At 33.4% G+C, this 129,075-nt stretch overlaps 4 protein-coding genes across 7 annotated transcripts; 2 read left to right on the top strand and 2 right to left on the bottom strand.

Moving 5' to 3' along the window:
- Positions 1-12,301: 12,301 nt before the first annotated feature.
- LOC126773586 (gustatory receptor for sugar taste 64e-like) lies at positions 12,302-17,511 on the top strand. Its single transcript, XM_050494557.1, has 10 exons — positions 12,302-12,414; positions 13,097-13,221; positions 14,028-14,207; positions 14,629-14,774; positions 15,147-15,269; positions 15,639-15,793; positions 16,039-16,083; positions 16,485-16,647; positions 17,130-17,219; positions 17,402-17,511. Exons 1-10 carry the CDS (start codon positions 12,332-12,334, stop codon positions 17,501-17,503), a joined length of 1,212 nt encoding a protein of 403 aa, XP_050350514.1. The 5' UTR covers positions 12,302-12,331; the 3' UTR covers positions 17,504-17,511.
- Positions 17,512-20,319: 2,808 nt separating this feature from the next.
- On the bottom strand, positions 20,320-26,742 carry LOC126775006 (gustatory receptor for sugar taste 64a-like). Its single transcript, XM_050496720.1, has 9 exons — positions 26,674-26,742; positions 26,194-26,380; positions 25,440-25,652; positions 25,073-25,177; positions 24,033-24,226; positions 23,566-23,729; positions 22,811-22,979; positions 21,158-21,247; positions 20,320-20,412 (listed from the first exon to the last, which is right to left on the bottom strand). The coding sequence occupies exons 1-9, from the start codon at positions 26,740-26,742 to the stop codon at positions 20,320-20,322; spliced, it is 1,284 nt and encodes a 427-aa protein (XP_050352677.1).
- Positions 26,743-43,785: 17,043 nt separating this feature from the next.
- On the top strand, positions 43,786-51,865 carry LOC126773366 (gustatory receptor for sugar taste 64a-like). 4 transcript variants are annotated; one of them, XM_050494307.1, is made up of 10 exons: positions 43,786-43,830; positions 46,190-46,260; positions 46,593-46,779; positions 47,257-47,460; positions 48,116-48,220; positions 48,306-48,490; positions 49,699-49,868; positions 50,776-50,941; positions 51,482-51,571; positions 51,776-51,865. In XM_050494307.1, exons 2-10 carry the CDS (start codon positions 46,195-46,197, stop codon positions 51,827-51,829), a joined length of 1,227 nt encoding a protein of 408 aa, XP_050350264.1. In that variant the 5' UTR covers positions 43,786-43,830; positions 46,190-46,194; the 3' UTR covers positions 51,830-51,865. The 4 variants fall into 4 exon arrangements, with proteins under 4 accessions (XP_050350264.1, XP_050350257.1, XP_050350273.1 ...); XM_050494300.1 differs by lacking the exon at positions 43,786-43,830 and adding an exon at positions 45,094-45,116; XM_050494316.1 differs by lacking the exon at positions 43,786-43,830 and adding an exon at positions 45,298-45,472 and having other exon boundaries at positions 46,593-46,659.
- Positions 51,866-58,093: 6,228 nt separating this feature from the next.
- On the bottom strand, positions 58,094-123,155 carry LOC126773304 (5-hydroxytryptamine receptor 2C). Its single transcript, XM_050494137.1, has 9 exons — positions 122,471-123,155; positions 120,056-120,158; positions 108,208-108,329; positions 95,036-95,234; positions 79,512-79,640; positions 76,436-76,642; positions 72,129-72,298; positions 69,191-69,317; positions 58,094-58,283 (listed from the first exon to the last, which is right to left on the bottom strand). Exons 1-9 carry the CDS (start codon positions 123,153-123,155, stop codon positions 58,094-58,096), a joined length of 1,932 nt encoding a protein of 643 aa, XP_050350094.1.
- Between the last annotated feature and the right edge of the window lie 5,920 nt (positions 123,156-129,075).

Raw genomic sequence — 129,075 nt, 5'->3', positions numbered from 1 at the left:
TCCACTCTAGGACTCGTCTGCTCCAACGGCCATCGGTCCTACGACATACGTGACCAGCCCACTGCCACTTCAGCCTGCTAATTTTGCAAGCTATGTCGGTGACTCCGGTTCTTTTCCGGATAATCTCATTTCTGATCTTATCCTTCAAAGATACTCCGAGCATAGCTCGCTCCATAGCACGCTGAGCGACTTTGAATTTGTGGACTAGTCCCGCAGTTAGTGTCCACGTTTCGGCACCGTATGTCATGGCAGGTAAGACGCATTGGTTGAAGACTTTCGTCTTCAAACATTGCGGTATAGACGACTTGAGGACTTGACGAAGGTTGCCAAATGCTGCCCATCCCAAGCGAATTTTTCGATCGGCTTCCTTCTCGAAGTTGTTCCTACCGACTTTTATTATCTGTCCTAGGTAGGTATATTCACTAACAACTTCGAGAGGTTTCCCCTCGACGTATATCGGTCCCGGCACGACATGCCTATTGAACATGACCTTGGTCTTGTCCAAGTTCATACCGAGACCGACACACCGGGAAGACTCGCCTAGGCTACGCAGCATTTCGGTGAGTTGTTCCAGCGACTCTGCTATGATGACGATATCGTCGGCAAATCGAAGGTGTGAGATGTACTCGCCGTTTACATTGACTCCATACCTAGTCCAATCCAGCGTTTTGAAAACGTCTTCCAACGCGTTGGTGAACAGTTTCGGGGATATTACATCCCCCTGTCTCACCCCTCTGCGCAGTTGGATCGCCTTCGTCTTACAGTCCTGGATGTGGACAGTCATTGTAGCGGCGTTGTACAGACATCTCAGTACCTCGATATATCTCCAATCGATATGACATCTCTGCAATGAGTCGAGCACTGCCCAGGTTTCGATGGAGTCGAAGGCTTTCTCGTAGTCCACAAATGCCATACACAGCGGCTGATTGTACTCTTCGGTCTTCTGCACAATCTGCCGAACAGTATGGATGTGGTCCACGGTGCTGTAGCCTGATCGAAAGCCGGCTTGCTCTGGGGGCTGGAACTCGTCAAGTCGTCTGGCGAGACGGTTCGTGACGACTCTTGAGAACAGCTTATACACGTGACTCAGGAGGGAGATTGGTCTGTAGTTTTTCAAGAGGGTTTTATCACCTTTCTTGAAAAACAGTACCACCTCACTCCCGCTCCACGTTTCCGGGGTCTTGCCATGTTGGATGACGGAATTAAAGAGGCTTGCTAGCTCTTTCAGGACCGGAGTCCCGCCTGCCTTAAGCAACTCTGTTGTGATTCCGTTATCTCCCGGAGATTTGTTGTTTTTAAGCTGTTCTAGAGCCGCCCTAATCTCTCCTTGGTCAACGACCGGGAGCTCCTCGGAGTAATGGCGCATAAGAGGGGCGCGCTGGTCATCAATACTGATTCCCATGGGTTTATCCGATCTTGAAGAGAACAACTGCCCATAAAACCTCTCTACTTCTCCGATAATCTCAGGCCTAGAGGTAACGACCCCACCATTTTCAGTTTTAAGTTTTGTCAGACGCGGCCTCCCAAACTTGCGAGCGAACACTTTCGATCCCCGATTTTGCTCAATCGCAGCCTTGATGGCACGGGTATTGGAGCGTCGGAGATCGCGTCGCGTCAGCGTTTTTATTGTTCGGTTTAAGGCCTTATCTGACAAAAACGATGGTAGTTCTCGTCGTTTTCTCATGAGCTCGAGTGTCTCAGCAGAGAGTTTTGGTGCGTTGTCTCTTCTCTGTGGCGGAAAACACTTGCGGGATGTGTTTTGCAGTATTTTGACCAGCGTGTCGGTTCTCTCATCAATGCTGCTTATGGTTTCCAACGCGGTGAATTGATTTTGAAGTTCCATTTGGAACTTTTCGGAGCCTTGAGCAGCTTGGAGCATGGTAGGTCGGAGAGTAGACCTCATCATTCTCGATCTTTCGGCTTTTAAGTTGATATTTAGAGTGCCTCGAACCAAGCGGTGATCACTTCCGGTATTAAACCTGTTGACCACTGAAACATCTCTAAATATGTGCCTTTTATTCGAAATGATAAAGTCTATCTCGTTCCTTGTCACGTTATCGGGGCTTCGCCAGGTTCACCTCCTCTGAGGCTTCTTTTGAAAGAAAGAATTCATCAAAAAAAGCCCCTGCGCTTCGAGAAAGTTTACCAGCATTTGCCCCCTGTGATTTCTGCAGCCCAAGCCGTAAGGTCCGACTTTCGATTCACCGCTATCTTGTACTCCCACTTTAGCATTAAAGTCTCCCATAACAACATTGTAGTGGGCCCTCGAGGTGTCGTTGAGGGCCTTTGCGATGTCCTCGTACATCGCTTCGACCACATCATCAGAGTATGTCGAAGTTGGCGCATATACCTGTACAACCTTCAGGGAGTACCTGTCGGAAAGTTTTAGGACAAGGTACGCTACCCGGTTCGACACACTACTGATTTCCACAATGCTGCTAATGAGATCCTTTTTGACTAGAAAACCGACACCACCCTGGGAGAGGTTATCACCTTCGCGGAAGTAGAGTAAGTTACCGGACTCTAGAGTTATCGTGTCCTCCCCCTGTCTTCGGACTTCAGATAACCCCAGTATATGCCAGTTTATATGACTTAACTCTACTTCTAATTCGGCGAGGTGATGGTCCAGCCTCATCGAGCGTCCATTATACGTTGCCATTTTCAGTCGTTTTATACGGTAGCCTGCCGTGAACCGGTGATTCTTAGCACCCCCTGCCCTGCCGATACCGCGACCGCTACCTTGGTCGGGCCTAGCGGGCTTGCCGGTAACTGGGGGCCTTTTTTTGGGCGCATCTGCCATTTAGGGAGGGGTTTGCCCATACTCGCCGCGCTGGGCAGGCGTGTTGGACGCTGCTGCCCATCCCCCCTTTTCCCCGTCCCTCAGTCGCCTCTTACGACACCCACGGGATGAGATTGGGGGAGTACTATTCTAAGCCGGTACTCCACGGCGAAAAAAAAGAAAAAAAAACACGGCGGACGGTCTTGCCTATATTACTAATATAAATATTATTAAATTGGTAATTCTTATATAATAGACCGGGAGAAGGTGACACAAAATTTCAGGTCAATAATACAAGATTTTTTGACAAATCGTTCGACACTCATATCTTATCCGATACGTTCGATTAACGCCCACACGATTGAGCCACCACTACCAGAGCTATGTCCATTATTTTCCATCTCGTCATTACGTTATTAGACCCCTGAAGAGTCGCCATACTGATACAAATGACCTGGAATTTTGTGTCACCATCTCCAGGCCTATAAGTAATTGAAGCGTTTAAAGACATGAGTTACTTTAACAAGAATGCCAAAATTTAGAAAATAAATTCTTGGAAAATATAACGCAAAATTAATGATAACAACTGTATTTTGAAATCACCAATATTTTTTTTATATTTGTGTCATAAATTACATTATAATTGTACTTACGTAGTTATCGACGCTTTGGTAACTAACACAAGTGCTTACAACCATTTCCCAACGTGAAAAGAAATGTAATGCAAGTAATTTATACGATTAAAACAATTATGATATTCATTTGATACTTTAGTCCGAAGAAATAGAACTTATTTTCCAATGAACGAATTTTTTACATACACCATTTTTTATTCATAGGCATGTCATTTGATTTCGTGAAAAAATATTTATCAAGACAATCGGTAAACACTTTCAATATACTCGATTTCATAAATCACGGCCGACTTGATTTATGAAGTGTTTCGATTTTTATTATTTACGTTAGAATAAATAGAATGAAGATATGAAAAATTCAAAAAAATTTTTTTTATGTCGGTGAACCAATATTTATCTTCGTTATATTAACTTGGTATCTTTCAGGGTTTATATATTGGTTTAATCCAGTTCTGACACCTTATTATTTTATTTCATTAACCATACACCCAACTTTTACCAACAAGTAATACGTGATGAACATCGAAATATTGCAAATATGCCTCTGCGCCAAGTATTGGCTGGTAGTTAGCCAATCTACAAAATATGTAGCAAGTTATATAAAGTAAACCCTTTGTTTATTTTATTCATTACTTAAAAAAAAGAAATGAAGTATTTTTTATTTGGCGGCAAAATCTAATATTTGGTGGTGTTATATCCCAGATTAAAGGTCGAGTTAGCCAGCGTAGCTAATTGACGTTACACGACTATTTAATTCCTGTTTACTGGACCCATATTTATCTAAATTTCGTTATGAAATTGACACAATGGGTTCAAAAAGATTCAAATTTGATTATAGCATATTAAATATAACAACCCGCATTGGAGCAGCGTGGTGGAATAAGCTCCAAACCTTCTCCTCAAAAAGAGGAGAGGAGGCCTTTAGCCCAGCAGTGGGACATTCACAGACTGTTGCGGTATATCAAATATAACAAACACACACGTATGAATGGCGTCTTAAATATTTTATGAAAATACAACACCATCGGTGCAGTTAAGCAATAACGTCGAATTGATTGCACGGAACCTTCTCCTCAAAAAGGGATAGGAGGCCTTAGTCCAGCAGTGGGACATTCACAGGCTGTTTCTGATTGCATGGGCGCGCTCCACACCAAAAGTAACAGTTGATCACTGTCAAAAGTTTTTTTTTCGTATCCGTTTTGTAATTACGCGTCTATTGTTATTTTGGAAATATTCTAATATAACATAGCTTACAATCTTAGGTTTATATAACTTACATATATAATCATTGAATACACAATAAACACAGATTATAAAACGCAGAGATATTTATAAAATATTTAACAGTTAAAAGTACAACAAATAACCAAATTATTATCTCATAAAAGACGCGTGCATGGACAACCTTGTGGTTTTATTATAATCATACCAATAAATCGTATTATCAAAATATTTATCAATCAATTTCGTGAAAACATCAAACATTAAATTAGATGAAAACCCTTAGTCATAGCAGTGACTGTCGCAAAACTGACAACAATAAATACGGCCTCAATTATTGTTAGCGTTACTTTGCAGTACTATAATTAAACACTGATCTCTCTCCTCTTTCTGACATCAAGGATTTGATATTCGAAAGATAAAGGCACAGCATTGTTTTGATTACTCCCTGAACAAAAGTTATATGTACATAAAGCTTATTTTGATTTCAAATTTTATGATTACTTATCGTTATTAAGAAAACGTTAATTATTTAAATGTAAGGGGGCGACAAATATTTTGATTAATATCAAAATGGACAAAACATTTCGTTTTTGAAAGCAATTATAATACCAACTTTGATTAATCGTAGTAGACGACAAGTTGAATAGATTTTTGATGAGTGATAAAATGTTAATATTTTTCATTTATTAACCTACCATAGAAATTTATTTATACGATGATTCATACAGTTTTCCATATTAGCTGACGTTAAGGGATAATGATCATATATTATAAGGTCAGGTTTATTGACTGCCTCGTTGGTCTAGTGGCTAGATATAAGGCCGCAGACCCTGACCGGCTCCTGACGTCTGCACTACACTGAGGAAATTCTCAGTAGCAGCCCGTAGTCTGGAAGTTGGAAGTATGTACACTCCCGTGCCTCGGAAAGCACGTAAAGCCGTTGGTCATGCGACTGAAAAAGCGGTCAGGAGGACATTATTATAAGGTTATAGCCCCCGATTTATACCGAGTGATAACAAATATTGGGTATTCTGGTTACATACATAGATTAACGGATAAGAGTTATCCTCCCTTAAAGATCAAATTTCCACCAGCTTACATTATAAGATAAACCTATATTCTAAATTTAAGCTTTCATACTCAGTAGTCATGACTGTGCGTTGATAGTCAGAAAATACTGTATTATTACATACATCTTTATTATCCGTAGACCAATTCGGTAAGAACAAACTTGAAACTCGCTCCGGAATAAGATAGTAAAATAACAGAATTTGGATATTGACTATAGTAATTAAACGTTTAAAATCAAATAACGTGTGACAGTATTACTGGTGGCAGGGCTTTGTGCAAGCTCGTCTGTATAGGTACCACCCACTCATCAGATATTCTACCGCAAAACAACATTACTTGGTATTGTTGTGTTCCGGTTTGAAGAGTGTATGAGCCAGTGTAATTACAGGCACAAGGGACATAACATCTTCGTTTCCGAGGCTGATGGTGCATTGGCGATGTAAGCGATGGTTAACATTTCTTAAAAAATCGGTTTTTAAAATTTCACGAATGAGATGAGTCCTTACAGAATACCACTGACTCCGAAAACCACTCTATACTTGGTATGTTCAATAAATAAATTCTTTAAGTCCATCGAGTTGCCCTATATGAATAGTCCTTATCTTAACGGCGAGACCATGAATGCTTTGCCATTAGCGCTGTTTTCTCAGTTACCGTTTTGGATAAGCGCCGAAATTTAAAAAAAAACACACTCGACAGTTTGCTGATTCTTTTCAAATCTTGGTATTTTCTTTTTTTTAATTTTTTGTTTACTTTGACTATAAATAAGTTATGATAATGATTCTTTTTAAGATTTTTTTTAATTACAAAATTATTTGTCAATGAATGATGAATAATAAATATTTACTTATGTATAACCATTTATATGTAAAATATGTCACTAAAAACCTTAATTTGTACCGTAGCGGAGACAGAAATCGACTTAGTTATAGTATAAATGAAAGTATTTTTGACAATCTTTACATAAAATAACCATATTTAGTAAAGAATGATCAATCAGTTTTATTTCTACTATCAAATTAAACTTTAAACCTATACAACAAAATTTCGCAACGACCTAATTGCATATGTTCTAAAACTTGCAACTCATTCGAAATGTGTCTGACTTGCCAAAACAACTTTAATGAAAACATGTCACGATGATTTCACTAGTCTACCCTCATTTTAAATAAGTGCAACTGCTATTATAGTTCAAGCAAAACTGATCGGTTTTAATATACCATCAAGTTTGAGTTAATGGCGAAATTTACGTGTCAAAATGTGGCGTTTAAATCGTTTTTAAAGTGGAGTATCACTAAACTACGATGTAAAAAGTTGGTAGTTCCTTTCCTCAGAATAATAAATTATTTAGAATTGTAAAAAAATATATAAAAGTTAAAATAAATATTATTCTAAGCTCAATGAAATAGTGTTTTCAATGTTGCGTCTATTTGTTTGCTCATCAAACAGTTGCGGAGTGAATTTCGGATGCTTGCAGCCGTGTTGTGGTTTTTGGTCTGCTAGTTTGCCTGAATAATGTACTTTTCCCTATGTATTTAGTACTTTTTTCAGAATTAGCAGTATCGTACTGTTTTCCAAAAACAATATATCCAAATAGACAAATTGTTTACGAATGTTAGAAATAATTTTATTACTATAATTAGCCATAATTAGATCGATTCATAAAAAGCGCGTGGAATGTGGCTGAATCTGTTGGAATTACTAAATTAATATGTACCATCCATTCATCAGGTATTCATTATAGAAAATACATAACATCTTGGTTCTAAAAATTGGTAACACATTGGCATTGTTTACTGGTGTTAGGGTTCTGGGTAGGTACCACCAACTCATCAGATATTCTACCGTAAAATATCAGTACTTAGTATTATTGTGTTCTGGTTTGAAGGGCAAGTAAGCCAGTGTAATTACAGGCACAAGGGACATAACATCTTTGTGCCCAAGGTTGGTGGCGATGTAAGCGATGGTTAACATTTCTTACAATGCCAATGTCTTTGGGCGTTGATGACCACTTACCATCAGGTGGCCCATATGCTCGTCCGCCTACCTACTAATACGCCTACATACTATAAAAAAATTGTACGAAATGGTAAATATTTCTTACATCGCCAATGGCTATGAGCGGTAGTTACTACTTGTTTTAGAAGACATATTATGCCTGCTACCAACAAAATCATACAAGATTAGAATCCAATTAGCATTCGTATGTATCAGTACATAGTTATCACTAATTCTACAATTAGCCAGGCGAGCCGGTTGACGTGGTTGGTAGATACTTGCCTTTTCACGCCGAAGGTTGTGGGTTCGATTCCCACTCAAGACAGACATTTGTGTGCATAAACATGTCTGTTTGTCCTGAGTCTGGGTGTAATTATCTATATAAGTATTTATTTACATAATAAAAGTAGTATATGTAGTATATCAGTTGTCTGGTTTCCATAGCACAAGCTTTGTACAAGCTTAATTTGGGATCAGATGGCCGTGTGTGAAAAATGTCCCAGGATATTATTATTATTTAAAACATAGTTTTCGAACTTAAAGAAAACATTCACATGCCATTTCCAAGGTGATATTTTCAAACCACCTTACTACCCTTAGTAATACTCAGGTGTTGGATTTTAATTTAATTGTGCGAGAAGATAAATGGGTTTGTCTCGACAAGACGTAAATGGTAAGGTCTGAGAATATTATTCACCGCGTTTAAACGTGACGTCTAAATAAAGCAGGTAAAAATATGTATTTGATATAATATTTATTAGATATTTTTAACGTGGTTTTGTACGGGATGTTATTTGTTTTATTGTACTTTAAAAACACTTTTGATAGTCGTTTGATATTTCATTGAATGTAAATCCTGTACCGATTCGGAATGCACATTATTAAAAACTAAAACCATCTAGAGCGTGTCCAGCCAAGTTTAAGCTAACAGAACAGCAGCACCGTGTGTAATATTACATGATCCATTTGGAACCACTTTTGACCCCATCATAACTCAAAAACTATTTCACATAAACATGTCAAATTTGGCTCATATATTAAGACGTTTCATTGAAATTCTGCCACATGTGTATTCTACCAACTCGCACTGGAGCAGCGTGGTGGAATAAGCTCCAAACCTTCTCCTCAAAAAAGAGAGGAGGCCTTAGCCCAGCAGTGGGATTTTAACAGGCTGTTACTGTTACTGTACTGTTACAAAAAATAAATAAGAAATGAGAGCAAATATTAAAGCGGGTTAGCGGAGGCACTCTCCTCACGCTCCGGCTCCGCGGCCTACTTCTGCGACATGACATTTTCAACCATCACGCTCGGCAGCGAAAAGTCTTCGCCGATTAAAAACGCCAGGGAAAGGTGCCGAGGCCCCCAAGCGACACACTCTATAAGAGTGTGGCATGAGGGCACCGTACAGAGCCATGGACCGCACGACACCAGTGTATAATAGCCGGCATGGCGCTTCCGGCCCTCCTACATTTGGTAGAAGCCGGCTGGTATGTAACCCATGGCTGATAGCTTATGAAACGTTAATCGCACCTATAATTTTGGAAATCTCGAGATGAGTCAGTTAGTCAGTGGTATTGGTCTTATAAATATATATACATATATTATATTATTCATGCATTCGTTCATTGCTTACAAAAAACATTTTCATGACAATTTTCGTGTTTCGTAAAAAATGTGAAACCCACACGAGTTCATTTAAAGAGTTCATTTAAAAACAAAAGTAATCATATCTGTCGAACATTTAAAAACCATTAGCGCTCATAATAAAAGAACCCTTAGTAGCAGTTCTGAAAAAATTATACTATGTGTAGTAAAAACATCATTTATCAACGAAATTTAAAAATATATATTTCTTTCAATTTAATTGAGGTTTAACCCGGGCAAGCACCACTGAATTTTCATGTGCTTAATTTGTAATTATAATTCATCTCGTGCTTTACGGTGAAGGAAAACATCGTGACGAAACCTGCATGAGTCTAATTTCACTGAAATTCTACCACGTGTGTATTCCACCAACCCGCACTGGAGCAGCGTGGTGGAATAAGCTCCAAAACCTTCTCCTCAAAAAGGGAGAGGGGGCCTTAGCCCAACAGTGGGACATTCACAGGCTGTTACGATAATTAAATAAAATTAATACCTTAAGACCTCTTTGCGTATGACTCATCTTACATCGTTGTGTTCAAGAATATCTTATTTAATACGTAATATAAGAGTGACACTTATTTTTCTTTCATACAAGACTACTGGCTGCTTTTAGTTGATAGGACAACTGATTATATAAGTATAGGTAGGCTATATTTAAATATCATGGCATTATTCGATGAATCATTATCTTTTTATCAATGATTCATCGAGTAATACGTAACATAGTTTTTTTTAATGTACTGATGGAAAATAGTCAATTCCCGCCCAAGGACACCTGCAACACCAGATTGCTTGCAGATACGTTGCCTTTAAGGAATGAATAGGCTCTTTTCTTAATGGTTTCTATGTCAAGTCAGGAAGTGCTTTAAAATCGCGCTATTGTGAATTAAACTTATCTTTCAAATTCAACTTTGTTTCGTAAGCATTATCATTCAATTGATTTTCTAATCCATACTCATTCATCACCTTGAAAGCTAATTACCATAAAATCCTTTATTAGTCAATACAAATGTATTACAAGGAACATAGATTACAGGGCTTAACGTACTAAAGATGTAACGAGTAAATGATTTGCCAGAATTTCCAATAATGTTAATGACTAAATTCGAAATTTGGAATTGATGTTAATAAAATAAACCTACAAACACGAATTTGTAAGAAACCTATTTTAATTCAATAAATACTTATGTAGACGAGAACAAAAATTATATTTTTAACCCCCAAAAGAAAAAACAAAGAGATACAAATGGCCTACTCATTTGCCATGACCAACCCAGCTGGGTTATATAAGATTCTTACCAACTAAAACCCCTGCAATGTCAGTCGTCGACCACATACGCATCCAGTGATATGTCCCGTTCGCAACCCGTTGAAGCTCTATTCAGGTCATACGAAATCATTCACCTTTATTTGGCAGCCTATTTATAAATACATTTTTTCAGCTAATTGTTTGAATGAAACTAGATTTAACTGTTGACTGGTGGTAGGGCTTTGAGCAAGCTCGCCTGAGTAGGTACCACCCACTCATCAGATATTCTACCGCAAAACAGCAATACTTGATATTGTTGTGTTCCGGTTTGAAGAGTGAGTGAGCCAGTGTAATTACAGGCACAAGGGACATAAAATCTTAGTTCCCGAGGTTGGTGGCGCCTTGGCTATGTAAGCGATGGTTGACATTTCTTACAATGCCAATGTCTAAGGGCGTTTGGTGACCACATACCATCAGGCGGCCCATATGCTCGTCCGCCTTCCGATTCTATAAAAAAAAAATCAGTTGTAAGATTTGACACATAAACTAACACATAACGTCAAAAGCTTATAAAATAACATCTCAAATAAATACCTCTTAATTTTCATATTAGCTATGATAGAAATGTTTTGCATCTTTACTTTAAATTGAAAAGAAAAATAGTAGGTATTACAATTGATTACATAATTCCTTTATAATTAACTGCTTAAGATAATGTGGTATTCGAAATATATAATAAAGATATCATATCACTTGTCCCTGTAATTACTTAATGTAACACTAAATATTGCTCTTTACAAAATATGCGATAAGTGGGTGGTACTTTCCCAGAGCACAAAACCCTACCACTAAGTATGAATTCAATTCAATTCAAATTAAAAAGTAAATTGTTATAGAAACATTATAAATATGTGGAGCTCCATATTTTTTAAAAAGAAATTAATGTTCTTAAAAGCTAGACGCTGCTGATTCTACGTCAGACATTAATAATTCATCGTAAATAAATTTCAAACATTGCTCGATTTCGTTCAAGGTTGATAAGTCAGTAGCGTGGCTACAGAACTTAATTTATAGTTTAATACTAACGACTAAGCTGTTAAATTTTAAATTGATCTATTATTTTTTAGTGTCAACATCATAATTGCTTTAATACTTAGAAACACAAACAACGTTCAATAACAGCATTTTACTAACACAATACGAAAATAATAAACATGAAAATATGGTGTTCATATTGAGAAGTTTCTCCGAATACCTTGAAATGTCGTCATAAATTTTGATACAAAATGCATTTCCCAAATATTCACAAATCTGGGAAAAACAAACAAATCTCTTGTAAGTAATAGTTTCTTTAATTAAATAATTCCTAACGCTTGCAAATTCATCTCTAAGATAAGAACCTAATATATTCATTGTTTTATTCAAAAATGAGTTATTTTCGCTGTAGTAATATAGACATGTAATGAGAACGAATATGATATGCTTACTTTTGTCGGTACTTGTAACTGTTTAACCATATCTTTTTACTGAATTTTTTAGTTTATTTCGATTTTTGTTAAGACTCTAGTGTTCTACAGTTTTCCATCACCTGTTTATACGTAATAGTAATTATATTTTTAAATAAATTTCAATCTGAAAATTATATGGTTACCAGTTACCGTAAAAACACCAGCGAATACATTCCCATCAGAAGGACAATATAAAGAACAACGAGCAACTTTCCAAAGGGCTATGCGGCTGACCCTCATCATTGGACAATGCTTTGGCCTTAATCCAGTACTCGGAATTTGTGATATTGATAGTTCAAAATTAAGGTCAGTTGAATTTAAAATATTTAATAATATTTGAACTTTGCACAAAGACAGTTAAAAAACTTGCAAGTATTATTTGCGATGCGATTTATATGGATATATCTTTGGCACATTTTTATTCAACACATGCAGGTTTCCTCACGATATTTTCATTAGCCGCAGATGAAATAAGCATCGTAGAGGGTTAAAAAAATTCAGTAGCTTTATAATTCATCATTAAAATTCAGTAGGTCTTCCCCGGATTTGAACCCGTAATCTTCAGTCAATACGTGAAGTGTTATAGTCTCTGGACCATCTCAGCTTGGAATCCCGAGATCTTGATTATTATCATAATAATCATTATAAAGGTGATACATCTTAAAAACCCTTTATGAAAGAATAATTAACTGTACATTTAAATAGCTACATTTTGCTCATTAAAGTTGATTTTCTTTTCTTCAAAGCGTTATCTCCGCATAATATAAGTATCGTCTTATTTACTTAACCTAGATTTCACCGGCAAGTCCTTAGGAAGTATCTGACCTTAAGGGAGCTTAAAACCCAGTAAGTGAGGTCAGATTTACTATATAAGTGATCTTATCTATATTTAACTAGTTAAATCGTTATGAACATGATTTTGGAATCAAAACAAGAGGCGTATTACATGATTTGAAATTAATATTCATTTTGTATATTTTAATTTCAGGTTTACATACTGTTCCGGGCGCTGTGTTTACACCTTAATAGCAATCGCTGGACAGACGATTTTCTTGGAATGTTTTTTTTTAATCAAATATTTTAACGAGACTGGAACTTCAGTGACATCAAATTGTAAGCAAATAATAGTTAGATAAATTGATAGATAAAAACATTATTTGCACACACATCACATTATATACAGAAAAAAATAAATATCGAAAACACCTTACACTTATTATTGGGTTTTGTTAGTAAGTATTGTTCGTTACATGATACGAATCTCCGTAAAACTTTCTGGGAGAAGTAAACGCCTTTAGACGTCATAACAATTACTAAGCAATAGATTATTCGCACAGCTAAGGAATTACCATTTACCGCATTTCATTGTCTTGGTTATTTCAAACAACAGCCACAAAAGTAGTCCACTGCTGAACATAGGCCTCTCCAAAAGTGCGCCAATGCTCCCGGTCCTCCGCCTTCCGCATCCCGTCGGTACCCGCCATCTTCTTAAGGTTATCGGTCCACCTGGCTTTCTCATCAATACTGCTCACGGTTTCCAACGCGGGTGTTTAATTTAATATAATTTCTCAGATTATTTCTTAAAAATTAGCACACTAAGAAACTTAGAAACACTTTATTGTATTTGAATTTTTTCATGATTTATTCATAACTGAACTATCTTAACTCAATAGTAGATCTTTCACTCGACATATAATATACCGCCTAATAGCAATATTTAGTATCGTTGACTTCTGAACGGATATAACATCTTAGATCCCAAAGTTGATGGCGCATTTGTGATTTCAGGAATGGGTAATATTTCTTTCAGTGCCAATGCCTATAGATATTGGTGACCACTTAACATTATTTACCGTCGCAATTAAAATTTCTAATAGAATTGTTTAAATATGTTTTGTGTCAAAAACTTTTTTTTTCAGCTACTCTGGTTTTTTATACTTCCAATACGATTATGACAGTTCTATTCTTACGCGTAGCGAAAAAGTGGCCTAAACTATGCCAGTACATATCGAGAATCGAAGCAGCGAACCCTGTCAGTGATTCAACGCTTGTGAAGAAATGCAATGTGTCATGTATCGTGATTCTCATCATGTCTGCTTGTGAGTTTTTTTTAATGCGTAATATATTTCTGATTCAATTTTTTTTACAAAAACAATATAAAATTGACTCAAAGACATATTATTTAAGCTATATAACATGGCAAGAATTGGACTAGATGACTAATTAAGGAGTTACAGTAGAGCTGTTCTGTAGGACAATTGACAAATTCAAAATTCATCGTAGAGCACGATCGTGAGATATAAGAGAGTGATTTGCGATATACGTATTAAAATAGCACATCACCTGAGACTAAAAGCCTAAACTTTGGAACATAGGTTTATTTTATAAATTGGGCATCCATTATGGGAGGGTTTTGGAAATTTCAAATTGAAGGGGGTAAATGAGTAACTTTGTATAAATTTTACACATACTAAGTAGGGACGGGCAGGCTATTGTAATAATAATAAATATTCATTTTAGTTGAACATGGACTAGCAGAATTCGCTGGTTTCGTTATGGCCACAGACTGTCAACCCGGTAAAGTCTACGAGTCATTTATCGAACATAGTTTTCCTTGGATAAATCTACACGTGGAATATACTTTTTTACTAGGCTTCATAACACAGGTCAATTTTTATATATTAAATATATTATTTTTAATATATTAAATATTACTATTTCAAAGATCAAAAAATATGTTTATTACGAATGCTGTCATCGTTAGCGTGCTTTACTGGTGGTAGAGCTTTGTGCAAGCTCGTCTGGGTAGGTACCACCCACTCATCAGATATTCTACCGCAAAACAGCAGTACTTGGTATAGTTGTGTTCCGGTTTGAAGGGTGAGTGAGCCAGTGTAATTACAGGCACAGTGGGGTAACAAACAGACAGACAGGGTCACATGTGTCCATATTAGAATGGATAGTTACTTGTTCTTCCGCATTTTCATGGATGTATTCAACAGGCGCCAATTTTTAATTTATTTATTTTTATATTATAGATTCTAAACATTCTATGTACCTTGAATTGGAATTTTGGGGATATTTTCATTATAACTATCAGTTTTTATTTGACGTCAAGGCTGGAGCAAGTTAATAAAAAAATTGCCGCCGTCAGAGGAAAGGTACGTAGGAGAAAATTTTTGTTTAAGACAAAGTTATGAAAACAATTACATTTAAATTATAAAACTTTTTTTTTAATATAGAATAGGAAGGCGGACGAGCATATGGACCACCTGATGGTAAGTGGTCACCAAACGCCCTTAGACATTGGCATTGTAAGAAATGTTAACCATCGCTTACATCACCAATGCGCCACCAACCTTGGGAACTAAGATGTTATGTCCCTTGTGCCTGTAATTAACTAAAGAGCTGCAATTATCTAGTGGACGCCCACTTGAAATGCCTGAATCTTAGTTTTGTTTTTTTAATTGTGGTAAAATCGTGAGGGAACTGGCATGTGAACTTCAGTGTAGAAAATACTTCAATTTCAGTATGTCCCGACGACTTTCTGGCGAAGCGTCCGTGAGGATTACAACAGGGCAACGGATCTCGTAAGACGTGTTGACGAGGTTATAGGAAGCATCATATTTATAGCGTTCGCGAATAACCTCGTATTCATCTGTATGCAACTGTTGCATACGTTTGCGTAAGTATACAAAAATTTAATCACTATTTTATGCGGTTAGCCTACAAAAACCGTTGAAATATTTTTTTAAATTATTTATATACCGCCAATCATTATCATGGTCATTAATCAATAAAATGTTTTTTTTACGCGCTACTGAATAGCGAGACTAATTTTGTACTGAGGCTAGTTGCAATAATGTATAAAAAAATATTTCAAATTAGTAATCTTAATACTATCACGCTAATATAATATCTTTTCTTCAGGAACGGCATAAAAGCTGTCCCCAGTTGTCACAATCCAGATAAAAGGTAACGTATTTTTTTTAAATAATGAATAAAGTAATTAATCAGAACTGAAATATATTTCATACCGAAATGATAATTGTTTTGAAAAATAAAAAATAAAATGGTTAATCATACTTATTCATTAAACATTGTAACGAATCTATTTATTATAAAATGTATAAATATATATAAGGATATTTTAATATAATAATCATGCTCCTTCACCTAATTTTAAAGTATTTTTTATTAGTGTTGCATAAAGCTTACTTGCACAATTAAAAGTAAAATGCCAATAAAACGTAAACAATTGAATATTTCGCTTAAATTCCATGCAATGCTACTGCCATTATTATTAAGCTGCACAGCAAGTTAAGATGTGAGTCAAAAAAAAGCAATATACATTTCTGTTTTGATGACATTTTTAGACCGTTACAAGGTTACGAGCAAACATTGTACTTCACGTATTCCTTCGTTTTTCTCGTCATGAGGTCAATGGCCGTTTCTCTCGTAGCGGCTCAAGTCCACACAGCCAGTCGCCAGCCAGCATATGCTCTGTATGAAGTGCCGTCTGCAGTTTATTGTGTTGAGGTAACCCACGTAATATAAATATTTACAACACAAGTACAAGTAATATGAATATTTAGAATAGTATTATTTAATTATCATAATTTTTTTTTAAGTTTAAAACGAAACTCAAATGCTTCGAAACGATTATTAAATAAAAATCATTATATGATTATTTATATTGATAGAATATATTTAAACGTCGAACTTGATTACATGCTTAACTATCCTATGCAAGATATCTAACGACTATTTCTATTCATTAGGTGTTCGTTATACCGTAGTACTACAAATTACGATGTTAAATGTTCAAATAATTTTATTTTAAAATACATACAAACTACATAACAATACATAAACTAAGGTGAGATGATAAAGTGGATGAAAGTTTGTATGAAAATCCTTGATTATTGGAGAAAGACCTAAGGAATTTCCTTATTTTATAGCTTCTAAGCCGCGTGTAAAGGTCATTAAGTAAGTCGAAGCATATATTTACTTTATTTCAGGTGCAAAGATTTATTGAGCAGGTCCATGGTGATACAGTCGCTCTGACTGGTCTACAATTCTTCAAAGTTAAACGTGGAATAGTTTTAGCTGTAAGAAATCGCAATTTATAGAATAGTTTTTTTTTAATATTTTTAAAAATTACACTCGTGATTAATCAGATCTGTCAATTAAAGTGTTTTATTGAATTTTCTTTTTCAAATACAAAGAAATGTTCTGAAATAAGTGAACATGGAAAATGGTTTTATCATAAAACGTATTTTTCTGTTCTCAGATAGCCGGAACCATTGTCACTTACGAACTTGTCCTGCTTCAGTTTACTGGAATCACACCAACTGTCGCGCCACTGCAAGATGACCTTGCCTATAAAAATTAAAATTAAAAGATAAAGTCAAAGCTTTGTACAGCAGTAAAAACTTTTTGCATCAGGATCGTTTCACTCAAACATTACGTACATTGCACCCTTTTTTTTATTATCGCTGGAAAAATGCGTTACGCGTTTCCCCCACGGGAACAATGGGGGGTATATGGGGTTCGCCGTTGTCCAAGGCGCCGAGTGCGCCCCAAACTTCGGAATACCCACTAAAAAACCAGAGGTACCCTTTCCGCCTTAACGTGGAGCGCCACGGGATCGCTTTCGCATACTACCGTGACAACGTAAATTGCACCCTAAGTCGGCCTTTAATGTATTTATTTATTTAGGTTACTATTGTATCTTAAAAATATCTAAGTATTCTTCTTATTAAATGGCTAATAATCGAAAAATATTTAATGACGACTTCAGCGTTTGATAAAATATAGAAAGAAAAAAAAAAGCGATGTTGCGCTGTATGCGCTGTTTTTTTCTTATACTTTTATTATATATAAATATATTTAATATTATATTCGAAGTCGATAAAAAATAAAATTATGTTTTACTGTATGAATAATGTATCTGTATTAAGAGCTCAATATATAATTAAAATTTAATTATTATTTCATTTTCTTTAATTCTTATAACTAGGTAGGTACCATCCACTCATCATATATTCTACCGCCAAGCAGCAATGCTTACTGTAGGGGTAGAAGGGACATAGCATCTTAGTTCCCAGTTGGTTGGTATTATTTCTTACAATGCCAATACAACACAAATACAATGCGATGCCATTGGGTAGTAATGACAACACACTATCAAGTGAAAATTGACAGTTTGTCTACCTACCACAACTTAAAAAAAAAGTTTCTTCAGAAAGTTTACCAAATTAGGCACTCGTACATATCAATTAAAATGTAATTAAGTTGTACTTGTATTTTATTTAAAATTCGAAGGCTTATTAATTACAGTAATAATATAGCATAATAATTTTAAAAAAAATGCATATACATCTGTTTAATAATTTAAAATCAAAATATGACCTTTTTATGTGGAAAGGTAAGCCTATAGTGTACTTTCCTATTATTATATTTTATCCTTACAAAAAGTAAGGATTAATTAAATAATGGCGTTTGGCCATTTTTTTCAAGTTTTTAATTCGAAAACAAAATGAACACGAAAATATAAAAGATGTTATCGCTAGTCTTGAGAACTTAAATTTAAATTGCTTTTACTCCGTAATATTTTCATAGCGAACATGTTCTCGAGAAGTTCGCACAAAGTTCCGCTTGAAACTACAACTAGACTGAAAATTTAAAGAAAACCTTAGAGAGTCGTCTGTCTGTTTGTTATTACTTTCACGGGATAGCCATGATTAAGCTGATTTTGATGAAATTTGGTATGTAGCAAAGAAAGATCATAGGCTACTTTTTTAACACAACACCTGAAAAAATTCAATATCTATGGGTGATGTTGACTTACGATAAGGTATATATTTACTTCCTAGCGCGCTTTCCGATATGATATGGACGCGAGGATCTATCAACAGACCCGCATCCTCCGCCAAAAAAGGGAAAGCGCGCCCTCTTCGAGTGCGCTCGAGGCGTTGAAGCGGTAGGAATACCGGAGGGCTCTTGCGACGTAGCGCGACCGTATCTGTGAAGAACGGTACGCGCGCAAACGCGTCGTCGGAGTAATCTTGCCAGCCTTCGAAGCCTAGATGAGGCGAATGCGACGAGTCACCTTCCGACTGGTTATGATCGGTCACGGTTGTTTGGAGAATACGGTGCGAATCGACGGCGATGTGTCACCACTGTGTCGGACCGGGATACCGCTCAGCATACGTTGGAGGCGTGCCCCGCGTGGAGTACGGAGAGGGAGATCCTGGTCCGTGAAGTCGGACTAGAACTGTAACTGCGAGCAATCGTGTCAGCGATGCTTCGCAGGGAATCGGCGTGGAGGGCCGTATTCTCCTGCTGTGAAACCGTCATGATCCAGAAGGAGACGGTGGAGTAGGAACGAGGAAGGGCCGATCCTGCTCAGCGGAGACGACGACGGCGTCGTTTCATCCCTTCCACAGCTCAGACGCCCGGAGCTTAAAAGATAGGGCGTAACCCTGGGGTAGTGGATTCGTGAGGTGGGGGCCTCATGTGTCCTATTTCAGACGGCCCTGAGGAGGACGGCAGCCGGTATAGCTTCGCGCTACCGTACGCACGAGCGAGGAGCGCGGGGGGGGTGAGATTAGCTTCGCCCCGTGAGGAGAGCTCCACCGAGTCACGAGCGGAGCAAAGCACGAGAGAGGCAGCGGATGCGTTATATCAACACGATCCCGCAGCTCCGACCCGTGCTGAGGACGGCCATCGCAGTTGTTTTAGTGGGTAAGAATCCCACATAGCCCGGTTTCACTCCCATGGGACCTAGGTACCTTTATGAAGGTTACCACTTTATGAAGGAAAAAAGGTGGTCTATTTACTAGTCTGCCTATCTACATTAAATAAAAAAGAGAAGCTTGTCGAATCAAACTTTTGAATAACGTTTATACATATATATAAACAATTCTAATTAAAAAAAATATTTCTTGAATATACCATACTAACACGATATAACTATAATAAAATAATGATACTATAATCTACGGTTTAATCAATTAAAAATCAACAAATCCAATTAAAATTATAATTTCATTTTCTTTAATTCATATAATCCACTCATCATATATTCTACCGCCAAGCAGCAATGCTCACTGTTATGGTACCTACAAGGGACACAGCATCCAATTAAAAGTAATAATTTTGTTTATTCGTGTATTTTTTTATAAATTCAATTTTTACGTTCATATTTCATCCGATCAGCGTTGAATTTGTTGGAGTAACAGTTTCCGAGTCGTCGTATTGAATTAACACCAATACAAAGGTCACCACTGCACCCGCCATCTGAAAATGGTTCAATACACATTCGCCTGTATATGAATTAAAAAAAGTTCGCGAGCTATCAGAATGAGATAAAACTTTGTCAAAGTCAATTGACAGTACTTGAGTGAAGGAGCGTCAGCAAAGAAATTCTGAATACTAAATATTTGACTCTGGCAAAGACAAAATGGTAATTATGGTTTTACCACATCATGTCTATTATATGTATGTTTGGGATTGTATGTATGCTTAAGTGGCAGAATTATTTCGGGTGATTGTCTTTTAAAAATGCTACCTCTTACCACTCATTATTCATCTGATCACTGAAATAATCGTACAATCAAAAATATGTTAAGCAATACAATACATAGTAACAAATCCCGAACAAAAATCTACACAAATAAACATGTAACGTCTCGCGAGCATTGACGTGACTTTGTCAACGCTATCACTACCGGATGGACTGCGCGTGTATCAGCCCCAAAAGGTCGCAACAAGGATGTAAACAGCATAAAAGTGAGATTGTGATGCAGCTCGTAAATCCAACCATGCGCTTCAAAAACTACTTAAATCTAAACTATAGAAAATATATACCAAAGGCAGGGACACAACGTCCGTGGAGGTTTGATTGCTTGAAAGAAAAAAAACTGCAAATAGATGCTGCAAACTCGTGCTGTAATTAATCTTTAGATGAATGTTTTTATATTTATCCTTACTTCATGTTTTCTTAACCAAGGATATTATTAAAACTATTCCGTTTTGATATTACCTGCAGTACAAAAGTTCTATTTAAATAGAAAAATCCCATCCCAGTTAACGCGACGTAATCCTTGCTTAGCTGTTTCTGTAGCCTTTCTATCTGAAATAATTACATTTTATTTTTAAAATGATTTCTTATTTAAATTTAAAGGTATTTGCTTGTGTATGTATTGGAGGAGGTTTGAGTTATGGAGTAACTGACAAAACGTACTAATCCAAGGTCACATTGTTTTCGGTTGTTAGCGAAAATCAATGAATTAATGTTTGAGGAAGGAGGGTGTGAAACTATTTGTTAGCGCGTAGTTATAGAGTTATTTATATAAAGAATCTATCCATTTACCGAAGTACAATCGACACTAGCTGACGTAAGTTTTGTTTAATAACCTTTGATATAAAAGTCCATTAACTTCATATTGCTCAAAAGCCACATTACGGACGTACAAAGTCTAATTCGTCTAAACTACTCCACTGTGGTCGGTATATTTTAATTTGGCGAACTTAACTGTAAACACATGTTCCATATAGCACAAGAATAACTTAAAGTTGAAAATCATTTTAGGTAAATGCACTGTACTGTACACGTGAGATAAAGGCGTCTTGAACGTTGAGTTATTAAAAATGACTTTTTATTTAATAGTGTTTACAAAAATTATTATTTTCGTATTTAAACGATAATTAAAGTTGAAAAGTTAATTTTTTAACAATTCAATTACGATATCTAAAATATATTTAAATATTTTGACGAGCCGTTTGGCGTGGTTTGTGGAAGTTTGCCTTTCACGCCGAAGGTTGTGGGTTCGATTCCCACCCAGGACAAATATTTGTGTGCATGAACATGTCTGTTTGGCCTGAGTCTGGGTGTAATTATCTATGTAAGTATGTATTTACAAAACAAAAATAGTATATGTAGCATATCAGTTATCTGGTTTCCATAGCACAAGTTCTGTACAAGCTTAATTTGGGATCAGATGGCCGTGTGTGAAAAATGTCCCAGGATATTATTATTATTATTATGCGCTTAAATTTTAATGTAACAGAAATACCTATAAATCAAGAAATCTTTAATAAAACGGCTACATTACATTCACTCACCAACATATGACTGACGCACAGTACGACATTGAGCGATCGGTTTCGAAGCTTAACAAAACTTTTAGAAACGTTAGGTTTATTTTGTAGTCACGTTGTTGTTCATATTTCATTTCTAGTTAGTGATGTATTGTTTCACAATCAAATGATTTTTCTTATTTGACAGTTGATTCGCAAACTCCCGTATTTATTTTTAATTTAAAGTAGGCAGCCTAAAAATGGCCCGTGGACATTTGGCATTGTTAGAAATATTAATTAATCATTCTTTTCATTGCCGTGGGGAATCAAAATTGAGACAAGATGTTATGTTCCTTGTGACGTAGTTACACTGACACTTGCCATTCATACCGTAACATAACAATAATAAGTTCTGCTGTTTGGGGTAGAATACGTGATGTGTGGGTGGTGGTGATAGTAGAGGTGCCAATAGAGAATGGCTTGCACAAAGCCATTCTCTATTGGCACCTCTACTACCACCTAGGTAAGGTACTATCTCGGAGTAATGTACATTTACCTTCCCATCCAGTAAGATTTTTTTACACAGTATAGAAAAATCGCTTAAAGCAATAACTACCTCTACGTTATAATACTGAGCAGAACATTCATACAAATATGGTAAAGCCAGTGTTGAACATTTATTTACTTCAGCCGCAGCCAGCACCGTGTAACCAGTTCGAATACAGACCCAAGATAAAGACACGGTATGATATATTTGATTCACCGATACAGCTGAACTACTGGGCCTAAAAGGAAAAGAATTTGACAATGTACAGTTATCATCGACTGCCTCGTTGGATTAGTGGCGAAATTGATCAAGAGAACATTAATCAAAATTTCTTACAGTTGTTGGACAATACCTGGACTTTTGTGTCTCGTTCAAATGATAATATAGTATTATCACGACTTGATTCTCAATTTATCAGAACTTAATATATGTTAATATTTTTTGAGTAGTTGAAGCAACATAATATGTAGTGTTAAAGAACGCAATATTACGGTAGACAGTAGTTTAGAGTTGATGAATCAAATTGGTATAATATCATTTTTATTTAATAAATACTAATCTAAATTCTACTGTGTAAAATCTTATCCTCAAAAATTAATCATATTAACTGATTTTTTTTAAAAAAAATGCTGCTACATTGTCGATAGAAGTCCTATGAACCCATTAAATCAATTTTTTGTGATTTTTACATCTTAGACTTTGAATGAACGCGAAACAATAATCATTTACTGTGCATAAACCAAGTGAAATCATCTTTTTATAATTGTTAAAATATTATCTGAAACAAATGGATCGATTTACAAGCACACAAAATCAATACTCACGTGATCCTCAAAAACAATTGCAAGCAAATAAAATAAAAATTGAAAAACGCTGACAACAGAATTAATGTTCCCAATGAGTTGTCAACTTTTCTAACCAACATCGACTGTTTCGCATATGCTTCTCGAATTTTCCTCCACATATACACCTTTAAGTATTCTCCATCCTGAAATTTAACCAATTATATGTACTACTATTTGTATAGCACTGTTACTAGGGTAAGAGAATCGCCTCTTTAATTTCACATGCTTAATTTGAGTCTATAATTCATCACGTGCTCAGTGGTGAAGAATAACTCTACTTGTTGAATGAAATTCTGTACCATGTCTATCCATCAACTGAGAGGAGAGGAGGCTTTTGTCCAGAAGAGGTATATAAACAGCCTGTTATTTTATAATTTTTTGTATATGACATTTCATTTCATTTTCATAACTTAAAATCAAAATTGATTTGCAATATTTCCACTTACATTGTTTACTTTATTCCATATTTCTACTTTATTGTTTTTACTCGTAACTACTTTAACGCCTTCATTTAGTCTTTTATATCTTGCTGATAAGCCCATGCTAGTTAGAATGATTATTAAGTCACGTAGGTTCCACAGAACTGTTGCTATTATACTCGTGATAAAGACGAAAACTGCAATCCAGTCGGAGTATTCGTCTGTGGATTTTTTTTATATAGTATAGGCAGGCGGACGAGCATCTGGGCCACCTGATGGTAAGTGGTCATCAATGTCCATAGACATTGACATTGTAAGAAATGTTAACCATCGCTTACATCAACAATGCGCCACCAACCTTGGGAACTAAAATGTTATGTCCCTTATGGCTGTGATTACACTGGCTCACTCACCCTTCAAACCGGAACACAACCAATACCAAGTATTGCTGTTTTGCTTACCAACGGTAAATATGACTTTATATGTCAATATTAAAAAAAACTATAACGTACAATGCTTATATGGATTTAAATATGTAGAATCTATATTAAAAAAAAAAAAAAAAAACAGAATAATAAATTGTTCGGGCTATTTGAAATACAACAAATATAATAAGCTTAAAAACAAATTATACTTCATTGCTTGCTTGCTCAACAACGATAGTGAGCATTTACATACCCTTGCAAGGGCATATTATATTGTTGTTTATTACATCATACGAGTGATGACCTAAAACAACCACTTATAGTTTATTTTTAAAATAAAAATGTTAAGCAACTCATGACACACATTGTAATGTCAGCGATGAAGAAAATTATCGTTTGGAGAACCAGCGTGTCTCGTTTGAAATTCTGCTACACGTGTCTTCTTGCTCACATTGGAGCAGCGTGGCGGAATGATATCCAAATCTTTCCACCAAGAGGGGCTGGTGTACTTTGTTTAGCAGTGGAACAATTTCATTTGTATTACTTTAGCTGTAAAGGATAATCTTAATCCTTAAAACTCTCAAACTTCTAAATAAATTGGGTAACGACTTTAAAAAAATATATTATAAAAGTAACACTCACGTTCTAAAATTAAAAATCCATGCGATTTTAATATAAACGTTCGAAAACACAGCGAAAGCTGACAATTAAAATCAAAGGACGATATAATGTCGAGAAGATGTTCAACTAAAAACAAAAAGCAATTCCTTTAAATAGTATGTCATTACACTGTTTCATCAAAAAATTAATAACTTTGGTATAATCAATTTGTACAGAAGATGATCAGCCTGACTGAAATTCGCAATGGCGGTCATTTTCAATAGAGACTAGACAACTACACACAAGATTATTTATCTCACAAGCGTGAAACAGAAGGTCAATCTCATATAGTGTATCAATTTTATATAAAGCAAGTAGTTTGCTAAGAAATGTGATTTTAAAGACCTACCCGAAGAAAGTGCAGCAACAAAGATAACAGTTTTATACATTCTGGTCCGTATATACTTATCCCTCGGTACATACTGTATGCTTAATGTCCATTCTATTGACGCCCAGTATTTTGAAATATCTTTCCAAGAACAGGATAACCTCCAGCATTGTATCAAACATAATAATGATGCGGAATAAAACATCGTTCCTGCTAATCTTGCGGTAACACTTCCTGTAATTATTTAATTGTAGAATAAAAAACTTGAGGTAGATCCTCCGGGTATAAATTCATTTTTTATGCCAATAAATTTTGGGTACACCTATATTAAAGTAATTACTACAATATATTTAGACTTTTTGGAAATTAAAGGATGATCTTGAAATTGTTTAAAGGAAAGTAGTAATAAAAGCAATATTTTAAGACTTCTTCCTAGCACAATGTAATAAACATATTTTTCATGGCTTTGGTCAGAGTTTTCCTCATCTGTTGAGGAGATTTTTTCGCTTATTCAAAAATTAGCGCACATACTGACGGATATATACGAGCAAGAATAATTAATGGCACACTTGTATCGTCATGAAAGCTTTCGTCACCGAGCATGCTATCCTTATCCTTATTAATACTATAAATGCGAAAGTGATTTTGTTTGTTTTCCTGACTATTCAACCGCACATTACCACCACCAATTTATCTAAGTTGGATATTACCTTCTACTAATTCTTTTAATTTTGTATAAAATATCAATGTGAAAGGAATAATGTTATATACATACTATGTCCACGCATATCGATGGCCCACCCAGCAAGTGCCTTCACGACCTTCCAGATAGCCTCTCCTTCTACGGCTAGGAGAAGACATAATAACACAAATCCCCATAATTTCCAAAGAATTCCTTCTGATCCAGCTACTCCAACCCATCGCAACCAATGAATCATATTTGTCATTGTTTGCAGGAACTCCTGTAAATGTATACCATAATACGAAATATATAATATTATTATATTAATTTAATATGAAATTATATAACTATAAGTATATTTGAACTTCAGAGTGAAAGATCAATATTTATGACAATGTCAATTTATATGAGCAGTCTTGACCATTTACGATTAGGTAAATAACCCTCAAACCAACCAGTCTTTCTATATTATTATTTATATATTTCTGAATATAAATTTTTCCAAAAATTCAACTTGCTACAACGTTTTCCAAATTTTAATTAATAAATATAATATATTAATTAAGACCTTACATCATAATACGGATGTTGTAGAAGTGTACGATCATTATGATTTATATTTATCTTTTTATCTTTAGACATTTTGAAAATCCAGTAGGCACTTGATTTACCAAACTAGCGAACGAATAAATCACAAATACCATAGATGGTTTAAGGACAAGTAGATGATGAAGACTCAAATTATTAAAGGAAATGTAACAAAATATGTTTTGAACAAATTATAACGAAATGTCCAATGCATTCTGCTTGTAATGTTTGCTTGAAACGTATTATTATAGAGTTGAACCATTGACTGTTGCTTATTACATCACGCTAAGTTTAAATTAACCTCTACTTCCTAAAGAGGAAATACAAAACTTTTAATCCGACTTTACTTTTGCAAGGTATTAGGAATCTAGGTCTGTTGCTTTTATTCGTTACATCTGACTTTACAATTAGAACAAGCTAACAAAGCTTTCTCTTTGCGATGTATAAAGTAATAGATGGAAAAGCAAGTATATCAGTCTTATTTATTTATTAAGAGAGATAATAAATATCATGGCCCAAAAATAGTATAACATTTAAAACGTTTTGCAAAATTCAAACAACATATTGAACTCGTTTTAATGAGTTGCAAGTCATTGAAGTGATATTAGTTGAAAGTTACCACGCGACATATCGTTTAAAAATTCAATCGTAAATGAAAACAATCAATAAACAAATAATTATCTATTGAAGCGATTAGTTGATATTATCTTTTCGTTTCTAGAAATTTGTTATTGTATTGAAATATTTAATTTCAATACAATAACAAATTTAAAACACAAACAGTTTTATTTAGGTACAATTTATTTACAAATAGTATAGGTGACTTATATATGCCTGGAATGAAATAAAATTAGTTTTATATTATATGGAAACAGTTATAATTACAGTACGTGGCTGTAGTAGTAATTCTGGTGGTAGGATGTTAAACATCCGCCTGGCTTGTTACCACCGTACTCATGGTGAAAAACTCGTGAAGTGGCTTGCAGCCGCGTTTCGAGGTCAGCCAGCGTACAGTCAGTGCCCGAGCGAGTATTGCCGCGATGGCTGCCCCACCAGGCCACCAGGCCATAATCTCGGGGTGGACCGTCGTGCCGGTTGGTGACCGGAAGGTGGGGTTCCGGCGGCCACTTCCGGGGGGGTTCGGGGGCCCTTCCGTCCGGCGGGTCAGTGTATTTTACCTTTTGGCAACCACTTGGGGAAACACGCCTCCACACTTTGCCCATCCCTATCGTGCCAATACCTCGCTCGTTTCACGTCTCTTTTCCATTTTTTTTTCCCAAATGATAGCGCAACATAACAGAAATAACGGTCGTACAGCGGTGCACACCCCCACCATACCCTCGCTGTTTGAGGTCGAGTTCTCTAACATCCGTGGACTCCACGCTAACCTCAACGCTGTCCACCACCAACTCGAGACAGCACGGCCAGCAATGTTGTTTCTCACGGAGACACAAATACTCCGTCCTGCCGATACCAGCTACCTTAATTATCCCGGCTACACGCTTGAAGAATCCTTCAAAGCGAAAGCCGGAGTATGCTTGTTCGTCAGGACGGATGTTTGCTGTCACCGACTGCGCTGCTTGGAGGACCCCTCCTTCTCCATGTTGGTGGTACGTAAGGACCTGGTTCATCAGAGTCGAGTCTACGTGTCCCTCTACAGATCCCACAATGGTGACTTGGAGACAAGCCGATTATTTGACCATCTTAGTCGGGTGGCAGATGCTGCGCAAGAGCAATTTCCTAACGCGGAATTGGTGTTTTTGGGGGATTTTAATGCTCACCACGTATCATGGTTGAAATCCCTCAAAACTGACCATGCTGGAAGGACTGCTCATGCTTTTGCTCTCACACATGACTTGACCCAACTGGTTGATCAGCCCACCAGGATCCCAGACATTGATGGGCAAGCACCTTCTCTACTGGACCTTCTGCTGACTTCTCACCCGGTGGAATATCAGGTTGTGGTTCAGGCTCCTCTTGGCTCTTCGGATCACGGCCTTATATCTACCAGAGTGCCACAGGCCAAGCTGCCGCCACTAGCCGTATGCAAACGTCGCGTTTGGCACTATAAGTCGGCAGATTGGGACGGTATGTGCGATTACTATGCGTCAGTCCCTTGGAAAGAATGTTGCTTCAGTGGGAATGACCCAACAGCTAGTGCCGCTGCTGTTGCTGATGAGATCATGTTAGGAATGGAATACTACATTCGTAGCTCAGATCTCATCAATAGGGGTACGCGTAACCGTTGGTTCACTCGTGAATGTGCCGACGCTGTATCATCTAAGCAGGCGGCATATCGCGCGTGGATCAACGGCTGCATTAGCGGGGCATTTAACATTGACTCACTGAAAGCAAACTACAATAACAATTCCAAGTCCTGTAGGAAGGCATACACGAGAGCGGATGCACAGCGCATTGTACAGATTGGTCATGACCTTATTTCGCATCCTAGGGGCTCCCGTAGCTTCTGGCGTCTGACCAAGTCTGTGCAAAACAATTTCTGCCAACCTTCGCTGCCACCGCTCAGATATCCGGATGGATCGCTAGCTCACAGTCCGCAGGAGAAAGCCGACCTCCTGGCTAAACTCTTTGCCGACAACTCTGTGATCGATGATTGTAGTGCGCAGCCACCAACAATACCTTCATGTGGCCACACGATGCCTGACATCAAAATCAGGCAACGTGATGTGCGTGCGGAGCTGCAATCACTTGATGTACGGAAAGCTAGCGGTTCCGATGGAATACCAGCCATAGTGCTGAAGAAGTGCGCAGCGGAGCTGTCTCCTGTATAACGCGCCTGTTCTAACTTTCTATCTCTTCGGGATGTGTGTCGGAGGCTTGGAGAAGAGCTAATGTGCAAGCGGTTCCCAAAAAAGGGGATCGGTCTGACCCGGTAAATTATCGGCCAATAGCTATCACCTCAATACTTTGTAAGGTGATGGAACGGATTTTAAACAACCAACTGATCCATTACCTACAAGATAACTGTCTCATTAATGATCGTCAGTACGGGTTTCGACCAAAACCGTCCACAGGTGATCTTCTAGCGTACGTAACACACCTCTGGGGTGAAGCTATCGACAAACATGGAGAATCGTTGGCTGTCAGCCTCGATATCTCCAAGGCTTTCGACAGGGTCTGGCACAGAAGTCTTCCCTCCAAGCTTCCTACACAAGCGTAGCCTTCGTGTTTTAGTTGATGGTTGCGCTTCACAATTCTATGTAGTGAATGCTGGGGTACCCCAGGGATCTGTGCTATCTCCCACGCTCTTTCTTTTGCATATCAATGATATGCTCTCTCTTGGGAACATACATTGCTATGCAGACGATAGTACAGTGCATGGTAGATACCACGGACGCGCAGTGGCTGGGCGAGCGGAAATTGAGGAGAGGCGGAAGGATCTTGTCATTGAACTCGATAGGACATTAGAGCTCTTCCCTAAATGGGGTTCTGATAATCTTGTTGAGTTTAATGCCAAAAAAACACAGGTATGCGTCTCACAGCGAAAAAGTCAGCATTTTCCCCTCTTCCCTCCCTCTGTGATACTCCGCTGGTGATACAAAGCAAAATTGCCATGCTGGGGATTGACGTTCGCTGCGACCTTAGTCCAAGGGATTACATCGAGGCTGTTATAAAAACAGCTTCGGAAAGAATCAGAACATAATCGGAGTTCTGAACAAGGTGCGGCGTTTTTTCACGCCACAACAACTGTGCCTGCTGTACAAAACACAGGTGCGGTCTTGCGTGGAATATTGGTCGCACCTTTGGGATGGCTCCGCTAAGTACCTACTGGAGGCCTTAGACCGGTTGCAGCGACGTGCCGTACGCATTATTGGCGACGTAAAGGTCACAAACACCCTCGAACCTTTACAATTTCGTCGTGAGATAGCAGCACTGAGCGCTTTCTATCGACTGTATCACGGCGAGTGCTCTGAGGAATTATTCTCTCTAATTCCTGCTTCCCCCTTCCTTCTTAAGTCCACGCGAGCTGGTTCTCGATGTCACCGCCTAACTGTGACATCTATTCCATCGCAAACAAAGAAATTTGGCAACTCCTTTCTTTGTCGCACTTCCAAAAAATGGAATTCCTTACCAGCTCACGTGTTCCCCTCCTCTTACAACCTGGGTTCCTTCAAACGAGGCGTGAAGATGCATCTTGCGGGCCGGCAAGGCGAAGGCGGCTAGTGCAGAACGTTTTTTGAACATATTATACAATAAAAAAAATACATAATACAATTCACTATGCTGGATATTGTAACGCCACAAAACATTCCAAGCCATGCCAAGCCAAGCCAAAGTCAATTGGATATAACGTACTATTATTATTATTTTTACTCATATCGAATAGGTAGGCGGACGAGCATTTGGGCCACCTGATGGTAAGATAAGAAATGTTAACCATCGCTTCAACATCGCCAATGCACCACCAACCTCGGGAACTAAGATGTTATGTCTCTTGTGCCTGTAGTTACAATGGCTCACTCACCCTTCAAACAACAATAACAAGTACTGCTGTTTTATTGAACTGAACAGTTTTCATCGACCCGAAAAATGATTCGATTCGCGATCGAGTTGAGGAATCAGAGATATAAAATAGCAAATTTAAAAAGAAAGTATACTACATTGAGTTTATTTGACGAGCCGGTTGGCATGGATGGTAGATACTTTTCACGCCGAATGTTGTGGGTTCGATTTCCACCCAGGACAGACATTTGTGTGCATGAACATGTCTGTTTGTCCTGAGTGTGGGTGTAATTTTCTATATAATTATGTATTTACAAAAGAAAAGTAGTATATGTAGTATATCAGTTGTCTGGTTCCCATAGCACAAGCTTTGTACAAGCTTAATTTGGGATCAGATGGCCGTGTGTGAAAAATGTCCCAGGATATTATTATTATAGTTTATCAATCAAGAATTATAATACTTAATCGCACAACGCTAATGTAAGCAAAACATTTTTTTGTATAGAAAGAATGATAGATTGAAGGGTTTGAATGATTGACACGTATAATTACTATTCCCGACACTCTCGGATCCAAATATTTTTAATTTTATCTTTGAATAGTTCACTCAGGTCTTACTTATAAAAAATCAACGGTATAGATATCTTAAATGAATTCTCAATTTATTTTTAATATATTTTTTATGACACTTCGTAATAATGATCGATGTAATGTATATGTAAGTGGGCGTTGTTTTTTTATTATTATTTATTTAATTAGAACTAAACATAATTATATTTTTATACATTAAACACGCAGTCACAGTTCTTAGCAAAATTGCAAGCCAAATGACTTATTATTTTGTCCTATTCATCTACAAATATGTCACAGTCCCTTTCAATAGCTTTTTTAATTCAAGTCATGTGCAAACCTTAGGACACCGAACGCGAAATAGTCCGACATAATGGGAAGGAAAACAAATTGTGTGACCTTGACGACGTTAGTTATTAGACATAAATATGAAGCACAGCTTGTCGTGAAGCTTAGGATGGTCTACCCGTTAACATTACGTAAATGGCGTTGAATGCAACCGTTTTTGCAGTGTCATTGTTTTTTATTAATTTGTGTAAAGATATGAACGTTTTTTGAATAAATAGTGATACCACCAAGCAATGATGTAGAAATTTATTTAGTTAGAAAATAGACAAAATCAAATTGAAAACGGCGCAGGTATGAAAGTTTGTCAAGACGCAAAATGATGTAAAGCACAATTAAGAAAAAAAAATCGTAAACAATGTACAAGTGAAACCATAATATTTCTCATTAATATTTTAGAGCATTCTTTGGAACGGAAAAAAGGTTGTACCTAGTGGCTATCACTAAAAAAGATAATCCGTATGAAAAAACTTATTATTACTAAGATCTTTTCTTAAAACATTAAACATAAAATTTCATATTATTATTTAACAATCATTCGGTTTTTATTTAAAAACATGTTAAGCATCATCCTTAAGACAAAAAGGGAGTAAGAGCAATTGTTTGCTTAATACTATTATCCTTTATCACGTTGGCATTCTGTAAATTGAAGGGAAAATACGCGAATTCGATTCAGTATATTTAAATAAAAATCTGAATCATGTCACGTCTGGCCTACTTACGTAATATATTGCTTAAGTTCAGGAAAAATACATACTGTGTTATACAATTGTGAAGTGTGAATTACGATGGCAATCTAAACCTGGATTTAATTGGAATATTATTTAAACTATAAGATAATCAGTTTTAAAATATAATGTTGAGAGTTATACGTCTTGACTTTATGTAGAACATTATATTTTCTATTATAAAAAGGAATACAAAATGTGTCTTTGATAAATATCTAATATATTAACGAAGAAAATTTTATGTATCGAATATTTGAAATGTAAATAAGTAAGAAATGTGTTCGTGTTTACGACATTGTTGATTTGATACCGCTAGAGTATTTTTTTAAAAAATAATTATTTAGTCCTTTTATGTTATAATAGACATAAACCAACAAACATAAAATATTAAAAAATAATTGCAACCATTGCGATCTCGGATCTTAACCAATATTGTTCAAGTTCATGTCCAGAGTAAGAAGTACTGAGTTTTAATATGCTCAATTTGTTTTGAAAATTCGATTCGTGCTCAGCGGTGATGGACAGTAAACCTGCATGTAGTGGATGAAATTATGAATTAGTATGAGATTCAACCATTTGTGTATCCCGCACTCGACAGCGTGGTGAAATAAGCACCAAATCTTTCAAGTGAGAAGCAGACCATCGCCTAGCAAGGGATATTTACTGAATGATACTTTACAACCACATAGATGTGTATTACATGCCTTTGGTGTATCTTATATTTTAATTTATTTTATTGTTATTTTAATGCACCATGTTGTTTTTTTTATTATTATCAGACGGCATCACAAGCTACGTTTTAGGATTAAAAATTTAATAACGATATGGTATTTATTTGCAGTATAAATATTGGCTTGAGATCTCAATGTTTTCATAATACGGTCTACGTTTATAACAAAGTATAAGTTTTCATTATAAAATAATTTTAGTAGTAATAGTAGGTACCTTTTGTTCATTTGGCTTGATGCGTTCACCTGGAAGAAGTCATCTCACTTGTATTATAATGTGTCTATAGGGCTATTCTGTAAAAACAAACTCGAAATTCGCCGCAGAAATCAATCGTGAAATATCAGAAAATGATATGCGACATTGACCATAACAATTATAGCATTTCAAGTATACCCGCTTCAAAATAGTATATCACTATAAGTCGGTTATCAACATTTCACGGCTGGCTTATAAAGTTTTTTTTTTTATAGAATAGGAAGGTGGATGAGCATATGGGCCACCTGATGGTAAGTGGTCACCAAATGCCCTTAGACATTGGCATTGTAAGAAATGTCAACCATCGCTTATAGCCAATGCGCCACCAACCTTGGGAACTAAGATTTTATGTCCCTTGTGCCTGTAATTACACTGGCTCACTCACCCTTCAAACCGGAACACAACAATATCAAGTATTGCTGTTTTGCGGTAGAATATCTGATGAGTGGGTGGTACCTACCCAGACGAGCTTGCACAAAGCCCTACCACCAGTGAATGTGAATGCTTACAGAAAGCACTGCCGCAGTGACTCTTGATTGCGTTACACGGCGAGCTGAGTTTTAATTAGGTTCACATACGAAATACGCCTGATTGATTAATTTACATTTTGGTTAACAATAAGCCAATTTAAAAATGTGTGTTTTTATAATTATCATCGTTATATAATGATGGATATTTATTATGATATTTATATATTAAAATTAGTTGAAACTCTCAACTCGAAATATAACAATATTCAAGTAGATTGTATTGTTGAATCGTCTGCTACAGGTATTAAATGTATCTAGGTAGATACTAGGTACGGTTAATACAATCAGTAGCAGCCCCCACTTTTACTTTCACCCTTTTCCCACCCATTGCTGTTGAAAAGGATCTATTCTCCTCGCTCCAATGCTAAGATTTTCAATTACGTTTAACAATTAGTATGAAATTAATTATAAACACCAATTTCATATAAAATAAACTCAATATTGGTAAATATTGTGACCGCGTAATTTTTGTTTATTGTGTTCTTCACTCTACTTCAACTCCACCTCGGTTTCAAATCAACCATAATAATATCCACCTGATTGGTCTATAACACTATCTAAAGGTATCCTAATCAATCAGAAATGATTGCGCGCTAAGTGACACGTTAATAGGTAAGCACCGTCAGCCTTTGTAAATGTTGGTTTTTCGGACATATATTAACTACTTTGACGTGTAGCCGACACCAACCACGAACATCGTCATTGCTGAACATAAATATAATGCCATAGTGGATCATTTCTACTTGCCTAAATCATCCCAAGTGATCGTAACATGTCAGTGTTCTTGTTTTTTCATTCTTGAAAATCTTATTAAATTAATTCATAAAATTTTATCAATAATTCTTGAAGAAACTCATTTTCAAAAATAAGTCAGTCAAAGATGATGGTTTTCAGAGTATTTTCGTGGTAGAAAAGCAAATGATTTTGCACCAAAATTAAATGAAAGAAACATTTAAATTTAATAGTTCTTGATACTTGTGTATGAATATTTATTTAAATATAACTTCACAAAATAGGAAAAAACATAGGGAGAAAAATATCGTAAAAAGTATTGTTTATAAATTCCGGATTGTAAATACTCGTCGTTTTTTTGTATAATGCAAGTAATGTAACAGTTACCTTAATAAAGTTAATAAATCGATTTTAGGGTTATGTAATAAATTATTAAGGTCATTTATAATATTCTTTCTTTCATGTAATATATAATATACGATATCTAAATCATTATATTAGGTAAACGATCAAAACAGAAATGATGAAATCAACAGGCGACCCTACGTAATCGAAATAACGCGACAAATCGCTGAATTGAAATGGAAGTGAACGGGGCACATCGCTCGTAGAACTGACGGATGCTGGAGCAGAAAGGTTTTCAAATGACGATCACTAGCGGGAAGACACAATGTGGTCAGGCCCCTACAAGTTGGACCGATGTCTTTTAAGGCCGCTAGATCAGGTAGCGCATGATCAGCCATCGTAGACATCGTTGTGGATGGCCTTTGTACAACAGAATTCAACAGTCTTCAGCTGAAATGATAATAATAATATCCTGGTATATTTACACACGGCCATCTGATCTCAAATTAAACGGAGCTCGTACTATGGAAACCAGACAACTGATGTACTACATATACTACTTTTCTTTTGTAAATACATACTTATATTACACATTTACAATTACACCCAGACTCAGGACAAACAAATATGTTCATGCACACTGTCTGTCCTGGGTGGGAAGTAAACCCACAACCTTCGGCGTGAAAGGCAAGTATCTACCAACTACGCCAACCGGCTCGAAAACGATAATGATGATGAAAAGTTACATTGGTCTTGTTACAGATTATTTTATTGTGACTCGTTACAAAATACAAGTACATGACAGTTGTAAAACTAACGACTCAAATCGTGACTCATTTCCTACAAATGTAATTTATTTGGGACAACTTTGTTACATTACGTACAAATGAAACTTTGTTAACGTGTCTGTATACTCGCATATGTTAACACATACACTATTGAAACTTAAGCCTTATTCGTTAACAGGAACTGTTGTTTTTAATGTTTCACTACAAACGTAGTTACTAAGTGGTATATTACAAGCAAAGTTTGTACGCCATTACGTTAAGCACGTACGGAAGTAGTAGTTGCTATTATAATCAAACCTGCGTCGATCACGTTGCTACTCGGTCGTATTATTTTCTTTTTATTTATTTTATAGAACAGGTAGGTGGACGACCATATGGACCACCTGATAGTACGTGGTCATTGGCATTGTAAGCAATGTTAACCATCCCTTCCATCGCTAGTGCCTGTAATTAGACAGGCTCACTCACCATTCAAACCGGAACACAACAATACCAGTACTGTTATTTTGCGGGAGAATATCTGATTATCTGATAAAAGTGGGTGGTACTTACGCAGATGGGCTTGCACAAAATTCTACCACCAGTAAATCTACTGAACTATTGGGCTTTCTTTTACTTTTCAATTATATGATTCATTCATCTCAATAAAATGCGCTACACATACTGAACCTATTATATACTTCCCGGGTTGTTTTTTGTAGACGTCGCACGCTTAAAAACAAAATACGATTTCAAAATAGACGTTCGACCTTTTTTTTAAAAAAAAAGGATTTTTCTTCTATTCTCATTAATTTGTTTTTTAAATTTTGCTGAGCAATAATAGATTAATAAGTTAACAAATGACGATGCATAATAAAATTTTAGTTTAAAAAATTGTAGTCAATTGAAATAAATCAACACAAAGTGCAATGACCTTATTTAAGATGTGGCTTACATTTTGCTTCATATACTTTATACGTACGTAAAATTTTACGTGCATCTACATTTTAAGTTTTATGATAGTTTGAATATTCAAATTAAAGGACTGTAGGACGATTGTTCAAAAAAATAGTTACCAATTTAAAAATAATACAAAAAGAAACTTAGTAGTTACCCGTTTTCGCTAATTTACATAGGTGTGTTATTAAAATATAATTAAATTTATTTATGTCGCTGTATAACATTTTTCTTAATATATGTTATTGGCCGAAGGAAAAAGTTACCTTTGAAATATCTAAGAATCCCCCATTTAGGAAGTCATTACATCAACCACACAAAATGACCCTCTTACTAACTCCAAGGTAGGTCAAACTATGTGTTCCGAGGATTGGAAAAAGTTAGAAAACAAGCTTGCCTTGAATTCCATTCGAATTTCATCGAAAAACTTCGAAGGAAATTAATGAAATTATGGCGTACACTACAAATCGGATTGAAGAAAATTTGAAAGACTTTTTGTGTTACCTTATAAAATCTAATAAATAAATAAGTTAAGGAATAATTTTCAATCGAAAAACAAAATCAATATTTAGTGTTTTTTTTTTATGAAATAATTTTGTATTTAATTGTTATGAACGTCATTAAAAGCTGTTACATACAACAAAAAAAAATAAGAAAATTTTCTTATTCAATAAAAGCTTACTTACTTATTGATAATCAAATGAAAAACTACCTCCGGTTCGAAAAACCGAATGAGAAAAACCTGAGATTAGCCGGCAAAAGAAACTCAGTGGTTTAACTGGCTGAAGCTCTTTGTTTGTGGAAATAAAAAAAGTAAAGTAAGGTTGTGAATGTCATTCTTATCACTTTATTAATCTTATGTCCTTTACCAAAAGGTTGTCTGGAAGAGGTCGCTCTCTTAACGATAAGCCCTGTACATTTTTTTTTTATATTTATATTTGTATGTTACGGAAACTTTTTTTGGCGTAAAACAAAGCTTATTTCATTCCATAGCTGGGCTAAAGTCTATTCTATTTTTTAAATGAATTTGGTAAGGAGTAAGATGATTTTTGAAGCCTATTTTAACACGCTGCTCCAATACTAGTTGCACTTGCGGCAAAATTTACTAGGATTATTTTAAAAATCTTCTATTTATTTATTTTTATTTCTTATGGGCTTGACCGCTTTATAACGATAAGTATAGCTTGTGTGTACTTGGGACCAGCATAAGTTTCTATTATTAATATTTGTCTTAGAATCAAATCGATAGTTCTCAGAAATTACCTACTTTACCATATAATATTAATGCTCGGTAAATAACAATAACAGTTTTTATATTTATGAAATCAATCGAGTTTTAATGCAAACATTGCAAATTTAGAAAGTACGAGAGAAATTACAAGATATATTTTTGATCACCGAAGTGACACAAGTTTTTACGTTTTATTTTATGTCTCTGATATTTTTGTAACATTTTGATATAAAAACTGAATGAAACTTTTTCTGAAACCAATCAATGGAAGAAGAGACACACGCTACACTTAAAAACCTTTCATGATTCCAAAAACCATTCCAAAAGTTCATAAGAGACCATATTAATTCCTTTACCCGAAAGCACATTATCAGCGCAAGGATACAAAAAAAATCCAAATCTGATGCGGTCTAAATGTACGAGCTTAATGAAACTAAATGTGAGAAATCGCAGTAAAACCTTATTGAGATACCTTCTTACTACGTTGTTTTTAATTAGGACTTTAATATCATTTTTTATACCTTGGAAAGATTTGCGTGACAAATGTTTTACTTTTGAGTATTTAAGCGCAGAAAAAGTACAAGTAAAAATAAAGAGCATTTAAGAAAAAACAGTGAATGATGACATGAAGATGAAATATTAGGACAGTCCGGTGCCATACACTTTGTTGAGTATGACTTGTATCAAAGTTAATTTATTATAAATGCAAAATTGCCCATTATACTAGATTATGTCAGAAATAACAATAATATTTACTTTTTAAAGAGACACAAAGGTATATAAATTACCTTATCCTGTTAAAATATTTGACAAGTACAGCTCATAGAAAGTCAAGCTATGCAATATTTATGTAAGATATTTAGGAGATTCATTATCAAAATATATTTATTACATCGCCCTAATTCTCCCTCTCTCATACTGTGTATGAGATAAATTCAAAAGTATTTCGTGTCATACCATAGTCTGATTAAAGCTGATAGTGATAAAACTGTCTCACTGCTAGGCTAAGGCTGCTTTAGTTTTTGAGGAGAAGGTTTTGGAACTACCTTCACGCTACTCCAATGGTGTTGTGGAGTTGGTAGATTTTCATTAGCTACGTGCAGGCTTATTCACGATGTTTTCTTTCACCGCCAAACATGAGATATAAGCACAAATTAAGCACATGAAAATTATGTGTAAGATTATATTATAGCAAGAAAGTAAACATAAATTCTATAAGCATAGCTTGGGTAATTAAAAATTTAAAATAATAAAAAAAAATGTCGTAACTCTTCCACTATATTTATTAAAAGAATCTTGTTCAGAAATATTCGAAAAACGGCCATTTCGGTTTCAAAAACCGCCGAAGAGGAATTGCTTATTATACAAATACATCATTTTTTCCGTTGAGCATTTATTACGCTTCGATTTCGTTGATTTATGTTTTCAAAGGTATTTTTTATCTCTCAGCTTTCAACACGCACAGCTGACAACATCAATCATAAACAAAAGAATTTCTTTGGTCTTTCAGTCAAGCATTCTCTAGTTATCACAAAAAAATATGTAAATTTTTGTACTAGTATGCCATTGGCTCTATCGTATATTAGTGTAATTATTAAAATCATTTTATTTGTTTATGCGAGAACAGTGCTCAGAAGGAAAGTTGTTTCTTAGTTAAGTTTTATCTGTGTTTAATATCCCCTAAATATACACCAATATGGTCAGCCGGAAAAATAAACGGCGAGTTAATGTTTGTCTTTTTAAAGTGCAAATAAAAAAGTAAACAAAATGTTCGCAAAGTTTCAAAACAAAGGTGTTAAAACAATTTTTATTAAATTTTTAAGGTTATAAAAATGTCAAACAAAGTGTGACAAATTTCACGAAGACGCTACCTGCGTTATACATTCGGTCAAACTTCTGAGAACTTGGCTCGTTAAATAAATTTATAGCTATTTAAAATTACAGTTCAACGAGACGATGCCGGTATAATGGAGTGGCAACCTTTTTAAACTCTTCTCGTTTCATAGCGATATTTATAAGAGAAATAAAATATATATATATATTCAACCTCAACCTCTTTACTAAGTATAATTTTAAAGATGGAAGCAGTAAAAATGTATAATATGAACGAAGTTTTCGTATCATCTCTGGAATAAATGTTAAGAAGACAAATATATTATAAAGAAATGAGTTTTGTTTGTTCGTATTATGCGGATTTATATAATAATTCAATTGATAGGCAACTACATACATACATTTTATTTTGCCTAGCAGTTTAAGAGTGTATACATGGTTTATAATTTTTGTAAGTAGCACATTTTTTATTTCTTTTGTCTTCAGTCATTTATCTGTATAGAGGTTATATCAATATTTAGTCTGCGCAAAAGTTAGCTGCTTTAAACAACAACAAATCTCCAAAACGTCTACAGAAAAAACGAAACACCTCTTGCATCTAAACTAAATTTGAAATATATCAAAAAACTAAATTAAATTTAATAAAAAGAGACAGTTGAATAAAGATATATTTTAAATCAATTTATTTGTCATATAGAATTAATCCTTAACAAAATAAACATATCTTTGTTAAAATTTCTTTAACACAAGGATGTTTGAATTTGTACAACAAACCAAAAGGACGTAGATCGAAAGGTAGGACTTAATAAAACAGTACAGGCGAATCGCTTGATTCGATATTTATTGTATTACAAATAATATGTACATATAATCATGATCATTACATAGGATTTGATTTAAATTTACATTATTAATTTTTATTATTTTAGTCAAATTAAAAAATAAATAAATAAAACACTACCTCCCGATTCCCACCCGACGCAAAGCTGCCCATAATGCAGGCCGCATTTCCGCGCTGTATGGCTATGGACAACCTTTGTGCCAAGTGGGACCCGGAGCGACTGTCAAATCCCCTCTCTCTAAGGCGACAGCCAATTTCCCTTATTAAATTTATTGTATTATATATTATATATGTTGATATTTTTAATTTATATAATAAAAATATAATGTGGTTGAACATTGCACTCCCGTGAGAAGTGAGAAAAAATTAGAACTCTTTTAACGATTTCTTTCCCGCCAACGCATTTCTCACAGCACCATAGTCTTTACGCGGTGGTGACAACATACCATCAGGTGGACCACTTTTCAGACGGCTTACTTGATACAATAAAATAATACAAATACTACAAACAAAAAGATGGTCTGGATACATTTGCTAACCAAATAGAAATTTGATTGATTTTAAGCTAATTATAAGGGATGCATGACGTAAACATATATAATAAAAATCGCAGTATAATACATAATGTGGGTTAATTTTACTACGAAACATAAAAGTAAAGTAGTAATTCATGGGAACACATTTTAGGGTTTATTTTTTTTAAATGTGTGTTTTCATTGTCACTCAGACGTTATCCACATGACAATAACGACAGTGTCTGATTGGTCTTTTTAAAATTCTTTATTCGATGTTCAATGTTCGAAAATTCGACATGATTATTTTAATATGTATGTGTGCTTTAAGTTAAGAAGCCGAGATGGCCCATTGGTAAAAAATTTCATGTGCTTAATTTGTGATTATAATTCATCTCGTGCTATACGGTGAAGGCAAACATCGTGAGAAAACCTGCATGTGTCTAATTTCACTGAAATTCTGCCACATGTGTATTCCACCAATTCGCAATGGAGCAGCGTGGTGGAATAAGCTCCATACCTTCTCTCCTCAAAAAGGGAGAGGAGGCCTTAGTCCAGCAGTGGGACATTCACAGGCTGTTACTGTACTGTACTTACTGTTTTAAGTAAATTTGCTTATAACTAGTTTTCGCCCGCGGCTTTTCTCGCGTGTTCGATAGGCGTTGGGTAAAAATGACTATGTTCAATCTTGCAATGCTTCATACTTACTTATTTTATCAAAACCGGTTCAATGGTTTAGCCATGAAAACGTTACAGAGATGCAGACATACATATATATATAGAGTTACGTTTATATTTATAATATTCGTATAGATTTTAAGAACAATATTATTTTTAAATCTTCTTTATAGTACTTCGTGATTGTAATATTCCTTATTTTGTAACGAAAATCCTTCAAGATCTGCTATTTTAACGTACATAAAACCTGTTCGAATAAACATAATATATTAAATTATTATGTAGCAGCGAGAGTTTAAAATGAAAAAAGTTTTGGTGACTCGCAAGTAGCCATATTAACTTAAGAAGAGGCATTTCTTTAAATAACCGTCACTTCAATTTTATTTATTTGTAACTATATATATATATATATATATATAGTTTACACTAATAAAAATAATAGACTTTGTAACACGTACTGAAATACATATCAATTTTTTTTTATAGTATAGGATAGGACAAGCATATGAGCTGATGGTCACCAATGCCCGTAGATATTGGCATTGTAAGAAATGTTGACCATCGCTTACATCACCAATGCGCCACCAACCTTGAAAACTAAGATATTATGTCCCTTGTGCCTGTAAATTAAGTTTACTTTATTTCGTCTGGGTAGACGGGCTTACACAAAGCCCTACCACCAAAAATAGTTAATAATATAGGAAAAACAAAACTAATTACAAGAAATATATTTATTAAGAAAATACCTTCATCAGTTAAAACACTACTAATATTAATGTAGTACGCTTGAAGCTTTTTACCTTACCGTCTTAAATGCAAGTATAAAATTTATTGGCGGTAAGGTTTAGTGCACGCTCGGGTGCGGTAATTACCATAAGGTACCACACACCTACCACGGAACAACGATACTTTGTATCTTAATGCAGTTTGCATAAATAAACCCGTAACTTGTAAAATATATCGTGGATTTGTATTTTACATTCTATAAGCGAATATTGAATTCTGTAAGATAAGACTATAATTTGTCTTACATTTTTCATTATAATATAGGTAGGTGGATGGTCAGATGGGCGACCTGATAACAACTGGTCATCACCGCCTCTTGACATTGGCACCGAAGGAAATATTAACCATTCCTTACATTACCAATGCGCCACTAACCTTGGGAACTAAAATGTGCCTCTAGTTACACTGACTCACTCACCCTTTCAACGGGAACACAACAATACTATGGTTTACTGTTTGGCGGTTGAATTTGTGATGAAAAAACCTACCAAGACGGGCTTGCATAAAGCCCTACCACCAAGTTAAAGACATTATAAGTAAAGTAGCAGCTACTAAATATCAATTTTACGAGGCTTTTACTATCGAACGGCCAAGCAAACGCGACCAAAGCGCCACAGTAAAAATTCCCCGCCTACGTAAGAACCGCTTTGAACCTGCATTCATCATTCGCATTGCGAAACTGTGGAATGCATTGTCTGAGTCTGTATTTCCTGAACGGTACAACGCTGGTGTCTTCAAATCCAGAGTGAACAGGTTTTTTCTAGGCAAGCGTGCTACATCCTAGACCGTGTCGATGCTTAACATCAGGCAAAACAACGATCAACGCTGGCCTATTAAAGGTAAAAAAAATGCTGCAATGTATAAATGAAATAATTTCATCTAACACAATGTTTTATTTACCGTCAAGCATAAAATGAACTATAAGCTTATTAAGCATATAAAAATTGTGTGTGCCTGGATGTGAACCGACTACCCTCAGTTAAAATCTACGTATTCTAACAACTGGGCCATCTTGGTTCACTAAGATATAGTCTATGTGGAGGTTTCGTGACAAAATCAGATAAAAAAAAACGAACACCGAACATGGTTTGACACGAAGTCACGTGCTGACTGATGATAGATGAAAACCTAACAAGGCTCCTCGCATAAAAGCTACTTTAAAAAAAAACTTCGGTTTCATAAAATACAATGAACATTTCAACACGTGATTTATATTTTACAAAGAAATTACATTTTAAGTCATCAATTATTTTGTGAGTAATGCTATCAAAGATTTATCAATTTGACTAGAATTCACAATCGACTTCACTCGTGTAAAATTTTTAATATTCCATTATAAAATAACTATAAAATAAAAAATAAAAATGGATTGTATTTACTCATACACTACAAATGGATATAATAAAAATATGCACTATAAAGTAAATATAATATGTCGAATCACGACTCTATATATCAATATAGATCAGGATTGTGGGATCAATTTAAATAATAAAAAAAAAACAAAGTAACAACAAGTAAATCTTATTACTGCGTAAAAGACCTTTTCTACCAAATTAGGCCCATGAAAGTACAAAAGTGATTGACCGGATTTAAGCAAACAATTTTCGCTTAAGATTCAACAGCTATTTCGACTCCTATGATCATCATCATCAATACAACATCAAAGAATTATTTTTTAAATAAATTAACCATTATGCTTCTATTGTAGCTAAACATATATCACATTTTATCAAAATTGATTCAGTGTAACTGAAAGTACGATAGACAGACAAAATTATGTATTTATTATTCTAGACGAGGCTAAAACGCGATAGAATTCAAAGAATAAAACTAACGTTTAGTAAATTACAAGTATTTCAAAGTACTATTTCAAAATATTTATTAATATTTAATAAAAAACAACAAAACTTTCATGTGTATAATTAATTAAATTATAACAGAGTAATGGAAACAAGAAATGCTAGTAAATAACAGAGTTAGTCTATAATTTTCATAGTAAAAGCGATCATTAATTTACAACATTAAAGCCATAAAATATTTATCGATCTTATATTCATTTTAATGAAACATTGTTGTGTTTAATCATAGCTAATATTTTATATGCATTTGTTCTCTTATCATGGTGAGTATGAATTATTGCATATTATTTAAATAAGAAACGTCATTCGGAATTGAGTTTCAAATATCATTGGTACCTAAATTTAGTTTTATTTAGAGAATTGATCTCTCATTTTTTTATCCATAGTTTTATTTATGGCACAGATTAATTCGATGATTATGTCAGGAAGAAGTTTTTAGTTGTTGACATTTCGATATATGATATAATAATAGTGATTTGAATGATTTTGGGTTTGAAGGTCTTTTAACCTTAGCAGCAATTGTCATTGTTTTACCATAATGAGTGATAGTTTACCGGTTTCATAATTATGCTGTACTTTGTCACGGGTGCTAAAGGAACGAGTCAACTTACTATTGCAGGTTGTATGCGTTATCAAGTTACCGTATACCGTAACCGTAACAGCCTGTGAATGTCTCACTGCTGGAGAAGGTTTGGAGCTTATTCCACCACGCTGCTCCAATGCGAGTTAGTGGAATACACATGTGGCAGAATTTCAGTGAAATTAGACATATGCAGGTTTCCTCGCGATGTTTAACTTCACCGTAAAGCACGAGATGAATTATAATCACAAATTAAGCACATGAAAATTCAGTGGTGCTTGCCCGGGCTTGAACCCACGATCATCAGTTAAGATTCACGCGTTCTTTTCACTGGGCCATATCAAGTAATGGATTTTATTATTAAGTGCTTAATATGATTTAAACGCATCATTTATTTTTGCCGCTTAAATATTTTCTAGGCATTGAGGATGCTTTAATTTTGAGAGTGCACTTTTGTTTTCGTACATAACCGTGCAATAGAATATATCATGTGCCGTTGGCTAGTCTCACTTCACGATTGTAACTACTATGGGTGTCATCGGAGAAAAAGTCATCATAATCTTTATTAAGCTCACGTCATACTTATATAAGCTTATTTTTATGTGCAAATATAGTACCGAGGAATAAAAAATTAAAATATTCAGAATATGTTGCTTTTAGTAGCTTTATTGCTTCTGAATAAAATACATAAATGATTTGTTTAAGTAGTAAAATAAATATGAACAGATTTTTTAAATTGTGCTTAATTTTTTTTAGATACAATGAAAGCTCGAGTCATTTATAATGGACAAGGAAAACATTTTAAAAGTGCGAAGCTTGAACGTGATGTAAGAATTAATGTTTGTATTTTTCTTAGAAAATTTTCCCTTCATTAAAAATGTAAAAAGATATTTATGATAATAATCGGAAAATATTTTTATATAAATACTTAACGAATAATTACGAAGGGCCATGATGAAAAGTTAATTTTCAAATCAATATTTATTCGAAGACAACTAGGAGACGTATATAATTATTAATCGAAATCAAATCTATTAATGATGTACTGGATAAAATGGAAATTATAATTACAGATTTTAATTTATTAATAAAACAATTATGTCAGTTAGTCATATGCTCTATAAATCGTAAAGGTAAAACCAAATTTATACCATTCTAGAAATTTCTACCAACCATGACTACAATTTTCATGATGACTCGTTGGTTTGGAATTCCGACGTATGGAGGTAGCATTTTCCTGTACTGGACTCTGATCACCTTGACCATGCTGACTGCTATAGAAGCTGCAGCTATTTGGAAACTAGTCCGCTTGCTCACTGGAACAGCGCCAAACAACTCAAGTGGACGTTAGTTGGACTCCAGATTACTTTAGGTTACACTTATAAAAATATGCGTGCGTGTGTATGTTGTCCTTATAATATTATCGTATCTATATAAAAAATCATTCACCTTACTGGTAGCAGAGCTTTGTACAAGCCCGTCTGGGTAGGTACCACCCACTCATCAGATATTCTAACGCAAAACAGCAGTACTTGATATTGTTGTGTTCCGGTTTAAAAGGTGAGTGAGCCAGTGTAATTACAGGCACCAGGGACATAAAATCTTATTTCCCAGGGTTGGTGGCGCATTGGCTATGTAAGCGATGGTTGACATTTCTTACAATGCCAATGTCTAAGGGCGTTGGTGACCACTTACTATCAGGTGGCCCATATGCTCGTCCACCTTCCTATTCTATAAAAAAACACCTTATACATCTTACTTATCTTATATATATTTTTTCATTTTGTTGTGTATTACTAACCGAGTTATAAATATTTTTTTAGAAGTAATGGCGCGACTTTCTGGTTTAATATTTTATGGAAATGCATTATTATCTTTAATACTATCATGGAGATTTGTTAAAAAATGGAAAATTCTTTCTATTGATTGGCTCAGATCAGAGACGGGTGAAATTAATTTCCCTCCTGACACTACTATAAGAAAACGGGTTATGATTGTTATAACGTTTGTGGCGTTATTTGCTATCGGTAAGTTTTTTACAAGAATACAAACAATGATTTTTCACTAAGAATTATTGTCGTTTCCTCTTATTAGAAGTAAAATGAAATTGATATCTAAAAAAAAGCTTTCTTTAATGTGTACTTTAACTGAGTGATAGATATTAATCGATTTCAAACACTCAAGTTTTACAAATGAATTAATCATTAGAATATAACCTAGAAATAATATAAAAAAAAACGTTATAATAACTAAGACTTTAATTAATTTTGTACTGCAAATTTCATTATTAGTTAGTCACCAAAAAGGAACAAATGATTTTGCCATTATAACGGTGGTGTTAAAAAATAGTATGTACTATTTTTGTAATTTTTAAATATAATTCATTGAATGCGTTATATACTTGCGCTAGTTTTGCACATAAAGTTCTGCCAAATATTTCCACTTTGTACTGGGCTATCTTACCTGTCTGCAATATTTTACATGTAATAGAATATGTATATTTTCTATTATTATATTAAGCGCCTACAAAATATAAATTTGTTTTTTAATTTATTTTAAAGCAAAAATATTTTTTAAAGATAATACGACATCTAAAACAAAAAAAAAAAAATTCTAAAATTGTTTGTCTATGCCGGAAGTTAGTAAAGTACTATAAATTGTTAAATCTTTAAATTATTTTAGCGGAACATACTTTCAGTATAATCTCAGCTACGGGCTTAGATTGTCCTGCAGATGAATTCTTCGAACGTTACATTTTATCTTCTCACGGATTTTTATTGAAAACATGTAAGTTGTAATGTATTATTTTACATTTTATCAATATTAAAATAAAATTAAATATTACCTTAAAACATAATAACACAATTTTCAGATGAATATACATTGTGGCTGGCAATACCAATATTTATTATGAGCAAATCAGCAACTATCCTTTGGAATTTTCAAGATTTGATTATCATTCTGATAAGCATGGGATTAACGTCACGGTACTACAGAATGAATTCCTTCGTGAAATACGTCATTAGATACGAGAAACGTGCCGGGAAAGGAAAAAAGGTACAGCTGAAGCTTATATCCAATAGACATTATAAGATTTATGTAAGTTGTAGTAATTTGCACCAATGGGATAGCCTATGCTATATCAGTATTGACGCAAAGTCGAACCATCTTATGATATATCTATAATATTCACCAGCTTTAATGTGATTCGCTGCTTCGAGCTCAATTAAAGTGACAGGTGTCAGATAGCAATACCTCCCAATTTTGGCATGAGCAGTATGCATGACAATCGAGATTAATTCTATGATGGTGCACTAAATATGTATAAGCTGGAGATAGATAATGTATGACGGTGTATAGACGGTATATATTAACGATGATAAATCAAAAATACTAAAGAGCTATTTTGTAAGGACAAATTCAAACTTACCACATAACAGGATCGTGAAAAGTCAGAAATTGATATTCGACATTTACTTTATTAATTATAATTAACGTCTGTGTTAATTGATTAAACGATAGACATATAAATTGTAATTAGACAAGTAAATGTCGACATTAAAAAACCTCGAATTTCAACATTTCACTAGTGAGAAGCTGAGCTCTTAGAATCGCATTGATGGTCCAAATTTATAAGTCAAAAGAGCAGTTTCTATTATTGCAGTATTATTTTGTGTATCCAGCAAAACTTTATTTTGAGTACTAAGACTTATTACACAAAGATTGATTAACAATAGCTTTATTCTGTAATTGTATTTGAAACGTACGATCTTTCTTTCCTTCTACTTTATATTATCTACTATATAATCTGTTCATTTTTAATATCATGGGACAGTATTCACACACGGTCATCTGATCCCAAACTAAGAAGAGCTTGTACTATGGAACCAGACAACTGATATACTACATATACTACTTTTCTTTTGTAAATACAAACTTGTATAGATAATTATATCCAAACTCAGGACAAACAGACATATGCATGCACACAAATGTCTGTTCTGGGTGGGAATCGAACCCACAACCTTCGGCGTGAAAGGCAAGTATCTACCAACCACGCCAAAATTATTAAAATTATAACCTTATTTTATATAAAATATTTTAGAGAAACTTAAATCGCATGGTTATAACAAGTATGAATTATGTTATTATGCATATACACTACCTTCCTTTCAAGAAAACTCGAAATAACTGGCAAATATGACTTAATTGTTTGAACCTCGATGATTATATTAAATAACTCACATAATTATGTTTTGTTATAGTTTGGAAATGATTATTGTTTCCAAGCAAATACCTGGTGCAGGATCAGACAAGCATACGTACAACAGGCAGCGTTAGTTCGAAAGATTGACGAAGACCTGGGACCTCTGGTGTTTCTCTCCAACCTTAACAACTTGTATTTCATCTGTTTGCAGCTGTTTTTGGGCATCAGGTATGTCTCCAAAGTGTAGTCTATCCGAAATATCATTATAAAATGTACTCAATGATTCTATAACAAATAAAGTTACAACCATATAAGAGTAACAGCCTGTTAATATCCCACTGCTGGGCTAAGGCCTCCTCTCCCTTTTGAGGAGAAGGTTTGGAGCTTATTCCACCACGCTGCTCCAATGCGGGTTGGTAGAATACACATGTGGCAGAATTTCAATGAAATTAGACACATGCAGGTTTCCTCACGATGTTTTCCTTCACCGTTAAGCACGAGATGAATTATAAACAGAAATTAAGCACATGAAAATTCAGTGGTGCTTGCCCGGGTTTGAACCCACGATCATCGGTTAAGATTCACGCGTTCTTACCACTAGGCCATCTCGGCTTTACTATATAAATTTTAGTACTATATAAATTTTTACAATATAAATTTTTTACTTTACCATATAAATTTTAGTATAATGCTTAAAGCCACGAGAATTGACGGACATGTTCTCTTAAAAATTCAAAATAACATAATAATAATAATATATTGGGATATTATTCACACACGGCACGGCACCCCAAACTAAGCAGAGCTTGTACTATGGAAACCAGACAACTGATATACTACATATACTATTTTTCTTTTTTTGTAAATAAATACTTATATAGACTGTTTGTCCTGAGTATGGGTGTAATTACACCCAGACTCAGGACAAACAGACATGTTCATGCACACAAATGGGTGGGAATCGAACCCACAACCTTTAGCATGAAAGGAAAGTATCTACCAACCACGCCAACCGGCCCATCCCGTCGTAACACTACAAATAAAAACAAAAAAAAGTCTATATGCGTGGAACTTCACTACCGCTGTTCTTTTTCAATTGAAACACTTATTAATCATTTAATTTCTATTCTTACAGACGTATAGACGGAACATTGATCAACAAAGTATACTACTTCTTCTCCTTGGGTTGGCTTATCTTACGTGCGTCCAGTGTTGTGCTCTCCGCTGCAGATATTAGTTTGCATTCGAAGCGGGCCTTGCCCTATTTGCATTCTTGTCCCAGTTCCGCCTATAATATAGAGGTAGAAAACTGCTTACAATACAAAACATCAACAGCTAGAATTGAAGAACAGAATCGAAGATTGTGTTTTCAAACCCAGTCAAGTATTGAGTTTCATGTGCATTATTTGTATCTTTATATCATATAGTACCTGACGGTGAAACGTTGTTAAACCTGAATGCACACGTTCAAGTTTAACAACGTGCACATATTCAGGTTTATGTAATGGTAATGAACAGCGTTGTGGAATAAGTTACAGACCTTTTTCTCAAGAGGAAACTGCTAGGTGGCAGGGCTTTGTGCCAGCAAGTCTTGGTACCACCCACTCATCGCATATTCTACCGCCAAATAGCAATACTTATTATTGTTGTGTTACGGCTTGAATGATGAGTAAGCCAGTGTAACTACAGGCACAAGATACATAACATCATATTTCCTAAGTTAATTCTCATACATATATACATATATTTAAATTTAATCTCTAACAAATTCCCCTTGGCTGCCCCTTTATCAAATGTAAATACATATCTCTATGATTGATCATCGCTACAATACATTTCAGATCAAACGGCTGAAAGATCAATTGAATCATGACGTTATAGTCTTAAGCGGAATGGGATATTTCTATTTGGATCGACAAAAACTTTTACAGGTAATATTTATTTGTATATTTGCTCTCGATTATTAAATGCAATCATACTTGTCTATAATAATGTTTTACATTACAAACGAAACATAGAAACACTATTATTGCTTTTTGAAAATTCTTTCCTTGTTTGTTTTATTGCGATTATTTTGCTATTGTATTTAAGTGTGCAAAACTAAAAAATGTCATTATGTGTCTTTTTGTTTCCAGGTCGCAGCTGTCATAGTAAAATATGAATTAATTTTACTACAATATGATAATTAAAATATATGTGATAACTGAAATGGTCTCTCTCTATATCTAATGGCCTTCTAATCGATTTAGGCTAAGGTCAGTACTTAAAAGACTAGCCAACTGCGTGGTATACATTTTACATTGTATAAGTATGTGCGCAAACACAGGCACACCCTCTATTTCCTTCCTCTTATAATCCGATGGGACGGCAATACGACCTTCCTCTGAAAATTTCTATACAGAAAAAACCCAATAACTCTTTAATGGTCCACCCGGGGTTTGACCCCAAGACCTCTGGATCTGCTTTCTTATACCTTAGGTCACTAGAAAAACGAGGCAGTCTATATATATCTTCTGTCTCCATACATTTTTTTGGGAAATATGTTGGGAAATAACTTTCGTCTTATGTGTCCCACTATACCCGAATGACGTATCAGAATGTGATAAAATGGAGGGGTAAACTTGTTAACGATTGGAGGTAAAAGTAATGTTGAAAATCAGCGAATATAAAAAACAATTCTTATTATAGAATATTTGATGGATTATTTTATTTATTTTTTAAATATAAGCTCCTTAAAAATAAAATTCATCAAATTAGCTGTTATATCTATGTTATTTGATTTATGCAATTATTTGATTTGTTGAAGGTGAAGTTATTGTTATATGTTAGCGTAATTATTATTTTATAAATTGATAAACAATAGTTGATATATATATATTTAAATATCAATTAAGGTCTGTTAGGTTCATTTGGATAAAGATTTTTTATAATCTAATACTACAAGAACAATTTCAAACTTCACTTCATATTTCACTTCCAAAATTTGCTTGATGCTGGAGTAAATGGAGCCGAGATGGCCCAGTGGTAAGAACATGTGAATCTTAACCAATGATCGTGGGTTCAAACCCGGGCAAGCACCACTGAATTTTCATGTGCTTAATTTGTGATTATAATTCATCTCGTGCTTTACGGTGAAGGAAAACATCGTGAGGAAACCTGCATGTGTCTAATTTCACTGAAACTCTGCCACATGTGTATTCCACCAACCCGCATTGGAGCAGCGTGGTGGAATAAGCTCCAAACCTTCTCCTCAAAAAGAGGAGAGGAGGCCTTTAGCCCAGCAGTGGGACATTCACAGGCTGTTACGGTTACGGCTGGAGTAAAAATCATCGTAAAAGGCCTATGTATATATTTTTTTTAATTGTATTGATTCTTTATTCATATATTATCCAAATGGCGATTATTTATATATTATCCAAGAGGCGGAGAACCGGGAGCTTTGGTATACCTAGTGAGTTACTTATGCTCAGCAGTGGATTGCGATACTGATAAGGATCATTATTATTCATCGGGTGGAAAGTGGATACTGTCGAAATTGAAAGGTTACTCAAACTTATCTTCAAAAAATAACGCTACGGGAAAAATTTAAGTTTTTTTTGTAAGATAACCTGTCCATAAAATTTTAAATCCGTTACAGATTGTTATAAAGATTTTAAAAAGTAAGAAAAAGTTAAGCAAGGCGAATCTATAGATAGATATTAACACCGACACTAAAAATAATTATTGTAAAAAAATTTGTATTATTTTAAAGTTTCTGAACTTACATGCAGACGAATATTTCAAGTCGATATAATTGTTTAATCTAAATATAATTCGAAATAACATAATCGTTTAAAATATTCATAAAATTCATGATTATTTTATGGTTTAGTCATATTAGGTTTATGATACGAGAGCTGATTGATGTTCTTGTTTTTTCCTGAAAGGAAATTTCTTCGGTGTATATTATTAGTTATTATTGTTAAATTATGAGATTAGAAAAGACCGGTGTTCCTTTCCAATAAACTTGCTTCAAGCAGAGATAAATTCGACCCTCGCAATATAGGCAGTCGATTATGGATAAGACAAATTGAATAATTCTCCTGTGAGTTACGAAGGTCAAGGCTTATATTGAGAAGTTTTCACACCGTATAACTCAATACCAGGCTATTTGATTTTATCTTTATTTTACGACGATGATTTGGTTTTTGATTTAAAATAATCTTACTACTTTTTTAATAGCTTTGAATGATATTCTTTATTCAAATGAATAATATTGTTCTTCTATTTATAAAAAGTTTGTAAATTCGTTTGTTGCTGTAGCTTATAGGTCCCAATGCACACATTATATATAATGGTATAAACAGATTATAAAGTTTTAATGAGTGAAATAACAGGCTTAAAATTTGCCCAGAAAGTGGAAGAGGGAAGGTAAGCACTAGGGAAGGGTTTTTCATAAAATCAACTTATGGATTTCTTTAAGTAAAATTAATTCATCTTGAAATAACAGTGAAGAAATTACTCTGTAAATTTTCATTGGATAAATTAAATGAAAAAGCTGTGTGAAATATAAACATTGCCCTTTCATTATATTTCTTAATAGAAGTCATAAAAGTTTCATGTGTCTAGAATCTGCCATATTGATTCCACAGATATGTAATTGGCAAAATCTATGATTGAAATTTTTCAGAAAACCACTAAATAACTCCAAAACGAATTCACAGCACAAACGAAGTTTTTTTTTTTGTTGATGTAATGGATTTTTAATCTTTGAACTTCGATTAGACTATCGTTATAAGACTCCTGGTTGATGAATACGGAAGATTTTCCACTATCATATCGTTTAAGGATTTATAAAATAATCTAAAATGAAACAAGATTTTTTCGAAAATAACTTTTATTCTACATTCATTAGAATATACTAAAAATATCATAGTGTTAATTGCACATCTTCTTGGAGATTTCTATTTGATAAAATATTTATTTATTTACATAAATGTTTTACTACGATATTAATAAACTACTTACTCTAAATACAACACATTATTACTTATATAATATTCAATTTAATTCATTAAAAATATTCATTTATATTAATATTTGTGCGATTAATATACAGAGACAAAAATATGACACTTAGATTAAAATATATTCACATTATATTTGACTGTGTTATCCAAAACTCAAATCAACGCCAATAAGAATTTATGAAACAAAAGAAACTATTTCAATTTTAACGACTGTTTGTGATAGAGTATTTTTGACTATAAGTATAACATTTTATCATCAAGCACATATGCAAATGGAGAATATTATATATACATGTGGTTAATTGTAACTTAATTGTAATCATTTGTTATATAGGCATAGCCTTGTGCCTTGTTTTGTGTATGAGTAGCAATACAAACTATTTTTGAATCAAATAACGGATGAGTAAGTATGTACTTAATACGGCAAATTACATGAAGAAGTCACTGGTCACCTTTCTAATATTTTTGTATATACATTTACAATGAATATTAAAAAAAACAAACTTTAGGAAAGTTTAAGATAGATAATGATGTTAAAATTTATATATTCATTATGATGGCTATTTATAATATTACGTACTTAAAAAAATTTGTATCAAAAGTCAATTTAAGCCAATCAATAGTAAATGGTACTGTTTAATATTTATATACTTATGTTATACAACTTGCAAACCCGCGGTGAAGCCAACATGTAATCCAGTTTATGACGAAAATCCTTCAAATTCTGCGATTTTCGTACGTAACTTCTACTTTCATTATATATATTGGGTAGCAGCGGTTTTCTAAAATAATAAAGTTGGTTGTATTGGTTTTGGTAACTCGCAAATAGTCATATTAACTTAAATGAGGTAGTTTTTGCACTGTCCTTATTATCAATATTTTTGAATACTAAATTACAGACAGATGAAAATTTACAAAGAAAATATAAGGAAATATTTGAAACAGACAAAACAATTTCAAGATTTGTTATAATGTTCCAACAATAAATAAAACTTAAACGAAAATTTAAAACAACAGCGACATTGGCACGTAACATTTGGCAACATATATTATTCAACATTGTGATTTATGGCAGAAATAAAATATAGTTTTTAACTTTTAACGACAAAGTTATTTTGTTATTTCCTTCTAACATATAGCTATATACTTAAATAGATTTTAAATGTTGATAATCTGAGACCAAAGTCTAGCAATGTGTTATTAGTTCTTACTAATAAATTTAACCAATGTGTTATCTTATAACACATTGGTTAAATTTCATGTGCTTAATTTGTCAATACGAATAATTCACCTAGTGATAGTCGGTCAGTATGTTTCATTCTAAGGTGACTTTGTTACACGTGTATTACCTCTACTTTTCCTACACTGCCATAGCACACTGGGACATATTCAGGTATACTTCTGTTTCATCTAATATAATGATACACAATAAAAATAATTTTATTTATAACCCTACATATTATATTATAATTAATATTTATTAACAACCAATTACTTATACACTAATAAGATAAGAAGATTTCATCTTCTGTAAACACATTTATTCACTAATTTTACAAATTAAACACTTTGGTATTCGTTACGTCTGTGGTAAATTCAAAATTCCTAAATTTACACGTAATAAAATTAATTATATGACAATGGCTAAATAATTTGTATTAATAAGTTTATGTAATGATTTGACATATAACATATATTTTACACATTAAGCACAAATGTCTTTAGACTCTACATATTATGTTTATATTTATAAAAAATGTCACTATTTAAATTATTTACATGTATATAATAAACATTTGACAGCTTTAGTTGCTTCGATTAAGTATGAAAGTTAGTCTGTTCTTATTCCATTTTTAAACTGAGCTTCTATTGGTTTTTATTAAATTATATTAATGTATTTGAATTATAAGTTTATGATATATAATATAATACTAGTCTAATAAATTTAACGATAACAACAAATTAAAACTATGTCCTTTAATTCGCTACAGTTCGTAAATAATTCTCAAACTGTAGTATGAATTATTAAATACAGAATGTCAATAGCTAAACATCAATTATTTCTCTTATATTTTTGATAAATAGCAAAGATTACTACGGTAACTTCATAAATAATAATTAACATTATCCTCGCGTAGATAAGTGGACTGTTTTAAGATTAATAGAAAGTGGTAACCTTGAAATCCGATCTTACTCGTGGGGACACTTCTTTTTGGGAGCGTTCCCTTAGTCTTCACACACTTGAAGAACACAAGCCAAGGGATGAGAGACAGTACTATGGGATAGGGAATGGAACATTGTTCGTAACACTAGCTAACTTTAAAACACGGCGCTCTAACTATACATTGCCGCGGTCCACAATAAAAGGGAAGTACGTCATACGTCATACGTCATACGTCATATGTCATACGTCATACGTCAAAATCGAATAATGGATAAAAAATTACGTTCCAATCTACGCATTAACTTAAATGTAATACAAACATAAAATATTAAAGACGACGGAATGAAAATTAATGAGAAGTGAAATAGAATAAAAAGGAAATTATTATAAATTATGATCTTAAGGAATTATTTAATTAACCTACGTTACGTTATTATTTAATTAATATGCCAGTAACGTCCATTTAAATAAATAATTAATTTTTTAAATGAACGTTACTGGCATATTTTCGCGTTCCTTCTCGTGGATAATTTGTCATCTGGGGGCTCGGTTCTGGCTCTGAGCCTACTTAAAATGTCGTCCGATGCAAATTTTGCATATTTTTTTTTTATGTAAGAGGGGACAAACTGTCTTTATCGGACCCTTTTTTTGACGGTTCCTATGTCATATTATTTGTTTTTTTACAGTATAGGTAGGCGAACGAGCATATGGGCCACCTGATAGTAAGTGGTCACCAAACGCCCTTAGACATTGGCATTGTAAGAAATGTCAACCATCGCTTACATAGCCAATGCGCCACCAACCTTTGGAACTAAGATTTTATGTCCCTTGTGCCTGTAATTACACTGCCTCAACCACCCTTCAAACTGAAATACAACAATATCAAGTACTGCTGTTTTGCGGTAAAATATCTGCCGGTAGTGGTACCTACCCAAAAGAGGGCACAAAGCTCTACCACCAGTAAATCCGTTCGGACAAATAGCTGGTAGTTTTGTTACATTTTTAATAACGATTTATAAATATAAATATTTGTTAAAGGGATTACACAACCAGACCAGACCAGAAAAGGACGAAGCGTCTGTCCGTCTAATATTTATCTTTTTAATAACAACATGATTGCTTTATTTCTCTCATAATTTTACACAAGCTTACATATACAGTTGTATTGTGAACATGTAATTCATTCTTTATATCTAATAAACGAAGAAAATATTACAACTAAGATATAATTTAAGATATAAAACAAACAAAAAAACATAAAAAGTAAAGTACAATTTTATTTAATAGCGAACTTTAAAGTTACTTAGCTGAGGTTCTATGAGCACAGTTTCGGTGGTTTCCTGTGTGGGTGTTGTCGTTGGCATCGCTGATGGCCGAAGGGAAATAGCAAGCGGCAACGCTGATCGCGCGCACAGTTGAGAAGCGCTTCGTGTAGAACCAACTGATCGATAGCGAGTGCAACGACCTCTCCTGCAAAAAAAGGCTATTAATAATCTATTTTATAACCTAAGTACTAAACAAAAAAAAACTTGATTCAAGTAGACACTATACAATTATCATATTACAATATTGAAATATAATGTATAACCGGCATAGCCGGTTTGTAATGTAGATTCTACTGTAATTATGACAAGAAACTCAGTAGTTACTATATTCTTCGATATGTAATAATATAGGTATGTTAATTCATTTTTTTTTTATTTTTCCTTCATATAATTAAACGAATATGCTCCACGCTTTTTATTGTCTATATAGTATTTTATGTTTTACGGCATGACATTTAAATTTATTAAAAAGCCAAGTAGAAAATAATAGATTGTAAATCTGATTTTTAACCAAAATCATAGTGCCCAATTATATGCTAAAATAAGGTAAAAAAATAACTGATTTTTTTTTTTAACATAAAAGCAATTATCACTAAAAATATTTGGATTTGGTTCTTGGTTCTGATAACTTTATAAAATAATAAATATTCATAGAAATTAGAATGTAAATGAAAATAGAAAGCTAAATTTAAAAATTCTCTTAAACTACGTACAGTCAATTTTTTGGCACGTCTTAGTTATTACGATGAACATGTTTTATAAATTTGTATTGATATTTTATTTATACGATATTAATCTTGAAGAAATTTTCCTTGATACCGTCGTCTTTTTACTTTTTTTTTATAGAATAGGAAGGCGGATGAGCATATGGGCCACCTGATAGTAAGTGGTCACCAAACGCCCTTAGACATTGGCATTGTAAGAAATGTCAACCATCGCTTACATAGCCAATGCGCCACCAACCTTTGGAACTAAGATTTTATGTCCCTTGTGCCTGTAATTACACTGGCTCACTCACCCTTCAAACCGGAACACAACAATATCAAGTATTGTTGTTTTGCGATAGAATATCTGATGAGTGGGTGGTACCAGACGAGCTTGCACAAAGCCCTACCACCAGTAAATAGTTAATATTAACTTAAACTTCAATATTAACTTAATAAGTACCAGATATAATTGTTATTGTTAAAGATGTTACCCGGTACTTCCCTGACAATTTTTCTTAATTTTGAATATACGTAAACAAACTTGTTTATTAATAAAATTTAAACTATGTATCGATACGACAACTGACATCGTAACTTTATTACCATAACTTGAGAACTTGTAGCGAGGCAGAATGTAATAAAAACTTGCACGCAGTAAGTTGACGAGAGATTAAAGTTGAAAACCTGTATTATTAGCAACAAATTTAAAGTTATGACAGTATGATGTTGTTACTTAAAATAATAATAATAATATCCTGGGACATTTTTCACGCACGGCCATCTGATCCCAAATTAAGCTTGTACAAAGGTTGTGCTATGGAAATCAGACAACTGATATAATCTGAAATGAAAAGTAGTATATGTAGTATACATATACTACCTTTCTTTTGTAAATACATATTTATATAGATAATTACACCCAGGCTCAGGACAAACAGACATGTTCATGCACAGAAATGTCTGTCCTGGGTGGGAATCGAACTCACAACCTTTGGCGTGAAAGGCAAGTATCTACCAACCACGCCAACCAGCTCGTCATCGTGTGTTCGAGTTGGAACTAAAATATCGACGATAAGAATGCTTACGGAAGGTAATGAAGCACAACAATACTCAAATTTAAATTGATTTGGGAGAATAGAGGAAACTCGAGCACTGATTGCCTTGATTCGATTTTGAATCGAGAAATTGTTTTGATTAATCTAGAGATTTCGCCGTCGTTTCGTACAGCTATTCTCAAACATCCGTCAAATCTCAACAACCTATCATGTATTCTTGAAATGATATAATTAATGTCAATGTTGCATAACATTTTCTGACACTACGATCATTTTCTGCGGTGTGTACACAGTTTGTTCTTACATAATAGCCATTTAGTACTGTTTGATGGTATATGCATTACGTGCCGAAACGGGTCCGCACAAAGCACTACAATCGATAAGTGCTTTGTACCTAACTAGACAGGACTGTAAAACCGTTGTGTTACTAAACTAGTACTCGGTTCATAACTTTTTATATGTTTTTGTTATGTGTTTGTTTGCCTGATGCACTAATCTTCGGAACTACAGAACCACAAAAAGTAATCTTAGTTTATTGGCATAGAAAATATTAAAAAGCGCTGCGTAATTTTGAATTTTTCGTAATCTGGAATTCGATGACGTCAAATTAACTTCTTCATCCATTCATAGTCGAGTTTCAAATTGTGAAGCTCATGATTGAAATATGTTGAGTTTTAACGTGGGCGCTTCAAATATTCTTTACAAAGTACATATGTTATATGACGTGGAATAAATATTTAAATATCAAAGCTTATATTAGGTATGTAAGTAAGGACTTTAATATATTTTTCTCCGCATTATCCAATCCACTGAAAAAGTTGTTTAAGTTTTGTTAGGGTGATGAAGTTTACTTGGTGAGTTGGTGGTAGGGCTTTGTGCAAGCCTGTGTGGGTACCACCTTGTCATCACATATTCAACCGCCAAATACATTCATAACATAGTATTGTTGCATTCCGGTTGGAAGGATAACGAGCCAGTGTAACTACAAGCAAAAGGGATATAGCATATTAGTTCCCAAGGTTGATGGCGCATTGGTTATGTAAGGAATGGTTAATATATCTTACGGCGCCAATGTTCGGCGGTGGTGACCACTTACCATCAGATAGCTGATATGCCCATCCTTACCTATATTATAAAAAATAGAGTTGTAAAAATAAAATTCATTTTCGCTGAAATTTATAAAATGCCTTAAATTAACAATCTTAAAAAGAAAAATATCAAATCTTTCAATATAAAATTTTACTCACGATCCATACTCCCTAAATAAATTTTGTGCCAAGAAATTATACAATTTTTTCAATAATTATTTTATAAATATTTCGCCTTCGTAGAATATTAACAACCTTATTTCATATACTATCAACATAATGGATGTTCTGTCCACTTATTTATTTCATTTAAATTATCGCGACAAGAGTGAAATTTTCAAAAGGCTCATTTGTAAAACTAAATTATCGAGTCAACCTTCACAGAAGTGTACCTAAGAATTAATTAAAAAAGAACATTTGTTTTTTTATTGTATTTAGTGGGTAGACAACTGATGGTCACCACTGCTAAGTAGACGCTACCGCCTTAATGATTGTATAAAATATAAAAAGTAAAAGTAAAAAAATATATACAAAATCTATATTAGATTCACATACTAAATGTATATGATATAAAGCGCAAAAACTAATTTATTGTTCAAAATCTAAGACATCTAACAAAACAGTAACAATAACAGCCTGTGAATGTCCCACTGCTGGGCTAAGGCCGCTTCTCCCTTTTGTGGAGAAGGTTTGGAGCTTATTCCAACACGCTGCTCCAATGCGGATTGCTAAAATACACAAGTGGTATAATTCCAATGAAATTAGACACATGCAGGTTTCCGTTTTCCTTCACCGTCAAGCACGAGATGAATTATAAACACAAATTAAACACATGAAAATTCAGTGGTCAAACCCACGATCATCGGTTAAGATTCACGCGTTCTAATCACTGGGCCATCTCGGCATCTAACATAAGACCAATGAATTATATAATGTTAAAATTATATACATAGAAATTGAAATAGTTTGCAAAAAGACTTTTAATTCCGTTTACGATCAAAGCGTCTATAATTCAATGAGCAATTGCAGAATTAATTTGAGAGCTCAATAAATAAATTTATTCAGGACATAGAGTAGCTCAGACAGGATATTTTAACCAAATCTTAACACTACGCTAAATAATTGTAAAAAAAAATTACATTAAACGCGCATAAATGAAAATTTTGGTTACACATTTATATAATTTAAAATACAAAATAACAATAAAAGTGGTAGCTTTACATTAAAATCAATGCTGTAACATGACGATTCAAAGGAGCTTAAATAAAGAATTATTGTATTTTAAATAAATAAATCTTTATATATAAAATAATAACTGACTAATTGACCGTCTGACATATCAACGCATAGCACAAACTACTGGTCACCATGACTTTGCAAACATACTCCATTTACACAGAAGGTTAGCACTAAGAAGAATTTTTTGTAAATTTAACCCCGAATAAAAGGGATGAAAGTTTTTTGTATAAATATTTTTATAAAAATAACACAAAAAAAATAATATCACAAAAAGATATGAACCAATTTATTCAACTACGATGAGATATAAAAAAAAATCCCGTTGAGTTTCTTTCGCCGGTTCTTCTCAGGTCTGAGGTGTTTATTTCCGAACCGGTGGTAGATTTATGACAGTCAACAAGAAAGTGTAACGCTTCTATATTGAATAAAGATTTTTGACTTTGACTTTTACTTTTGATGTGTCCTTAATAATAATTGTTCCATTCAGCTTTAATGAGCAAACTTTAAATAATTCAATATCTAATACTAAATTACGGTAAAAATAAAGAAGAAAAGAAATAGTTTTTAAAACAAAATGAATGGTCCAGGAGATAAGTTGGTAGGGTTTGCTTAATTTGTGTTTATTAAATAATTAACATCAAATAAATTTATAAAAAAAGTACAAAAAAATAAATTATACTTCAACCACGATTTAGTTTGTATTAATTACTAGTATTTTTGCTTCCTTAAAACACCGTCGCTTTATATTTAAATACGTTATTTTAATATATATTGAACATAATATATACTAAGCAAGCGTATGATTATATTATAGTAATATTCGCAGCCTCGGAAGCGCTTTATATAGAACGTGCTTAGAATATTCTGTTTACGATCTTGGTAATTTAATTAATAACCATCTGCCTTGACCTTATAGCCAATATACATACTTATATATTTATTTAAAAGAATTGAATTAAAATGTAAAGAGCCCCAGAGAAAAAAAAAAACAATATTATAATTGTAATACAATTTTTACGAGAACTTACTTGAAAACTAAATAATTTTCTAACTGAACATTTAGGAAAAATGCGCTATATAGAAAAAAATTGTGGTATTCAGTCTGCCAAATGGGCCACCTGAAATTTGAATCTTTTATGCTACCCAGACGGGCTTTTACATAACCACCAAGAGAAAGAAAATATAGTATATAACATTTTGCTTTTTTTTTAGGACAGGCCGAAACGAAACGAGCCAATGGACCAACAGATTGAAAGTGGATTCACTCATATATAACTGCAAGAATCATTAAAGGAAGAACTTTCGACAACTGCTATATCATATCTGCATCTGGTTTAGATCTGGATGGTTTTGATCAAAATATACTATATATTTAGATAGGCTTTTATTATTAGCACTATTGAAGCATCATTTTATTTGATTATATTATATGTTATGCTATAACTGGCTTGGGATGTAGATTCTACCGAGACGGACGGCCAAGAAACTTAATTCAGGCGTTATAAGCTGTCACGTACACAGTGAATATCCCATTGCTGGGCTAAGGTATCCTTCCTCTATTGAGGAGAGGTATTTGGAGCTTATTCCACCACGCTGCTCCAACGCGGGTTGTTGGAATACACCTGTAGCAAATTTAAGTTAAATTAGACACATGCAGGTTTCCTCACGATGTTTTCCTTCACCGTAAAGCACGAGATGAATTATAATAGCAAATTAAGCACATGAAAATTCAGTGGTGCTCGCCCGAGTTTGAACCGACGAACATCGGCTAAGATTCACGCGTTTTTACCACTGGGGCATCTCGGCTATATCACGTACACACAGTAACCTACTTAGTTCTTTTTAAGGATCTAAGATCTTATATTCCTTGTACCTGTTATTGGAAAGGCGAAACAAAGCAATATGTTTGATTTATATTAATTTGTAACGGTAGATAAAGTGATAAGCTAGTACCCAACCAGACTGTCCTTCATAGTCGGGCAACAGGTACGAAAACGAATATAATAATTATAGCCTAAATCCGTACTCATTTTCATTATCAAAATGACGTATAATTACAATAAACAAATTACTCATAAATAACATCAAAACGAAAACTAATTAAAAGTTTAATTAATGTATCGTTTATTTAATAATACGCGTAGAAATTGTAAAAACACATTGTAAATAAATTGAACATTAATGAACAATGAATCTACTGGTGGTAGGGCGTTGTGCAAGCTCGTCTGGGTAGGTACCACCCACTCATCAGATATTCTACCGCAAAACAGCAGTACTTGGTATTGTTGTTTGAAAAGTGAGTGAGCCTTGTTATCCCAAGTTAAGCAAATCCCTAATCTTAGTTCCCAAGGTTGGTGGCGCATTGGCGATTTAAGCGATGGTTAACATTTCTTACAATAACGACGTCTATGGGCGTTTGTGACCACTTACCATCAGGTGGCCCATATGCTCGACTAGGAAGGCGTCCTATTGTCTAAAAAAAATTCTATTCTAAGTTAAACAAATAATAAATAAACATGTATGTAATAAATTAAATAAACCTTTACCACTTTGAAAAATGATATTTTAATTATTATAAATTATTTAAGGAATCTAAGCCTTTGACTGAAATAGCCGCATAACATCATTGTACCAAAATTTTTACTTTCGAATCGAAATGTTTTATTCATGTCATCGTGAATTTGTTAATTAATATTCACTGACGGACCAAAATCATAGAAAGCAATCAAAATGTAACCTTCAGCGAGATATCTATTAATTAAAACCTTTCAACCGAATCGTTGATGAGCTCTTCAGTCTTAGCAAACAAATTGTGAATAATCAATTTGTAAAGTATAACTCTTGATCTGAACTTTGAATAATCGTAAATATCTATACTAATAAATAAATAAATGAGCAAACGTATGTTTTGTAATTATTTTTGTTTTTCAATTTTTATTGGATTATATATTTTTTACTGTAAATATCGAATAAATATGATTTCGTAAGATTATCGGTTTTAGTAGAATGAAAAATGAAAATGAAATGAAAATAAGTGCATGGTGTAAAAACTACTAAACCTATATACATCAAAATTATACCAGAAAATGAAGTGTTTCGGAGATGGTTGTGTATAATATTATTATATCAGTAGAAGCGTTTCGCATCATCCGCTTCAAAATAATTAAGACAAGTTTTTATTTTAAAAGCGATATTAAGGCATCTTTACTCTCTACTGTTTAATAAATGTATGCTTTCATTTTAAATGTACACTTTTAAAAGGCTGCTTCCCAAATCAATGGTAGAATTAAAACATTAATGATTATAAAATTAATAAGTAAAGCAAACAAATAACAGAGTGTGTTATTAAAATATATAACACATCCTGTAGTTTGTTTTTAGGGAGGCAACTTAATACATTTGTTTAAGATAACAACCGATTAATATACGTATTTAGAAATGTCATTTTAAGTATATAAAATAAGCACATACTTATGTACATAATACAGAAGGCGGGAATCGAAACTGCAACCCTGGAGCGGAAGGCAGGGTCACTGCCAACTGTGCCAACCCGCCAGTCCCATGATCAGTTTTCAATAAATTAAATTCAGTTTTTTTAACGATATCAATATTCTGCTTCCCCCTTCCTTCTTAAGTCCACGCGAGCTGGTTCTCGATGTCACCGTCTAACTGTGACATCAATTCCATCGCGCACAAAGAAATTTGGCAACTCCTTTCTTTGTCACACTTCCAAAAAATGGAATTCCTTACCAGCTCACGTGTTCCCCTCCTCTTACAACCCGGGTTCCTTCAAACGAGGCGTGAAGAAGCATCTTACGGGCCGGCAAGGCGGGGACGGCTAGTACAGAACATTCTTCCCGACTGTACCGGCCGTCGTCGCGTTTGGACTCTACTACCACTTACCATCAGGTGGAGTAGAGTCATTTGCCATCCCGGCGCATATAAATAAAAAAAAAATGAAAACTTGACGAAATTGATTCGCCAATCAAATAATATCCATGTGTTTTTTGTTTCGCAATAGTGAGTAAACACATTGAATGGCATTTTATTTAATAAACATAAGGAAAATAATTGTTTTCAATTAAAAAAATGTTTACAAATAAGGAAAAAAAATAACCTGTGTCATTGACTGTACGTGGCAGAAGTGAAACATTTTTGCGTCGGAAGTTTGCACGTGTGGCGTATATCTTACTTACCCACCTGATTATAGCTACTAAATACCTGACTGCTTTATAAAACATTTACTTAGATTCAGTAAATAGATGGAACGTTCAATAAACGTTACACACATAATATACATACGTTATAAGTAGAAAGGTTACACTGAAATTCGACCCTATAAATTTACACTAATCATAAAAAAAGAAGTTAATTAAAAGAATAGCAGAATAAAACCTTATTTTACAACATGAAACCACATTTTGGACTTAAGTATATAAGCAATAATAGTTTATTTTCAGTTACAAAGTTTGAGTAACAAAACGACTAACAAACACTAAACAGTCCTTTGAGAATGATTTGGAATGCGGTCAACGATGCGACAACTAACTTTAGGTTACTCTAAACAATTCAATTAGTCTAGCTATTTAGTTAAATGTTTTAAGTGCGGCTTAAGATTTAATAAACTACATTATATTATAACAGAGCTATTAAAATATAATAGTAAAGCGGATCAAATTCTTAATCACCTATAATTACTTGCAGTAAAAGAAAGTAAGAGGCCCATTCCCTCTCTCCCCCTAACTTGATGAAATTTGCAGTAATACTATTTATATTTCGGTAAATTAAAGCCGAGATGGCCCAGTGGTAAGAACGCGTAAATCTTCACTGATGATCGTGGGTTCAAACCTGGGGAAGCATCACTGAATATTTATGTGCTTAATTTGTGATTATAATTCATCTCGTGCATTACGATGAAGGAAAACATCGTGAATAAACCTGCATGTATCTAATTTCACTGTAATTCTGCCACATGTGTATTCCACCAACCCGCACTGGAGCAGCGTGGTGGATTAAGCTCCAAACCTTCTCCTCAAAAAGAGAGAGGAGGCCTTTAGCCAAGCAGTTGGACATTCACAGGCTGTTACGGATAAATTAAATAAGTTGTAATCACTTGGTGGTACGTTTTTGTGCAAGCCCATTTGAGTAGGCACCCACTCAGCACATACCAAACAGCATACTCAATATTGTTGTGCTCCGGTTTGTAGTGCGATTATGCCATATGGCGTTATGTGAACAAAACAAAATAACCAATCATTTAAAATTAACTGGTTTATAAAAGCATTTTCATTTTAATACATAATTATTAAGAAATAAGATCCCGACCGCGCCGCACGTGTTGCCTGAAATGATTCTCGCTTATAATAATGTCCTCCAGACCGATTTAGGCCTCGACGAATCCAAGCTCAAATTCAAGAAAGATTAGTCAACTACGCAGGACATATTAAAGTGCACAAGTATGTGCCCACCATAGGTGCTCTCTCTATTTCCTAACTCTTATAATCCGATGGGACGCCAATCCGACATGAGCTGAAAGAGTTCAGGCGCAAGACCAACGACTTTACGAGCTTTCCGACGGACGGGAGTGTACACTCTTCCAAATTCCTAAAAGGACTTACATTTAGACCAACCACTAGACCAACGAGGTAGTCTCGCTTATAATATTTGCATAAAGCAAACAATATTCGAGTTTAGCAGACGCTTGTGATTACCATTGCGCTCTTTAAGCTCGTAACGTAAACTTTTAATACCTATAACCACCCCGTATGTATATTGTTCCGTAACCAAATGGTTACGGAACAATATACATACGAAAAAAAAATCATCTTTATGATGTTAGTAGAGATTTTAGAAATAATACCAATTTATTTTTTTTCAAATATTTGTAAAAAACAACACAATACAACATTAAAAAAAAAAAGAAAAAAACTTATAGCTTAAGACTATATGTAGTACCTATGAAAGAGAATATGCATTAAACCGGTGTCCCAATGGTTAGAACACGTGAATCTTAACCGAAGACCGCGAATACAAACTTGGACAAGCACCGATGAATTTTCATGTATTTAATTTGTGTTGGCGGTGATAGAAAACACCGTGGGAAAACCCACATTTTTCAAATGACAAACTGCCACATACATATGTGGAATTAGATATAAGATTGAGAAAGGAAATGGGGCCTTAGCCTAGCAGTGGGACATACAGGCTGTTACTTTACTTTCATAAAACTGTATTTCAATATTTTACCTCTAAAAAATACTTAATTCAAGACACTTCAAATTTAATTAGAACCGCCGTTAACTTAAATCTAGTGTGCGGCAAATTTAAAACAAATGAAACCATGTATCTTCCCCTCCAAAATTAAACAAAATGGCCGCTCACTTACAACTCTTGAATACCAAGGAAATTGTAATTAACGCTTACATTAACCTTCCGCTTTATTTAATTTGGCATTGTTTGTTATTTTCATAACATAAATAACAAGGTCATTAAGCGATTTATATTGTCACATACTTTAAACGGGCTTAAGAGTAAACGGCTTAATTAACATTTAATATTGAATACAACAATTTTAAACAAACAAATAAACTTGGTTGAGCTTTTAAAAATAAAATGTTAACTACGCGAATTAAATGTGTCAATGTGTATAAGCATGTTTAGTTGTGTGCGAGAAAATTGAAAATTATGCACATGTGTGTGTTAGATATAACTTGTAATAAATGCAATATATAATATAATACTCGAAATATATATATCAATGTGTCAAGCGTGTTTGGTTGTCCAAGAGAAAATTAAGATTATATGTGTGAGTTTGAGATATATGACGTACAATGCGTGCTACAGAAGTAAAATACTTCAAATAGATATATCATGTGTGCATATATGTTAGGCTGTGTGAGATGAAATTAAAATGATTTATGTATGTTTGCGTGCGTGAGTTGAGACGTGTAAATTTTGCCTTACCTGCTACAATGGCACCTTAGAAGCCTCAAGAAGGCAGCTCTAAAGGTTCTGTTGAAGACTGTATAGATGATGGGATTGATGGTAGAAGACACGTAACCCAACCAAAGACAGATGTCCACGACATGCTCTGAAATATAAAGAGTTTTAAGCGTCTTGTCCGTACATTTTTATATATTATAGTACACTTTAATCGTAATACGTAAGTGGTATTATTGATACTTTTTAGCTCTTTACTGAGGACCAAGGTCCTCACATCGTTTTTCGTATTTTCGTAGTATATATAAGTTATAAAAAATGTATACATTTTGTTGGACTAAAATAAATTTGAAATTATAAAGTGTTTAATTTTATTTTATTTTGAGGAATATATTTAAATGTTTACACTTTTTATTATAATTAAATAAAAACCAATCCGACATTCAAAATATATACTTTCACGATGGAGTGTATAACGTATTAATAGATTTACGGGCATTTTAATTTTGCATTAAGTAGGAAGACTCGCTAGTGCCACCTTATAGTAAGTGGTAGAAATATATAATATGATGAGTTGATGGTACCTACCAAGAAGTAAAAATGCGAATGCAATTTTAGGTTTTACAAATTTTAATGGTTTTTACTACAAAGACCTCAAACTAAAACTAGTTTCATTACGGACAGTCTGTAATATATTCCCTCGAGAAAAACTGGCAAGAAACTTAAAAACTTTCAAGATAGAATTTTGTATAAATTTATTGCTCCGCAGATTCAACAATTGCTTATTTCATGCATTTTTAATGGAAATTGTCTGATACAGCATAGCATCTCTTATTTTATTCTTTTTTATTTAACTTTACTGTATCTGAGTAACAGCTTGCTATGGAAGGTGGACTGAACGCTACCAACGAGATCTTTTTGAGAACCTTCCGTAGTATTTATAAAAAGCGTGACGTCAGTGATATCTTCATGATTACTCATCTTTGATTTTCAAAAGAAAACTTCACAATAATTTCCGAAGCTTCGTTTATTAATCCGAAAGCGTGTTACGCTTTCCCTTCCCAGAAAGTTTATATTCACAGATTGCGCTGTTGAACAGCGCAATCTGTGAATGTATTTTTTTGATAGATAACATAATTCGTAACGTTAATTTTACATTATAATTATTCTTAAATAATCGAACAGGAGCCTGGAACTTATTAAAACAATAAAATCAGTCTTATAACTAAATAATTATTGCAGTTACGCTGATATATATTATAGTGAAAAAAAAATGTTTTTTTAAATGAATGATGATAACTAACTTTAAATTTTCATTAAGAGCCTAATGATAATTTGCAATTAATTCTGTTCACTATTAAAAGATTATATCAACAATTCACTTATGCTAATAGGTCTTTATTTACAAAACATTATAATCAAATTTAGTTTAAATATAAAGAAAGGAGAAAAAAAATATTTTTTGCTTTTTACATTCATATATCAAATATATAAGCAAACACAATTCATAACAAAACGATTGCTAACAAAGATAATTTATTAAAACAGCGATTTCATAACGGCTTTTGTGAAATAAATAAATCTTAGCGGTGGGAAAAGTCGAGAAAGATTTCGGTTGGAAGCCATTAAAACTTATAATACAACAGAGGAATTAACATTTCAAATAGCAGAATGAATCGTGACCGATGTCCAAATACAATTAAAAAGTTTGATTCCATTTTCGAAATCATTAATTTAACGTTCATCTTACATTGTTACTTTGTATTTTACTTATTTGTATTTCGAATTAAAATATTTATTCTCTTTTGGTTTTTTAAATGTATTTACTAATATGAAGGCTTATATAGCTCTATGGATATAACTACACATAAATTAGCTTGAAGACGTTTTTGTGTTTGTAATGGAATACATAGTGACTAAAACCGGATTAAACCAGTTTGCGCTAAGTAGCACATGCCTCGAAAACTCGCATAAGTAGCGTTAGAAGTGTGATGCCATTTTGTTTATTATTCTTTACTTACTTATTAGTACATACCAAAGTATACAGGGGTTAGTGATATCTTACGCGGCAAAAAATAAGTCACAGTGAATATTAATGCTATAATGACATTAGCCGAGACAAAACTTAGTGTTGTATGCAAAATATAGCGGAAAGAGAATTACTACGAAATGTCTAAAGTTGAGGAGATTAATGATTAAAAATTACGTTTAATATGTGTAATACTAAGTACACAATTATAAAAAAATATCTGTTCATTTATCTGCTGACCGTTCACTACTACAAACGCAATAACGTCTCCAAGTTTGTCTGACTCTGACTGTGTGTTCTTATAACAGATTTATAGTTAACCACGTGAGCAACGGTGAAGGGAAACGTGGTAAGGGCATCTGCATTTATAGAATGAATTTCTGCCACTTGTGTATTGTATATTCTAAGGCCTCTCTAATTGTGGTCTAAGGCCTCCCCTCCTTTTTGAGAAGGTATGGAGCTTACTCCAGCACGCTGATCGGCAACGGTCGATCAATACGGGTTGGATAAACGTGGCAGATTTTCGTCTGCAACATGCAGTTTTCCTTCATCGCCGAGCAAGAGATGAATTATAAGCACAAATTAAGCACATAAACCGATCTATGATCATCTTCCAACAACTGGTCTATTGTAGCTCTTATATAGTTAATAATAATAAACACGAACTATTGACGTCAATAGAAAATGATTCTGATGTTTGATACCGTCAGTTTTAAGATTCAATTACGATTGCCAGGACGAATGGATTTGCTATTTCAACTTGACCACGACGGAGGCTGGTTTAACGTTGACGTTTCATTTTCGATTTTCCTTTCGTGATTAGGTGAAATTGGCAATTTAAGCTTATTTCTCTCATATTATGTTACTAAAACCTTTAGTAATAGAAACCACAATAATTAATAATAATTATGATAATTTGTATAATAAACTTACCTGGCACTATACAAGCTGGACACGAAGCGAATAATATGTTGAGTAGGAAGAACGGTGCCCAGCACAAGACGAAGGTAAAAAAAACGAGACCAAGAACTTTCGTGGCCTTCTGCTCGTTAGCAACCGCGTTCGCTGACAGCGACCTGTCCTTTTTGCGGTTAGCCAGGAATCTGTTACAAGGGAATTTGAAACTTATAACGTATATATTTTTGTTAAACGTATATATTTTTGTTATAAAACAGTTTTATTATTGTTTGGACTTCTATCGTTTCGCAGATACAGTTTTGACAAATTATTCCTCTTTTTTTTCTATTTCTTATATCAAATAATGTATTAATATTGGTTATTTTATAATTCACCCGTACAAAGTATCTGCGTGTTTGAATTAAATTCAAAATTAAGATTATTATTGTTTTAAATATAGAAGAAGAAAAGTTAAATCAATGCTGTTTCCTAAAATATTCTTTATTTAAATGCCTATTAGATATTAAAATCTTATATGGAACGTATGTAATGTAAATGAGGTCCAAAAATGTTTGATTTTTGCATCTTTTATATAAAAAAACTGTTTATCGTAGCAATAAAATATCTTTACTTATAATAATTTTTGTTATTTTTTGTTGTTGCTGTGTTGTTTATTTTTTTTTAAATAACGAGAAATTAAAGCATATAGGAAACACTTTCCCCTACGTTTTCCTTATAAAGTAAAGACAATGAAACACTCTTTATTTTGAAGTTATTGCATTTACTTAGGTCTAGTAACTTCAATTTATTACGTCATTAGTTTTCAAGTTAGGGATGCCCTTAAACAATAAACACGATTATGGTAATTCAAAATATAAAAGACTGTACAGCGTATTTTAAATAATAAATACTAAACTTTATTCAAACATTTTCTGTTTTATGGTAAACCTTAATAGAAAATTGTAATACAAATATGTTTGCGTAAATCGCTTTGGCAATAGAGTTACTCTAGGGCAATGGATTCTGTCCATAGATTTAACCTGGTAGGTACTTAATATGTAATGAACCATTTTAGCATGGCGTAGGTGTATAATGACGCCATTAATTTAGTTTTTTATTATATTAAATGAGGTATTGTTGTATATACATATATAAATTAATTTCGTGTATCTCGAAACGGGCTGTAACGAATCCGCTCAAGTTGTGTGTGTGTGTGTGTGTCAATATGTAGATAAGGTTCTAATTTCAATGTCAAAGATGCCTCATTTTGTATGCGCAGATAAGAAAGCTTTTAGTGCATAGGTGAATGTATTAAGCTGTATTTTAAATAATTTGACAGTAATTAACCAAAAATATTAATCATTAGTAACATAAAAAAGTTAAAACTTATATATTGTAAAAGATTTCACTTCTTTTTTTGAGGAGTAGGTTTTTTTGGAACATTTTGCCGCAATGCAAATTTTTCAGGATCGAGAACAAATTGATGACAAAATTAAGCATACAAAAATTCAATAGTGTTTTCCGGTCTTGAACCCCAAAACTTTTGATTAAAATCAACGTATCCTCACCACTACACCATCTCGGCTATGCTATATAAATATTATCTTGTATTTTTACATTATAATAAACGTAGAACGTAACAAAGCGAGGGTACACCAAAATTGCGTAGCTGGCTAACTATTGTAAAAGATATATTTTGTATCACGAGCAACTCTTGCTATAAAAGCTTTAAATCTAAACAAAGGTGAGGCATTAAAAATAATCACGACATCCCTTGAGTTTCGTCTTCAAGAAAGGAACATTTCCGACTTTACGCACACAGCACACACTGTTGGTGACACGAGAAATTTATGTAATTAATAATTTGACAACAGAAATTTAAAACATTGATGTGTAATTTTGTTGCTAATGTATAGTAAACTATTTAATCCAGACGAAGGTACTTTCTGAAATACGGCTATAGCATACCCGTCTGGGTAGGTAACACCCATCCCAAATTCAACCGACAAATAGTGACCTATTGTTTTGTTCCGATTTGAAAGTTGAGTGAGCCAGTATAATTATAGGAACATTACATCTTGGTTCCCAATGTTATTGGCGCATTGACGATTAATATTTTTTATAACGCCAATGTCTCTAGGCGATGGTCACCTTTTAGTCCACTTTTAGGTAGTCCATCTACCTTCCGATAAAAAAAGTGTCTTAAGTTTTTATATTAATCTGATGAATGAAATAGCTACTAGGTATGACTGTAAGCTTAAGCTTAGTTACAATCTCTGAATTAAAAAAGAATGAAAATATTCCTTAAAATTCCTTTTTGGGTTAGTATTATATTAATCTTACAATTTTGTCAAATAAAACGAACTGATCCAAATTTTCTGACACTAATTAGAAACATAGAAACGAAAGCGAGCGACGACAATAATTACAAAAGTTATTTAAATCTTCATTCGGAATAGTTTGGGAACAAAACCGCAAAATTAAGCTCAAGTATTTATGCTGGGAACCATTCGTATCGCTTAATTAGTAACAAAGTTATAATTAATCTATTTCAAGGTTAAAATTTTGTTAACGTTTTTTCTTTTACTAAATACTTATTCGTGCAAGAACTATCAATATATTATATCACGTAGTCTTAATGACATACGGTATATTTTATGGCGACGAGCCGATATGGGCCAGTGGTTAGAATATACCTGATACGACCGAAGATTACGGATTCAAGCCCACCATGTGCACACAGCGTTAGAGCAGCTCCAAACCTCCTCCACGAAATGTAAGAAGGCCCTTGGCCAAAAGAGAAGTATCAGGCTGTTCCTTTTCACGGTTTATTAAATTATATTATACTAAGCTCAAACAATAAATGTTTTATATTATTATTTTGAATAATGTTTAGGATTAAATTATAATATACAATAATTTTAATTAAATAACTAACATTATTTAAAGTTTGATTGCTTTGTTTACCCGTATATAGTAATATTATATGATACTACACTTCCACGGTTAAGCCACAAAACCGATTTCGATGAAACTTGGTATGTAGCAAGATTCAACCCCAAGGTTAACCTTGGGGTTGAATCTATTTTAACTAGCACACGAGTGAAAATTAGGGTTCAATTTAAAATGTCTTACGTCTACTAATGTTTAAAAAAAAAGGTTCTTCTATAAAATGTAATTTCAATTAACGATATCTCAATTGGTGACGCTTAATTCAGCATCCATTAAGCAACATAACAAAAATATATAGTTGACGTCTTACATTTGTACCGGAAATAACGCAGTTGTAGAAATATATTTTCCTTTTAAAAATTATAATTGTTGAATTAATAGCTTTCAGTTTTGTGAAATAATTTTTTAGATTTATTATTTAATAAAAAATATATTAAGGTTCAAATTTTGTTATAACGATCGAAAACTGTTGAATATCTGATGAGTATCTAACCAGACGAGTTTGCACAAAGCCACCAAGTAAAGTTTGTAATGATACTTAGTTTACCTTCTTCTTGAAATGGATGATAAATTTATTTAAGAAATATGGTGAAAATCTTAAATCAAAATTCAACGTATTTACATCAAATATTAATCATTTAACAAACATTCACACGCTAAATAAGCGCGCACGCAATAACTACTAACAGCAGTGCTATACTGTAAGAACTCACTTCATTACTCACGCGTTAAATGTTGGCAACCGACTTATGGTGATATTTTGTTGCGTGCATTCTTTATAATAATTATTATGGTCAATGTTGCATATCACTTTCTGATATTTCACGATAGATTTCTACGGTGAGTTTCGAGTACATACCAATTATATTCTTAAATTTAAAATAAATAAATTAATAAATATCCTGGGGATTACTCACACACGGCCATCAGATCTCAAAGTAAGCAGAGCTTGTACTATGGAAACCAGACAACTGATATACTACATATACAACTTTTTTTTTGTAAATACATATTTATATAGATAATTACACCCAGCCTCGAATAAACAGATATGTTCATGCACACAAATGTCTGTCCTGGGTGGGAATCGAACCCACAACCTTCGGCGTGAAGACAAGTATCTACCAACCACGCCAACCGGTCCGTCAATTTATTTCTTAGTTATTATCAATATTTAAATATCATAATGTTATTATTTATGTAGCTCTGTTCAAATGGTCAATGGCCGTCGACAACTGCAGCACATATTAATTTTGTCATCATAATTATGCATTGTGTACAAAAATATAAAAGTGTCTAAATACATTTCATTTAATTTCACAATTTTCATTGATAATGCAAAATTACCATGCACTTAGAAAGAGGTATCCTTAGAGCCTAATGGTACCAACCTTAAAGATAGGGCGTTCGGTGCTGCTAGAGTCAACTTCAGTGGAATCAGTCTAGCTCGTCTGGTTTCGGCTGCTATGCTTGGAGGAGTCTGTGTGGCAACATCTCGGCCTCGCTTCATCGCCCCTGACCCCGTACCGTTGCCGCAACCATTCATATAACTCAATTGCGGTTGAGATACGCTCATGCCAATTTTATTACGTTGTGTCCTGGTGAAAAATAAAAGTTGAAAGTTATTAAATATTCTGCCGCAAATAGGAATGTTTTATATTTTATCTGTAGTCTGAGCATGAACAATGTTACAATTTGTTATAATTTAATAAGTTTCTCAAGTTACAACTGATTCACGTTTTGTTGAATAATATAAGATATTGTCAACAGGACTTTAGGTCAGGTTTAATTCCGTCTGAGTAAATCCCACTTATCTTTATTCTAGCGTTTGGATTGTGGTGACGCATTCGCAGCATAAGGAGTTATTTATACTTATTTAGATATCAGTGTGTACAGGTGAATGTTACTACTTACCAACTAGTGGTATTATCAACATATATTCCACAAAATTGCCGGAATGTACAAAATGTAAAATATAAATCAAAAAATATTTAAATAATATTGTAAATATTACTATTAAATAAAGTACAACGGTCTTCAAACACATCTTCTAGTAATTCTTAAATTCTTAATGCGACAAGGATACTATTTTACTCATTACTAAGTATCTGAAACTTTAGATAAAATATGATTCAAAATCGCGATGATTCAAAAAACGCGTACAATATACGTGAATTGTATGTACGCTTCAGTTATAATTAAATTATTCAACTATCAATCTGTCTCCGCAACTCCATTCGCAACAAATTTATTTTACCCGTTGATTTCGTATTTTCTCATAAATCCCGTAATTTATGTCCATGTCCTTTGCCGTCTCTATGTCAAATTTCATTACCATCGGTTCAGTGGTTTTGTCTTAATGATTACAAACAGAAATACTTTGAAATTTATAATGTTAGCCTTAATAGAACGCTACAGAAATGTTGCATTCACATTTTAACTTAAAATGTTTAACTCAAAGCAGCCAAAGAAGTTTCATTACAAGAATTTACTCGTGTATAAAAAATACTTTTATTGTACTAGTTGCCTCCCGCTTGTGAGGGGGTAATGGTACTCTTTTTTATACCCCTGGAATCTTTGCAAAATTTCATGATGATCGGTTGAGCAGTTGAGACGTAAAATCGTAACAAACAATCTCACTTATGCATTAACCTTAACTAATATCATTTAATATTAGTTAAGGAGTTACAACAGTACAGTACAGTAACAGCCTGTTAATGTCCCACTGCTGGGCTAAGGCCTCCTCTCCCTTTTGAGGAGAAGGTTTGGAGCTTATTCCACCACGCTGCTCCAATGCGGGTTGGTAGAATACACATGTGGCAGAATTTCAATGAAATTAGACACATGCAGGTTTCCTCACGATGTTTTCCTTCACCGTTAAGCACGAGATGAATTATAAACACAAATTAAGCACATGAAAATTCAGTGGTGCTTGCCCGGGTTTGAACCCACGATCCTCGGTTAAGATTCACGCGTTCTTACCACTAGGCCATCTCGGCTTCTAGTTAAATAAATTTATTTCTTAGTTAAGGAGTTAGGATTAAACCAAAACACATGAAAAATAACTTAATAACAGAATGTGTGATGTAATTATACTTCACAAATCGTATTGATTAAATCGAATAAAATTTCAGTAACGTAATCAAATCGTAATATTTCTCTTAAGTGCCATAAAATACGAATTAATTATTTTTTATTATGATTCTTAAGTACAATTACATAAGGTGTAAGAGCTCTTTTTTATCACTTTTATACAATAAGATGAAATGTATCTCATATTGCATCAGGATTGCATAAATATATTTTTTTTTTTGAGAAAATAAACTATTTCTTATTAAAAATAAAAAAATAATAACACACCAATAAAATAAAAACATAATATATTATAATTTTAAATTTTAGAATTTAAGAATACTTACGATACCGTATAGCGATACTATATATTATAGGCCGATTTCGGCCACGACGGCCAATCTTAAGAGAGATTAGCCAACTGCGCAGGAGATATTATAGTGCACAAGTTTTTGCGCAAACACAGGTGCAGTCTCTATTCCCTAACTCTCATAATCCGATGGGACGGCGATCCGATACGACCAGACAGAATTCAGGCGCAGGACCAACGGCTTTACGTGCTTTCCGAGGCACGGGAGGATACACACTTCCAACTTCCAGACTCCGGGCTGCTACTGAGTATTTTCTCCACACAGACAGAAAAATCCAATAAATTTGTATTGGCCCGACCTGGGAATTGAACTTTGGACCACCGAGTCTGCGGCATCAAGCCACTAGACCAACGAGGTCCATTCAAATAGTGTCAGGTATATCCACAATGTTATTGATTGTTTTTATAAAGCAGTCGTACAAACATCCTTAGTAAATACGAGAAATTGAGATAACGTTGTAGCACAAAGTTTCCGATTTCTCAAAGTCAATAAATCCTTCCTTGAACAAAGTATTCAATTCCGTAATAATATCACGCAGATATCGGTTTATATCGGATATTTAATAATAAAGTTTATGTTAAAAAAGCATCTAGAGCCAGCAAAATTAAATTATAAAATATTTATAAAAGAATCAAATAATAAATTAGAACTTAATATTTTTATTATTTTTAGATTTGTTCAATATAAATGATAAAAAGCACGGATTTTGTAGGTTTTCGTTGATTATAATGTACATTTATTTTATCCATTAATATATACCTTATTTGTGGAGGCGAAGTGAATCATCGTTGCAAATTATTTATATCTGGTGGTAGAATAAACAATAATAGGGTAAACACAGATGGATGAATTTATCAAATGTTTGGGATAGCAAAAAAAAAGTGAGGGTATTTCCAGTGAGGGGGAGCTCTCTAAAGGCGATAATGATGATGGATAGGACGGATGCGTCATGCGACCGAGTCAGGACAAATCATAGAAGATGCTATAGTGATTATATTGGTTATGACTTCAGTGTAATATTTACCGTGTGGTGGAAGTAACTCTCCAGGTCAGCTGCCTCGATACGTTAGTGCCTGGTGAGAGATCTGGTGAACTCCTGGCTCCCAGCCTCCTGACGCACTGCAATGACCCGTTATCGAAGCCTCCACATTGTCTATAAAAAAGACAACATAATTTTTTTCTCTATATACAAATATATACAATAAGTTGTACATAGTATACATTTGATGTACAATTTAAATATTCTCACTAAAGATTTTACATATATTTTCCAGTTTCAGATTGAATTAGTATATCGATACTTTTAACTCTCAATAGTATCATTTGCAACAAAAATAAATTTAGAGTTAACTGGACATATAAGCAGATCTGCTCATCGGAACTTCTACCGCCATAGATGAGTCAGTGCTGAGCTGAAGAAGGCCTACTAAAGCAGGTTTGCTAGAGACACGTTAGTATAGCCTACGTAAGCGATTCTGTACTTTCTCATAATGCCAAAGTGTACCGCTCTCGGTATTCGGGAGGGGACAGTGTTGGAAGTGATGCATTGATATATATATTTTTTCATTTTTTAATTGCTTGAAACGCTCATTTAGATTAGTTATAACCCTGATATGTACTTTGAGATATTTTCCTATTATGAAAAAAACGTCTCATAGTAATTTGTAACATATATAACATTATTTTTTATTAATGTCAGTAGAATAACAGCCATAACAGATTTATTTGTTCAGATTATGTTAGAAGTATATTGTCTATTTATTAATACTACATCATTAAGTCTAGATTGGATATCATATCAATCTTATTGTTATTAACTGACGCAATCGCTCGTCTGCCTTGCATATAAAAAAAAGTATTCTTTACTTCTTTCTTAGTATAATAAGATGTGACCTTATTAACTTATTAGCTTTCCATTTGCATGTTATTGTATTGAGTCATATTTGTGGAGACACAAAATTTGAAGAGTATGTTCGTGAATCTTTCTTTTGTCTCGAATATCTTAATTACAAAATGTTTTAACATCGAATCCAATTTATATGCATTATTACGTAATATAATACTTACTTAATTACTTTTGCAACATAGTCTCAAAAATATTTAAAATTTATATATTTCCAAAAAATTAAAAGAGAATATATTTTAGGCAAATAGTTATCTAGATAATCATACTTGTGTATATTGTATAGATAACGAACCTGTATTTGCATACATACACATACATATGTGCACTATAATATAAGATGCTTCTAGGCTAGGTTGGCTGGCTGTGTAAAGCATTGTCTTCACCTTACAAGGAAAATATCAGCAGTACAATTATCGCTATACGACTTTTAAGTTCTAGTTTTAGATTTCACCGAGTATATAATAATTATTCAATTAATTATTATTACACATAAATAAAGAAAATACGTCCTTAAGATGCGCTCTCAAGATCAAGTAGATATGAATGAAAGGTATATAGAATAGAAGGAGCCGAACTTAATATTCCGCTACGTAAATCATTATGAATCTGTAAATGAAGAAAGATAGCGGAGCAAACTCGTACGAACTTTTAGCTGGCAGGCTGAAGAGGCAATGGGCGAGCAACGTTTTTCGAAAGACTAATGACCGATGGTAAAATAAAACTCCTCGAATGGAAACCACTGAATTTACAAAGCAAAGTTCACGGTTGGATCAGGGCTGACCCATACCGATCTAATAGTTATGGGCAGTTAGGTAAAGTAGCAGTAGAACTTTAACAGTTGTTAATGGAGCTTATATTTAAAGGCTTACTCATGCTAAACATTAAATTTTGGTGAAGTATATTTTTAGTAAACTTTATGAATAAAGCTTATACTCTGTGAACATCAGCAAACTTCACTTAAATTACAACATATCGCTTTCGCAGAGTCATTAGCTCCCCTTGTCCCGTCACTGCATGAATTTGCAAACTTTTCCTATTGTGAAACGAAGATAAAGGCTTTTGTATTTATACAGTTGATGTTAGCCATACCATTGTGTTACGATGTACTTTAATATTACTATGTGATAATACCGTAGGAACAAGAGTATATTATACAAACTACAATGTTGTTCTTTATACGAACAAAATATAGTCAACGCGGCTGTATTCTTCCTTGAAAACCTTAGCAAGTTATAATGGATATGATTCAATGCAGTCAGTATTTTTGAAAATATATTATATACTAATAATAATAAGCTCCATACCTTTTCCTCAAAAACGGAGAGGAGGCCTTAGCCCAGCAGTGGGATGTTCACAGTATGTTACTTTATTTTATTTTTTATTATATACTAATATCCTTATCAATAATAAGTGTCTCAGTGTATATTTTTATTACTGATGCTAGGGCTTTGTGTCTGGGTAGGTAGTACCCACTCATCAGATATTCTACCGCAAAACAGCAGTACTTGGTGTTGTTGGGTTCCAGTTTGAAGGGTGAGTGAGCCAGTGTAATTATAGGCACAAGAAATATAACATCTTAGTTTATTGACGATGTAAGCGATGCTTAACATTTCTTACAATGCTAATGTCTATGAGCGTTGTTTATCACTTACCAGGTCCAGGATTTATAAATATATATAACAAATCAAAGAAGACGTCGATGACTGGATACAAAACAATAACACATTTTGGACGTTTCTAACACGAAGCGGCGTTGTTGCACTCTATTTTGCTTTAGCAATATTATTCGTGTTTTATATATAATATAATATCATGACATTATTCACACACGGCCATCTGATCCTAAATTAAGCAGAGCTTGTGCTATGGAAACCAAACAACTGATATACTACATATACTACTTTTCTTTTGTAAATACATACTTATATAGATAATTATATCCAGACTCAGGACAAAACAGACATGTTCATGCACACAAATGTCTGCCCTAGGTGGGAATCGAACACACAACCTTCGGCGTGAAAGGCAAGTATCTACCAACCAGGCCAACCGGCTCGTCATTAAGAGCAAGATAGGATATTCTTTGAAACCGTTAATTAAAAAGCTAGTTTTTCAGAAACGTTTTTGGATATAATTTGTAATTATTTTGTACATAACGGCTAAACTATGATGGCACATAAAAAACAGTTTTGGTACGATTACAAGGCTATCGCTGGCTAAACCTTAGTTGATACATAGAAACAATATAATATTAAATTAAATAATAACCTACTCCGTACTTTTTTAATCTTACTACTTTTTCTCTATTAGTTAATGGCATCGTGTGAAACCGGGCTGGTCGCGAGTATTATACCATTACCGGAGTTTCGATATCAAAGTACACTTTCAAACGATATCCAAACGATTTCATTTTGCAGTCTTAAAGCATTGAACAAATCAAATAAAATCCGACGATACCTTTGTAAACTTTAAAAAATTATAAATGAAAATATTCGTATTTCAAGAGTAAAAGAATCTTTCGCAATAAATTCGTTCCCATATATTATTTTCAAACAATAATTTATCTTCAGGTAAACATATAAAAACTTATCCAACTGATGCAACATTGCCAAATATATTTCCAAATACGAAAAACTTGTAATTTATGGATATATTTATGAATTGATGTAAAACATATCGAGCATTTCAAATACAGCTTGAATCCTTATCACACTAAGCTTTTATCTAGGTCAAAAAATTAAAAAATTATATATTATGTAAACTTCAGCGCATGTTTATTTATTTTTGTATATATTATTGTATAAATATAGCTACTATAAGAAAACTTTGATAAATGAGGAATACTATTCATATACATTATTATATATAAATAATAAAAAATCATGGAGATAGTACTTGTTAATATCCAAGCAGGATATGTCTTTTTAATTAAAATGGTGTAATGTATGTTTGTGTATGTATTGTATACATGTTTATATATGTCTATGTATGCCAGTCGCCGGTTAGGTCCTGCATGTATCTTAATGCAGGGTTGTCTGGAAGAGATTACTACTTGTGTGATAAGACCGCCCTTTGCATGCATCCTGTTGAGCTCCGCAATTATGTTTATATAGCATGGCTTTTCTTGAGCTTTTCTTCTTCTTTTTTTTACTTGTATTTGTCTTATTTCTTTTTCCTTGTGAGCGTGCAATGAAGTTGTTTAATAATAATAATAATAATAATGGTGGAAAAGATTAATTATTACTTAGTTTCTTACCGGTTCTTCTCGGCAGAATCTATATTCCGAAGCGTTGGTAGTTTTACATTTAATTCAATATTGTAACATGAGGATTTAAAAATGCTCTAATAAGCCTATTCAAAAAATAATTATTTTTTTCCATTTGATTCGCTTGTTTTATAAGTGATGTCTGCTGCTGCTGTAAGATATATATTTACTTGTATATTTCATACACAGCTAAACATTAAACAATGCCTTAAGCTGTTCCATACTGTACCATCTTAGTTAAACATTACTGTATCGTGGTTCAAAGCGAAATATTTTTTCCATAAGGACTAGTAGACCTCGAGATCGGTGTGTCCAAACAAACAAACCGTTCACCTAAATCGTATTAGTAAATAAAATATAGACATGACTTCGCTAATCGTTACTTCATTATATGTATATTATATTAATATATAATTAATGTACATGACATTGATAAGTATGAAAATATTTCATCCATTGTTAAAGTATTGGCAAAGCCTAATCTATATATGTATAAGCGAAATACCACTCATCACGAGATCTCCTAAATTATCCGCCCTTTGACTTTTGATTGACTTGAAATTTTTCACAGTTTTTTTGGGGACTGAGTCACCCTCGTCCGAGGGAGAATACCCTAATTTGTAACTCCACACGTGGTCCCTGGGTGGTGCAAATCAGGTGACAACCTAACTGGTGGTAGGCTTCAGCCATGTTTAGTGACCACCCACCGGGCAAAGCCGTATCGCCAAACAATGCTGTTGTGTTCCGATACGATGTCAGGTGACACCATTCTGAGAGTCGGGTCAGAACAGTTGCGTCCCTGCAAAAGCTCGAAAACAATACATACTGGAATCGCAACATTGGGAGACTAGTCGTGGAGGGTAGCGGGATCCGAGGCACAATGCACTGCTGGCCGACCGCAGATAGATGGGGGCCTAAGTAGTGAGCCACTACTAGTCACTCACAAAAGGCTGCCCCGCCAACTGTCGAAAAATCCCGAGGTTGCGCCATCGTGCCGGTCGGCGACCAGATGAAAGGGCCCGATGGATATCCTTGGGGAGGCTCGGGCGTCCCCGCAGTCTCCAGCCTAGTCCCCCATCAGTGTGCGCGATATTCCTTGTGTGTATCATCGTGTCTTAGCAGCATGGCGCCTCGTTCTACTTTCGACTCTCTACCTTTAAACTCTGCAGCAAATAGCCAAGAAACAAAAGAAGAGGAAAGTTTCACAGTGGTTGCACTCCCTCTGGCTTAAAGTGCACCTCAGCAACATTAGAGGGTTGCACTCTATTATCGTGCCAGTCCACTACCGCCTTGAGACTGAGAAACCCCACCTCTTGTTTCTTACGGAGACGCAGATTGGTTGCCCGTCCGACGTATCGTATCTTTCCTACCCAGGGTATACCCTGGAGAACAATTTTAAATCACGAGCAGGCGTATTCATTTACGTCCGGAATGACATCTGCTTTCGGAGTCTCCAGCGATTTGAAGACACCACATTTTCTGTACTTTGGGCTTTGGTAGACACGGCTTTGGAAAAAATCCTGTATGCCTGTATCTACTGATCGCAAAGCGGGAATCAAAAGACAACAAGGCTCACAGAATACCTCAGTGAGGCGGCTGATGCGGCTCAACGGTTGTACCCCACAGCCCAATTGGTGTTTCTGGGGGATTTTAATGCCCACCACAAGGAGTGGCTATTTCCATACCAGGAAACTGACCATGCTGGGTTAGAGACGCGAAGGCTAGCCTTAGCGTTAGATCTTACCCAGCTGGTCCTTGGTGCTACACGAGTACCTGACGTTGACTCGCAAAAGGTGATCTTCTGGTGTACGTCACACACATCTGGAGTGAGTCCATCGAGAAACACGGGGAGGCACTTGCTCTTTCTTTGGATATCTCGAAGGCCTTTGATAGGGTTTGGCATGATGGCCTTATCAGCAAGCTTCCTGCATATGGCCTGCCTGCTAGCCTATGTGCATGGATTTCTGACTTCCTGAGGAATCGATCGTTACGAGTAGTGGTTGATGGCCACTCTTCGGATCAAATGGCTATAAATGCCGGTGTTCCCAGGGGCCAGTGCTCTCGGCGACACTATTTCTGATGCACATTAATGATCTGCTGATGCCTGGTATCCATGGGTATGCAGATGATTGCACAGTTGTCGAGAGCTACAAGTCCAACGCGCGAGTAAGTGAGGCCCAAACCCAGGCTCAGAGAGAGGCTATGGTAGAGCGCCTGAGCGTGACCCTTAAGGCAGTGTAAGAATGGGGTGATGCCAATCTGGTCAAGTTCAATGCATCTAAGACGCAGGCGTGTTTGTTTTCCGCCAAAAAGAAGGAATTCCAGCTACCCCCCTCCTTCCGAAATGTATCTGTACCTATAACTAACCATCTTGACCTTCTTGGCATTACTCTCACGTCGACTCTAAATTTCGGCTCTTTTATCGAGTCCAAAGCCCAAATAGCCGCTCGAAAACTTGGTATCCTCTCCAAATTGAGACATTACTTTACTCCAGAACAACTGCTCAACTTATATAAAGCACAAGTGAGGTCATGTATGGAGTACTGCTCTCACCTTTGGGATGGCTCTGCCAAGAACCACCTTCAGGCTCTAGAGTTGATTAAGAGGCATGCCAGAAGGTTGATAGGAGACGACGCATTGGTCGAGTCTAGGCTCCAAAGTCTGGAACATCGACGTGTAGTTGCATCACTGTCAGTCTTCTATCGGTTACATTTCGGAGAATGTGCTCAGGAATTACATGAACTGATTCCTCCAGCCCCTTTTTACTATCGGACGGCCAGGCAAACGCGACCAAAGCGCCATAGGTACACAGTGGAAATTTCCCGCCTACGTACGAAGCGCTTTGAGTCTACATTCATCATTCGCACTGCGAAACTTTGGAATGCTTTGCCTGAGTCCGTTTTTCCCGATAGATACAATGTTGGTATCTTCAAATCCAGAGTAAACAGGTTTCTTATAGGTAAGCGTGCTACATCTTAGACCGTGTCGATGCTTAACATCAGGCAAGTCAACGGTCAAACGCTGGCCTATTAATAGTAAAAAAAAAAGTTTATTTACTTATTTATTTTCGGAAAAGCATAACATAATACATAAATTTCTGATAATAAAATAACAAACTTTCCACTTTTACATTGAAACATGGAGTGAACCTAACAAGGACAAGTTATTAAACAAGTAATTTAAAAAGCAGAACAAAAAAAACGATAAGAATATTAATGAAAAATACAGTTTTGTAAGGCTTCTAATAACTTAAATAAATTTACGTTAAAGATATCTATACAACTGTAACGTTTATTATAATTGTCACGTGCTCTTACCAAAAAGCGATTTTTTTCTTTCCCCGACTTAGACGCTCACTAAGAACGGATTTTACGCGAATTCTATCCAAAATACATTTCATCTTATCTGCCGAACCGTTCCGATTAGCTAGTAAAGTATATCGTCATCGGGTTGTAACATAAAGTCATATAAATACTAGTAGATCGTAAAATATCAATATGTATTTATTATGTTGACCAATTTGTGTTGTTTGTGGAATTTCATTATGATAAAAGGAACAAATTAATCCTAAGATTTCGATTGTGATGCTACAAATCTCGATAAAAAAAAGATAGGTTCAGCAAACTAACGATCAACGAGCCTGAGGAGATTTAAAGGATTGATTTATTAACGAATGTATACTAATATTATAAATTCGAAAATAACTCTGTGTTTGTTAAGCTTTCAAGAACCATTGAACCGATTTTAATAAAATTTGGTGAAAAGCAAGATTGATCCCCACAAATGGAATTAGGCTACTTTCTCATACCTAATAGCCACCCCTTTCTCCCAAACATGTGGGCAAAGCCGTGGGCGAATACTAGTGAATAATAAAGCAGCTACTTGAAAATTACATTGCAAAGAAAGGGCCCATATCCTGTTAGGACAAGGATTTTACACAAAGATACCTTGTGATTTTTAGGTTGAAACAAAGTCACCAAAGCAAAGTGGTTAAAACACAAATCTCAACCAAAGATTGCTAAAATTGCTAAATTACTGGAGCGTGTCTGAGTAAACTTTGTATGATTAATTGAAACACTGATTATCAATACAAAGTACACGATTCAGTGGTTGTATTAACTACGTAATTTTACTAAAAATACGCGAGAAGAGCTTAATTAATTATTTTTTAATACATTAAATTATTTTTCACTAAAATTTAAATTTCCTTTTTAAATTATTCATCACATTATTTAGTATAAGCATTGGTTTTTCTAGTATTAATATAATAACCTCAAAATAAACATACGCAGGCAAATCGAACGATTAAAATTCATCAATATAATAGAAAGATACACGAAAGGAATAAGCTCCAAACCTTCTCCTCAAAAAGGAGAGAAGGCCTTAGCCCAGCAGTGGGACATTAACAGGCTGTTACTGTATACACGAAAGGTGTTTGGGGTTACTCGGTAGTACTGTACTAATTTTACAATAAATAAAACCACCGAATATGTACTGCTGGTCAGATAGTGTAATTGGTCTCTCTCATTATAAATTAACAAAATTTATTAAGTACTTATAAAAAAACATTGTTATAGCGCGACGTAAAATACATCTAACACCATCTATTGATTAAAAGATAAATTAAAATGACATTTGGCATAATATATTTTGATCTTGAAAAGAGATTGCATACATAAAATACGTATTCAGCTTCACAAAATGAAAATAAATCAGCTTCTTTGTTAGTATCAAAAGATGGTCAAATAGACCACCTGATGGGGAGTGGTCACCTCCTAGGATTAATCACTCCAACTGTTTTGAATTTAATACGTTATAACGTCTCTTGATACTCACACATACACAAACCAGCTCACAAGAGTACAAAGTATTGCTTTGTTTCGGTAGAAAAGTTATTGACTAATGACCTACTCAGACTGGCTTACATTTAGCCATACTAGCAGAAGTTTTAATATATTTTTATGTTAACTACAGAAAATTATTTCAATATTCCCTAAATAATTTATTTATTTTATATACTATATAAATTAATTAAATCGACAACAAATCTACAAAGCTTTAGTCTGTCTGTCCTTCCCGCTTTTAATCTAAATATTTTCCCTACATTCAAATACACCATACAAACGTGTAGCTTAAGCCAGGATTTAAAACGGCGTCCGAGTAATCAACGCGACGCAAAGCTAGTGTCTAATCTGAAGTTGTTTATTGCATTTACTGCACAAACGGATAATTCAATAACGTGAGCTCGAATTTTGATTAATTTTTGATCAGAAGAATTGTAAGTATATTTTAAAATAAAAGTATATAGTTGAAAATAAAAACAAATGAAGCGATTAAGAATGGCTTCAAAATATACACAGTCAAGAAACGTATTAAAATATCACCATAGTCGCATCTACGCAGTAGTTCCTGTAACAGCACATATTTTTACCATTATCGTTATTTCATCACACTTCTCGAAATCCTAAGTACAATATTATGTAATGATTTCCATTCCGTCTGATTACCTCTACGTGTCTCAAATATATTCTGGCTAAGGTCCAAACGACTTGATCGGGCAAACTGAATAATTCCCGGCATTAATCAGGGGCCATTGCCAAAGTTCAATATACGATATCATTTATTTTCTAACAGTAAATAAGTGTGATTGGAGAGTTCAAGTTCAACTAAGGGTTTTATATACATAAATGTATATACTTGTAAGAACTCTTTAAGGAGTATATATATATATATATATATATGTCTGAAATTACCATTATTTCTCAAATTTATTTTTACATTTTGAAAGCCGCATATAAATTATGTAAATAATAGAATTAGGTATTGTGAGGCCAAATCACAAAAGACCAATTTATATTTCATTATTCAGTTTAATGGAAAAAAGGGTTCATTCGTGTACAAAACTCAGAAGGTACTTCGAGTCACAGGTGTCGTGTTAAGCGTCGTGTTTATTTGTTAACGAATAGCGGCCATTGAATTTACGGTGCCCATTATTTTTTTAAGCTAAGGATAAATGAATCGACAAATTTTCCGATTGATTTTTCCGAGTCTTAATCCATTGAGTAGAAGAGAATGGGTTTTGACAGATTTAACATTACTGTATTTCTGCTTTATACAAAATTATGTATGCTCAAGGACCGATCAAGAAAAAATGTATTTGTCGCAGCCGGTCAATCGTACGGACATTCAACGGAACAAAAGGCGCACTAACGGTTGTGAACTTGACGCCGGTGTGGTTCAGCAGAACTTCAGTGCGCTTTCGACAGAGTCGTAATGGTATCGCTCGAGTCTGGGCAGAACACTTTCTGCAAGGCATCGGTCGAGTGAGGTCACGGAATTGTTTTACCATTACATAAGTAGTGTGTAATCTTAATTGTGAAGTGTAATAAAGTGTGATTATATTAGCTTAGTGTTAATCATTTCACAAAAAAATATTAGACACACCTTACGGTAACAATGCGCCATTAACCATGGGATCTATGACGTAAAATCCGTGTCAATAATTACTCTGGCTTACTAACAATTCTTACAGAAACAATTTGTTCTATCTATTAGGTTCCTACTATTCTGTCCTACTACTACCATCCTAGTACTACCATAAAATAATACCATAAATTTAACATCTAGCGCTGGTAGAGCTTATTTTATTTACATCAAATATTCATACAAAAAACTTAAATATTTTTTTAATATATATTTTACATTATATTTAATAACAGTATTTTTAAGATGTACTATATAGCTACGTGTGATAAGCTCATTCTCTATTTTTTTAACTTACTACTACTATCAAGTATTTAACAAAGTAAACGCGTACTTGTGTGATTTCTTTTAGCACCAAACGACACGAATTATAAGGCAAAAGATAAAAAAAGATCAAAGTAAAAAGTTTCGCCGATTCCGCTCAGATTGAACTATTTTCATTTTCGAACCGTTCATGACAATCAATAAGTAAGTTTAATACTTTATACAGAATAAAGGAATCTGAGTTTTTATTTTTATGTTTATAATTACATCTTACGTCATAAATTGACGTTGCCATATATAACCCTCCTTAACCAAGTTAAGGGTCAAAAGAATAATAAATTGCTTTCGACATGCGGAACTTCTGTCTCCATGCCTCACAATTCATAGTTGACTTTCTCCACAGCTATACACAGATATCGCAAAGGATTCAGTGTCAAAAGTACACTCCGTTTGACAGCGTCAATGCGTTTGTTCGCTATAACTTGTGTTTCCCAAAGAAGATGTAGTAACTGAGAGTTTAATAACAAGAACAACGCATTGATTCAGCTCTAATCGTTTATATATATATATTTCTAGGCTCAAACCCGAATCTTCGATGGAGATTCACTGGTCCTCGACACTAAATTTTTTCATGAAACTCTCAATATATATATATATATATATAGGTCAGAAAACTATTTATCACACTTTTAAGCTTCATTTCATGGATTTGTTGAAAACTGAAATAAAAAGTGAAGTGATATGCCAGATAAAAACTCGTCGCTCTAATGGTGCATGTCAATTCAATTTTATGCAACGTAAAACAACAAAGTAGAATGGTTAGATTTCCTATTGTTTTTTTTTTTAATTTAAATTTCCGTCTCTAAGGGTAAAATTATATAAAAAAGTGTTAAAACATTATACGATTAAAGAAGAAGTTTTAAGCCAGTTTTAATTGTAAAAAGTTGCTCAAATGTTACATTAAAAAAAAGCGATGTAACGTAGTCTTTGATACTGAGATTGCTGTACTCTTCGTACTTTGCTATGTATTGTCTCGTTAACTTGTTTGAAACTTTTAATTTTATTTTTAAAGTTTACCCAAATGTAACTTGTAAATAACTCGCATTAAGGAATTGTATATTTATTGTGTGTTCTCCTGTAAGTGAATTGAGAATGAGAAATAAAGATTTTTATTAAATATTTAAAGATTTGATTTAAATTCTGTTAAGAGCCTCTTGTAGAAAAGTTTTAAAGCTAACATTATAATAGTTTGTTAGAATACCACGCTATTATAATTCGGGTTGCTGGATACAAATATGTTTCCTTACGACATTTTTCTTCAAGCCGCCAAGACTGAAAAGACAAATCAAGCACATGTGGTGGTGCTTGGGCTCAAACCCGAATCTTCGATGGAGATTCACTGGTCCTCGACACTAAATTTTTTCATGAAACTCTCAATCAAAAACACTACAAATATTTATTTCAAAATACTAAAATCACTATTGAACGGATGGAGTGAATTATATTTTTCAATGAAATAAATATTTGTAATATAACTAACTATATTAATTAAAATAAACTATTTTAAATATATCAAAATCCGTGCACATGCAAAGCAAGACATGGCATCAATCTCCATACATTTTACCGGCAAACACTGTGCTCGAACGCGTATGCATTATTCATGTTTGATGGCGAAACGTTCTGTGTTTTGTGCAGGATTTACGAACGAACACAGTCTTTGGAAGTAGCTTGCACAAGAAATATTTAAAAATTAAAACTTGACTTATTCATCAAGTATTGCCATGGATAAAAAATTATGATGGCTATTCATATTTATTATTAAGTATCATGGTCCCGTTGTTGGAGACATTCTAAATTCTCAGTTAACTTCGCAAATTGAGAACAAATTTATTTAATCCATATTAATCATATTAAATAACCGAAGTGGCTCAGTAGTCAGAACACGTGAATCTTAATTCATGATTTCGAGTCCAAACACACACAAACATCATTGAATTTTCATATTCTCGTTTATATAATATTTATAATCTTATTGAAGGAAAACATCTACACATGCATGTTAATTTACAGAACTCAAGATGGATTATAAAAACAAATTAAGCTAATAAAAAAACAGCGGTACTTCCCAGGAACGTCCTCCATGGAGTTTCAAATATTATAACCGGACCATATCGGTTCTCTCTCAAACACACGATCTATACTAACATTATAAAAACAAACTAAATCTCTCTGTCTTGTCACTTCATCGTGTAACGATTGAACCGATGGTAATGATAATAATAATATCCTGGGACATTACATTATACCCATGACGATTGATCCCAAATTAAGCAGAGCTTGTACTATGGAAACCAGACAACTGATGTAGTACATATACTACTTTTTTTTGTAAATACATACTTATATAGATAATTACACCGATACTCAGGACAATGTCCATGCACACAAATGTCTGTCATTGGTGGGAATCGAACCTATAAGCTTCGGCGTCAAACGCAAGTACCTACCAACCACGCCAACCGGCTCAATTTGAAATTAATTCAGTAAAGATAATGGGTAATAAAAATGGCTGTATTTAAAACATATGTATATTGACACAGCGGATTGGTGAGAAACATCATACAATATAAACTCGCATACAGAGACGGGATCGGATAATCGGCTAAATGTGACAAGTCACATCTGTGAGTTTTCGTTCCATCATAAATTCTTCGTAAAAATATTGTGCTTGAAATATCTTTGCATAGTTTTTTAATGTTAGTCAGTTTTTTGTTTTATTTTTTCGCAATAAGCTCTTTATTCCGGAATGGTACCTATTAACTTAAAAATTAATTTAAATTTTAAATAATGACCATAAGAAGATCGTCAGATATACTATATAATATTGACTTCATATTCATTTAGGAGTTGAAATACGTTATATATGAAGCAAAAATAATGGCCATGTCGTCGGTCATCGCTATGTAATCACAGGACGATAAATGAAACTTTGCAAATAAATTACGGGTTCTAATACATTTCTTACGCTAATATTTTTGTTTCTCGTTTGCGATAAAAATAAACTTGGCCCTCGTGAAACACCACATGTATTTTGTGTACTAATCTATACCTGACTACAATATAAGCAAGTAACATGCATTAGAATTATATTTTAAAATTAAAAGACAATATGTAATTAAAATAACGCAAGGTTTTTGATTAATTGTCCATCAAACTTATTATAAAAATTTATAACTTGTAATCAAATATGACCAACTACCTAACTAATAACTGAGTTTTGGTACTGCAAAAAAGCTTTACACCGTCAATAGATTGCCAAACATGTGATCTACGATGTTATATATGTGTGCAATGAAGTTGTGCTCACAATTACACTGGCCCACTCAGCCTTTGATATTCCTTATATTCCGGATACTGCAATATGTTTTGATAAGTAACCTACCCAGATTTGCTTGATCATCTATGTACAATAAAGAACGTATTACTAGAAAATGTGAATGTTAAAAATTGCGGTTTCAAGTCTAAACAAGCACTATTGAGTGAGATATATATATATACATGTATGGTGAAAAGCTACCACAGGTGTTTCCACCAATCCGCATTGTAGCAGCATGATGAAATAAGCTAATACCTCCTCAAAAGGCAAGCCATTACTGTTGCTGTACGCAAAAACACAACAATGGAAATATGATATTTATGGCCTTAATAAAATTTTATTCCGATCTTTTGATTTGATTCTCAATATAATCACGATTCTTGAGTTAATACCTAGGGCAGTCAGAGTTAGATACTCTGTCTTATTCAGTACTATAGTCGCATGACATAAAGCTGTGACACGAGAAACGGGTTCAAAAAATCTGCATTACAACGGACACATTCTAAAGTTCTCAACAATTCCAAAATGAAAGCTATTACTCAAAAAGCTGGACGAACGTACTTAAAAGCTTTGAAAAGCTTAAATGTTGACATTCTGAATATGTATGCACAAATGAATAATAAAAAAATTTAAAGAGCTCTTGTCACGTCTGAATTAGCTAATTAAGGCATGAATTCTTTTTCCAGGTTCACTTTGAACTGTTTTTTGCGTATATTTTCTTGCTACTTATATTTTAAATTATGACTGTCTTGACTTGGCTATACATTGATATTGTTAAGTGTATTTTAAGTACTACCATCTAAATACATATTATATTTCGAAATTGTACATCAAGTTTGTTGTAATTATTCTTAGTAGTAGGGTTTTGCAGTGTGATGAATGATAATAATTACAGGGATAACAGACATTCTTTACTACTTCCCAAGGTGGGTGGTCTATTGGTGATGTGAGGAATAGTTAATATTTTTACAGCACCAATGTCTATGGGTGATGTTGACCATTTACCATCAGGTGGCCCATTTGCTGTGCGCCTACCTATTTTATAAAAAAATTGTTATAGTTGCCACCAGCCTTGGTAATTAAGATGTTATGCCCCTTGTGCATATAGTTACACTTGCTCAGTCACCCTTCAAGCCTTTAGCCGTAGAATAGATAATAAGTGAGTGGTACTTACTCATACGGGCTTACGCATGACCCTACCACCACGTAAACCCCCAACAAAATTCTCATGAGATATAAATTAATGCATACCTTCTCTGCATACCACCCGGTACAGGCGTTGCTGCCAGTCTCGCCTGCCGTTTCAATAACTGAACAGTCAACGCAAAAGACACCACCATCATCAGCATGGGAATGTAGAACGCGACCAAAGATCCGAACACCCAGAACAGTCTGTTGTTGATAACGCAGAGATCTGGCGTCGGCATTATATTCGTCTTGTTGATTATGCCTGTAAACAATGAAAATGTTAGTTTTTAAACGACCTACTCCTTAAATAAGTTTAGTCCATATTTTCGATACAATATTTAAAAAATCTCTTTTTTTTACAGAATTGGTAAGCGGACGAGCATATGAGCCATCAGATGGTAAGTGGTCACCAACGCCCAAAGACATTGGCATTTTAAGAAATATTAACCGTCGCTTACAATGCGCCACCAACCTTAGAAACTAAGATGTTATGTCCCTTGTGCCTGTAATTACACTGGCTCACTCACAACAATACCAAGTATTGCTGTTTTGCGGTAGAATATCTGATGTGTGGGCGGTACCTACCCAGCTTGCACAAAGGCCTACCAGTAAAATTTAAGACATATTTATTTAAATTTTTTCAATCAACAACAATGCAATTAATAGAACACCAATTTAACTTTTAAAATTATGCTAACGAATAAGAACGAAACGTCTTTTTAAAAAATAAAACGAAATGTACATTTTCATACCTAAATAGTCAATACAATAAGAAACCAATAATTTTATTCAATAGAGTAGTATGTCGTAATATATTTCTTTCCTTTTTAAAACTATACATAAGAAAGAGAGAGAAAATCTTTAGTCTTGTCACTTAGCACAGACACTATTTTAATCATAAATTAAACATTTATATCTGCATATGGAACATTTGTAAATTGTGTAATATTATATTAATTATCAACTAGTAGAGTTTTAGTTATGTTATTACTAATATCTGTTACCTAGATCTCGAATAGGCGAATTAGTAGTCTCATTATTTATTTATTTTAGAAAGACTAACTGAAATATATATAATCTACAATTTTTTCTCGTGTTACAAAGAGGAAGGCGGACGGAAATGGGCTACCTGGTAAGTGGTCACCATCGCCCATAGACGCTATAAGAAATATTAACTTACATCGTCAATGCGCAATCAACCTTAAGAACTAATATGTATTTTATACGTGCAATTACACTGACTTACTCACCCTTCAAATCGAAACACAACAATACTAAGTATTGCTGTTTAGCAGTAGGATATATGATGATGAGTGGGTACTCACCCAGACGGGCTTGCACATAACCCAACCAAGTAAAAATAATTTCCCATTACCTTACGTAACATACTCAACCATTCTATGTAAATACCATTGCAATTTGTATTTTAATACTTATATGCAACGTAAATTTGGTCTTATGTATGCAAGAATAAATAGGAAAATCACGTTTACATTTGTACAGTTCTCTTAGAAAATGTTAACATATATTTCAATAGAAATATGCTATACGAATTTTTATTGCTATATCCCGGTTTATATCAAATCGGACCGGCATTAACGGACTGTAAGATCTTGCACACATTATATGTCGTAACTATAGATATCGATAGGGCAATACAAAATTACATGTAAATAATATCCGAACCGATGGTGTAAGCTTTCAGCAAATGTTCACCGATATACTTTGTGCAGAACCAACTGAATGATCCTGCACAAAGTCCACTGGCGATATCCGCATACCAACAAGTGGATCAAAATATGCTCCTTTTTAAATGTTAAAATGTGTTGAAGGTGATTGTTACGTCATATCACGAATTTACATCTCCCAGTACCAAACAAATTAGGACGATAAATTTTCAACCTAATGAGAACTACTTCTCGGTAATCCTCTTCGAGGATATTTTACGAAATAAACTGAATATTATAAAATAAATTCAAAAATAATTTTACTCAGGATAAGTAAATTTCTCAGCATGACTTCAAGATGTTGTAGACGATCCAGATGTAGTACTTGACATAACTAGTTTAAAGACTATTTTTGAGAGAAATAGCTGCGGAACTAAAATATTTCATAATATCAAAAACAAATAACAGAAACATTTTGAATATTTGGTGAAATAAGTAAACGACAACTCGATTGGTTGTATGAAATAAATATTTCAATTCAAATATATTATACATATTTATATATATTATATTATATAGATATGTCACAATAAGCAGATTTAATTGACTAATTAACGGCAACTTCATTTGTATATTATTAAATCCAAGCGTAATCTTAAATGTTTTTATAAAATAAAATAAAAAGGAAACTCCAGCTGAAAAGTAATCCAGTATCGTTCCGAAGACGCCATTGTCCTGCCGTGGAGTATTTCAATATCTCAATCAAAGAAAACTAGAATAGACCACAAGACAGAATTGAACTCTTGATAATAGTAAATTTAAGGAATAATAATTATAAAAATTGAATAATACTAGATGAATTAATTGGTTTCGAACAGAATAGCCGTTTAATGTATTCAAACGATAGCGATCTCTTAAAAGCCTTCCATTGTTTTCCACTACTCTTCATCAACCCCTGTGGGTGTGAGTAATGTGATTTATACATAAATGTTGATTGAACCCTTTTCAGGATTATAATTGAATGAATTATGAAATTTAAGACTGAGCCAAAGTTGATAAATAAGATTGTACCACAATTTCATACAGATTTTTATTTAGTTTTGGCCCAAGCCTATCTAGATAGGTACCACTTATTCATCAGATATTCTGCCTCCAAACAGCAATGCATAGTATTGTTGTGTTTCCGTTTGAAGGATCAGTGAGCCAGTGTAATTACAAGACAATAGACATAAGATCACAGTTTCCATAATATAATATATTGTTGAGAACCGGAGCAGAGATGGGTCAGATGCTAGATATAAAAAGTAGCATATGACTTTCTTCGGGGTTACAGCTTACTTCATACCAATTTTAATCAAAATCTTTTTAATTGTTTTTTTAGGTATACGAAAGGTAAAACAACACAATAAACATACATACACAGAGAAAAAAAAATCAAAATCTGAAAAAAACTTTGTTTGATACTAGAAAACTAAAATAAATTTTAAATAACGACGTAGCTAAGTGCGGGACTTCCATCGGATCCAAATAAAAATATTTTTACACGACTGCCCAAAAAAGGAGTTCCTATAACGTTTTCAGGGTTCATATAATTATGTATACAAGTTTCTTTAGTACAGTACAGTATAACTTTTAAATGGCTGAACAGATTTGGATGTATGGTGCATCATCAGAATCATTTTTTTTTTGCAGTGGAAACCTTCAGAAAGGTACCTGGTTCCCATGGGGGTGGGATCGGGTTATGTAGGATTCAATCGTTAGAACCCTTATATCATTCCGAATGAAACTCATTAATTCATTCATGCCAGTCGTGTTTTTTATTTAGTTTAATTTAAATATTATTTAAAACAAGTTTTTATTTAATATTATTTTATAAACTACAATATATTTACGACAAAAATAAAAAAATGTGCTCAATCGTTTGGGTAAAATTAATTTAAAATTCAGTTGCAAGGTTTTATTCATACACATTTACTAACAAGGGAAATTAAATAAACGCGTGTAAAAAATTCGACCGACTAAAATAATTTTCAAGTGCAACGCTAAAAAATATGCTTCATTCATTGGCCATTTACCTAACTTGTTAATAGTTAGTAAGGCATTTTTAAGCGTTTCGTTTTATATACCTCATATTTTGGGATCTATAGGGCTATTTATAGGACTATTCTGTAAGAACAAACTCGAGATTCACTGCAGAAATCGGTTGTGAACTGTCTGAAATTGATATGCGAAATTGACCATAAAAATTATTACATATCAAGAATACACGCGTCGAAAAAAAATACCTTCATAAGTCGGTTGTTTCACGGGCGAGTAATGAAGTGAGTTCTTACAGAATAACCGTCCTTAATAATAAGCACCTTCGTCGTTATGTCTCTTATAACTAATAGACTACATTGGTTTATTGACCCTTCACACCGGAACAGTAAACGCAATGCGTTTTTTTTGGTGTAACAATAAATGCGTAATGTGTAATTAGCCTAAGGCAAAAACATTCAAAAACATTATCGTATCGTATGTATGTGTACACTTATACATTTACTGGTAGGGTTTTGTACAGAATTATCCTAATGCCAAAGCAAATGACTGATTTCCAGGTTCTTCTCGGTATAATCTACATTCCGAACCTTCAGTTTACACCAATCAACGATATTTGGTGTAAAGTGAAGATTCAAAAGTGCACGCATAAATCTTGAATAAATATTATTAATAAATAGATTTTGAATGAATATCTAATACTTTTGACAGCTGTATTCCAATTTTAAAAGTCAGCTAGTATAATTAAATGTGTTTACAACAATTTCTTTAATCCCACGATTGTTGGCGCATCGATACTATAAGGAGTGGATTATACTGCTCACAATGCCAGTATCTATCGGAGAAGGTAAATCAGTCACCATGAGGTGTTTCAAAAAAAATTGAATTTGCTCTTGTAATTTTTTTTTCGCGTAAACTGTTTTACGTATAAAAATGTTGACTTTGCGAAACGTTATCGAATACTTGTGAGAGTATAGCAACACCTGAGCTCGGTGATCCATTGTTATTTACAAAAAAGGCTAAATACGCGATTACTTTGTTACTTTAAACAATTTTATTTTATGTAAATAGCGATATTTCAGCTACAGTATTATAATTTTTATGTTGCTGAAAAATTTAATAGACATTTTATATTTGTAAGCAGAAATATAATGCTTCGTTGATTAAATTAATTATGGTAGTGTATTGAAAGAAACTCAACGGATATTTTTTTTAATTTCTTATCATATACTCAGTAACAGCCTGTGAATATCCCATTGCTCTTCACCCTTTTTTATTTTGAGGAGAAGGTTAAGGGTAGTGTAGGTAAGGAGTAGGGTTGGAGCTTATTCCACTACGCTGCTCCAATGCGGGTAGGTTGAATACACATGTGGCAGAATTTAAGTAAAATTTGACACATGCAGGTTTCCTCACGATGTTTTCCTTCACCGTCAAGCACGAGATGAATTATAAACACAAATTAAGCATATGAAAATTCAGTATTTGCCCGAGTTTAAACCCACGATCATCGGTTAAGATTCACGCGTTCTAACCACTGGGCCATCTCGGTTTTTATCATACATACTCGTACATTTTTAAATATCTTATCAAACCCACGTAAAAGCAGTATTAAAAAATACAGAAAATCATAGCCATCAATAAATTCTACGACACTACTTTAATATTATGATTTTAAGTTATAAGAAAATCCTCAGAATCTTTTGATATTATTTACACATTAATTGATTTGGGCTCGTTCTATTTCCAATACTGCTATTCTGTAAGACTTCACTTTACTAGTGAAATATTGAACACCTTGTTATGATCAAAGACTAATTTTTTACTTCGTCTCCACATAACAATGTTATTGAATGAATTCGATGGACAACTTTATTAACGTTCTTTGCACAAAGTATTTGCATTCATATTCCTCTGAATAAATCAGTCATTTAAAAAAGTTTCAGAAAATTAAAGAACTAAAATATGCAATGGAATCAAAATGTATTTAAAGTTTGTATAATATATTATAATTTGAATAATTCACTATAAATCAATTTTTCATAGATTTATATGTTATAATATAATATTTCTGATATACTTTATGAAAATCAACGAAAACAAACTCTAAGCTTTTTATCATATGTATAATCTTATATACAATAACAATATGTCTGATTTATTAATATTCATTTAACACGAGCTTTCAATATATTCGCTGCTAAACAAACATTTATTATACTTTTCAATTTTGCATTGTCCTTTGATTATATATATATGTAATTGTTACAAGTTTGATTTAAAATAAATATTTGTAGCTATTGGTTAAAGAAATATAACAGCTTAAAAATGCTGCACTATTGAGTTCGCCTTAACTACAGAGGAAAATTTGAAAATTATTCTATTAGATTGCTTCAATGGATTATTTATAAGTTATGGTGGATACATATTCGGCAAAAATTCATCAGATATATACTGGTTTCCTCACAATATTACCCTGCATCGTCGGACACAAGATCAATTATAAACATAAATTAAGTATATGAAAATTAACAACTGCTTCTCTGGTTTCGAAAACGCAAACTTTGGTTAAGGTTCAGATGTTCTCACCACAATTAAGCAGTGAGACAGATTATTTTTATAAGCAAAGCTTTCTTTTTATTTCATTATTAATAAGTGATCACAACAATGGCAAGACTTTACTAAGAATAAAGCATACCTTTCATAATCAATGCGCTATAAAAGATTTTTGATGCCATAACCCTTGTTTAAGTAGTTCAAAGTTAACACTAGCGTCTAAGTTATAATATAAATCACCAGTAAATTATGTTTTTTTTATAGTATAGGACGGCGGACGAGCATATGGGCTGTAGCGGAGTTGTGAATGATATTGTAGATGAGGTTTGATTAAAACAAAGTTTCTTCCACTACTAATTTATTTCTTGTAGAAATAATAAACACAAAGATAGGCACAGCACAGAGTAGAATGAGAAGAACGAAGTATGAAGATAAGTTTAGATGCAAGAAGGAAGTATGACTTATTACAAAGACTTAAGGTGCAAAATCGTGTAGCCAATTACAAGAGAGAAGCGACGTGCGTTCAGTACGAGATCTAGGATTCGACTGTTTGGCGGAAGGCGGCCGACACTGAGCCGATGCGCTTACGTTTCTTTGTTTAAAGTAACGGTATATAATCAAAGAATAGACATTTCTATTATACGATCGCGCGGCGACTGCCTTCCGACATTACATAAATTATTATATTTTATTTTAATTATTTATATGATTTTAAAGTGTTAATATTTATATTGTGTATTACATGTATATGTTATAATATATAATATGTATTTATTATATAATTAATTTATATAATTTATATAAGTATATAAAGTATTATAGTATATATAGTATAGTTATATGTACATAGGTTGTAGGGATCTGGTAAGTGTCGCGTTCGCCACAGGGCCATCTGATGATAAGTGGTCACCAATCGCCCTTAGACATTAGCATTGTAAGAAATGTCAACCATCGCTTACATAGCCAATGCGCCACCAACCTTGGGAACTAAGATGTTTTGTCCCTTGTGCCTGCAATTACACTGGCTCACTCACCCTTCAAAGCGGAACACAACTACATCAAGTACTGCTGTTTTGCGGTAGAATATCTGAAGAGTGGGTGGTACCTAACCAGACGAGCTTGCACATAGCCCTACCACCAGTAAACCCTGGTGGATATCATTGTTTCAAATTTAAAACGTTTAAAATATTATTTAACTATAAAATACAGATTAATTATTATCTGGTTGCTTACACAAAGTTCATCTCAGGTCTTGAAAGTGCACTCAATGAGGTTTTAATGAACGCCCGCAGTTATTAAATTCTAAAATAATTTATGACAAAATTTTAGCAGATTACCCACTCTAGTGATTTGAGTTTCGAGATGAGGTCATATGGTGAATTTCACAATATAACTACGAAAAATTAAATATTTATGAAACGATTTACTCATCGAAAAACCGTTATTATTTTTTAAAACATCCTGCATAAATTGCCGTAATCCCATTTGGATTAGCGGGTGATTATAGAAACAATGCTGTCTTCTTCTTTCGAATGTCAAATCAATAATGACAGAAAGAGTGAAATCAGTGTTGTACCAAACAGCCGCTCATTTTTGCTATTATATAATAACAGGTGAGTAAGATAAGAAAATACAATGAAGATATTTATAGTTAACTAACATCATGTGTTTTTAAATAAAATCGTTCAAGAATCATGATTATTCACTGTACAACGTGCTAGTGATGGATATAAAATGGCCATGTTTGATCTAATTGAAGTTAGCTAAATATACGAAGCATAACAATTATTGATGATGATAATGTCCTTTTTACTGATTTCGGTCTTGGTGGTTGTTCTTAAGAGATTCCAACCAGGAAATACTATAGTGTACAAGTACGTGTGCAATCACAGAAACCCTCTCCCTGTTCCGAAGGGACAAGAAATCGATACGATATGAGAAAGTTCAGACGTCTTTACGTGCTTTCCGGGGCACGGTATAGTAAGCACAACAACCAAGCTACATACTGCAACTGAGAACTACTAGACAAAAGCATCCATTGAATTATTTTGACCATACCTAAGAATATAATCCAGAACCTCAGGATCCGCAAGTTGGCAATTATTAATATAGTATAAAAGTAATATTATTCAATCACTTTTAAGAAATATAAAGTATAAAAATACCTTATTTCTGAATTATACTCAATAAAAATTGACTTTAATAAAAACTTTGCAAATATTGCAGTGACTGCTAAGTAGCTAAGCTAGTATTTAAAAAAAACGATTTAACAAATATCCACACACAAATGAAGGCTAAGGTTGAAGTGGTTTTAGCCCTCTTTTAATTTCAAAATTTACAAATTTGGAATACGTTTTCCGTACGTGTCATCCGATATGGACACGTTTTACGAATACCAAAGCCCCCAGCGGTAGAGTGAAAATATTCATCTGCGTCAATCTCTTCTCGTTATTAATTTTGCCTTAGAAACAATATACTTGCAATATTTTGATCAATAATATTCCTATATAAATTTTAAATAATATGAAAACGAATTATTATCGTATATAAACTTTGAACAATATATAATTTGCTATCATGTACATTGCTCAATTTTTTTACGAAGAAAGGAGACAAACATATACACAGCTAATCATTATTACACACAATAATATTAAACAATTACATAACCTTACATTGAAAGTGGATCTAGTCGTTTAGTAAGAGAATTACGAACATATTCACACGGGACTTTTATATTTAAAAATAATAATAAAAAAAACACCTACCGCCAATACGTAACGACAAAAAACTTGTTAACATCACTTCTACGAAAACATTGCTTTACAAATTCCTTTATTCAGAAAATACGCGTAATGATATTTCAGTATTTGAATTTCTTATCGAACGCACCAGTTTCCAGAAACATTAACGTCAAGAGCTCTTAGCACTAAATCAAAGGGAAATAATGATTACAGATTTACGAGTGAAATCACTCATAAAAGAGGGTCCGAATTCGATTCCAGATTAATAATATAAAATCTAGTCGGTTGAAAGGAAGATTGTTTGAATTTCCGAAACGCTTAACATATCTGTTCATAATCGATATACAAAGTAATGCCATGTATAATATGCTAATCCATGTATTATATGCCGAGATGACCCAGTGGTAAGAACGCGTGAATCTTAACCGATCGTGGGTTCAAGGCCGGGCAAGCACCACTGAATTTTCATGTGCTTAATTTGCAATTATAATTCATCTCGTGCTATACGGTGAAGGAAAACATCGTGAGGAAACTTGCATGTGTTTAATTTCACTGAAATTCTGCCACATGTGTATTCCACCAACCCGCATTGGAGCAGTGTGGTGGAATAAGCTCCAACCCTACTCCTCAAAAAGGGAGAAGAGGCCTTAGCCCAACAGTGGGACATTCACAGGCTGTTACGAATGTATTATATAATGTTTGTATTTATTGCGACAGCCTCGTTAGTCGAATGGTTTGCTTATATACCGTGGATCCCGAGGTTGTTGGTTCAAAAATTAGATGGGAACATTGAAAACTTAATGGTTTTTTTTTATTAAGTAGTTAGGCGAGCTACCAATGGGCCACTTCATGGTGCGTGATCACGACTGCCCATAGAGATTGGAACTGTAAGAAATAGACCCCACCCCTTACATCGTCAATGCGCTACCAACCTTGGCTGACACTAAAAATAATGTCTAAGTATTAACATTCACAAGAGATTAAAAAAAAATCACAATGTCCTTTTAGTTAAAAAAAAAACAATTTATTATGACACAATATTCGATGTAGCTGAATAATAAACCGTCAATCGAATATTTTAAATACAAAAACGATTTCATAATTGATCAAAGCGATTCTGATTATTTCCTCATTTGAATTGTAAAGGAATTAATTCTTTGATGTAGCGTATTCGAGTCGAATTGTAATTTGTCGATTTTCAAGAAGAATTCGTTACGTTTATTTATTAGTTCCTTCATCTATTGATCACGTTTTGAGAATAAACCTTGAATAGCAAAATAAGATTATTATTTAATAATTACGTTTGAAAATTTAATTTATGTAATTTCTGAACGTAAAAATATACGAACGCAAAGAATATTAAACGAATAAGTGTTTCTAAGAAGTTATACAACTTATGTATTTTAATTTAGCACAATATATATATATGTAGTACCTAATGTACAGATGATAGCCGTGGTTAGTAAATTTTTAACGGGCTTATTTTTCAATTAAGCCTAAAGACATATCTTACACTTTTATCGCAACAAATAATTATAAGAATCTGTTAAAGATACTGCTTCGAAGATATAAGTTTATTTTGTGTTTTTACTCCTATATTATTTTCCATGTATGAAACTTAAATATGCACAGGCTTTATCATTTTGTTTTTGTTGAATAGGTCCACCATACGTCGGCTAAAGATGTTTTACAGGCTTCAAATCAACAATTTATACTTAATTATTATAATATACGGCGGCAAGACTGGGGCACCATCATCGATTGAGTCTATCAATATTTAGACGAGAGTGATTGCATACTTTTTGCTGTTATGTCACTATCGAAACGTCAAACGGTTGCCGTCTCATGATTAGACGTCATTAACGGATGCCGTTTAATTACGTTTGAATTGCTGGGGTCCCCCAGGGATCTGTGCTATCTCCCACACTCTTTCTTTTGCATATCAATGATATGCTCTCTCTTGGGAACATACATTGCTATGCAGACGATAGTACAGTGCATGGTGGATACCAAGGACGCACAGTGGCTGGGCGGGCAGAAACTGAGGAGAGGCGGGAGAATCTTGTCATTGAACTCGATAGGACGTTAGAGCTCATCGCCAAATGGGGTTCTGATAATCTTGTTGAGCTTAATGCCAAGAAAATACAGGTATGCGCTCTCACAGCGAAAAAGTCACCATTTTCCCCCCTTCCCTCCCTCTGTGGCACACCGCTGATGATACAAAGCAAAATCGCCATGCTGGGGATGGACGTTCGCTGCGACTTTAAAACAGCCTCACGGAAACTCGGAGTTCTGAACAAGGTGCGGCGCTTTTTCACGCCACAACAACTGTGCCTGTTATACAAAACACAGGTACGGTCTTGCGTTGAATATTGCTCGCACCTTTGGGGTGGCTCCACTAAGTACCTACTGGAGGCCTTGGACCGGTTGCAGCGACGTGCAGTACGCATTATTGGCGACGTAAAGGTCACAAACACCCTTGAACCCTTACAATTACGTCACGAGATAGCAGCACTGAGCGCTTTCTATCGACTGTATCACGGCGAGTGCTCTGAGGAATTATTTTCTCTAATTCCTGCTTCCCCCTTCCTTCTTAAGTCTACGCGAGCAGATTCTCAACGTCACCGCCTAACTGTGACATCAATTCCATCGCGCACAAAAAAATTTGGCAACTCCTTTCTTTGTAGCACTACCAAAAAATGGAATTCCTTACCAGCTCACGTGTTCCCCTCGTCTTACAACCCAGGTTCCTTCAAACGGGGCGTGAAGAGACATCTTGCGGGCCGGCAAGGCGGGGACGGCTAGTATAGAACATTCTTCCCGACTGTACTGGCCGTCGTCGCGTTTGGACTCTACTACCACTTTCCATCAAATGGAGTAGAGTCATTTGCCATCCCGGCGCATATAAATAAAAAAAATTACAAAAGATGGAATTACCTGATGTCTTTACTGACACGCCGATTTATACAGGTACTTTTAGAAAATAAATAACAATTTTAAAGATAAAACTATTTCAGTTCTTTTATTATTTCTTATGCAACTTCATTATTAAAAAGTGGTATCAAAAAGTAACAACAGAATTAAAAACGTGAAGTTTTAGCAAGTCGCGTAATATATATTATATTACGCGACTTTATTTAAAGCATTATTGTATTTCATCTTATTTGAAGTGAGATTTAAGTGAAGAGAGATGAGCTGTAATAATGAAAATGTGAATGTAACGCAACCGTGTGAAGTAGCGGACACGCCTACGCGTACGCTTTAATACAGCTCTTGACTAATCATTCTGTTTATTTATTTTATACTTCATTTCAGTGTATGCAATATAGTGTAACAAACCTATTTAAGCTACGAGCAATAAGTGATTAAGGGTATTGATAAATATTTCATATTAATAGTATATATTTAATTTATGTTTTTTGTTTTCCCATATTTCATTGAATTTGTTATAATTTATTAATAATTACGACGTAATATTATTTTGTTAAGTGGTAACTGTCTTTTTAATACTTTTTAAGTTGGCAACACGGTCTTTTAAAAGGACGACAAAGGAATTAATATGGAGAGATATAATAGGTGCCGAACTGTTTTTTTTTTTTTAATTTTTAAACAGTATTGACCACGCGCCGACCGCATCTACCATAATAATAGTCAAGTGATTTACAAAAAACGTTTTATTTTTTATTTTTTTTAAGCTCACCATATACATATATTGGAAATAAATTTTGAAAATATACCTTGGAAATTCATTTATTCACACAATAATTTATTAAAATGTATCATTTATCACTAATGGTTATGCTACTCTTACAGAGTTAAATAAATAAGTAAAGATTTATTCAGCTTCCAAAATACAAAAACAAATGTGCAGAAAAAAAAACATTGTAAGAGACTAAGAAAATAAAACTGAACACAGCCATTAGAGACTGTGTATCAGATGAAAACTTGACGCTGCAATGTTTGGCTATTGCAGCGCTGATTTTCAAGCAACGTGTTTTACGTAACACTAAAAACTAATTATAAGAAAAGAAGAATCCAAGGTATTATCAAAGTATGTTAAAGTAACTGATGACAAAAAAGGAAACTCTTGATGTATACATAAAGACTTTATAATTATACTACCATCCAGACATACATATATGTACACTGCATATACGAGCACATCTTTCTTTAAGATGAAGGGAGTTACATACTATTTTGAAGATAAACTTCATTTTAGAATTATTTTACTTACCCAATACTGTGATAGAACTGGACACGAACATACTCAGAAGCCACACCAGCGCTATCTTTATCACCACCAAACGCTTCGTCGAATGATGTCGACTCTTCAAAGGGTTCCGGATACCGAGATACCTGAACAAACAAAATTGTATATATTTCAAATATCGCTACTAAGAAGCACCTGCAATGAAATATTATATCAAAACGAACTCACTTTATCAATGCATACAATCAACATATTGTCAGTCTTATGTTTTGCGTTCTCATAAAACTCATGTTAATTAACTCATTTAATTGTATAACGTTAATCCAAGGACATAATAAAAAAACTGCCTATACATAATATTTACAGCCTAAACGAACACTTGAGATGCGATTTTATAAATCATAAGCAATGACCACTTTTAACCAGGTATTATATTTACTTGGGTAGAACTCATCTTTATCTTATTCTATTGCTAAACAGCAAAACTTAATATTATTGTGTTCTAGCTTGTGATGTTACATGCACAATTAATTTTAATGAACACGACAGTATTTTAGTAAAAAATACGAACCCCAAAAATTTACTGGTATCTAACATTTAGTCCATTAACAGGTAGTCCAAATCAGTAGTTCTATCAACAAAAAACAATACCAATTCATCTACCGAATACTACCCGACACTCAACATTCCAATTTCTAGAGCTGTTACTAAATATTTACCAATAGTCAGCGATTGGATTTTAATCAAAACTTTAAAATAGAGGCTGTCGAGTTTATAGGAAAAAATAGTGTGGGCGTGATTGTGTCTACCCACACAATCATCCACCCTTCCACACAATATTTATGGTTAAAAATACTGTTGAAGAGAATTTTCTAAAAACTATTTCAGACTTTAAGAGTGAGATTATTATATTTGTTGAATAAAGAAGTACATGCTTATTAATTGACAAAAATGTACCGATATAAAGCAGTTTACTAAACGGGATTTCAATGACATCTTGGTGATAAAATAATTCAATATATTTAATATATTTTTAATCAATATATTTATCTAATTAAATCCATCCCATTAATATAAGTCAGCACATCAAAGGTTGATTACTTTTTAAAACTATACGAAAGCCTTTTAATTAGCAATGATTAATGATCTTACAAAGAAAAACAGAGATCGAATTCCCGAACTTATTAGTCGAAGATATTTTTACGAATTGGAGATGAGAGAGGGAATTAATGTATTAGTAAAATATTCTCTAAAATTTGTGGATATTATTACGAAATAAAGAAAGAATGCAATCAAACAAAAACAAATATTTTAACATAAAATCTAAATAAAAAATAAATCTTCTGCCAATTACTTAAAGATTTATGATCAAAGTGGCATTTATCAATGAAGAATAGTTTTGCACAGATTATATCAAAGTGAAATACTTGCGCAAGCACATATCTTTATCCTCAATCAATAATCCGATGGGACGACAATCCAACAGCTTTTCGTGTCTGCCGTGGCATGGAATAATATCTACTGTCAACTACCAAAAAATGGGCTGCTAATAAAAATTACGTGATCTGGAATTTACCCCCAGGACCTGCAACCTCACAAGATAATCACTTGACTGACACAGTCATATAGATATTACATCTGTGTAAAAATATTTTTAAGCTTTATACAATACTATTTCTTAGAATATTATTCCCTATTACAATAGAAGTTTTAATGATGTTCAAGCCATCTTTGGGACTAATTGGATAAATTATCTTAACTAACGCTCAAATAATCAGAATAATTAAACATCTAGTTATGGAAAGAGGAATTTATTCCTTCATTTATTTACGGTTTGCCGAAAATGCCTTTTCTTATCATTTTAAAGCCTACTTTAAGGGTAGGCTATTAAAAATCTTAACTGATAGCTGAAACTTGTTGATTGTTCACGTGAAGAATTGCGATTCAACGGGGAAATATTTCTCACATTGACTTTATTCCACGTGGTCATAAAATCTAAAGTATCGGTTTTAGGTTTTGATTTGTATATACTTATTTAAGTCCGCAATGTAAATAAAGTAACAATTTAAATTAAATGTTGCACTGCTGGGCCTCCTCTTCTTTAAAAGTAAGTGCTAAGAGCTTATACCAGCACGCTGCGACTATGTGGATTGATGGATATATGACACATTTTATGGTGCTTAGAGTCTATGGTGTGGCTGGATTTAAACCCATGAAAGATCGTGCTACGTGACACGTGGATCCACGTGCTCTCTCCCTGGACAATCTCAGCTCACAAGCAGCCTAGATTTATTTAATAAACATAATTTATTAAACTATATTCTCTTTATAATAAGGGTGAGCAGATCAAAGAGAGAAGCAGGCAGATGAACCACCCGATGGTAATTGATCACCACCACTCATACTGATGCCGTAAGAAATAGTATCATTCCTTACATTACCAATTAAGATGTTATGTCCTTTGTGCCTTTATTAAAAAATTTAGGTATTACATATAGCATATTATATAGCAATAATAATATCATAGTAATAATATTAAAATATATTACCATTATATATTTGTTTTTATATTTTCTAATATAAATTACTTTTGAAGAAACGTGATAAAATGTAGTTGAATTAATACGTTTTATGAATTTGCATATATTTTCAAATCCATATTCACATCTCGTAGCACAGCCATAATTAATAATTTAGCAATTTCATGTTATCTTCAGATGTGGATGCACAATAGTCAGTATAATTCACATTGATATTTATATTTATGTTTTTATATATACTAGTTCAGTGTCGCAGTTCAAATCTCATCGAACACAACTTAGTGATGTGTTTATATTTCATCCCGTGCGCTCATCCTTAGTGGTGACGGAAAGCCGCTTAAAAGTCTGCTTTTGGCTTTAACTTAATCCGTATTTAATGTTGTTTTTAAGAAATGGCTGGACGTATCACATATTCATATATTAAGCCTCTAAAAACAGTTGATAAATAAGAACATTGAAGTTCACATAATCAAAATAATATAAACGAAAATACGTGTCGCGAATTCCTAAACTTTAATTAAACCAATGAAGACACAGCGCTTATTGAAGTAATTCGGCAGCTAATCTGTAATAAAGATTTTACAACAAAATTAACTGACTGGGACGTTACGAGTGGAATTAGCTACGTTTCGTTCATTTCTAATATTTTCTAAGCGAACTACGTACAGCATTTTACGGTCCTACCAAATCCGTAATAACATGTAATAAAAATGCCTTATCTTCATAGCATACATTTAAGATGGATTTCCAACATTATTAAAATATAAATTTTCGAATAACCGTTAAAAGACGAGACGTTTACTGTCAGTGACTCGCCATCGTAATCGCGTGAAAGTCAAAAAATTGTGCGGTCGGGGGACCCCCGTCAGGAACGAAGTTCAACTCAAAACGTGTTTTTAAATCTAGATTTTTGTTGATTATATTATTGTATTTTTGTTACACCAAAACGCAGTCGTCCTTTATTCGACTCTCCCTAATTTGTATATTTTATGTTATTTTTGAATATTTTTTCAATGCCAAAATGTTAAGTAATGATTTAAATTAATAAGTTTCATTTAACGGTTTTTTTTAACGGAATGAGCTTGGTATTTTAATCTATTCACATATCGGTGATATATTTACTTTTTCTTAAATTTAAAATTTTATAAAAAGTCGTTTCAAAAATGCTTTTTGATAAAGTATATTTCGATTTTATACGCGCTCGTTTTTATTGAAGAATAGCAATGTAGTAAGTGCTGTTGGTTTTATTCGCATTATGCTGACAATTTACACGGCTTGCAGTTTCCAACTTCCTCGCTTTTACTTGCGGCTCTTATAAATATATTGCTTAATGCAATAAAGCCGCCTTTGTTTACTTTTTTTTTTTCTTAATTTCGTTTTACAAATTGTGTTATGTTTGTTCTAAATAACAAGAATTATGTAGATGTCCTAACAAAGTTTTTCTTCGAGCGTGACATGAATTATAAACAAAGGAATGCTCATTATATGCTCACTGTGTTCATTTTAGAAAGAAATAATTATAAAAAAATATATTTTGTTGCCTAAAATATTAATTTGATAGACATTAAAATAAACGCCAATGTAAGAAACAACAATTCGTAATAAAGTATTTTTAATGACAAAACACCTAAGTATTTGCGTATAAGTGCAATGTGAACGAAGAATTAATTTCACATTTTTTCGCAATGACTATTCATTTGACTCTTTTTAAGATAAAATATAAGCTCTCCTTTGTCACTTATTACTACTGGTGATAGGGCTTTGTGTAAGCTCGTCTGAGTAGGTACCACCCACTCATCAAATATTCTACTGCAAAACTTGGAATTGTTGTGTTCCGGTTTGAAGAGTGAGTGAGCCATTGTAATTACAGGCACAAGGGATATAATATCTTAGTTCCCAAGGCTGGTGGTGCATTGGCGATGTAAGCGATGGTTAACATTTCTTACAATGCCATATCTATGGGCATTGGTGACCACTTACCATCAGGTGGCCCATATGCTCGTCCTGTACTATAAAAAAATATATTAATTATGTTCAATATTTTGATTTTTCTTGTATCTCTTTTATTACGACCTGGTGCTGTTTGGACTTGATTCTGATTTTTAATAACAACTTTTGCTGTGGATTCAAGACTATATAAATACCGAATTTGTTTATCTTTCTTATATGACTGAAGAACGCTGTTAATTTTAGTAAATCTGATGTAAAATTAAATTTTTTAATTGATTCATTTGGAAACTAAGAATAAAAAAAATTAAATATATATTTAGATTTTCTTGGGTTTCAAAACGAATGATAAGGTTTTGAAACATAGATATTTGCTGCCCATTCTGACCGCAACATACTATGCAGCGTTGGTATTTAACAACCGAAAAACATACAATAACCAAAAATTGTGAAGTGGGTATAGGTATAGGAATAACAAAAGTAACTCGAGGTGAAGGTTCGAGGCTTATTCCACCACGCTACTTCTATTTTGCAGGGTGCTGGTTACATTAATGGAAAAGAGATGAATAATAAATTAAAAGGAGAATTGAAGTTTATACCCAGGAAAAAAGGCACGTATCACAATATATCCAATCGATAAAATATATTTGTCGTACAACAACATGCGCTTACATTCTGTAATCGGATCCGAAGACCTCGAAGAAGCTTGTTGAACGTTGATAGAATGGAATTACAAGGCATTATTATGGAAGGATTGGATTTTTATATACCGCTTTTCCTTATTGTAAGACATTGTGGACTTTTTAAAGTGCATGAACTTAAGTTGGAACCATAATTAACATAACTAAGAAACCTTATGGACCCTATGGACTCAATTCCGGTAATATGTTTTATATATACAATTTAAATTGACCATATTTTATACTTCTTATATTATTCATATTTATATATCATTATATCGTAGACGTTCTTTTTCTTATCTACACCTTAAGGTTGCTCGCCGAGATCGCTGGATAACGGACCCTCTTGTACACTTGAATACAAATATATAATATATAAATACCTCTTCTTCCATGTCTAAATTTTGTGTATACATTTTATTTTTGCAGAACATTATATATTTATTTATTATTATCACACACATATATGTATGTAATAAATTATATATAAAAGTGGTAACGGATTTGTATAAGTCACGTAAATTTTAACCAAAAATTTTGCGGTTTCAAACCCTGGCAAGTCGAGAAGTCGAGACATCTCGAAATATACCACATGTATATCTACCCATAAACCTTCTCCTGATTAGAAGAAGATAACAAAGACCAGGATTGGGACATTTATAAGCTGTACTACTTAACTTTTTGACCTATTAGAGCAGTGGCAGTGGCCTTCCGCTCCGGTGTTGCGGGTTCCATTCTCGTCCTGAGTCTGGTTTTATTATTTGCAAAAGTATGTATTATGTATTTTGCTTATTAATTTTATATATAATATATATAAATCAGCTGTTACCTATGACACAGGCATTAAGTCGCCTAAGGAACAGACGTCCGTGTGTAAAAAAAATACACTTTTTACTTATACACGTTTGATTTTATACAAAATGTTTAGTATCCAGCAAATTAGCGTCTAAATGGTACTTAAAACTATTAACCGTCTCGCAAGAAAGTAATTTACATACGAATCTCAGCAAAATAAAGCAGTTAGCGGGTTTGTGTGATAACAATATACGCGTAAACACACTGACAAACTCATTGGTAGAGCGGCGAGCAATATTAAGGAAGATAACTTTCGTATGCTATATAAGTATACGAAGGGTGGAATTATTTCATAATTTAAAAGCAATTGACTTTGACAATATTGTTATTGTAATTTTGTATGTCTTGTCTTTTAGATTATACATATTTTGATTTCGAGGATCTTTATTTTTTTTTTCGATACTCGAATTTTCATATTTTCATATTATTTGGCAATCCCTCACATACTCGGTGATAATGAATTAATTTTATCTTTTGAAGTAAATTAAATAATAACATCAAACAGAACTCGTTTAAAGGATCTACTTGAATGATTAATTCTTTTTGTAATTTAAAATGTATTATAATTTTAATATTTAAAATATAAATGAAAATGAAGCTCTACTCAAATATTGTCTTTAAAATAGAATGAAATCCGAGAGCGGCAAGTATAGAGACTATCAAGTTGCTTTGCAAATCAGATCAATTTTTGCACGTGTACTTTTTTTTAAGGTTTTACCTTTAGGTGTCATGAAAGCGTATCTTACGGTATTTCGAAGTGAAAGTTGAATGAACTGATATTATTTTAGGCACAAGTCGTTAATGTAGACCCCATAATCACCAGCGTTTTAAAGTGTACTCTTAGTTTCAATTTGAAGTAAAAAATTAAACACCAAGACTGGCTATTAATGGATTTTATTATAATATTGGCTGATTTGGTCTGTAGTAGATGCTCCTTTCTACTGACTTTAATTAAATTTTAATATCAATATTGAAATTGTACCAACTGAAACAAAAAAGCAACTGCAAAAACAAATTAGTCCCGTTGTTGTTTGTTATGTGTGAAAACGGTTTAAAAGACCGCTTGACGCGATACTGATTCAATTATATATTTTTTAATATTATATTTTATAGAAAAATACGGAGAAACTAGCTAGTAACTAATTATATTTCTCATTCCAATAAATCTTTAAACTTGTAATATACTATATGACAATGGTAACAACCACAGCGAAAAAAAATCGACATTTAAATATCTTCTATAAAACTTGGGAGTAAAATATTAAACATAGTATATTTAAATGTGTACATAGTACATGTAAAGACGATTACATGGTTTAGAAGTTTGAAGAACTTTCAAAGATGTATCAACAGGAAAATTTCGTTTGTAGAACAAAAAGGTCGCTTATCGGTAAGGGCTATTAGCCCAATCCTATGATACCGATAAGCCAGTTGAAGTCGTAAAGATTGCGATACGGCCTTTTTCTATTAGAATGCTTTGATGAAAATATTTTTGATACGGGATAAAATATTTTCATAAAATAGAGGAGAGTGTAATAGTGACTTTATGAAAACAATAATAACGCTCTTATTATCAAAGAGATAAAGTTCATATTCACTAAATACATTTTAAACAATACATTACAAATATTATTATTATCTTTCTTATTAAAGTTTATTCCAGTCTGTCACTTATTTAATATCCCTGGCTCTAAGACTTCAAATCTTGCCTAGATAAAGTACCAAAGAGAACCCCTTTTTTCTATCACGGATTGCAATTTTATCTTTCGATGATAATTTAAGGAGAATCTATACTAACGTTGATTTATCTGTGACAACATCTGTTGCTTATCTGTAGTAAATAATCTTTTTTTTTATAGAATAGGAAGGCGGACGAGCATATGGGCCAGCTGATTGTAAGTGGTCACCAAATCCCATAGACATTGGCATTGTATGAAATGTTAACCATACCCTACATCACCAATGCGCCACCAACCTTGGGAAATAAAATGTTATGTCCCTTGTGCCTGTAATTACACTGGCTCACTCACCCGCCAAACCCGAACACAACAATACCAAGTACTACTGTTTTGCGGTAGAATATCTGATGAGTGGGTGGCACCTACCTAGACGAGCTTGCACAAAGCTCTACCACCAGTAAAGCTTTGTGCAACACAAAAATGACTATGGTAAATCATGCGAAAGAAACACAAACTTATTATCAAAGTTTTGCTACACTGCTCATTTGTGTAGCAATGCTTACAAAAGGAACATAGAAAAAGCAAAATTGTAAAGAAAATTTTGTATGCAAAAGGTTAATATTCATTTTACGATACACGAAAATGTATATTAACCTGCTAAGCATATCTTGGGAATTAAACCATCGCCCTCAGGCTATTTCATTTGCGAAAAATTCTTTGCGAGTAAATGAAACAAAAAAATACAGTTTTATTCTTATAACCTTATGTAAACTGCTATTACACTTCATACATTAAACGAATACTACTTTTAAATATTTTTTAATATAGATAGGATTAAATATATATCGAAGTAGTAGGACTTTTTTATTGTATTAAGTAGTCAGATTAGCAAGTGGGTCGTCTGATGGTAAGTGGTAAGTGGTCACCACCACTTATAGAAATAAGCGCTGTAAGAAATATTAACCATTCCTTATATTGCCATTGTACCGAAGAAATTGATGTTATGTCCCTTGTCTGTTACACTGGCCTACTCAACCCTCAAACCGGAAGACATCAATCTAAGTATTGCTAAATAGCGGTAGAATAAATTGTGATGAGAGGGGGTCTTGCGTAAGGTCCTATAACCAAGTAAAATACATTAGTGCAAGACAATAAAACTATTACACTGGAGCTATTTACTCTAAATCTGATTAAGAGTAATCTAACAACGCTTAGGTTAAGGCAAAGAACTCACGCAGCGTTTTTGAACCGGGCACGTGGCGCTTGCGGGCCAGCAGTTTCAAAACTCACGACATTTTTGCAGTCTCGTAAACGCAGCGATTGCGGAACGTTCTGCAAATTTGGCTTGCGACTTACCCAAGCACAAAGTGCGCTGGCGACTATCGCCAACCATTTGGTTAGCCGCGTCCCACTTCTACTAGCACATCGCAGTCGCTGCGGGCACTTGGCTCGCGAGCAACTCTACCGCGGGTAAAGTCATATTTTTTTAGATACATATTGACGTGGCTGAGAATTGCTCAGTGAGTTAATTGCCTTGGGCTGTCCAAGTCAAGATTCAGAATGAAAATATCAGCCAAATCACCTGAGAAACGTTTTTGCGTTTGCAATAGTGAACCGTCAGCAAATAAATAAAAATTATTTATTTTATATTTATTTATTTTTATAAGTACTTAATGTTATACATATTTAACGTCATATTTATTGATGCATTTCTTGATCGATTAATGATTACGAAATATCATATATATCATTTATTTTAATGATAATTGATTCTAATATTATATCAAAAGCCTCTTTTCTACTATGAAGATAAACATGTCTCAGTACCTCTACATTTATGGCATACATTTTTCTTCAATATCAGTGCTACAGCATTCATATTTATTGTAACCCTTTTTTTTTGTTTCGAAAGTTTTTACTTTCCCGCATTTAATTTAAGATGAACTAATTAGTAAGTAATTAATTATAAGCAAAATTACACATCTAACGCGAGAGTTTGAGGCACGTGGTAGCTAGCGCAAACTGGTTTACTTCGGTTTTAGTAAATGTATGTATCACACTATTACAAATGCAAAAATGTCTCCAAGCTGATTTATCTGTATTATTCTTTAATATAAGTCTAAATTAATATCGATTCCTATATGGCTATTTGTTAGAACAAACTCGAAACTCACTGCAGAAGACGGTCGTGAAACGCAAACATAACATTGACATTAATAATTATAACATTTCAAGAATACACGCATCAAAATAGTATAAGTCACTTGTTAACATTTCCCGGGTGAGCAATAAAGCTTATGCTTACCGAATAGCGCTGTATCGTCGCGGCATTTTTATTCGATGATTATTTCAAGACCATAGACAATCTCAGGTAAATATTTACTTAATTGATATGTGAAAGCTGTTGATTTAAGCTTATTGAACAAAAAGTACAATTTAATCAATATAATAACAGTACATATTAAAATTATACAATATAAATATTATTATAAAGAATATAAAAAAAAATGTTTTCACGTGAATTTCACTCGCAAGACTAAAAATAACTTATCACATTCCTACTATATTAACAACTTTCCTTTAATGAATGTTGAAACCGTACGTGATCTTGGAGTCCTATTTGACAATAAACTAACCTTTCTACCACATATGGATAATACTGTAGCAAAGACATCGAGAATGGTAGGATTTGTGCTGCGTAACACGAAAGAGTTCCGAAAGGCCAGTACTAAAATTACTCTATACAATAGTTTAGTTCGGAGTATCTTAGAATATTGTTCCATCATCTGGCGACCTCACTATGCATGTCATATCTTACGGTTAGAACGAATACAGAAAAGATTCTTGTGGCATCTCGTTTTTGCTCTAAGAGATAGTAACAGGAATTTAAGTTACGAAGACAAATTGCGTAGATTTAACGTAATGGATTTGGACAAACGCAGAGATTTCTTGGATCTGACTTTTTTCTATAAAATTCTCCGAGACAAGACAGACTGTCCACAGCTTTTGAGCGAATTTAAGTTGAGAGTACCGTACAGATATCCACGTAAGAGAATAGAGAACGTTTTTTCTGTTCCAAGGCGTCGTATGGTTTTAGCCCGATATTTGCCGGTTCCACGTTTGTCCGGCCTGTATAATAAATTCAGTAATGCACTTGATGTATACAATGACTCATTAATTCAATTTCGCAAAAAAAATTAAAAAGATACTTAAACTACCCTAAGCAAATATTAATAGTAGTTCAGATTTTTGTATCGTGTAGTTTTTTCGTTTGTATAGTATATGTAGTTTTTTCGTTTTTTTTTTTTTTTTAATTAAGTAAGGTCTCCATTATTTAAGGTGATTGTTCTTTTTCCCTATATTTTTTTTTCTCTTTATTGTTTTATATTATATTTAAATTTTACATAGTCTAACTGATTTTAAGTATTTTAAGCACATAGTCTATAAGTTTTTAAATAAGCATGCAGTGTTTATCTATAATTAGTTGTACAATTGCGTTTGATATTTTGTTTATTTTAATTGTATCTATACAGTAACAGCTTGTAAATGTCCCACTGCTGGGCTAAGGCCTCCTCTCCTTTTTTTTTTTTTTGAGGAGAAGGTTTGGAGCTTATTCCACCACGCTGCTCCAGTGCGGGTTGGTAGAATACACATGTGGCAGAATTTCGATGAAATTAGACACATGCAGGTTTCCTCACGATGTTTTCCTTCACCGAAAAGCACGAGATGAATTATAAACAGAAATTAAGCACATGTAAATTCAGAGGTGCTCGCCCGGGTTTGAACCCACGTTCATCGGTTAAGATTCACGCGTTCTTACCACTGGGCCATCTCGACTTTTCGAATTGTATCTATAGTAAGTTTTATATTGTAACAACTGTTGATAAACCTAAATAAAAAAAAATAAAATAAATAAACCACAAAATCCGATTTGTAAAATTATATTAAAAAAAAGAATTAATATACAGACGGAATTTTATTCCGTCGAAACATCATTCAAAATAATAAAATTTTTTAAAAAAAGAATGATTGCAGTTCTTTTTTTCACCGTAAAAACATATGTTATTTTTTTGAATTTCTAAAAATGTCTATTTTTATGATTGAGCTTATAATTCCATAAATAAAAAAAGAAAATTTGGAAAATTAAATGTAATTACGTCGAAATACGAACCTGCCGATGCTGATAAAGCACATATGCATGATGCTTGCAGAACATGCAAGCACGTCACATGTCACGTACACGTTGCACCACACTACGCCCAGAGGCCAATAACCTAGGACACAGGAATTTCACATTTAATGCATTGAATTAAGAATCATTGTTAAATGTAGAGATTTAATACGTCAGATAAATCTAGAAAACATGCAACTATCCACAATTAAAAAAGGTACGATCTCGTTTTTTTGACAAAAAATTAAATGAAATTTATAAAATAATTTGAATGATAAAAATAATTTATTGAGCAGAATTTTTATTGAAGGTTCCTTTTAAATACATTTAGGAAAGTCGAATTTAGAGAATTAACAATCAGCACAACGAGGCGATTTGAATAAAATAAAAATTTATCTTCATTAATAATTTATTTTGATTTTATTCTTCCCTTAAATATTTTTTTGTTATTACTAATGACTAACTTTTGTAACTTTTTTTTCGATTTGTTAAAACGTTATAAAACCTACCTTTTTTTAATTAATTTCTTACTCTACATACACTTTTGTGTCTATGCCTTTTTGTATTATTAGTACGTATATGACTAAGTTACTTTTAATAAAATTAATCGTGCATAATATATTATGTATATTAAATTATATAATTGAATAACTGCTATACTATCTTTTATCGGATATTGAAGTTGAAGCATATAGGCCACCTGATGGTAAGTCACCAACGCCCATAGACATTGGCATTGTAAGAAATGTTAACCGTCGCTTACACCACCAATGCGCCACCAACCCTGGGAACCAAGATGTTATGTCCCTTGTGCCTGTAATTACACTGGCTCACTCACCCTTCAAACCGAAACACAGTAATACCAAGTACTGCTATTTTGCGGTAGAATATCTGATGAGTGTGTGGTACCCACCCAGACGAGGTCGAAACTCAGAAGCAAGAAATATAACCTTTAATTATGGTTAGGCTTTGCTTAACTCGTCTGTCTTTTCATTCGTTATCCTACAGCCCTAATGAGTGTTTTAGTGTAATTATAGATACAAAATATTATACTATTTTGATTGTAATGTTTGACTGCGGGCTGAAGTTATAACAGTTAATATTTCTTCCAATACTTTAGCATAAAAAACCATTTGCCTTTCTATAAAAACTTTTTTTTCGATTATTTATCATACATGAATTCTTATGACAAGAATAAAAGCCACGTTTAAATACAACGACAAAACAACCAGCCCCCTATTAATCATCTTTATAATCTCTTACAATATTTTCTTCATAATTTATTATCAACGCAAATCTAGCCTAAGCAATAGATCTCATCCATCCCTGACAGTTAGTATGACTATACGGATTCCCAAGCAGCCCCACATGATATTCAGTAAATTCTAACCTTATTTGTCTAGTTCAAAGTTATATTCCAAAACGCGTTTCATATAAATAGCCTGACTATATTATAATATAGTGGCTTATAAGCCAACTAAAATAAAATAATAGTGAAGCCGCGTCACACATGATGAACATATTATAGTAGTTTGTCTAAGAAAAAATACGTTTTAATTATTTACGCATAACATTATATACATCAGATATACTTTATTTTACATAATTATATCAGCAAAACTATATACATATTTATATATATATATATATACATATATATATATATATATATATATATATATATATATATATATATATATATATATATATATATATATATATATGGATGATCGTGGTTTATATATCAACATAATAAACGTATATAGATAAAAATAGAATGGAATGTAAAAATCACACAGAAGAAGAATAAAAATATTATCAGTGCTTGGTTCAAATATCTATGAGTACCTATTTTTATGACGATGCGTTGGTTTGAACATATACAAGTAGATGTGTAGCGCCATGTAGTGGCGAGTACCGTTACACTTGATAGTAAGGCGTTAAAATTTCTTACGGTGCCAAAATCTATGGAGGCGTTACAAATGTATCTTTTCATAGAGTAGGTTTTTATAGTATCCACTTTGATGGTTATTTTTTATAAAATAAGTAGGCGGACGAGTAATTGAGCCACCTGATGGTAAATTGTCATCAACGCCCTTAGAAATTGACACTGTAGCAAATGTTAAATAATTATTTTGTAACATAAAATAAATTATTCTGTTTATAAACTTGTCTTAAAAAATAGTATTAGTATAATAGAGTAGGGTAGAGTTTAAAATATGTTCAAATAAAGCAACATCGTTAGTGTCTGTTGCGCAATTTATGCAAAAATATGAAAAATATCGTGAAAAACATTTAATTTGCATTTATGCAGTGAATATAGACTTGTAAGAGTTTTTTGCAGGGAAATTAGAATATACAAAACATTAAATGTACTAATTGTCAATAACATTTGAAATATGATTGGAAACTTACCTAAAAATCCTGGAATAGCTCCCATTGGCATCACGAACAGACTGACTAGTAAATCAGCAATCGCCAATGATAACAGGAAATAGTTTGTCACATTCTGCAATCTCTTATCCAAACACACAGCTAGACACACTAAAATATTGCCAACACCACCAGCAACTATAAATAATATCACAAACAAGAAACTCCATTCGTACCCTGCGTCACTGCCTATCCTTTCTCGCGTGCCATTATCGTAGTCCCATCTACATTGATAATTCTCATACACAATATTCTTACTACTATCGTTAAAACCGTCAATGTATAACGTCCGATTTGATATATCATCGTAACAGAACAATGTACTCCAATCGCATACACCCAATTCTGGTATCCTCAACCATAATTTTTTCAACGCGCTCTCGAATAAAACAGACATCATATTCAGCTTGAATCTAGTGTTACATAGAGTGTCGTTGATATATGTATCCAGAGTATCATTTGAGCATTTGAAACAACTGTAAGAAGTTTCATTTTGAATGTCTAAATTCAATTCACAGTTGAAGTCTATAGAATTACCGTAGCTGATACATTCAAGACCCGATGAAACGGGTTCGTTTACACAGCTCTTGCCAGAAATCAATTGGCATTTCAAATCATCTACCGTTGAATCCAGATAAGTAAAATTCCTCATAGCCGGAAATCTCATTCCATTTGTGCAATATTAGGTCACTCTTTCATGAAACATCATACTGTGCTCTTTTCGCTTATTATATTATTTTCAAGTATCTGGAACAAGAAAAAAAAAACTGTTAAAAACGACTTAAATTCACGGAATCAGATAATCAAATCGTTTAGACAAAACTAAGACGTTCGTTTTTTAAAATCATCAGCCTTTCTTTACAAAATACAAAGACTTAAGACAAAGACAAGTAATCAAAACAAAGACAGTTACGGGTAATTTTTTACGAGCAGTAATTAGTTTTTCTCTTTGTCGTCGGAAAGTGGAAAGGGATTTATCTAGGTTTCCTTCGCGTGCATTTCACTGGGTCAGTGGTTTAGTCGATAATGTTAAAATCGAGCTTAACTTGGCATATTAATGTGGTATAATGTGTAGGATTTGGCCGAACATTTGCCAAAGTTCGTTAACGTTTGCGTTATGCTAATTTATAAAATAAATGGATAAAACTTTGAAAGTCCGATAGGCTTTCCGATGTTACTTTTACCAAAAAGAATAATAATTTATTATAATAAATATAATAATAATAATTTAATATTCTTAATAACTTAATGAGACTGAAATAAGGCATATTTATGTTAGTAAGTATGCTTTAGTGTAGCACACACTATTAAAAATAGTTTAAAGGAGTGCTTCTTAATATTAATTAAAATTTACCATTTTTCGACACCATATAAAATGATGTTATTTATTTAATATTACATAACTTTATTATATAAAGAATGAGACAAAGCAACATTATAATATTCAGTATCAACTTCGATCCCTACACCTGCGGCTGTTTTTGTCAAAGGCTTAAAATCCTTAAATAATTTAAAATAATTAAAATATCATTTTTCAAAGTGGTTAAGGGTTTATTTAATTTATTATATCTTCTTATATCCGCCTGTGAATGTCCCACTGCTGGACTAAGGCCTCCTCTTTTTTTGAGGAGAAGGTTTTGGAGCTTATTCCACCACGCTGCTCCAATGCGGATTGGTGGAATACACATGTGGCAGAATTTCAGTGAATTTAGACACATGCAGGTTTCCTCACAATGTTTTCCTTTACCGTCAAGCACGAGATGAATTATAAACACATTATTAAGCACATAAAAAATCAGTGGTGCTTGCCCGGGCTTGAACCCAGGATCATCTGTTAAGATTCACGCGTTCTTACCACTGAGCCATCTCGGCTTATTTATTATATACATGTTTTTATTTAACTTAGGATGTGTGAGTCTAGTCTTGTAAATTATAATGAATTACAACAAACATCTGATATTTTTCATACAGTTTTGGCGCTGATAACGATATAATTTAGTTAATTAACATAATTATAATTGTCATGTTCAAAATATATGCAAACTTTTGTATTAAAAAGAAATAATAACAATAAAATTAGAAATCCACCAATTCTATGTTGAAATTCTAAAAAATATACACACACGTATTCCTATAAAAAGTACAGCGTGCTTTTATTATACCCGTGTAAAGTAGGACCGGGTCGCTACTTGTGCACATGACTTTATAGATAGTGTATTCACTACCTATCGCAATTCTAAGAAGTTCCTGTTTCTCAGCCGCAGGATGACAGATGAATTGATAAGGAAATGGCACGCTCTTGTGGTGTATACTGAAATGAGGTTAACAAATGTTTCAACATATAACAATTTATGATACATTCTTTAAAGCAATAAAGATGGTTTCTGAAAATTTTATAAAACTATATTTTTAATTTGTATTATTTATTGGGATACCTGGAACAATTTTAATAAATAGATACTTTACATAATTATTATTTACGTTGAAGACTGAAATATATCTATAAAAATATAATTGAAAAATAGCTTGTATAATACAAATCAAATGGAGGCAAGGAATGCTCACAGAATTTTTCCGTTGAATCGCGATTCCGATTCTCTAGGCGGTAGATAAACCAGCCAGTCACCGTTTTAAAGTAACATTGATGTGTATGGACTAAATCGATACGACCGTCCATCACCTAGTCGGTAAATACGACCACACTTTCAGGATAAGACGTGATGGATGCGATTGCACTCAGAGTGGTATAACGGTGAATTAGGGACAATATCTGATCCTAAAATCCTAGTATTTGTGGTACGAGTACGTGAAGATTAGTTTTTAGATTTTTTTTTAATAAATATAGAGTTAAATAATAAGATAAAAATTTCCAAATTGACAATTTCTTCCAATGGAAGACAAATATTAAATTTTGATAATGCTATTTTTCACACTTACAATCACTATAATATATGATATACTAGCTGTGCCCGCGGTTTCAGCCGCGTGTAACTTAAAGAAACACTAAGAGCAGACTTATAATATTTCATTATATACAATATTTTTAGTTTTGTTCTCGTGGGATGTTAGTATTTATTGGTTTTCGCCGCACCCGGATCTAGATAATGCAACAAACCATTGGCTTAAATGTCTATCCCCGTGCTTTATTTATTGTGACTGCAAGCGATATCTTCAAGGAAATTGTGTCCTATTAAAACTGAAAGATAAATCAGTGTATTAAAAAAAAGTACTCAGATAATGTGTAAGTAGAACTAATCGACTAAGTATAAATTAACCAAAACAATATATATAAACTATCTATAAACTTTAACTTACGAAGTTATTTACAAAACAAAAACAAAAAATCTACTCAACTACTTGTTCAAATATGTCAAAACTATAAAAAGTACTGCAGAGGTACAAACTTTAAAATACTGTCTATTATAATTAATGACCTTATTAAAACGTAAGTACTGTTTTGTTTTTTCATAAGGCGAGTTCACTGGATGAAAAAAACGCCGTAATATACTTTTTTCTAACTAAAATGACATTTCGTGCTCATTACTTTACAACATTTACCTTACAACAATAATACAAACTTTATCCTTTTTCTATAACATACCTATTACCTACAGCGAAGCCGCGGGCATTAGCTAGTTAAATATATTGTACCAAAAAACAAAAGGAATTTGTATTACATATTTTGTTATATTTTTTCCGTAATACGAACAGCTTTTTTTAATAAGCTTACTATCTTAACCTAACAAAATATATTACAAACGAATACATACAGAGGTTTATCAGGTCCCTGTTATTACCAGCATAAGCTGAACCCTATTTAATATGATTGATCATATCGATCTGAGCCCTACTTACATTGGAAGTATCTAATTATCTGAAACTGTCAATTTTTTAACGTTGTTTTGTTCCTATTAACTTTCAATCATCATTATTTTACAGACTATCATTTATAAATAGCTAAAGTCTCAACCAATTCAACTGAACAGTTATTTTATAGCATTTTTATCGAATAAATGTTCGACGTGATTATTTAATTTGACATAACTTTTTTATTTATGAACCAATTGATATTAAAATTTTGAATGAAGTTTGCCACAATATATAAGTGAAAACCGCACCCAAATCAGTGAAGCCGTTTTTTATTGCATATCTTCTTAATCCATATTATGTTAGATTAGTAGAGTTAGTTTTAATATAAAGCTACCAACGATTCGGAATGTTCGGCCGGCCGGCATAAAACGCAGTAGTAACTCTTTTTCACCAATAAAAAGATACATATTACAATCATGTACAATTCACGTTTCTTGTATGGAAATCATTGTAATCGTTAACTTTATTATATTGTTATTTGCTTATTTAGTAATATGTTCAGAATATTAAATATGTAGGTAAAACTATGGCACATAGAAAGCTATACTAATGTGTTTCATATAACTTCTATTAGACTTCTTTAAATCATAAATTAATCCAAAAAATACTTCACGTACTGAAAACTAGAAAACTACACACAATACTTTGAAAATGAGAAACGTAAGTCGCTTTATAACGCAAAGAATTCAAACGTCTACTTTGTCGAAACGGGCTTTTGGAATCTCAAAGGAAATACGGAACAACGCGTTAAAGCGTCATCAAAGTAAGAGAAACTTATTCATGACGAAAATATTAGTCACTAACATTTAACGTGAGTACATTTTGATTTTAGTATTTTCTTTTTCCTTAAGCGTTTCCTAAAAGAGACCTCTGTAAGAATTGTCTTTAACTATGCCTTTTCTACGCGATTCAGGAATGTGTCAAATAAAATCAGCGTCATCTGAAAAAAAAGCGCTTAAAATTAATAATTAGTATCGCAAACTAATTATAAGGAATACACGTTAACTCTTTGTAACTTATTACTATTGGGATGTCATTTGACCAAACAACGACGACCATGGTTTCGCGCCATCTTGAAAATCTATATTTAAAAATTGAAAAAAAATATATATTTGAAAATTCGGTGGTTAGAAAAGGGAACTCGCTAATACCAATAAATATAAAAGTTATTCGTTGAATGATTGTTAAGGACTAATAATTCAAAACTAGGGTAAGCTTAGCATATAACTTATCTATTATAATTACTCTCATTATAAAGTGCAAACATAATTCGTACAATAGTTACCGGCATTTGCAAAACCAAATTTTATTATCAGCGGTCGGTAGAATCCCATCCAATGTTTATATCTAAGGAGATTTAACCATCACTTGGCTTAAAATATTGTCGATTGGTATAATTTAAACCATGGTACAAATTGAATTTAATCTAAGAATTAACCGATCGATTATTAAATATCAAAAACCCAAACCTAACGTCAATTTCTAAAGCAAATAAGATTGACACATCTTTAGTCAAATAGGGCTTGCTTCCCGAGTAAAGAAACGGGGAGTGCATTTATGTTTCCTCTTTGCTTATACATTATGTCCATAATACTATACAGTAGGTTAAGCTCCTTTAAAAATGGCCGCCGTGGCTGAAAACAGTCAGGAGAATATCATAAGTATAATCTTTTAATATAAATTGTTGTTGTATTAGCAAATTCTTTATATCGAACTTATATTGGCGTGCCTTAGGAGTAAACCTGACTGACTGGCGTATGCCGTGACGGCAAACGACATGACGCTTTCTTATGCCGTAATGCACCTGCAGCTGTTTTTTTAATCCCTTGTGTGTGCATGGCATGTATAATAAATAATTCATTACTACATATAATATTATTATAATAATTAAATATATATATATATTTATATATTATTAACGAAACCTATGTTTTTTATTTATTTTACGGTTATTAAAAAAATATATATAAAATCAATTTTAATGTTTCTTTCTTGCACTGCATATACATATATTAAGAAATATATCTGTCAGTGTATAGCAAATAACATTCTGCTAGTACTATCACTGCGCCTTAAGGACCGCCACGTTAAGGATATAGAGATGATAGTCCTTATGTTATGGCAACGATAATAGGAATGACGACTTTGCGTGATTACTAAGAAAGTTTTAAGTTTTGATTTCATATTTATCAAACCAATTTAAGCGTTAATTATTCCCATTATTAATAATATACAAACACTATAAATTATATAAAATACAATATAAAAAATATTATGTAATACCATAAAATAAACCAATTAATTCCAGGACATAAACCCTTAAAGGTTTTTACGTAAAATAGTACAAAAAATTAAACAATAATCACAAATTCTTGAGAAGAAAGTTTGAAACTTATTCCGCGATGCAATTCCAATGCGGGTTGGTGGATATATATAATATGGCATAAAAAATCATTCGAAACATGCAGATTTTTTTATAATGTTCAACGCAGAGCACGAAATCGAGTTTCGAGGATAGTAAAAGTTCGTTTTCCTTTTAAGTTTTATTTTTCCGTCGATGTTGTTTCTAAGCAATAAGTTATGCAGTAAGCCGCTGTTGTCTACCATAAAAGCTGTCTCAAGCACAATGATCGTTAAAACGTCTCAGTTCGCTCCAATTTACGTTAACTTTCGCGTTTAATGTAACTACTTTACCAAAACTGGAATAAACGCCTTGT

Source organism: Nymphalis io, chromosome 2 (genome assembly GCF_905147045.1).
Source record: "Nymphalis io chromosome 2, ilAglIoxx1.1, whole genome shotgun sequence".
Lineage (NCBI taxonomy): Eukaryota > Metazoa > Arthropoda > Insecta > Lepidoptera > Nymphalidae > Nymphalis > Nymphalis io.
This window is presented reverse-complemented; position numbering and strand designations above follow the sequence as displayed.

Coding starts and splice junctions, on each gene's coding strand:
- LOC126773586 (XM_050494557.1), top strand. CDS start 12,332: ATGCGGCTGACCCTCATCATTGGACAATGCTTTGGCCTTAATCCAGTA. Junction 15,794..16,038: donor CAACTGTTGCATACGTTTGC/GTAAGTATACAA, acceptor TCTTTTCTTCAG/GAACGGCATAAAAGCTGTCC. Junction 16,084..16,484: donor TGTCACAATCCAGATAAAAG/GTAACGTATTTT, acceptor TGACATTTTTAG/ACCGTTACAAGGTTACGAGC.
- LOC126773366 (XM_050494290.1), top strand. CDS start 45,421: ATGCTGTACTTTGTCACGGGTGCTAAAGGAACGAGTCAACTTACTATT. Junction 49,869..50,775: donor CAGCTGTTTTTGGGCATCAG/GTATGTCTCCAA, acceptor CTATTCTTACAG/ACGTATAGACGGAACATTGA. Junction 50,942..51,481: donor GTTCCGCCTATAATATAGAG/GTAGAAAACTGC, acceptor AATACATTTCAG/ATCAAACGGCTGAAAGATCA.
- LOC126773304 (XM_050494137.1), bottom strand. CDS start 123,155: ATGAGATTTCCGGCTATGAGGAATTTTACTTATCTGGATTCAACGGTA. Junction 108,330..120,055: donor TGCTTTATCAGCATCGGCAG/GTTCGTATTTCG, acceptor TTGTTTGTTCAG/GTATCTCGGTATCCGGAACC. Junction 79,641..95,035: donor CCGGGTGGTATGCAGAGAAG/GTATGCATTAAT, acceptor TCTTTTTTATAG/ACAATGTGGAGGCTTCGATA.
- LOC126775006 (XM_050496720.1), bottom strand. CDS start 26,742: ATGTCTAAAGATAAAAAGATAAATATAAATCATAATGATCGTACACTT. Junction 24,227..25,072: donor TGGATTTTTAATTTTAGAAC/GTGAGTGTTACT, acceptor AAAAATCCACAG/ACGAATACTCCGACTGGATT. Junction 21,248..22,810: donor CTCAGTATTATAACGTAGAG/GTAGTTATTGCT, acceptor TAATTATTTCAG/ATAGAAAGGCTACAGAAACA.